This window comes from Schistocerca cancellata, chromosome 10 (genome assembly GCF_023864275.1).
Source record: "Schistocerca cancellata isolate TAMUIC-IGC-003103 chromosome 10, iqSchCanc2.1, whole genome shotgun sequence".
In the NCBI taxonomy this organism is placed as follows: domain Eukaryota; kingdom Metazoa; phylum Arthropoda; class Insecta; order Orthoptera; family Acrididae; genus Schistocerca; species Schistocerca cancellata.
The window spans coordinates 127,495,449-127,639,627 of NC_064635.1; the positions used below are offsets into that span (position 1 = coordinate 127,495,449).

The 144,179-nt window shown below is 43.0% G+C and overlaps 1 protein-coding gene and 1 pseudogene across 1 annotated transcript; both read right to left on the reverse strand.

The window, feature by feature from the left end:
- Positions 1-22,704: 22,704 nt before the first annotated feature.
- On the reverse strand, positions 22,705-22,822 carry LOC126107050 (5S ribosomal RNA; annotated as a pseudogene).
- A 155-nt stretch (positions 22,823-22,977) lies between these two features.
- On the reverse strand, positions 22,978-84,936 carry LOC126106418 (uncharacterized). The gene is made up of 5 exons (XM_049912694.1): positions 84,823-84,936; positions 62,533-62,710; positions 52,350-52,498; positions 34,184-34,304; positions 22,978-24,633 (listed from the first exon to the last, which is right to left on the reverse strand). Exons 1-5 carry the CDS (start codon positions 84,917-84,919, stop codon positions 24,405-24,407), a joined length of 774 nt encoding a protein of 257 aa, XP_049768651.1. The 5' UTR covers positions 84,920-84,936; the 3' UTR covers positions 22,978-24,404.
- Between the last annotated feature and the right edge of the window lie 59,243 nt (positions 84,937-144,179).

The following is a 144,179-nucleotide window of genomic DNA, read 5'->3' on the forward strand; positions in this document are numbered from 1 at the left end:
GCTTCGACCCTTCCGACGGTTGTTGTGCGGTGTTTGCTTTCAGACATTTCACGCCTTACGCGCCAACGGCCAACTGTTGTCTGAAAAGACCACCTGTCGCCACTCAGTGGTCGTGCAATTGAGAAACTGGTGCGCCAATTCCAGCCTTCGTAACTGAACAACAGCAGTCGGCGTGGGTGCCCGAATCAGGCGCAGGCTATGGATGCCCAGAAGCAGCAAAGTTTGCTGAACGGTCTTTGAGAAAACTCTGTTGGTAGCTCCGTGGTTCATCTGGGCTGTCAGTTGTTCACTCGTTCACATCTCCACAGCTGTCGTTCACCCCTGTCGTCTACGGTCCATGGCGCAGCATAGTTGCCCCCGTCGCCTGTTTAGGATAACGCACGGTGCACTATAACCACGGTCTCACGTGAACAGTTTACAAACTTGAAAGACAGGTGTGGACACCTGCTACTGATCAACTCATAAATTTTGATAGCATCTCTCCTATCTGCGAATTCACTGATCAGCTGTAATGTCGCACGATTTTGAAGACGTCCTATGAAATTCTTATCCTGTCGGAGAAAGTAGACACCCTGTGGGCAAAGAGAGGTAGGCTACATTCGTGTGCTATTGCTGCCACATTGCAGGTTGGTTGAGCATCTTCATCTGTTAAACTCCTGTCTAGCGCGTCACAGAGAAAATAACTATCAATACATTGCATAAATTATTTAATTGTTAATCACACCTCTCAATGTCTTACGTCAAAAAAGGAAAAGATTTCCATTAGAATACTTTAAGATACAACGAAAAAAAATATCAAATGAAAATAAAACAACCACGATCAAGGACCAGCGGTTTGGTAGGCTAAGACCGTGACCGATTTCTTTTATTCTTATAAAATAAATTGCCAGAACTGTAGTAAATTTCATATTGTGAAAACGGATAGAAATTACGCAGGTATATTTAGAAAACCAAGGTAATTACCTGCACACCATTATACTGTGGCGTTGGGCAGAATTTTGGTGAAAGTAGGTGTGTGTGCGACATCATTAACCCACCTTACACTTCACGTGAACTTCTGAGCACAGTTTTTTTTGTTTCTTTTTTTTTTTTTTTTTTGCATGATTTTGAAGTGTCACAGCGTCATAAGGTGATGTCACAGGGCGATATGCTTTTGAACACTTCAGAGGAACCTTGTAGGCACTTTTGAGCTAAATTTCAAACTTCCACGGCGCAACTGGAGAAAACGATGATATTTGGGGAAAGCGATCTTTTAACTCTTTTGCACAGTGTACTTACAAGGTGTAGGCCATTAATTGCAATTAATTCATATTCTGGCAATCGACTACGGATATACCAATATTGCTTTTACGTTAATTAATTTTTACATAGTAAATTATCACTACGAATAACCAATTTTTTTTTGTCTCTTATTCTTCGCTTTCTCTCTGTAGCTAGATTACGACTGTCCGCTAGTACTCATCGTGTAATATTGAGAAGAAGGAACTACTGGCATTGGCATGACTGTAGATACTCGCTTCAAGCAATTCGAGTTCCAAAATCCTTAGCCGCAGCTTCCCGCGTCAGCACGTCAAACGCTATTGTTCAGAAGAAGCAGACACAGGAAGCAGCCAAAGTCGAAGGATCACAAATACAATAACGAGGAACCACAGAAAAAGATTTGTGGTACATTCATGAGACGTTAGTTTCAATACAGCAGGAGCTGATCTGTACCACAGTGACAGCAAATAGCCAGGGCTTAGTGTGTCAATTTCGATTGTATTTAGATTAACCTGTAACCAGCAGAAAGTCATCTCCTCTGCAATTCTGGAAAGACAGTGAAGCAGTGTATCCTGTCCTGCTTAGTGTGACTCGCAAATATCTGGGAATAGTGGCTCCTCTGTTCCTTCAACACTGTTTTCTAATCCCGGCCTCAAAGAAACAGCTCTCAGTTCGAGATTCGATGGGAAAAGATTACGTTAATTAGAGTTCCTCAGTTGACTTTGACATATTTTGGTGCTTACAAAAATATTCAGTACAGTATCAGTGTGAAAAAACGACGACATTAATTATCTTTGTTAATGAATGTTAAATAATCAACTCGTATTTGTCCTAAAAATATAAAATCGGTAGCTAATCAGGTATTTCATAAAATGGAGCAACTAATGTCGGTTGGCTATAAAATGAGAAACAGAAGTGGGATAAAATAGCTTCATTTTTCGGAATCCGAAAATACTTTGTTGACAGCGACCTACATAGCGAGAAACGATCATCAAAATAAAATAATGGAAATCAGAGCTCGCGCGGAAAGACATAGGTGTTTGTTTTCTCCGCGAGCTGTTCGAGATTGGAATAATCGGGAATTATTGTGAGGGTGGCTCGATGCACCCTCTGCGAGGTACGTTTGTGTGCTCTGCAGCGTATCCATGTAGATGTAGATGTAGATGCAGAACTAACCTTTTTGTCAGTAATAAAGTAGGTTCAGGGAATGGTTTACAAGCCTAAAATATAGAACTAACACAATTAATCGAAGAATCCATTATTAGGATAAAACTAATCGATTCGTTTAAATAACCGACTAGGACATTATAACTGATTCATAATCGCTTACACAAGCAGGCAACCACGTTGGCGGCCCAAGGCCTGCTGTAACATCGAAAAGGCAACCAGCGATACAACGACGTACTTCAGGTTGCCAATCCCACAGGGGTTCAGATCAGTACTGTCCGTGACAGGGACGAACGTTCACGGGAGGAACGTGGTCTAGACACTGTAGTAGGTGCCGTCCTCAAAACACTTTCATGAATGCAGCTACATGGAAATTGTACTGTGACTGACAAGACGTCAGACGGATTTAAATGTAATAAAGTGTCTCGCGCTCTAAGTGTACTGACACTTCCGTAATAATGTCGGCGAAATTTTCAGGTTGTGTGGACGGTATCGGTAACTACTGTATCAATAGTTATTTACAGTGGTACGGATAAGCAAGTAAAAAAACTGTGATGCGTTTTATTAAATTAAAATTCAGCAAGTGAAAGAATTTGCTTGTCGGTTTGTAGCTTTTAATGTGGTTGTGCTGTCTATATCCACTTTTCGTTGGAATTTTCCTCTTCGATACTGGAGCTGTAAATGAAAATAAAAGAAACTTTGGGACCAAACTCGGTGAAGACGGCCAACAGCACATACTGTGGGCAGTCGCTCTGCGGAGGAGAAAGAGGTAAAGGACTGCATCTGCCCCCCTTTCATCCATCACAGTCATGTCTCTGAGCTGCCTTCTGCAGATGTTTTTGGTGTAGAAGATTAAATGACGGAACAGAGTTTAGGCTGAAACTTCCTGTCAGATTAAAACTGTGTGCCGAACCGAGACTCGAATTCGGGAGTTCGAGTCTCGGTCCGGCACACAGTTCTAATGTGCCAGGAAGTTTCATACCAGCGCACACTCCGCTGCAGAGTGAAAATCTCGTTCCAGAGTTTAGGCTGTATGACATCTGGGTGGATGATTAATGCCCATAACATTTTCCCGATTATTATATGAAAATGGGTAGAAAAAGTGAGGAACTGAATTTTCAGTGAAAGACTCGTAGCGCCATACACTTTACTGGATAAATTAACAGGTGCTGTTCATCGGATAATTGCGATCCACAAATTACCAGTGCTAGTGCAGAATTTTGCTCTCGCTAAAAGACAACGAATGTGGCTTACACACAATGGTCACCATCACTCTTTCTACGCCCCAAACCAAAGTGTAATAAGCTATGGATTGACCAACATCCAGTAGCATGATCCCCCTATTCATCTCACGTTAATCCCTCAAATTTATGGCTATGGGAAAATTTACAGTCGTTGGTGTTCTCTACACCCACTGACAACATTCACACGTCACAGGAGCGTGCATATAAGGGGCAGACGAATGAAAATCGAACAGTGGCACAACGGGACCATGGGATGGTTGCATTCAAATGTAATCACCACACGTGTTAAGACATTTATCCCACTGTGATACGTAACGATCACGTCCTGTTTCGCAGAACGCGCTGGGCCGCTAACTGATCCACAATTGCACCCAGTCATGTACTTCCGTGTTCGACTGAGACCGACATCCACGCATATCTTTCTTCAGGTCACAAAAAATGTAGGAATAACACGGTGAAAGATCGCGCCTGTATAGAGGAAGCTGCAGTGTTTTCCAACCACATTGTTGAAGCGCAGCCTTCGTCTGATTGGCTGTGTGTGAGTGTGTGTGTGTGTGGGGGGGGGGGGGGGGGGGAGGTACTACAGTGCAACAGGATGATGCTGTCCGACAGCTTTATAGCACATGCAGTGTTTGCAAAGTGTCTTCGTAGTGCTGTGCATTCATTGTGATTCCAAGCCCGATGAACTCGATGAGCAGAGAACCTTGCAGTCGAACAAAGCCATCATGGTATCAGCAGCACTTGTGTGGACAGATTCTTTTGTGGGGGTTTATGTGGAATGTTTCGACTGTTGGCTTTGCCGCTGGGCGTCGGGCTGCTACACGACAACGGCGACCCCACACTGCCAAATGGACGAAGGCTACGCTACAGCCAGGATCTTCCATGGTGTGATTTTGACATCATTGTGTACCTGATGAAATACGCAGTCGTTGTCGTAATGCTGGAACGGAGCGATTCACCTGATGTCGAAAAGTGCATGACCATTGGCTTTCGGACCTATGGAGGAAGCACGTTACACATACCCTTCACTGGTACTGCTGTCACTTTCCATCCGAATGTATTTCCCGTTGACGCTGAACATAGGCAGTGGTCATAGTAATGTGACTCCTCGACCGTATATCACTTTCTGTGTAAGCCATCGGAGCGTCACAACCAAATACGAGGGCTGTTCAGAAAGTAAGTACCGATCGGTCGCGAAAATCCGGTACAGCTTTGCACAGATGTGTTGGGCAGTGTCTCTAGTATGCCCGTCGATCGTGTCACGTCGCTTTTTTCAGTTTTGAGTGAACAGTGAGCACGTAAAGATGCGTAGGGAATAGCGTCTTCCGCCAAGTATGAGGGCCTGGTTAGAGATTTCGCCTGTGTCATGCAGCCCACATAACACAACTGTCGAGCAGTTCCTTCTTCATGCCAATCCTCGGCCGCACACTGCAGGGGCAATAAAGACGCTCCTGCAGCGTTTCCGATTAGAAGTGTTTGATCACCCACAATACAGTCAGTCTCATCTGTGCTCACAGGAACTTCTGGCTATGAAGTCAAAATTTTTCCACAGACAATGAGCTGCAGACCAGTGCTTTCTGTGACGAGGATATTGGAGACTGGATACAACACTACGACAACACTCGAAGTTGGAGCGGCGACTGTGTAGAAAAGTAGGTGGAAGGTGCACCTAACTGTTGCAAATAAAACGTTTCTGGCTTTCGCTGTGGTTTCCATTTCTCGACCGATCGGAACTTACTTCCTGGGCAACCCTCGTAGTATGGTGCACGTAACCACAACACAAGGAACAAGCACAATTATAATAAGTAAAGGAGAAAATTAAAAATAGAAGACCTTAAACGTTATTTTAGTGGCTCACTATAGTACATCAAATTGCCAGAATCCATAAGAGCAGTTACAAGGGATGAATCTAAAACGCTTTTAAAATATTTTTCTAGTAAATAAACCGAAGGAATTCTAAACTACAGTGCCAGTAAAGCAACCATAAGACGTAGTCAGATGTCAACGTTACTTAGCAGACATATACATTTTTAGATGATACGTAAATGATGAAAGATGCAATTATCTCTGATAGGTAGAATAGCCAACAGAGTGCATTAGAGTTGTTCATACTTAGCCCTGTTATCACGGCTAGGAGTGTATGTAAGGGGGAGTGAACAGCGGCAGATTTTAAGATGTCGCTGTGATGTATACAGAGATGCCAAATACACTCCTGGAAATGGAAAAAAGAACACATTGATACAGGTGTGTCAGACCCACCATACTTGCTCAGGACACTGCGAGAGGGCTGTACAAGCAATGATCACACGCACGGCACAGCGGACACACCAGGAACCGCGGTGTTGGCCGTCGAATGGCGCTAGCTGCGCAGCATTTGTGCACCGCCGCCGTCAGTGTCAGCCAGTTTGCCGTGGCATACGGAGCTCCATCGCAGTCTTTAACACTGGTAGCATGCCGCGACAGCGTGGACGTGAACCGTATGTGCAGTTGACGGACTTTGAGCGAGGGCGTATAGTGGGCATGCGGGAGGCCGGGTGGACGTACCGCCGAATTGCTCAACACGTGGGGCGTGAGGTCTCCACAGTACATCGATGTTGTCGCCAGTGGTCGGCGGAAGGTGCACGTGCCCGTCGACCTGGGACCGGACCGCAGCGACGCACGGATGCACGCCAAGACCGTAGGATCCTACGCAGTGCCGTAGGGGACCGCACCGCCACTTCCCAGCAAATTAGGGACACTGTTGCTCCTGGGGTATCGGCGAGGACCATTCGCAACCGTCTCCATGAAGCTGGGCTACGGTCCCGCACACCGTTAGGCCGTCTTCCGCTCACGTCCCAACATCGTGCAGCCCGCCTCCAGTGGAGTCGCGACAGGCGTGAATGGAGGGACGAATGGAGACGTGTCGTCTTCAGCGATGAGAGTCGCTTCTGCCTTGGTGCCAATGATGGTCGTATGCGTGTTTGGCGCCGTGCAGGTGAGCGCCACAATCAGGACTGTATACGACCGAAACACACAGGGCCAACACCCGGCAACATGGTGTGGGTAGCGATCTCCTACACTGGCCGTACACCACTGGTGATCGTCGAGGGGACACTGAATAGTGCACGGTACATCCAAACCGTCATCGAACCCATCGTTCTACCATTCCTAGACCGGCAAGGGAACTTGCTGTTCCAGCAGGACAATGCAAGTCCGCATGTATCCCGTGCCACCCAACGTGCTCTAGAAGGTGTAAGTCAACTACCCTGGCCAGCAAGATCTCCGGATCTGTCCCCCATTGAGCATGTTTGGGACTGGATGAACCGTCGTCTCACGCGGTCTGCACGTCCAGCACGAACGCTGGTCCAACTGAGGCGCCAGGTGGAAATGGCATGGCAAGCCGTTCCACAGGACTACATCCAGCATCTCTACGATCGTCTCCATGGGAGAATAGCAGCCTGCATTGCTGCGAAAGGTGGATATACACTGTACTAGTGCCGACATTGTGCATGCTCTGTTGCCTGTGTCTATGTGCCTGTGGTTCTGTCAGTGTGATCATGTGACGTATCTGACCCCAGGAATGTGTCAATAAAGTTTCCCCTTCCTGGGACAATGAATTCACGGTGTTCTTATTTCAATTTCCAGGAGTGTACAATAGTGCGAGAGTATTATCAGCACCTGACATTGTTCGAAAGGGGACAACGTCAGAATCTACTAGGTTGGCGAATAAATTCATAGCGTTTTTGTTTTGCATGTTTTTATTCCGGCTGCTATTGCTTTATTTACCTATTGTCATTTATTTGTTTGTAGTTCTCTGACGATGTAATTTTGTCATTTTGTTATTTAGAGCTACTGAGCGGAACAATGGACACTAGAAAATGGAGTGCCAAGTTCAGAAATCGGAAAATTTCTGACACGTTCTTCCATTTGAGTTCAATAGAGGGGTGAAACCAATGGACACAGCCAGAAACAATTGTGACGTGTATGGGGACGGTGCTACTGGACAGAGCGCGGCATAAAATGGTTTTCTCGTTTTAAGGAAGATCGTTTTGACATCAGTGGCTCTCCACATTCAGGAAGACTTTCGGGGTTTGATGAACCCACGTCACTGTACTCGAAAACTGGCAAACTTGATGAACTCTGATCATTCCACCATCGTGCAAAATCTACATGCAATGGGGTGTAAGGATGCAGTATGCTTTACGCCAAAGTCACAAACATCAGCGGGTGGCTATATGTACATCTCTGCTTGCTCGTTATCAATTGGCTCGTGAACAACACAGATCATTCCTATACACTATCGTTACTGGTGACGAGAAGTGGTGTCTGTATGCTAAAATAAAGAAAAGAAGGCTGAATAAAAACAAAGCAGCAACTACTCGTACAAAGACCTGTGCGCATCCAGAAAAGGTAATGTCATGCATCTAGTGGAACAGTGACGGTGTGATGTACTACGAATCGCTTCCACCAGGTGTAGCCATCGCTCAACATGTTTATTGGCAACAACTGAGACGTCTTTCAACGCAGTCTAAGAACAACGACCAAGAAGTCTGCTTGAAGCGATGCTTCTCCACGATAACGCCCTTCCACATTCCAGTTTTTCGCCTCAAAACAACATGGTTTCTTGGATCACGGAATCGTAAAGTTACCCCAGAGTTGGCGGACAGTAATAAATAGTTAAGCAGAATATATTATTGATGACTAAAATCTCTGTTGGTTTATTAACCTTGTTGAAAAACGCTATATAGTTATGCTCCACCCAATTCATTTGGCCGGCTGTGTTGTTACTAGATGTTTGATCCGGTATGTGAGGTGAGTTTGAAAGTGACATCATTGTGGATCTAAGTTGCCGGCTGGTCAAATCTTGCGTTATCCAGATTTGTGGGGCGTTTGGATGTGACAGTGACCTGATGTAGGACTGTGTGGAAACGCGAGGGCCGGCATACTCACCTTCAAGTTTCCAGTCATCCAAGAGTGAATAAAAAAGTAAAATTTGCAACTTTGGACTGGTTTTTCTTTGTACTGATCCACGTCTGACCACACAATGAATGATCGCCGTATGTGCATGAGCAGATCTGACCACATTTGCACTTTCCATTTGAAATGAAGCAATGAACTCCCTGCTATATTATTCAGGGACTATCGCAGCCAGACTGGGGAATCACTATCCCTCGCGCAGGCTGTCATTAACACCACATACAGGGAAGCGTTGACCGTTGGTGAACAGCGTGGCGTGTTCAACAATGAATCCCAGTCCCGCTCTACTCCAGACGACTATCCCCGAGGCGCCTTGGTCAGAGGTCACATTCTTTCAGTTTTTTCGGCAGGCGCAAAGGTGTTATCCATGATGTCATGGGGTGATGATGATGATGTTTGGTTTGTGGGGCGCTCAACGGCGTGGTTATCAGCGCCCGTACCATTTCCCAACCTTTGCTCAGTCCAATTTCGCTACTTTCCTGGATGATGATGAAATGATGAGGACAACGCAAACACCCAGTCATCTCGAGGCAGGTGAAAATCCCTGACCCCGCCGGGAATCGAACCCGGGACCCCGTGCTCGGGAAGCGAGAACGCTACCGCGAGACCACGAGCGGCGGACGGATGATGTCATGGGGTGAAGTTGTCAGGCATGACAGTAGGTGGTGCCGACTGGGGGCAATCTGACAGCACATTGGCACGCCACGCGCACGCTCCGTCCTCATATGTTACACCTCATATTACAGAAACTTAGTCCCATTTTCCGCCAGAATAATGATTATCCAAACATGACACAAGCCTCTAAGAACAGTCTGCTTCAGGTACTCCCGTAGAGAGTGTGATTGCCAGATCTGGGTTTTACAAATCATGACACGATTTCCACACGAATCAATGCATCCATATAGAAGAGTGGGTGTGTAATGTTGCACTGTTATGTGGACTCATGCTGCCAAGTTGTTTGCAAAATTTAGCCTCGCAACCCGTGATTGAGCCGTACTGCGGCTCGCGTGGGCTGTTTGTAGGTTTCCGTCCTCTGTTGGAGGCCAGACCGTATAGTTTAGTTGACACGGTTGCGGTTGTTTGCCTTCGTTTCGACTGGCGCCACTTGGTTTTGCAAGCGTTGCCTGTCCACTAGTGGCAGTAGCGGCGGTTATCGATATGTAATAACTGTAGCCTATATTTGGGGTGACGTCGTTGTTCTTCTACATCTACATCTACATTTATACCCCGCAAGCCACCCAAAGGTGTGTGACGGAGGGCACTTTACGTGCCACAGTTATTACCTCCTTTTCCTGTTCCAGTTGCATATGGTTCGCGGGAAAAACGACTGCCGGAAAGCCTCCGTGCGCGCTCGAATCTCTCTAACTTTACATTCGTGATCTCCTCGGGAGGTATAAGTAGGGGGAAGCAATATATTCGATACCTCATCCAGAAACGCACCCTCTCGAAACTTGGACAGTAAGTTACACCGCGATGCAAAACGCCTCTCTTGCAGAGTCTGGCACTTGAATTTGATAAACATCTCCGTAACGCTATCACGCTTACCAAATAACCCTGTGACGAAATGCGCCGCTCTTCTTTGGATCTTCTCTATCTCCTCTGTCGACCCGACCTGGCACTGATCCCACACTGATGAGCAATACTCAAGTATAGGTCGAACGAGTGATTTGTAAGCCACCTCCTTTGTTGATGGACTACATTTTCTAAGAACTGTCCCATTGAATCTCAACCTGGTACCCGCCTTACCAACAATTAATTTTATATGATCATTCCAAATCAAATCGTTCCGAACGCATACTCCCAGATATTTTACAGAAGTAACTGCTACCAGTGTTTGTTCCGCTATCATATAATCATACAATAAAGGATCCTTCTTTCTATGTATTCGCAATACATTACATTTGTTTATGTTAAGGGTCAGTTGCCACTCCCTGCACCAAGTGCCTATCCGCTGCAGATCTTCCTGCATTTCGCTGCAATTTTCTAATGCTGCAACTTCTCTGTATACTACAGCATCATCCACGAAAAGCCGCATGCAACTTCCGACACTATCTACTAGGTCATTTCTATATATTATAAAAAGCAATGGTCCCATAACACCCCTGTGGCACGGCAGAGGTTACTTTAACGTCTGTAGACGTCTCTCCATTGAGAAAAATATGCTGTGTTCTGTTTGCTAAAAACTCTTCAATCTAGCCACACAGCTGGTCTGATATTCCGTAGGCTCTTACTTTGTTTATCAGGCGACAGTGCGGAACTGTATCGAACCCCTTCCGGAAGTCAAGGAAAATGGCATCTACCTGGGAGCCTGTATCTAATATTTTCTGGGTCTCATGAACAAATAAAGCGAGTTGGGTCTCACGCGATCGCTGTTTCCGGAATCCATGTTGATTCCTACAGAGTAAATTCTGGCTTTCGAGGACTGACATGATACGCGAGCAACAAACATGTTCTAAAATTCTACGACAGATCGACGTCAGAGATATAGGTCTATAGTTTTGCGCATATGCTCGACGACCCTTCTTGAAGACTGGGACTATCTGTGCTCTTTTCCAATCATTTGGAACCTTCCGTTCCTCTAGAGACTTGCGGTACACGGCTGTTTGAAGTGGCGCAAGTTCTTTCGCGTACTCTGTGTAGAATCGAACTGGTATCCCGACAGGTCCAGTGGACTTTCCTCTGTTGAGTGATTTAAGTTGCTTTTCTATTCGTTGGACACTTATTTCGATGTCAGCTATATTTTCGTTTGTGCGAGGATTTAGAGAAGGAACTGCAGTGCAGACTTCCTCTGTGAAACAGCTTTGGAAAAAGGTGTTTAGTATATCAGCTTTACGCTTGTCATCCTCTGTTTCAATGTCATCATCATCCCGGAGTGTCTGGATATGCGGTTTCGAGCCACTTACTGATTTAACGTAGGACCAGAACTTCCTAGGATTTTCTGTCAAGTCGGTATATAAAATTTTACTACGCTTACTTTGACATCGTTTAGCTTCTGTTTGTCTGAGAGATTTTGGCTGCGTTTAAACTTGCAGTGAAGCTGTCTTTGCTTTCGCAGCAGTTTCCTAACTTTGTTGTTGAACCACGGCGGGTTTTTCCCGTCCCTCACAGTATTACTCGGCACGTACCTGTCTAAAACGCATTTTACGATTGCTTTGAACTTTTTCCATAAACACTCAACATTGTCAGTGTCGGAACAGAAATTTTTATTTTTATCTGTTAGGTAGTCTGAAATCTGCCTTCTATTACTCTTGCTAAACAGATAAACCTTCCCCCATTTTTTTATATTCCTATTTACTTCGATATTCAGGGATGCTGCAACGGCCTTATGATCACTGATTCCCTGTACTGCGCTTACAGAGTCGAAAAGTTCAGGTCTGTTTGTTATCGGTAGGTCCAAGATGTTATCTCCACGAGTCGGTTCTCTGTTTAATTGCTCGAGGTAATTTTCGGATAGTGCACTCAGTATAATGTCACTCGATGCTCTGTCCCTACCACCCGTCCTAAACATCTGAGTGGGTGGGAGTTCGGTTGGGGACTCAGCAGGAGGCAGGTCCACGCAGTGCGAGAACACGTCGGGACCGCTGGCGGCGCAAAAAAATGGTTCAAATGGCTCTGAGCACTATGGGACTCAACTGCTGTGGTCATAAGTCCCCTAGAACTTAGAACTACTTAAACCTAACTAACCTAAGGACAGCACACAACACCCAGCCATCACGAGGCAGAGAAAATCCCTGACCCCGCCGGGAATCGAACCCGGGAACCCGGGCGTGGGAAGCGAGAACGCTACCGCACGACCACGAGATGCGGGCTGCTGGCAGCGCACATGGACTGCCGGATCGAAGGCCTGTGGTTACGAGGGCGCATGACCTCGTCGTAAGGATCCTTCAAGCTATGAGTGCATTTCAGTCCAAGTAGAGAAACCTGCACCATTGTGAGATCTCGCGATTCTCCAGTGACTTCGGTTCGTGTCGCTGCTCGTAGTGTTGCCGACGCGAAGAGCAGCGAGTGGAGTCCTTGGGGAAGGCGGATCTGATTAGCTTTCCTCGACTTCTAATTACTGTTTATTGCATTCAGTTTGTTACTATTTGTTAAGTTCAACCAGCGGTATTTTTTCCTTCCTCGTGGCCGCTAATGCCCATGTTACCTGCCCTGCAGTTAGTGTAGGTAACGGCAGTGTACGTTTCCTCGCCTTGTCGCTGCTGTCCTGTGAGGCGTATAGTTTTGACAGCTTTCTTGATTGTAGGCCGGCCAGTTGCCGATTCTACTGCTCTAGTGGCAGTGATTCCTTTCTCGTTCCGGGCGCTCTAAGCACAGTATCGTGCGGCCAGAGTCTAGACCGCCGGTTCCGGCTTTGGCGTCTTGTTCCATCGTTGCATTTTGTTTATCAGACGTCAGGTACCTTCAGCGAGATTATCATTATTAGTCTGAGTTACCATCTTGTGAAGTGAATGCAACTCTTGGCTGCCTATCTCATCACTCGCGAAAGTATTTTTTGCCAGACCTACTCAGAGGTCGATTCCTGGTGCACTGTCTGTGATTGGCACTCGTGTTTTATCATTGTATTTGCTGTTTTGTTCTATGTTTGTAAAATTTTATATAATTGCCATTCTTGGCGTTACAGCAGGTTTGATTGTGCTACCAAGTTAACCATCATTTTGTCTCACCCGTTTGGTGATCAGTTGCCTGTCTTTTTAAATTGCTGTTGCATTTCTGTTTTGCAGTATCTTTGTTAAGTTTTTTTTATAATTGCCGTTATTGGCGCTAAAGGGCTTCAGCCGTAACCGTGGTTACTTGCCTTGAAATTCTAGTTTGGGATCACATTGACTTGTTTTTAAAACATTATTTGCCGTGGCTGTGTTTTCTGCTCATTTGGTAAACTGTAAAGCACTGAAAGCACTATTAACTACACAGTTGTTTATTCCTTTATTAATAACGTGTGATATGTTTATTTATTGCTGAGTCTGGAATTACCGTTTTAAAATAAATATGTACAATTGCAAAAGGGCACCAATAGTAAATGATTACGGCCACGTCAACAATCGTAACCGAATGCTGCATTCCATGACTACCAGGCTACAGTGTTTCATTTCGTGTCCTCCTTCCCTATTGGGTGCTTAAGATATTTTGTCAGGTGGACTGACGCTCGACGACCAGTCAAGGTGTCTCTGGGACATTCCGCACAGCAGTCGAATACCGACCTGACCGTCGCAGGCCATACTGGCCGATAGCCAGAAGTGATGGTGCGCGGTGCCAATTTTTGGTCGTAGGAAGACCGTTGGATTGTCACCCGAGACACCCTTACAGCACAGCAGTACGTCCATGATAGTCTACGCCCAGTTTTGTTCCCCTTCATGGCAAGCCGTCCTTAGTTTACATTTCAGGAAGATAATGCCCGCCAAACACGCCAGTATATCAGACCCTCTGGTGACAAACAGACCCGAACTATTTCAAACAGTTAACGCACAACAGGGAATCAGCGATCATAAAGCGGTTACTGCATCGATGATTTCAGCCGTAAATAGAAATATTAAAAAAGGTAGGACTATTTTTCTGTTTAGCAAAAGTGACAAAAAGCAGATTTCAGAGTACCTGACGGCTCAACACAAAAGTTTTGTCTCAAGTACAGGTATTGTTGAGGATCAGCGGACAAAGTTCAAAACCATCGTACAATATGCGTTATATGAGTATGTGCCAAGCAAGATCGTAAGAGATGGAAAAGAGCCACCGTGGTACAACAACCGAGTTAGGAAACTGCTGAGGAAGCAAAGGGAACTTCACAGCAAACATAAACATAGCCAAAGCCTTGCAGACAAACAAAAATTACGCGAAGCGAAATGTAGTGTGAGGAGGGCTATGCGAGAGGCGTTCAATGAATTCGAAAGTAAATCTATGTGACTTGGCAGAAAATCCTAAGAAATTTTGGTCTTATGTCAAAGCGGTAGGTGAATCAAAACAGAATGTCCAGACACTCTGTGACCAAAATGGTACTGAAACAGAGGATGACAGACTAAAGGCTGAAATACTAAATGTCTTTTTCCAAAGCTGTTTCACAGAGGAAGACTGCACAGTAGTTCCTTCTCTAGATTGTCGCACATATGACAAAATGGTAGATATCGAAATACACGACAGAGGGATAGAGAAACAATCAAAATTTCTCAAAACAGGAAAGGCCGCTGGACCTGATGGGATACCAGTTCGATTTTACACAGAGTACGTGAAGGAACTTGCCCCCCTTCTTGCAGCGATGTACCGTAGGTCTCTAGAAGAGCGTAGCGTTCCAAAGGATTGGAAAAGGGCACAGGTCATCCCCGTTTTCAAGAAGGAACGTCGAACAGATGTGCAGAACTATAGACCTATATCTATAACGTCGATCAGTTGTAGAATTTTGGAACACGTATTATGTTCGAGTATAATGACTTTTCTGGAGACTAGAAATCTATTCTGTAGGAGTCAGCATGGGTTCCGGAAATGACGATAGTGTGAAACCCAGCTAGCGCTATTCGTCCAAGAGACTGAGAGGGCCATAGACACGGGTTCCCAGGTAGATGCCGTGTTTCTTGACTTCCGCAAGGCGTTCGATACTGTTCCCCACAGTCGTTTAATGAACAAAGTGAGAGCATATGGCCTATCAGACCAATTGTTTGATTGGATTGAAGAGTTCCTAGATAACAGAACGCAGCATGTCATTCTCAATGAAGAGAAGTCTTCCGAAGTAAGAGTGATTTCAGGTGTGCCTCAGGGGAGTGTCGTAGGACCGTTGCTATTCACAATATACATAAATGACCTTGTGGATGACATCGGAAGTTCACTGAGGCTTTTTGCGGATGATGCTGTGGTATATAGAGAGTTTGTAACAATGGAAAATTGTACTGAAATGCAGGAGGATCTGCAGCGAATTGACGCATGGTGCAGGGAATGGCAATTGAATCACAATGTAGACAAGTGTAATGTGCTGCGAATACATAGAAGGAAAGATGCCTTATCATTTAGCTACAATATAGCAGGTCAGCAACTGGAAGCAGTTAATTCCATAAATTATCTGGGAGTACGCGTTAGGAGTGATTTAAAATGGAATGATCATATAAAGTTGATCGTCGGTAAAGCAGATGCCAGACTGAGAGTCATTGGAAGAATCCTAAGGAAATGCAATCCGAAAACAAAGGAAGTAGGTTACAGTACGCTTGTTCGGCCACTGCTTGAAACTGCTCAGCAGTGTGGGATCCGTACCAGATAGGGTTGATAGAAGAGATAGAGAAGATCCAACGGAGAGCAGCGCGCTTCGTTACAGGAACATTTAGTAATCGCGGAAGCGTTACGGAGATGATAGATAAACTCCAGTGGAAGACTCTGCAGGAGAGACGCTCAGTAGCTCGGTACGAGCTTTTGTTGAAGTTTCGAGAACATACCTTTACCGAGGAGTCAAGCAGTATATTGCTCCCTCCTACGTATATCTCGCGAAGAGACCATGAGGATAAAATCAGATCAAGGTACCCTCCGCCACACACCGTCAGGTGGCTTGCTGAGTATGTATGTAGATGTAGAGTTTTTCCTGCTTGACTTCGTGTTTGCCAGCCCGCCGGATTCTCCACAATAGAATGTTTGCAGCATTATGGGCAGAGTCCTCCTGCCAGCTCCTCATTTTGACGATCTAATCCGCCAGTTCGACAGGATTTGGCGCGGAATCCCCCAGGAAGACATCCAACAACTCCGTCAATCGACCTCATGCCGGATAACAGCTTGCAAAAAGGGCGGAGGTGGATCAGCGCCTGACTTGCTCAATTGATGAAACTCCTCTTGAATAAATCTTCCAACACATCTGAAATTCCAATCATTTGTTTGTCTGTACATGCACATCACATCCAAAATCATATGAAACTTTTATAGACCTCGTCAAGAAAATCTCTCGACGGCGCATACCTAGCGGGTGCCGCACTCAATACATTGCTGGACTCGATGGTAGCAGCAAGCAAGCTCTGGAAAGTATGAAGAACTTTACAATAAGGACCCCTTCTCAGAGGAAACGATCCAGACAGGTGAGGTACTGATGTCTGGTATCTCCGAAGCGAGAAAGGAAAAGTGGTGCAACCTCTTACAAGAGACGGACGTGAAGCACAGCAGTAGGAAGGCATGGAAACTGCTCAAAAGTCTCAGCGACGACCCAACAGAACCAAAACCAAATTACAGTGAAGTTACACCTGATCAGATAGCTCACCAACTGCTCATGAACGGAAAAACTAAAAGGAAGATCAGGAATGGCAAAATCAAAAGGAGATTGAACGAGGAGATTAGCTTCCTAGCTCACCCGTTCTTCATTCAAGAGCTACAAGACGTCATCAACGATTTGAAAAACAATAAGGCAGCTGGCCTGGACGATTTGAGATACGAGCAAATGAAATATTTTGGACCGACAGTACAAGCATGGATCGTAGAGCTAAGGAATAACTATATTATAACTATGCAAATTCCTAAACTGTGGAGGAAAGCTCGGGTTGTTGCGTTACTAAAACCAGGGAAAGACCCAGCTGAAGCTAAAAATTTCCGGTCTGTCTCACTGCTTTGTCATCTATTTAAAGTGCTAGACCTAATGATCCTCAAACGCATAGCTGATTATATGGACAAAGCCCTCATTAACGAACAATCTGGATTTCGACCAGGAAAATCATGCTGTGGCCAAATCCTTAATCTCACACAGTACATCGAAGACGGCTATCAGGAGAAGTAATTAGGATCGAGTTCCTGGATCTCAGTGCCGCATATGACACAGTTAAGTTGCTTACCCAGAAAGTGGATAATGTCACTAAGGACTACACCCTTTCTATGTTCGTGCAATGCATGCTACAGAACAGACGCTACTGTGTAACCTTACAATCTGAAAACAGCCGATGGAGGACACAGAAAAATGGACTTGCACAGGGTAGTGTCTTGGCTCCAATATTATTTAACATCTATACAAATGACCTTCCCATCAGCCACCAGACACGAATGTTCATATATGCCGAAGATGCAGCAGTGGCCACACAGGAAAAAACTTTTGAACAAGTGGAGGAGAATCTCACAGCAGCCTTAACAGAACTTGCTACCAATTTTTTTTTTTTTTTTTTTTTTTTTGTCATCAGTCTACTGATTGGTTTGATGCGGCCCGCCACGAATTCCTTTCCTGTGCTAACCTCTTCATCTCAGAGTAGCACTTGCAACCTACGTCCTCAATTATTTGCTTGACGTATTCCAATCTCTGTCTTCCTCTACAGTTTTTGCCCTCTACAGCTCCCTCTAGTACCATGGAAGTCATTCCCTCATGTCTTAGCAGATGTCCTATTATCCTGTCCCTTCTCCTTATCAGTGTTTTCCACATATTCCTTTCCTCTCCGATTCTGCGTAGAACCTCCTCATTCCTTACCTTATCAGTCCACCTAATTTTCGACATTCGTCTATAGCACCACATCTCAAATGCTTCGATTCTCTTCTGTTCCGGTTTTCCCACAGTCCATGTTTCACTACCATACAATGCTGTACTCCAGACGTACATCCTCACAAATTTCTTCCTCAAATTAAGGCCGGTATTTGATATTAGTAGACTTCTCTTGGCCAGAAATGCCTTTTTTGCCGTAGCGAGTCTGCTTTTGATGTCCTCCTTGCTCCGTCCGTCATTGGTTATTTTACTGCCTAGGTAGCAGAATTCCTTAACTTCGTTGACTTCGTGATCATCAATCCTGATGTTAAGTTTCTCGCTGTTCTCATTTCTACTACTTCTCTTTACCTTTGTCTTTCTCCGATTTACTCTCAAACCATACTGTGTACTCATTAGACTGTTCATTCCGTTCAGCAGATCATTTAGTTCTCCTTCACGTTCACTCAGGATAGCAATGTCATCAGCGAATCGTATAATTGATATCCTTTCACCTTGTATTTAATTCCACTCGTGAACCTTTCCTTTGCTTCCTCGATGTACAGATTGAAGAGTAGGGGCGAAAGGCTACAGCCTTGTCTTACACCCTTCTTAATACGAGCACTTCGTTCTTGATCGTCCACTCTTATTATTCCCTCTGGTTGTTGTACATATTGTACATGACCCGTCTCTCCCTATAGCTCACCCCTACTTTTTTCAGAATCTCGAACACCTTGCACCATTTGCTACCTATTACGAAGGCAATAATCTCAAACCAAACCCTAGTAAATCTCAAGTATCCGCCTTCCATCTTAGGAACAAACAAGCCAAACGGAAACTCAGAGTCATGTGGCAAGGGGAAGAGCTGAAGCATAGAAACAGCCCAAAATACCTGGGAGTAACATTGGACAGAGCGCTTACTTTTAAGCAGCTATGTCAGAACACTAAAAAAAGGTCTGTGCCAGGAACGACATACTGCGGAAGCTAACCGGTTCATCGTGGGGAGCTCAACCACAGGTTTCGCGCACCACGGGTCTGGTGCTGAGTATCTCAGCAGCGGAATACGCGGCGCCAGTTTGGAGGAACTCTGCCCACACTAAGCAAATTGACGTCGCCGTAAACGAAACTGTACGTATTGCCACAGGATGCCTCAAACCAACTCGCAAAGACAAAATTTATCCCATCGTAGGCATAGCACTAACCACTATCCGCAGAAAAGTGGCCACCGAGATCGAAAGATCAAAACAAGAGAATGATCCTAGACACCCGATGCATATGCACCGAAAACAACGTGTCCTGCTGAAATCCCGCAGGAGTTTCATTGAAACTACGGAAGAGCTCGCCACCAAGCCCGTCGCAAGGCGGCTGTCTCTTTGGGAAGAAATGCTGGCACACTCCACAACGGAACTACTTGAGGAGGGATCTGCAGGATTTCAACTGCCTTTTACAACTTGGAGGTCATTAAACCGGCTGCGCACTGGAGTAACTGGGTGCAAATCAAACCTGTTTAAATGGGGCTACAGTGATAGCGATAGGTGTGAATGCGGAGCAACACAGGACTTGGACCACCTATTGATTTGCCCAGATATGTCTATAACATGCACTAAAGATGGTATTTTGAAAGTCAATGACAAAGCAACCTACGTTGCTAATTACTGGGAAGGAAAGATATAATTGTTGCATCCGGATACGGAAGAAGAAAAAACATCCACCGATTTCTGTCCCGTTCGTGGTGCGTCTTTCTGCCTTTTCTTTTGACTTAAATTATATGTACTATATCTTCATACACAACAAATGAATATCAAACTTCTGTCTATAATACTACACTTATCATCTATGTGACGTTTTCAATGGTCATTATTTCATAACTACACACAAACTATTCATAAATTAATAAAGCCATATTGGATATTAATAATCGCTTCAGCTATATTTGGTCCTTTATTATTGAACCATTACTGGTTTCGCGGCACCAAAGGCCACATCTTCAGGCGAACTTTTGTATAAGAACAAAACGAGAAGGAATAACAACCCTGAGATATACTGTAAATTATTTTATTATATTATTTTAAGATACCAAATTTCTTTTTAAATAGTAAAAATTCTTACATGAGGCTATCAAAATGTTGGTACTTACATGACTAAAACATTGGAGCGAAAAAACTCGCTAACTTTTTACGCAACATTCGTTGTTCGTCAGAACAAAACACGGCTAAAAGACGGCGTGTCGTAGAAGAAAACAGCCGTAATCCAAAGAGTGGATGGGTCCTACACAGATCGTATCATGGTGATCCACTAGTAAGGAGAAAAGGAATGAAAAGTAGTAAGGGTAGAAGAACGGATCCTCAAAATTACAGACCAATATCCTTAACATCGGTTTGTTGCAGGATTCTCGAACATATTCTCAGTTCGAATATAATGAATTTCCTTGAGACAGAGAAGTTGCTGTCCATGCAACAGCACGGCTTTAGAAAGCATCGCTCCTGCGAAACGCCATTCGCCCTTTTTTTCACATGGTATCTTGTTCATCCGAGGTGAGGGTATCATCGGGAGTGCCCCAGGGAAGTGTGGTAGGTCCGCTGTTGTTTTCTATCTACATAAATGATCTTTTGGGTAGGGAGGATAGCAATGTGCGGCTGTTTGCTGATGATGCTGTGGTGTACGGGAAGGTGTCGTCGTTGAGTGACTGTGGGAGGATACGAGATGACTTGGACAAGATTTGTGATGGGTCTAAAGAATGGAGCTAACTCTAAATATAGATAAATGTAAATTAATGCAGATGAATAGGAACAAGAACCCTGTAATGTGTGAATACTCCATTAGTAGTGTAGCGCTTGACACAGTCACGTCAATTAAATATTTGGGCGTAACATTGCAGAGCGATATAAAGTGGGACAAGCATGTAATGGCAGTTGTGGGGAAGGCGGATAGTCGTCTCCGGTTCATTGGTAGAATTTTGGGAAGATGTGGTTCATCTGTAAAGGAGACCGCTTATAAAACACTAACACGACCTATTCTTGAGTACTGCTCGAGCGTTTGGGATCCCTATCAGGTCGGATTGGGGGAGGACATAGAAGCAATTCAGAGGCGGGCTGCTAGATTTGTTACTGGTAGGTTTGATCATCACGCGAGTGTTACGGAAATGCTTCAGGAACTCGGTTGGGAGACAAGGAGGCATTCTTTTCGTGATTCGCTACTGAGGAAATTTAGAGAACCAGCATTTGACGCTGACTGCAGTACAATTTTACTGCCGCCAACTTACATTTCGCGGAAAGACCACAACGATAAGATAAGCGAGATTAGAGCTCGTACAGAGGCATATAGGCAGTCATTTTTCCCTCGTTCTGTTTGGGAGTGGAACAGGGAGAGAAGATGCTAGTTGTGGTACGAGGTACCCTCCGCCACGCACCGTATTGTGGATTCCTGAGTATGTATGTAGATGTAATTTTGGGCGAGATTGAAAAATCAAGAAGTGGTTGGCACAAAATGGAGGGATGTTCTACCTGGTCAAAATCGTCAGGTAAATAGCTACTGGCGGAAAAGTAGAGCTTGAAAAGCGCACTTACCGCTTTTCTGATTTGTATGGAGCCGCCTACAAGGGGATGCAGCCGCTCGCTCTGTCATACTGACGGCAAGAAAGTAAACAGCTGGCCTGCGGACGCCTCGCGCATGCGCCGATCACACGCGGTCTCGAGCGAATGATTAGTGGTCTTTTCGGGGATACACGAATGGTGAATGAGAACAAGGAATATTGGGATAAAAAGTACAAAAGCTTTTTTTGAAAAAAAAAACGATGTTCAGAATAACAATATGATAGTGACAGTTCACATATTTTCGTTAATATAGCCCATATGTTATGCTGAAGCTAGAGTGTAAGACATTAACATCATATGGACATATTACGGAAACTAAACTAAATAAACCTTAAAACTTTAAAAATTTAAGAACATTAAAATTCTAAAAATTATTGTTCCGTACAAATGTTTCAAAAAGTTCTTCACTTTGACAGTTAAAAGGATCCAAGACTGTAGTGAATTTTGACACATATTAAGTGTAGATAAAACTCGAGAAAATTTTAATAATTTTAAAACATACTTGGAAGGAAGACGTGGGAAACCTAAGATAATTGTCGGCTACATAGGAGGCAACAAAGTGAGGTGAGGAGAGAGAGGGGGGAGGGAGGGGGGGGGAGGGGTACGAAATGGATTGACCGAGGAGGAACAAAAGGGGACTAGGTAAAGAAAGTACAGAGCATTACTCAACTTACTTAGGGAGTCTAAGTTTGCCAAAATGCTACAGTGCTTCAGTGTTTCATCTCCGTTTGCGCACTCGGGGTTTGGTGTGCAAAACGACTACTGGGTCTCATAATTTCGATCTCCTCCAGGATGCTTCAACTGTGGCCCTAGTTTTTTCGATGTAAAATTCTTAAGTTACTAGTGAGATTAATAGAGAAATAGAGAGATAGGTAATTAATATATATATATATATATAGCTCTCCGTCTTCAGGCCACAAGTGGCCCATCGGGGCCATCCGACCGCCGTATCATCCTCAGCTGAGTATGCGGATAGGAGCGGCGTGTGGTCAGCACACCGCTCTCCCGGTCGTTATGATGGTTGTCTTTGACCGGAGCCGCTATATTCGGTCGAGTAGCTCCTCAATTGGCATCACGAGGCTGAGTGCACCCCGAGAAATGGCAACAGCACACGGCGGCCCGGATGGTCACCCATCCAAATGCCGGCCATGCCCGACAGCGCTTAACTTCGGTGATCTGACGGGATCCGGTGCATCCACTGCGGCAAGGCCGTTGCGCAGATAGATAATTAATAGAGAAATAAATGTTTTGGTCAATGTTCAGATGTGCATGATAGAGAGGCAGTATCAGACAGGATTATATACAGCAGTGAATAAAATAAGTCTGAAGGTTTTGACTTAGTAAAGTACCGCAGTTCGTAGTGATAAGTAAGTTTATTTACTGTATAAAATATTACAAAAGTAGTTACATTTCTTTTAGACACACATTAATTAACAGAACTAAAATATTTTGTAGTAGCTATTTGTGTAAATACAGCTGAGTTGTAAAGTTATATCATCTGCCAAAGGCATTGCAACATTTACTCACTGGAACTGTTACACTGACACAATTAACACTTTTTTCAGATGAGCAGAATATTGAACACATGTCCAGTGAAAACTTATGCCTACCAGAGAAGACTTGTTTTTAGATACCGTCTTTTTTTTACATAATATTCCAGGTAAATATAGAAGATGGTTACATTAACGTTAAAAAGACAATGTACAGAGGACACAATTGTAGAATTAGAACACCATTGGGGTTATACTTCGAAATAAGACAAGGACTTAAGCACGGAAGTATTCTATCTCCTGCACTTTTTAATGTTGTGATGGAGGGAATGAATAGGGCAGTTAAAGATACAGTAAAAGAAAAAGACAAAAAGATGATTTTTGCAGATGATGTGGTAATATGGGGTGATAAAGAGGTAGATGAACAGTTACAGGTTGATGCGTGGAAGGAAATAATGGAAAGGTATGGATTAAAAATAAATGAAGATAAGAGTGAAGTAATGGTATTTGGAAGAGAGAAAGGGATCAACGGAAATATTACCTTGAATGGAGAACCCCTCAAAGTGGTAGAAAGTTTCACTTATTTAGGGAGTGAAATATCTAGGGATGGAAGAATAACTAACGAAATTAATAGGAGGTTACAGAAGGGAGGCAATTTCTACCAAACAATAAAACACCTGATTTGGCATAATGAAGTTTCATAAAGAGCAAAACTCCTTATGTATAAGAATTATTACATCCCTATTGTCACCTATGGTGGAGAAACATGGACAATGACAGAAAGGGACTGGAGCAGACTGCAAGCAGGGGAAATGAAATTTCTCAGAGCAGTTAAGGGAAATACAAGGATGGACAGAGTAAGGAATGTAGAGATTAGAAAGGACCTTAAACAAGAAAGTATGAGAGAAGAAATTGAAGGAAAGAGATTAAGATGGTATGGGCATGTTAAGAGGATGCATGGGCAGAGACTCCCCAAAATTATGGAAGAACTAAAGATGGATGGGAAAAGACCTAGAGGACGCCCAAGAACACGGTGGAAAATGGGAGGGAGAATATCTGCAGAAAGGAGAAGTGTGACCTGGCACCAAGTGGAGGAAGAAAAGTGGTGGGAGGACCGAGCCAGACGGAGAGGACTCGTCAACACCCAGACCCGGCAGTAGCTGGAGCGGGATTCGGATATAGATAGATAGATAGATTGGATATTGCAGGAGGAATATACGAGAGCGGTAGCTTTCCATCCTCGCCTCTGCTCCCTGTAAGACCGCGGTTACCTGCAGCAGAGTTCAAGTAAATGCGTTGCTCATCTGAGCTACAGGTGAAACAGCATTGCCGAGATCACACACAGGCAGCAGGTGAAACAAGCCACAGAAACAGCGTGCGGCAGCACCATCGTGGCTGAAGAGACGCACGGGACGCCGCACTTGGTTCCCGTGAAGAACGAGTGGATGGCCTCGCTTATGGCTCCCTGCGGCGCTTCGCACAGTTCTGATGGCCGAGTCGCCTTCACGTTGCAGGCAGAAGCTGCAACCGCTATCTGGCTGTAAAACAGGTCAAAAATATTAATCCAATTTCAAATACCAAGCTACGTATCGTTGCAAAATGATGACATTCATTTATTTTATGGAAAGGGCTTTCACATTGAAAGCACTATAATGATCACTGACGTCTCTTGTTTTTCTGGAGCTTCAGTAATCCGATATACAGGGGGTTACAAAAAGGTACGGCCAAACTTTCAGCAAACATTCCTCACACACATAGAAAGAAAATATGTTACGTGGACATGTGTCCGGAAACGCTTAATTTCCATGTTAGAGCTCATTTTATTACTTCTCTTCAAATCACATTAATCATGGAATGGAAACACACAGCAACAGAACGTACCAGCGTGACTTCAAACACTTTGTTACAGGAAATGTTCAAAATGTCCTCCGTTAGCGAGGATACATGCATCCACCCTCCGTCGCATGGAACCTCTGATGCGCTGATGCAGCCCTGGAGAATGGCGTATCGTATCACAGCCGTTCACAATACGAGCACGAAGAGTCTCTACATTTGGTACCGGGGTTGCGTAGACAAGGGCTTTCAAATGCCCCCATAAATGAAAGTCAAGAGGGTCACCGAATCTGTTGTTGAGAAGCATACGAACACTTCGACTGAAATGTGCAAGAGCACCATCGTGCATGAACCACATGTTGTGTCGTACTTGTAAAGGCACATGTTCTAACAGCACAGGTAGAGTATCCCGTATGAAATCATGATAACGTGCTCCATTGAGCGTAGGCGGAAGAACATGGGGCCCAATCAAGACATCACCAACAATGCCTGCCCAAACGTTCACAGAAAATCTGTGTTGACGTGATTGCACAATTGCGTGCGGATTCTCGTCATCCCACACATGTTGACTGAAAATTTACAATTTGATCACGTTGGAATGAAGCCTCATCCGTAAAGAGAACATTTGCACTGAAATGAGGATTGACACATTGTTGGATGAACCATTCGCAGAAGTGTACCAGTGGAGGCCGATCAGCTGCTGATAGTGCCTGCACACGCTGCACATGGTACGGAAACAACTGGTTCTCCCGTAGCACTCTCCATACAGTTACAGTGACGTGGTCAACGTTACCTTGTACAGCAGCAACTTCTCTAACGCTGACATTAGGGTTATCGTCAACTGCACGAAGAATTGCCTCGTCCATTGCAGGTATCCTCGTCGTTCTAGGTGTTCCCCATTCGCGAGTCATTGGCTGAAGTATTCCGTGCTCCCTACGACGCCGATCAATTGCTTCGAACGTCTTCCTGTCGGGACACCTTCGTTCTGGAAATCTGTCTCGATACAAACGTACCGCACCACGGCTATTGCCCCGTGCTGATCCATATATCAAATGTGCATGGGCATCTGCCAGCTCCGCATTTGTAAACATTGCACTAATTGCAAAACCACGTTCGTGATTAACAATGACCTGTTGATGCTACGTACTGATGTACTTGATGCTAGTACTGTAGAGCAATGAGTCGCATGTCAACACAAGCACCGAAGTTAACATTACCTTCCTTCAATTGAGTCAACTAGCGGTGAATCGAGGAAGTACAGTACATACTGACGAAACTAAAATGAGCTCTAACATGGAAATTAAGCCTGTATACACCCTGTACAATGATCACTGACGTCTATTGTTCTTCTGGAGATTCAATAATCTGATATATTACTAGCTTTCTCCTAACCTGCCTGTTAGCCGACAGCGCTAACCAGCTGCTTCCTGGACTCGGGTAGGCCCACCGTCCCCGCATCGAATCCGTCTGGCGGTTTAACGACGAGGGCCGGTATGCCGGCCAGCCTGAATGTAGTTTTTAGGCGGTTTTCCACTTCCTGCTGGGTGAATACCGGGCTGGCATTCATGTTCCACCTCAGTTACACGCGTCGCAGACATTCGAAACACATTCGCACTATTCCATGGATTACACTAGTAGCATACGGTTGTGGTAAACTGATTACGTTCTGGTGGGCACAGGGCGGCGGCCACCCCTAACACTGCCAAATCCGTTGTAACCACACCGATCTTGCGATCGCTGCGGGACTATGGCGTCAGGGAAGGAAAGAAAGAAAGAAATTACTAGCTTTCTCCTAAAGGCAGTGCCATACCTTATGACTGGTCTGAAATTACAGTAATGTAGAATTTTATCTGTGTTCGTATGTGTGGTACTGGATAATATTTGCACTTCAAATGCAAAGTTACCTAATTTTGTTGACAGGATTCACAACACACATTGCAGTTTAAATCAGTCAAATAATTATCCGTCTTGATCGCTACACTTTGCATAGAACAAAACGAAGACATAGGACATTTAGGACCTCAAGACCCTGCACCTCGTCAATTCATCTGTACACTTTTACCATGAATAGAGCAGCTTAGTGAGGCCCCCTACCTTGTATAATAATCTGCTGTCTTTGGATGGCGTTCAGAGCAATTATACTTGTCAACTAAAATTCAAGTTAACGTCTACAAAATAAGCATGTAGCAACAAAAAAAGATTACATTGTGGACACGTTTTGGAAAGACTAACAAAGCTAGACAAACTGTTTCACATCAGTTTGTTGAAGGGTAGTAAACCTTACCGACATTGCCACGACAAAAGCAGAAAATTGATTGAAAAACAAAGGGTTTCAGGTTAAAATAACTGCTCAAATAGATTTCAAACTAATGAAGACTGCTATCCCAGAAGTCAACAGCGCATGTAACGTGGCTCAGTTTTATAGGTGTCAACAAGAAGACATAAAAGGGTCAGATTCAGTAAAAAGAATCAAATATTAATTGGGAACAACACAGATGTTCAATGAAACAGGCAGATAAGAGCAATTTCACCATACTTATGTACAATGATGTCTATGTACGATTAACCAACGAAATGTTTCAATGATAATGTCATAGACGTGTAAGAAAATGTAGTCATCAAATTTTACGACATCAAACAGAAAGTTTCCAGGAGTAATTTCTTGTTCTGTGGCTATAGATATAAAAAGATATTGATCAAAATGAATACAGTTATTCCAGAACTAAGAGCACAAGATAAACTATATATAAATAATATTCTTATTCAGCAATAAGTAACAATATGTCATGTCTTAATTATAAAATTCAGGGGAGATGTAATAAGAGAATTCGTTTCATACTTTTGAAAGACCATTTAATATGAAAAGTAATTACGAATTCGCCGACTTGGTCAAAGATACTGAGATTCCTTAAGGTGCAACTCTTGATTCCTTTGATACAGAAAACTTATATATAAACATACCAATCAGTGAAATCTTGTACGTGTAATGAAAAAGGTTAGTTGCAGTGAGTGCCTTGAGCTTATGGAAACTTTAAAACTGCATCTGTCTTTCAACTATTTCACATTTAATGACAAAATATTTTATCATAAAAAACGGTTAGCCATAGGAAATAGTTTAGAAGGAACTTTGGCTGATATTTTTATTAATGAAGTGGAGAACGGCTTTTTTGATTCAGATCCTCACATATTTGACTAAATTATCTGTTATACAACATATGTTGACGACGTCATACTGGTCTACAGGAGTCACCGGGATAACGTCTGCATTATAGCCGAATAAAATGAGTGCAATGCATACAAAATTGAGTATATTGTGGAGTTCGAGAAAGAGAATAGCATCAGTTTCATTAAATGTGTCTGTGACCAAAAAAAATATGGTAGATCTTTGCTTAGGGTGTTCAGGAAACCGACGAACGCCAATACAATTACAAACATTAACTCAAGCCACCCAAATAGTACAAATGGGCCTACTTTGGATCAGCGACCCACACGTTTCTTAAGCTTCCACATGAAAACAACGACATTGAGAACCAGCTGAGTATAATGAGGCATGTCATGTGGGCCAACAGATAAAATGTGAATTATGTGAAAAAATATTCATCAAGCTGAAAGAGCAAAATGGAAACAATGACTGTAAAAAGGGTGGTCGCGGTAATAAATACGTAGCAGTGGCGTAGTACAGTGGGGAATAATACAAACGAATCGCGCATAGGTTTAAAAAAAGCTAAAGTGAACATGGGCTTTAACATCAAAAGAACCTTTGGAGTAAGACTACGGCATAGAATCGGCGAGAAACGTAATAAATTCGTGGATTCTGGTGTTTATAAAATAAACTGCTGGGAGGATAATAAATTGTGTTGTCCAAACGGGAAGATACTTCACCGTTAGATTTGGGGAGCTCTCATGTTATAGGTAGAGTAGTGCTATCGGTAATCATATGAAGACCGACATACGTAAAAATAGATCATATACAAGGTAATTTTGAAATATTACGAAGGCTCCTAGAGGATACATCCTACAAGTATTAGAGGAAATTGAAGTCTTCGTTCAGAGCATAAGAGAACCACAGCGCTTAACGACCAAAATTAGTTTTCTTTAAACTGGTTCCTTGACATCGTCTAAGACTTGTTTACGTAGCAGTGCTGCGAAGCAGACGTGTGAGCATTGGTGGCAGGCCGTGGCAGGTATGACCACGTTTTGCAGTTTCAGCACAAGTAGACACAAGAGCCGCGAGATGGTGACGATACCTAAGTCGACAGCTCGTTCTGTGTTAACGTGTTGATGCCCACGTCACTACTTTTTATATCCTCAGTCTAATCAAAGGTTCCAGTACAGCTTCACATAACTTACAGCAGGGATACAGTCGTATTAAACTCTGACAGTAAAGCCATACATCACACTGTTTAAAAATATTATTGTGCATTTTATTTTTACAGATTCCTTTCACGAAATGACTGTATGCTATTTTTATATAAGGTCTACATGTTCAATTCATTATATTTATAGATAATTTTTTAAATGAGTGTATGCTGAATTTGTAGATGTTAATTTGAATTTTCATAGACATGTCCAATTGCTTTTGACGCCCCCTAACGGCCACAGATTGTCACGTAAGTTAGGCTGCCTCACTGAACAGCACTAGTCATGGCAGAAGTGCACAGATTAACTGAGAAGATACAGTGTATTTTTAAGTGTGGTATGTGTTCGCTTTGTTCTAAATAATGTATTACTGTATTTCTGATAGAAATATTACTTCTCATTTGTGTGGCTGTGGCAGAAAGGCGTTAAGGTACATATTTTTAAACAATATAAAATGTGATCAGGATGGGTTGACTAGCGGTAATGCCAACAGACTCATAGATTTATTTTATGTCATTTGTAGACGAAGACTAATTAAAGTCCTGATTTAGTCCTAGATATTTGATAGATTTCCCATCTGGTATGTCATTCTTGTGACATTTTAATTAACTGGACTTTTAATTGATGGGTCCTGAACAGCTTGCATTTCTGTGAATTTTGGGGTCAACCTAATTACCTGTAACCATATTTCTAATCAACCAAATTTATAGAAGAGGCAAGCAGGGTTATTTTTCTGCCTGGCAATTTTCAGTTAATAAAGAGGGACTATGTACAAACAGAATTGATGTTAATGTTCAAATCTGTAAGATGGCAAGAACTATGTCCCTCACATGAAGTCATTAAAGATCACCTAACTGACGTTGAGCGAAAAGTAGGGCTGAACAAAATGACTGACAAGGCACAATGCATCTTGTAGAGGGGATAGTATGGACATATTGGAATAATTAATGTCGGGTGATGGTTTTAAAGTAATCCACAAGACATGAAAACTTTGTGGAAACGTGTCGATTTACTGGAGGTTAGTTTATCCCAGGGAAGTATTCAGAGTTGACCATGGCCGGCTGGGGAACGGCGAAGGGAAGCGACAATAGGCAGCTTAGGGCGGCTCAAGCTCTGAGAAAGCGGTAACGGGGCGCGGCCTCCAGCTGCCTTAAGATGAGTGACAGTGAGTGGGTGGTTGACCCCATGCTATTGTACCGGGAAGCAGACGGAGAACTTGTACGCCTGTTGATAAATGTCTGTCGTCCCGTTTCCAGGGAAACATGCGAGAAAGCCGCGCAAAGCTACGGTGGAGCGGTCAACAGAGGTCAAAATATGCATGTTCGTGACTACAGCAACTTCACGCTGAATTCACGGTCCAGAGAGTCTGAAGTAAATCAAGTGAAGAGTGACAGAATGAAATACGCCGGCCTCTGATGGGAACGTAGGACCAAGGAATTTGAAGTGCTCTCCTGGGAGTCAGAATTCTGGAAAAATTGGTGTTTGTGCAGACGATAACCTCGATGGGTGGCCTGGTAGGAGCTAAATAGCAGAAGTTGAGAGGAAGGGAAATTTTGTGGGAATTTGTTCACTTCCCAGAGCAGGCATTGGTCGGCACTGGGAAGCGACGCATAATTAACGCGACTTGCGCTGCAATTGGCGTAAGTGATTTTGCTGGAGGGGAAACCGAGGCGAAGAGCGGACTGGGAGAAGTCCCCGTAGAGGTCTTCCATTCCCAGTTTGCCTAGAGTGCGGACGTGGCGTTCTTTACTCAGCTTGCCTGAGAAAGAGTGAGCATCTCTGCAGTGTAGGACTTAGCAAACGGAGCGATTGAGCTCGGAGATAGGAAGTTTTGGTTCAGTTATGTACTGAGCAAGATAGCTAGGAGTGAATAGACGAGCGCAGCCTTGCAGCACCACGAGGTCGGCCGACGTCCACACAACGACGACGCCACGCCACGCTGCATTCGGTGATATTGCGCCCCCTCCGGCCATTGATTAATTTGCTGGAACACGTCGGCAAAGTTTCCACGAGGGTTTCATGGGCCGTGTATTGTAGAATTCTTATCGCACTTCGCATTATGCCTGGGTCAGTCGATGGAAATTACTTTTGATTTATCGCGCTTTACTCCACGCAAACGCAATTTATTACCACTGCCTGTTAGGAGAGTCATGTAATGTGATTATCGAAGGTCGTGAGTTAAAATAAATCTGTGCTAATCGACTGCATCCGTTTTCAATCAAGTAGTTGAAATCCCAAGTCACTTTCTTAATTAATTTTATGTTCAACATTTGCATGTATGTTCAATAGCTGAATATAACATGAATGTGCACCCATTTTTAATTAAAAGGGATCAATTCTGAACCAATTAATGTCAACACTGCCACCGCAGTTCAGTCAGGAGTCACAGGACATTATTACTTTCTTTGCGTTATCCGACATTGCGGCAGTTTTGCACTCTCTGTTGATCTTTTATTCAATTACCTGGGGTGAACACACACCAAAACCAGATAAGTGACGTGTGGGGTGTTACAAATCATTGACATAAAGCAGAAAGAGAATAGAAGCAAGAATAGAGCCTTTGGGAACATCTTAAGGCAACTACTGTTCTCTATTTTAAAGGATAACTTACTGTGTCTGAGGAGACAATTATCCTTTTTCCTTCTGTTATATAGCTGTGAAGTACACCATCACATTACAGTTTATGTTGCTGCACATTTTACATAAAGAGCTGAAACTGATTCATAACTTACACAACCAGGACAGTAATGGAAATGCTTGCAACTAATTCACAGCAAACAGCTTAAGTCTCCGTCTTACAGTCTCAGAAAAACTATGCAATACTAGACAAATAAAAACTATTTGCAAGGAGCAGAAATTAAGGTCATAGAACACATATTAAATGAAACTCCACGAGCGAAATTTCCAGCCATCCAGATATTAAACAAACGGATAAGTTAACCAAAAATCTTAAATCTGCTGCTTTTCACTTCGAAATATTCTCGGCCTGTTGTCCTGCAAATGGCATTTCTCATGCATTTTACTTACTTTTACTCAATACTGTCTTGTATTATTATTTCCTTGGCAAAACTACTTATGTCAAAAAAATAGTACTCTATAAAACTGCGTTGTATCAATATTGTGTAAAGTTGTTAATCGAAAATTTTGCATATGATTCTTTATAGACCCTGGAATTCTTGCTCTTATGTACCAATACGTTTTCTCCAAAATAGTATTTGTACACATTAACAACAGTTAATTTAGGAAAAACTGTAAATAAAGATGTATCTCTGTCTAGAAAATTTTATATACTCATGTAGAATTTTTAGCATTTTGCCAGACAACATCGTGATGCAAATTGGGAATCCCTGGGCGTTAAAAATTAAGTAAAGGAGTTATTATGGTATAATGATAATTTTTACTTATGAATCGTCTGACAGCAACTGAATAAAACACAATTTTAGTGCCATCTGCGTTTGGCCTTTATTTTCTGCAATGCATCATCAGTGGCCTGGAATATGTACATATGTTAGCTATTTAATTTACATTTTTGTCACTGCGCCTATAGGTTATAAACAGTTCTGGTGGTTGGTATTTCCTATTAAGTAGTAATGTTTTGAACTGTACTTACAGGCTGCGTGGACAATTTCTTACATATTACGCTCCTGTTGCATTTTTGGTGCTCTTCTTCTTATGAATGCCAATTTGCGTTTTTTTTTCCACACTCCACAGCACTATGAACTGAACGCTTGTTTCAATGTAATGTTTTGGTTTCTTTTGCCGACTGTCAAATGTTTTTGCCAAAGATCGAATGTTATTGCCAAACTTTCGACTGTAATTATTGAAGTATCTGTGATCTGTTCGTGAATGCATTTGTGTGTGTGTGTGTGTGTGTGTGTGTGTGTGTGTGTGTGTGTGTGTATTTTGGTGTGGTATTTTTTTCTGGGGTCCCTCTGTTGTTTTATGTTATCACTTCCTTTATTAAGTGTAGTAGGGAGCCTGTGCTGATGTGTGTTTGTTCATTTATCATATGTTTGTTTTCTGCTATGGAAGTTTTCTTGCGTTTGTATAAGATGTTTGTTATGGTTGGTTATTCTCATTATTTTAATTTCTTGTTCCATGTTTGTAGGATGATGGTTATGGTGTTTTAAATGCTCTGCAAATTCGGAATGGTGTGTTTCATACTTCCAACATCTGATATGTTCTTTGTATCATTTTTCAAAATTCCTGCATGTCATGCATATGTATACTGCATCACAACTTTGATGTTTATATATTCCTGATTGTTGTAATTTGTCCCTCTTGGTAGCTGGCTGGCTTAGGTGTGATTGGAGGGTTTTCCCAGGCTTATATGCTATTTTGAAGCCCTGTCTCTTTAGGATGTTTGCAACTCTGTGTGTTAGTTTATGTATGTAGGTCATGGTGCACCATCTGGTTCTTTTCTGTGTGGTGTTGTCATTGTGTGTGTATGTTGAGCGTGTTTGTAAGTTTTCAGCTTGTGAGTTCTCTTGTATTCTGGAAATTTGGTGTTTGTTTTGTATTTGTGATTTATTTATTGATTGAGCCTTTGTACCATATGTGTGTCATACCCATTGTTCCTAGCTATTGTGTTTTATTCAGTTGCTGTCAGACGGTCCATAAGTAAAAATTATCAATATACTGTAATATTACACACAACTGAGGAAGACAGGACTACAAAAGTTGAAGATGTTAAGTAAAGGAGTGCCACATAAGCCATAGCTTTAATAATTAACCTGAATTTTTGGAACCAGATATTTAATTTACAATCAACGCTAATGATCATATTAAACAGGGAGCAATTTGTCCTGTACATAGACATTTGAGCTCTGTTAGACACATAGTACGTGTTTCACAAGAGAAACCCACTCAGAGTGATACGAGAAGTAGTCCACTTACTTGCACATAGCCAGATCCAGGGGCACCCTCATCAAGTCCACAGTACTGTTCACCCTTATTGTCCTCTCAACGCATTTTAAGAAAAAGATGCTGTTCCAACAGTTAGGAGCTGCAACCAGAACTGGAAAAGAAATTCTAAGTTAGACACAGTTTCAAATTATGTTTGGTAAATTTTCTCATTGTTCCTTATTACTACAACATCACATTTAAACAAGTGTAATCGGCTGCTGTGGCACTGGCCCTTTGCAGATAACATTGGCCCAGAGGTGGAAAAAAAAGTTTCCATGCCAAGAAGATCAACAAAAATGGATGTTTCTTGCCTTAAACGACAAGTAACAGCTGCGTTGCATTTGCACTATTTCTGTAGTTCACGGATTTGCCGCTACTGCCGTACCTGTGATGTTACAGGTCTGTTAGTGAAGGTAGAACAGTGGTGTTCCAACATTCATTCGTTCATTTCATAGAAAACTATATTTAATGTTTTTAAGGTGTGTTTGTTAGTCCTACATTTGTTTAGATTGAATTATAAAACAATAAATTTCTTAATCTTCATTGTGGTTCGATATACAAACTACATTTCGCAATTGGATAACGTGGTCCTCTGTTCGGATGTTAACTTTGGCTCAGATAATTTTAGGCTAAGGTTTTGTCTATTTTGTTACTTACCAGGATTTATTTTAAAAACATTATACCCTTTAAAACAAAAATATTTCCCATCATGCTTACATGTTTTTCCTGTGCTACTAAATGAATTGATGCAGGGCCTAAAACGGAGCATTGCCCAGAACTTTGTCTCCGAGTTTTAAAAGTGTGGGATTGTGTTACTAGAGCCAAAAGATTCTTGAATGCTTGCCAATGAGCAAACATGAAGCTGAGATGATACGAGTGGAAGTCTAAGAATAGCTAAAAAATATGTGTTACTTGGAGAATGTTGTGCAGAACGAACCAACCCAAAAAAATTCTGTAACAAACGCATTTTCTGTTCCTATACTGGATAGCTATTTCTTATCGGTTTTGTTAACATTTAAACTGCGTCATTATTTCAAATGACTAACTTACTAAAAGTAAACTAATTATGTTTTTCCTTGTTCATTTTACCTCTTTAAATTTTAGCTGCTTACTTCAGATTTTGGAAAGAGATGATTCAATGAACATTAGTGTGGCAGTATTAAATGTACGATCATTTTTGGTGGGTTTAACATGGAACTGGTGAATTTTTTAGTGTAGTGTGAACAGATTAGGATATGTGGGACAAAGTCATCTCAGTTTCCAAAATATGATAACATCCCACTGATTTAGTAGCACATGAGGGGCAGATATTAAAAAAATATATTATACTACGATTTATCAATACCCTGTCAACTAATCAGTGCTTAACATGTCAAAGAAGATGGAAAAGTTGTCCAATGTTACTCCAGCTGACGGTAATGTAATGCATTGACTCAGATGAATAGCGTTATACCAATAATGTCTTTTGTGCATGATAACGGATAGATACTCCAGTATTTTCATGCTTAGGGGACGTGTAACGCCGGAAATGCATATCCTCCTATTTCCATCTGCTGCATTATAAATTTTTTTTCCTTATTTTGTTACCTGAAGATATGACATTTCTGTGTCTTTATATATTGTAATTGTTTCACTGTTTGTATATATATATATATATATATATATATATATATATATATATATATATATATATATATGCATTTATGTTGGTTTGTTTTGTGAATATTATTTGTACTTATACGCTGGGTCTGGCCTTGGGAAAACTATGCTGTCGAACGAATACATCGATAGGTCGTGTGAAGAACAAAAGTGTTTAGGATCTTTGGTAGTGTGAACTCGGTCGCGTGGAGTGCGGGCAGAGTGGGAGTCTGGCTGGGGTGGTGCAGTGGAGCAGGTGTGTTGTGTGACGCTCCCGTGAGTTGCCGCGCTTTCGGGGTTGGGCAGCACGTAATTGCGCTCGATTTGCTATGATAGTTTCTGACACGGTGTCGCGGACGGGAAGCATTAGCTGACGCACATCAAGAGCCCGTTTCGCCTGGTGACCGTGTCGAGAAGAAGGCGTGCCAACATCCAGCTTCTGCAACAGCGACGGCCGACAATGAGTGACTGTCGCCACCTCCTCGATCGATGGCTTCAAACCTTCAATCAACCAACAAGGAAGACTGGAAGCACGTAAAGTTTTAGAACTTTATGACAGACCTCAACTTTTCAAACTGATCCATTTTCATAACTAAATGACAGCAACGTAGGATGAACCTTTGTTGCTCATTGTCCCAATTGCATTACCAAGCAGGGTCCCTTCCTTTTCCGGATTGAACCAGAGTGTCGTTGAAATTCAAACGCCAGCATCATTCGACTTCACTGCTTTAATTTCAAAGTTCAGTTAAGGTATTCATAGCTGGGTACAATATTTAGATTACACAGTCACAAATTAAGAGTGCGAGTTTTGTTACCATATTTTAGCTTACCTGTGACTGCAGCTCAGCTTGGTACGTACTAAATTTTACTATTGTTAATTGTTCAGAATCATTTAATTCAAGATCAAAGTTAAATCTCTTTTTTCTAAATTGCGTAGATTCAAGTAGCTTTTGAAATGATTGTTGAGGTAGTCCAAGACTAACCGTATTTTACTAAATTTCGATGTTCTTCGGAAAGAAAGCTCACTATTAACTCCAGTCACTAAATTAACTTTCAATTTTCCGGTTTTATTAATTATTTTGCTAAATTAAGTCAGAGTGTAGCGAAATTTATTACTTCTGACAAACTTTCAGTTTTCACACTACACGTGTCAATCTTCAGTTGCCACGCTTGTAGTACTAATTATATGTGTAATAAACTTTCCTTTTCAGTTACTATAGTAATTGTCCATAGGACTGGTGACCGTAATTTCCCCCAAATCTCAAATATCTAATTACTGCTAGTCAATTATTAACGTAACGGCCGCACATTTACTTTCTTTATTAACTTTACCCCTTTTCAAAATTAATTTCCACCAGTTTAATTTGCATTTTTCCTTTCATTTAGATGTAACCATTTCCTCCCTCTTTACCGACAGATTAACTTCGGTGACGATTGCTTTTTTCCCAAATTTCCATTAGGTACACGCGGTTTAATTTTTCACTGTCATTAAGGTCGATAAGTGAGGGGGAGGTTACAGACATGCTGATAAAATTTCATCCTAATGAGAGCCTATTTGTAGTGCAGAAAAAAGCCGTTCCTGAAAATGAGGAATGATGTGAGTACATGACACCTACTGTGTGTGTCTAACGTTGCTGGAACTTCTTAGATGGAGATCACAACGCAACGGAGAAAGAGGACAAGCACGCGCACCTTATCGCCATCTTTCAGACTTCGAGCAAACTCGAATCAGTGGCATGAGGGACATGGGAGCATCACACCAACCGACTGCACCGACTGCTGGCTACAGTGACGTGACTGCAAAACGATCGGTGACGAGATAGACGCAGGACAACTGTGTCTCTAGAAGAACAGGAACGGTCCCTTCCAGAAGGTCTACACCATAAGAAGATCCTAGCATTGTTCAGCTGGCTCTTGTGAACAGATGGACGACAACCCCTGAAATTCCGGCAGAGTTTACAGGCACAGCGTCACCAAGAAGCCGTTGGGAACAGGTTGTTGGAAACTGGGTTGAAATCTCGAGATTACATGCAATCATTTGAAGGTGATGCCTTCCACAGACAATGGTGCAGTAAGAGTGAGCCGGGAGACTGGGTGGCATTCTGAAATGCTTAGTGACGAGCCGTGTTTTTGTTTTTTGTGGTAAAATCGATGAACTAAGCTTTTTGGTATTCGATGAAAGTGGTGGGAGCTCTCTTTTTATTCGATGTGTGTGCACTGTACATTTTCAAACAGAAGTAGCAGTCGATATGTTACGCCACAGAGGTTCTCAGTGAAAGCAATGTGATCTTTGTTTGTGGTCGTTCCCAGCACAGCATTCAGTGAGAAGCGAGTAGCAGAGTCATCTGTTGGTCACGCTGCAGAGCAGTCTGGAAGCAACTAGTAGAACACAGGGGATGCTGCTTTTTGGGAATATCATTTTGTTAAGATTGATTTGAAAAGTGTGAAGATTGTGAAGACCTCAACCCCACAGGAAAAATAATTATCAAAATCTGAACTGTGAAGTCATCCAAAATTCTAGTTGGATAACCACACTCTTTGTTATAATTCTCAATTGGTCACGATCCCACTTTGTTTATGAACTGAAAACTCTAATATTCACGAGAAACTGCTCTGAATTTAACCTGAACCGACAAAATTGTGTATATATTGTCTGGAACTTCAAAGATATCTAAGACAATATCTGAAAGGAATTAGAAAAAGTGACAAAATTTCGCGAATCACAATATTGTTAATAACTGCATCAACACTGGGCGTGGGGATTCACCATACATCTACCCACTTTTGAGTGTAACCAGTGTCTCTTAATACTACGACTCGTAGCAATACTATATTAAAAAGTTTTATTACTGAGTAAACAGTCCCTACGTGATTTGACAGCTGACATTTATAATTCACGCTCACGTCAGGAAAAGCACCACTACGGGAATAGCAGCTTTTACGTTATTGGTCAGAACGCAAGCAATTATGGCGGTCGCCGTAATTTTTTCGCGAAGCCATATTTCGCGACAAAGCACTCTTATTAGTCTCTGTCATGTATCTAGTCTCATAACAATACATAAAACTACATAAAATAACTACAATAATTTTGACGTGCAAGGAGAAGTAGTTCTAATGAGAGGAAGAAGTTTATATTTACTGGTGTTTCAACACTGACTACCAGGCAGCTTTTAATTCACTGATCGTAATTTTATTTTCGTTAACAGAAAGCAAACATAAACTAAACAAAGAATTTGTTTGAACAGAGTCTGTAATTCTTATACTTTTAATAGAGAAAGAAAGTTTCTAGGTCAGGGGATAGCGTTCGGCGAAATCTCTTAACTTGTTGTTGCATACGAAGCGTTGCGTTGGGCAGCACGATGTCGGCGGGTTACGATGATGAGAGCAGGATACAGACAGTTCCGTTGGTTAATCTTCTCCGGCGAAACGCAAATAAAGTTCCGGCACAGCTGTATCATTAACCCCCTGGTGATTAACAAACCACAACACGCCAGTATACGACCGTTTTTGACATGTCCTCTCTTTCAAAGTACATTACGTAGACATCGCTCGTTTTTACACTTTATGCACTGTCCGTGACGCTATCGTCCATAATTACACAGTTCGTCACATTCATATAGTCTTAGCAATAAATACACAGTTCATAGAATTGTTCTTGTGTGTGAAGCACACCGTAAACAATGTCCACTCTGTTCTCGCATTTCAAACTTCGGCAACGTCACTGAAAGTCATTTACATTGCACAGTTAATTAAAGTCTTCACTTTCGCGGCTTGATAGAATGTGATAGACAACAGTTCCACCACCCAAAACGAATACCAGCAAAGTTCATTCGCATAAAAGCACTGTTCGTGTCAGTCACCACAAAGTAGTTAGCGGCACTTTCACAGTCCGGTTTATTTGCTCTTACAGTTCGCTGGCGATGGCATTACTTACCGCAGTGGTAAAGAGAATTAACAATCTGATAGTTCGGTATCACTGTCCATACACTTACGTATGCTTTTCATTGAACACAGTACTATTTTTCCGCGCACGCTTCACAGACACACCATCCACCATCCCCTCTACTACGCAACAACATTTCGACTATCGATATCACTATCGCTGTCCCCTGTCTATAGATGTTATATCGTTATCGTAAATTACATAAATCTTTATAAATGTTGTTGCCTGCATTTTTCACAATTAATAATATTCCAAAAGAGAACTTTACGAACTTTACCCAGGTACAAAGCAAGAAACATATTTATCCATTGGCAAACTAAATAATCACAATTACATCTTTACATTTAAAATCCACAGTAGAATGTTACACAATCACAATTAGAAATGCCCATATGAACAAAAGAAAAAGAATAGAAATCTAAAAAAAAATCACGAAAAAAACTTTATATGCGTAATTAGCAATGCCTTCACAAGATATTCACGTAATTATGTCGTTGCAGTCTTGCGCGAAATTTGTGATGACTTTGAAAGAGACCAATTTTCATGTGTGATGGTTCTTTGTTGGTTCGAGTCAGTTTGATTGTCGAGACGAGATTAAGCAAATTATCTTCTCACATGATTTTCACTCAGAGTTATAGAGTCATTACTTCTTTACAATTTCGGTAACTAATGAAATGGCAGAATTATAATTTTTTTATAAGAAATGGATTTTGTGAAGATTGTTGTAATCATTAATAAATCAAAGTTTCACAATATGGCATTCGAATCCAAGTCTCCTTTACATCGTTCAGAAAGTTCAGTTGCTTCCACCGTCTTTTCACGAAAGTCTGTTCTGTAGACGTGTATTGCCACATTGCCCTTTATGGAATACAAGCATTCGAAGTAAAACATGATTTTTCTAAGTATAGAGGTTCACATCCAATACAGACACGCACGAAAGCTACGAACAGAACATGTTTACATACACAACAAACGAACAACAGCAATAATAAAACAAAAAATTTACAGTAAGATCGATGTAAAGACGTCCACAGAAGACCTTGTCAACTGTCACAGCAATTCTCTAGATCTATTGTATATCAGAACAGGACTGGTTTTTGGTACCTGCTGCAAGAAGGCTGAATGCCTGCAGCTATGACAAGAACGGTGGAACCTGTTGTCATATCCTTTCATGAAGACAGTTCCAAATGGTATTTTCCAACAGGATAATGCAAGATCCATCAATGCAGTTCTCCACACCGATGCCTCGAGAAATGTACGGATTCTTGACTCGCCTGTCTGGTCTGAGTTGTCATCCAAACGACATCCTCGGGACGTGGTGAGATGCATCATCTTTCGTACCAGCACCCAGCCAATGCTGAACTGATGCCATGTGAGTGTCAAGCATGGCACGAAATCGTTCAAAATGAGATTCAGGGACTGTTTATTGGGATGTCAGAGTGAGTGAAAGAGTGTATTTGCGCATGAGGATGCCACATGTAGCACTGATGCTGAAGATGGCCTTCAGTTCTGAATGACATCAAAGTTTAATCATGTGGTAGTGTCCAAAGACCATAGAGCCACACCAAAGTCGGCAACGCACACCAATCCCACAGACGTTGGCCAGGTCTCGCTGCAGTCCACAACTGCAAAGGAACATGCTCCTGAAGCCACACCTCTCTCTCAGCACAACACCACCCCCACACAGTGGTCAATACAGAGCCGACCAGGGAAAGGCTCTGCTCCAGTTCGTGACTTCGGCCAAAGTAGCCAGCATCATCAAAGAGGATTAAAGAGTTATTCAGGTGTCAGATGGAAATGCATTTCTTGTAAATGTTTAACACTGCACTTCAAGGGAAGAGTTTGTGACTGTATCCATGAAGGGATTCTTTAATAGTCAGTGACAGCTGTAAAAATTCGAGCCGTCCTTTGGCAAAGAATTGTATCAAGTAAATCTTTTTATCGTTGATTTAATAAAGTGTACTAATATTTGATATTTTAAATAAAAAGAGTCTTGATTGCACTTTTCCTTTCAGTAACAACGTGTTTCTCCTTCATTTGGCATCTTCAGGTTATCTTAAAAACTTTCCTTTTACAATTATCAAAAACAATAATATTTCATGTGTTGTAGTCTCGATGAGCTATCTCCCAGAGCAACAAAAGAACCCACAGTTGTAACCAGACCATTGTAATTTCGTCTGATCATAACAAATCAGTTGATAAACATTATATAATAAACATCTCCACAAAATCTGATGAACGTTTGACAGTTGTAATACATTCTATTTCTAGCGGCATAAGAAGTATTTCTCATCTCAATGTAAGAAATATATTCGAATATGAACTATAGTTTTCTTATTAGTGTCATATCCTCTAACAGAGAAATTTTGTTTCAGCTATAAAATAGGAAGATGAGTGTGTGAAAAGCTTTTTTTACATGACCAAAAGCAAGAAGGCCATGTTATCATGGATAACAAACTGAGGAGGCAGCAACATAAACATCATGTGGATACATTATCCAAAATCTAATGTGCCTATTTCGGCGAGACTCCGTTTGACCATTTAATATACACCGGTGATACTGACAAAATGTGAACCCAGTGACATATACAGCAATCAGATCGCTCTACATAAGCTCGTGGGAGACGTTAAGACAAGGTCACAGTGCAAACTTTGAACATTTAAACAGCTTTGTCCCAATTAAACACGAGATATGGATACGATAGCTTACATAGATACAATGAGAAAGAGTCTCATCAAAGTATCAAATAAAACTAAAGATCATAATAAAATCCTGTTTATTAGTAAGTTTCATGGACTTGGCTCTAATACTTAAGTGCACAATGGTTCAAATAAGTTATAAAAGATACACCCTACTACCTTGCCATGGGCTGATGGTATTAGAGAAGAAATAATACAATTAGTTATGTCCCTATAACCTGCCACTAACTGCTGAATTAGTTAACAGAGTAAAGAAAAGATCGTGATCAGCTAGCTGATTATGTGAATTAATTGAGAAAAGCAAAACTAACTCGAAATGAATGACTTGGTGGTTTCCTCTTCATGATGCACACAAGTGCTACTCGTGCTTACCATCGTTCTAAAACTCTCATGCTGAAGTTCTCACTGCAGTTCTAAGACACAGGTGTCTCTCGCCTTGACTATTTAAGACGAAGTGTATATGTGCTCTCATTCCAAAAATCTTACTGGTTTTGCTGGCACAGAATTCTCTTTAACCAATCAACTAGACCTTTCGGGTTGTGATCAACGAAAAACTTATCAAGATAGAAACAGTCTCCCTTCTCCTAAAAAATCTGCTGTGACTAACCGGTGATATACATTTATCTCTAAGAATGAGGCAGAAAGCAGAAACTCTCTTCTACAATGAGGTGTGTTTGATGTTTCAGCCAATGATAGCAGCTGCATGTACGTTTTTGCGTGTCTTCATCCTCGCTACAAAAAATAATTATCGTGAACCAATCCTGGACTCCCCAACAAAATTTAAACATCAATTACTGCTGGGCTCCTTTGGATCTAACAGCTTCTTCTCGCTCAGACTGCCTTGTGTTTCCACATCCCCTTGCATATCTCTATCTTTTCAGAAAACATTATTTTCCATACTTCTCACAATGGAAGTTTACAGCTTGCCAAATGTCGCTTCCAGCCCCCTGTGAAGCTGTTATCAGAACGAGTGACACCAGCTCGTGCAGTGCTCTTCCATCCAGCGTGTACCTGGCCGGGAAACCTGGCTTTCAGCGAGACACATTTTTACGACTTACTTGTAGTTGTACCCCAACGATCCTTAGTTCCTCACAATCAGCTAGAAGACCCAGATTACAGAAAACAGTTACACATATGAGACATCCTGGCAGATTAAACCTGTGTACCGGACCAAGACTCAAACCCAGAACCTTCGCCTTTTGCAGCCAAGTGCTCTGCAGACTGAGTTATCCAAGCACTGTTCATCTTCAAAGCTTTAATTCCCCAAGTACTTCGTCTCCCACCTTCCAAACTTCACAAAAGCTCTTCTGCGAACCTTGCAAAACTAGCACTCCTAGAAGAAACGATATTGCAGAGACATGGCTTAACCACAGCCTGGGGGATGTTTGCAGAGTGATTTTATTCTGATTACACATATCGCCGGCCGCGGTGGCCGAGCGGTTCTAGGCGCTACAGTCTGGAACCGCACGACCGCTACAGTCACAGGTTCGAATCCTGCCTCGGGCATGGATGTGTCTGATGTCCTTAGGTTAATTAGGTTTAAATAGTTCTAAGTTCTAGGGGACTGATGACCTTAGAAGTTAAGTCCCATAGTGCTCAGAGCCATTTGAACATTTGATTACACATATCCTTCACCATGTAGAAATGAAATGAAGAGGTACTTATTAAATTCATAATCATTAGTGATTGTTTCAGTTATATCCTTACTTTCATTCATCGCTAGCAATTTGAACTCATTAGGTTATGCAACTGTTTTCTAAAAAATGTCCTGTAACACCATGTACTCATAAATGTCGCACACTGTCTACATGGCAGACTGCTAGCACACTTCATACACATTCTATGGGGCAATCTTTAATAGCAAGTAATCTTCAGGAGCAATATAGCTATGATAAAAACGACATACATGCTACAGAAGTACGCAAAGTTAACAAGTAAACATACTAAAGAAGAGTGGGTCTTAGGAATTCCTGAACATACAAACTAACACATTCCATCTGTAATAGTGTTTCTGGTCATCATGATGAACTGTTTAATCAGTATCCTAGTGCTACAAGCAAATATAATCCTCATTAGGCTACGTATCCTTCTCTACATTTCATTGTGAATTTTATACATTGGTACAAAAGTATTCAACATTTTGCCAGTATACACCAGTAGGTAATTGAAAATCCTCAGATATTAATTCAAAACAAAAATTAACTTATTATATCGGAACGAAAATGCAATTGAGATAACTGTAACATTACAAGGATATGAAATAGTGAGCCAGTACTTACTTGCAGGAAAAGTAGTTTCTAGCAGTCCACAGCTAACAAAGCAGAAAAACCATTTTAAGTAATATTTATCTGCAGTACTTGGAAGTTTTTCTCCTGCAATGTAAGTACTGCCCATCCTGAATAGATTATTATCCACTACTTCAGAAATTTATCAGAACATGTTTCTGCTCAGCTGCAGGCTGTACACACTGTTAACGCTGCTGTTAATACTACTGTTCATATGAAACAGGTTTTTAACTTCCCTACTGGTCTTTTACACTGCAACACTGGGAAGAATACAAAATAAAAAAAATCCTTACTGTCTGTATACAGAATAGTAGGAAATATTCAGGGCTATATTTGTAAGTTATTTGCGGGTATACAGGGTAAGAAACTTAGCACACATAGATTCCGCCTCCAGCAAGCAACTGGGCTTGGATGACAGATATGGGTACATCATTACATGCTGTTTCAGCTTTATGCTACAGTAGATCAACAGTGGCGACAAATGGCAGATTCCAACCGATGCAAACAGCAGTATCGCTGAATGATAAACGGCGGTCTTGGTATGCCACACTTGTGTCACTGCTGAATTCTAACAAATGCTGGTAGGCATTTCTTTTTCTTGCACAAGGCATAAAACGAACTTCTCACAAATAATCAACATTGAAAAGTGGTTTATGAATGAAACTACCCTCTCTCTGCTTCTACACAGAAGCAGCTTAGCGCTCGTCAGTTGACTCGTGTAGACTGTACGGTCTGCACAGATTCTTTTCTTCTTTCTTTAATCGATTTTTTACGCTGTTGAATCACCTAAATTTTTCATGCTAATTAAGGCCATAGAAGCATTGTCTTTTACGAATGTATTTCTGACCATAAAGTGATTCTGGTAGCTGGAGTTCAAGTTTTTTTGTTAATGACACCTTTTGCTTTCTTGTGGTGATATTTCCATAGAAACTTTCATCCCCTGATACATGTTTCTTTATATCTAACAGGCAAGTGAAATACCCATTTACATAAATTTAGCTTTACAATTTCTTTAACGAAACAGAATACTTTCTTAAACATTTTCGTCTCTATCTCACCCCTTTAAGGGTTTTGTTTCTAAAAATGGGGAATACATATCTTTTTTATTCCTGATTGGGAAGCTGCACAAAAATTTTGATAGATTTAGCATCAAATATGCTTTTATAACGACGAAATTATACTAAACCTTTCATTCCCTATATCCAGAGGAATTTGATTTTTTTATTTCACACTGAAAAACCAAATTTAAATTTTAATAAAATCTTTTCATACTGAAATATGTTCATAAAGCATTTCGTTCCCTATTTCACACTCTTATATGCTGAATTTCCTAAAATATTCAAACACATATTATTATTTGTAGCCAATAAATCAAGTAACAATTATCATAGATGAAGCATTGAAAGTACTGCAGCAGTTTTTTAATAATGATCTATTTTTAAAATATGTCACCCTCTATTTCACCCCAATTGGAATTAAATTTGCAAAAGTACTTTAGTAAATATTTCTTTAGATCTGAGAAACCAAACACCAATTTTCGTAAATCTAGCTTCAAAACTGTCTTAACAGCAACATTTTTCGAAAGCCATCTCCTACCTCATAGCCTTAGTCGTTGAATTTCAAAAAATCTTTTCTCAAAGATCCATACATTACACGCTCAACACCCTCTCCTAATTACAAGTTCCTATCTTAGCGGTTTGGGCTAGAGGATGGTGAGTGTCAGTCAGGACGTTGCCTTTTCTACTTCTATTTACATAGCGTGGTAGTGCTAGAATCCTTACCACTTGATGGACAAGTATATAGTGCAGCACAAATCAGTTTGAAACAAACTGCATGCCACTGCCATGGTATTGTAATTTTAATGGCCAGCAAATTATAGAAATAGCACATAGCATTCTCTGTACATTTATATTAGTGGCATTTTATGTAGGGGTATGGCAATTAATCAGTTGTGAACTCACATGAACAGCCAGCACTAACCAGCAACTGAATGCTGAACATGCTACACACAATAACACAAATGGCTAAAACAGTTGCTGCAGTACCTGCTGCATTGTGGATGTTTCTTAGCAACTATCGTCCCCCCTCCCGATCTACACAAGAGGAAAATGCGCCTGCCTCATATGCTCTGACATCAAAAGCCTCTGGAATCAGTTTCCATTAGTCAGCATACTAGGTTTCCCCTTCACACTAATGTTTCCTCACAAATTCCTTTTCTGCCATCTTCTGCTCCTTTTCCTTCTGTACCAACATAACAGCCCATATTTCTCACCATCTCTCTCTGTCTCTCTCTCTCTCTCTCTCTCTCTCTCTCTCTCTCTCTCTTACAAAAAAACAGTAGGTGCTAAATGGTAACTGTGGTAACTGAAGGAGCCGTGAGTTTTCTGATGGCAGTTGCTTTCATCCTCATGGAAGTGACTTTTCAATGCGCACAGAAATGTTGCATGTAGAAAGTACTGATAATAATCTGCAGAGAAAAATAGCTCTCCCGTCTTTTTTTTAATTTGGTCAAAAATTTTATCAGTAGCAATTAATATCAAGGTTTTCTTTCTGTGTCTGCAACAGGCAGTCATGCAGTCACGATGTCAGAAAGAGCAACTCTCTTGGACAAGTGCAAAGGAACTATGTCTTATCTAAGGTCACAGCCCTGTTTCACTTCGCTATTGTAATGCAACAATAGACTAAAGTTCATTTATTTTACTACATGACACATCTGATTAATAAAAAGCGGGATACATTGGTCCTTAAAGACAAGGAACAGAAGATAGTTGTGATGCCTTTTACAAAGGTTTCATATTTTTCAAAGAGGGTCTTAATATGAGAATATCAAATTAATACAAACATAACCAAGAGAATTACGAAGTGTCAAAACTGAGAGGACTTCCCTTGCAACTCTAAAACAGTTTCTGATGGAAGAAGAATTCTGTGGTGCAGCAAAGTACGTGAGTAGACAGTGAGCTACCATCTGTTGTTCACCCTATGAATGATAAATTTTATATTTCATATTAAGGGGAGGGGAACTAGCACTAGCCACAATAGTTATGTTGTGCCAATCACGTAGAGTAAAAATTATAATGTCACACAAAATTGTATTTTTTCAATACGTGGTATTGTAAATCATGTTTTTTGTGGCGTTATGTATTGTAAAATATTATTTATTGTGAATCATTGGGTGTTACGTAGTATTAAGTATAATTTATACGTGAATACGGGAAGCATTTATTGAACACATTTCAACTCGATAAACACATAAAAAGAAAAAAAAACTTACAAAAGATTCCCCTGCAGGCACTACAATTTCCTCAACTGGTCATCTTGCATAACATATTTCTTATGAACTTGTTAACCACACTCTTAACTGAAGACAATTTTTAATGCAGTTGGGCATACTTCTTACCAAATTGTCCAGATAGACCTGCAGGTATTGCTTCGTTTCTCCATAGTGGCCTCTATGGACAGGACGTTGGGCCTGTTTTGCATGGCACGTGTATTTACAATGCAGTTCAGATCTGGAGAATATGGATGCCATTTCGTACGACTAATTTTATGCTCCTCTAGGAATGTAATCACCAGGTTGTGATGATAGGAGCGTGCACTGTCGTCCATCAGTGTGAATCCCGCTGCAATTCGTTCACCAAATACAGCCACAGCGCGTGCAAAGGTGTCGTTCCAATACTTCACAACAGTCATTCTCCCAAGTTTTGGCACAAGGTGTGTACTGAAGTGTCTGCTTGCGGTTATATGCGGAAATCGACCATATACACCTGTTCTTTTTTTCTTCTATGGCCATTACTGTGCTGATTCTGTTGTTAGACTCTTGTTCCAGATTCTAGAGATATTACTTTTATTCACAACGACATTCGCTGTGATGTCCATCTGTGTCATTCCGTACTCCATTACAGAGACTACATGAAGCCTCCGAATGTAAATTATTGTTGTCCGAACCATCCTGAAGCAACACAACTCTCATGAAGATACACAGCACAAATATTGCAATGTTTACATGAGACACATTTGCCACAGGCTGCACAAACTCCTCCCTCACTGCAGCAACGTGGACTAGTCTCGCTAGAGTTATGTTTCAAACAAGCCAATGTACTCATATCATAACGTGTTTCTGGATGACAAACTTCAGTTAAAAACTTTCGAAACTATGTGACATCTTCTTTGACCACCGAATGTCAAATAAGCAGACCAAAGAAGAAAAAGTTTTTACTGAAAATGAAAATTTCATGATACCAGGTAATAACGACATACATGTTATTTATGGCATCACCACATTGTGTCAGAAAGGTATATATCACGCAGGAACGAAACTGTATATTACCCAGAAATATGAAATAACTTCATAAAATACACACTTTTCAAAATCTGTGGCGTCCTATCTGCTGTAAAACTGCTTTTACACAGTCTGACTGTACCTTGTGCCTAAAAAATGTAATCCAATGTATTAATTTCACAAATAAGTTGTAAGTGTACAGTGTACGTAAACCAACTATTATTGAAATTTTTAACCAGCCTATTCATTATATGGTTTCAAATTGTAAAAAAAAATCTTGTTAAACTAACATTTGAAAAGATTTTACATTCAACATTTCGTGCATGATGTATATACTGAAAAAGAGTTTTATTTAGAGTAAATAAATATATAAATGGAAGTACACAGTTGTAAAAATGTTAAGTTACAGGACCAATAAAAACTTAGTCACAATCGTATCAAGTTTAATGAACTTAATGCATAGATAAACTAATGGTGAAGTCGTTTTGAGAGTATTTTATCCAAGTTCCTTTCTTTTCCTGTTGGTGCAGAGATCATGCGCCGGTTTCCTCTGCATAATTAAAATTCTTGTTGTCATATAGAATAACCTTATGAGGCAATACACTTAAAGTAAACAAAGTTTTCATTCTGAAAGAACATTTTTAAAGTAGATAACTGCACATCTTGAGATGTACCTATTCAAGGATATTATAATTCTTAAATTCACTTCCCAGTATCTTTACTCCTTAATGTGTGTTTTTTTCTTTTTTCAGATTCAGCTGAACTGTGATTTATTCAACAATAATACGAGACACAGATTTCAGTAGAAACTTTGCCTCTTTGTCTTGGGTCTAGAAAGAAATTATATGCTCTGGTGCAAGGATAATAAATGAAAACCTAACAAGCATATCCAAGAAATTGAGAATCACTACCAATTCAAAATTAAATTCAGTCCATGTCTCGGGGGAAATTAATTCAACAAACTGTCTAATTATCGGGAGTCAAGTATTGAAATCTTCTTTTAACCACATGGCAGGTGTAAGTGTTCAGTTTATCTTAGTGTGATGATCAGTAGCACACAGTAAATTAGACACTGTATTTGCAGATGAATGTTAACATTTTCTTTGAAAAATGCTGGTGTAAACACATAAATATCAAGCAAAAAATAGAAGATGAACAGTAGTTATATAGTTTAACTGAGGAGACAGCATCTTTATTTCATGATAATGCCTTTGCCATTAATCTACTTCATTACATTTAGCTGGCCTAAGTACAAATACTGTTAAGCGTTCATTGTAAATGCAATGTACTCCATTGAGTATTTCAGTGTAGGGGAGATGTGGCTATCACGGAATAATCTGGCGATATGGAATATCACTATTTCTGCACTGTTAGGTACCAATGACTTTTTCACTACTTTTGAAGGATCCCTTGTTCTGCAGTGTCTATCACCGGCCACCACTGTGCTGTTCCCTGTTAAACGGTTTGTGTTTCACTTTCGTAAATCTCCCCGCAGCTAAGTTTTCAAAAAAATTTCGTCAACTAATATATGCTTGTTTTAGACATTGTGATTAAGTGTGATGCATATTCGAGGAATACTAGTTATTGTGCATGGGCCGGTTTCTAATAATTAACTTTTTCTTTAGCAGCAGAAAGGATGCTTTTCCAAGCTGCCATGTAGTGATACATGGAACATCTATGTGTTCTGATGCAATTGTTTCTTGTTCATCTTCAGGTAAGTATTATTGTACACCTTCTTCACTGAAAACTTTGGATCTTCCCTTGGGGACATTGACACTGCCACCGAAGAACAAGGTATCGAACAACGGTAGAAAAACTGAAACATCATCTATATTTTAAACTATTCTCCATACTAACGCCAATCACAGGTCAAATAGAGCTAAGCCCATCCCAGAACCAACAAGCCTCTAATGCTGAAAACAAAATGCAAAAAACCAGATTCCTCACATCAAAAGAAGAAACAGGATCTCTTCGAAAAATCACTGTTTACTTCAAAGGGTGACTCAAGTGGCAATGATTAATCCTTCCTTTCTAATGTATCATCTGAAATGGACTTCGCACTATCTTGTGCTGGAAGACCTGCTGAGTGTCCCTTGTGTGACGAAAAAGTTTTCAAAGTAAAATAAATAGAAATTTGAATGCCGTGTTTTGCTTGCTTTTTGGGCGTTATTTTTCGATTGTACTGGTATCCCATAACATCAAAATTTCCTGTAACCTTGACTTATATTTTGGAAGGTTCCATCTTCATGAGGTCTGCGTGACATGATGGATAAATGAATGAACTATGTTACTTTACATATTGACGTTTGTTAAGATAATACATGACTGTGAAACACACGTAATTTCAAAGGTGTATCAACATAGAAGTTCTTTAAGATTCATGACAATCCACCCTGCAACCTTGGAATTAGCTTTCTTTTGTTCCTTACGACATCCCTGACAATTTTGAAACTAAACCAATGAGCATGAAAGAGCATAGGTGGTAGGTTCATTGCTAGTAGTTATATACTGCAACCACAGTACTTTCTTATTATCACCTGATGGTAAGTGTTAGCGAGCTAGTGCCAGACTAGTTAGGGTGGGGATGGTTACTGATTTCTATATATAGACGACCATTTCTCACGGAGATTCTACTTCATTTTTATTTATTATATTAGCTTGCATCATCATGTGTTGTGGAGAAAATTAATTGTGCTATACTCGAAATAATGTATGAAGTACATAAAAACATTACATCTTTGGAGAACACTTACAATAATATCATAAAAATCGTATTTAGACTGTGGGTCATTTTGTTCAGATTTATATTCTTCTACAGTATGAACAAAAGAATTGTCTTTCATAAAAATAAATCCTGAAAACAATAACGTAATAAGGAAGGACAAATTGAACGTCTTATTATGTGCTGTAATTAACTTACATCAACACTCCATTCATTTGTCACCTTATTCCTCAAATCCAGTTTTTGGAAGTCTTTTACACATTACCTTCTGTGCGTTATCCCTATGAACATCAAGTTGCTTTATAAACTATGCATCCTGCATGAAAGGCGAGATATCTTTTCCTTGGCTCTGTTTAGAGACTGAAGCTTTGTGCTGACATTAAATTGGTGATCAAAAGAACTGTGTAGAATCAATGGTGGCTCGCAGTTACTTTTGAAATTTACTGAACTTACCTGCGCTTCCTTATGAAGTGAACCACTTACTTCTGTGAAAAGTAACTCATTACCTTTTCTCGTCAACACATTTGCTTTCACATGATCGCATCTTGTGGTGTCAAGCACAACTGTACCTCTTCTCGTTGCTTACTCACCTCTTAGCAGCTGTTTCTCAGCTGTGCAGAAGGTCTTGTATACATTGCGAAGGCCACTGATCCAGGCGTCGAAGACATCAGATCCTTCCGCAATTGTGCAGTCACCATCGACAATAGCTACTGCACAGTCCAACGCATCTGAAGCAGCACTGAAAAAAAAAATATTCATAAATGTTAAATCCTTATTTACTTTTTACATTCGTGATTTTAGTCTGTACAAATATGTTATCTACAAATAACACATCAACCAGTCTTCCAGTTCTTACGTAAATAATGATTACAGCTAGCAGCAAAGGGCCATGCCATCTTGACGTGTAATGCAGTGGAGCGGCAGCGCTACATTTAAAGCTACTGCTAGCGTAAACGAACGTAAACAAATGCCTCTCTTTTCTTCTTTTCAGACCATAACACCTAGTAGATGCTAAAATACTTCACGGAATAGTTTTTACGAATTCTAATTATTGAAGCAGTTTCGTTCATTCCTGTTTTATAGATTTGCCGAAAAATTTTGATTTAAAATTGCATTTACTCCAAAAAATTTTGACTCTCCGCTGGTTAACTGACCTACACTGACCATAAACATTGATCTTACTAATTATTGCAATGTGTCTGAGTTTACCCAGTATACAATAGTTCTGAAATTATTTAAACTTAAAAGTTTCATTGCTCACATAAAAGTTTAATAATGAATACTGCTTGAGTTTAAGTTTAATAGTGAATACTACTTAAATTTCACTTCAGAAAGAGAAGACACGGTTAATACTTATGAATGCATAAGAATGGCTATGGGATACAAATAGAATGGCAACTATATTGCGTTTGTAACTAAATTTACAATAGCACAGACTGTATGAAGAAATCCTCTGAAGAGGATTTCCAACTTGCTTTATATGCAGAATCATGAATCAAGTTCATGGAGGTCGACTGTTGTTGCTGAAAGGTGCAGAACAGAGTTGTTAATATTATTCTTAATAGTGGTGACTGTAGGTTGGTATTGTGGTCTATCAATATCATTTGACATCTAGTGAATTACAATTTGTTAGGGTTTGGTGGTAGTCTTTGTGATGTTTCTGTCCACAATTCTAAACAAAAATTGCATGACTGGAAATTAAGATTTGTGTGTAGACTACACGTCAGTGTATTATGTCCCAGGCAGTCATTCACCAGAGTGCTTACTGTTGAATAAATGCCTTTGAAAGGTGAAAGCTTGTTAAATATTGAATTTATTATTCATTAAAACCGTTATCATTAACAGTGCACTTACAATATTCACAGGATGGAACACTACAAGATGAAATGTTATATACATAGAGCTGTGAAATAACACACAAAATGAAATCGTTGTTTCGTAAAGACAATATATCAAAGCATATAGTTTTGTTGTATACACTAGCAAATATATTCAACAAGATTCAAGGGAGATATATTCTTGCTTCAGAAACAACTGGAGAATTTACCTCTGTAGGTACCTCAGTTATCTCACACGACTATGTTGTGTCGATGTTGCATTATCTATAATTCTAGAGCCAGAGTCGGTTCCTGAAAGCTGTATCAAAATATTTGTCTTCTTCTCAACATTGTTTAATGTAATAGCTAGTATATTAGCGAAACAAGCAATCTCTGCAATTGGCATTGTCACAAAACAGCACCACATGACCATGGTATAGCATATCATTTTGTGTCACGAGATACGAGTTTTCTGTTCCCCAGACTTACGATTGTCCGTGTAGTAGCGCTCGTCGCTACTGATATTTTGTTCGTTACCGATCCTTTTACGAAGAAAAATAATATTGAGACTGTGTCGCTCATGGTAGGAGTTATATATGTGTGTAACGTGGGCAAAGAGATTGGCATCATCATTATTATAAACAGATAAAAATAAATGTCTACACTGGTTTATACTGAGATATAACTTACAGTGCCTGCGTGGTTTTTTCAGACTGTAAGATTAACTGTTTTTCATTCCAGGATAAAACCTGTGTGACATGTTGCGGTAATATCGAGAGACTGCAGTCGCGGACGAGTTTAATTTCATTATTTCGTACTAACCACTTCAAAATTTCACCCACGTTTTGAAATTTCACCCACATTTTGAAATTTCACCCACATTTTGAAATTTCACCCACATTTTGAAATTTCACCCACATTTTGAAATTTCACCCACGTTTTGAATTTTCACTCACATTTTGAAATTTCACCCACATTTTGAAATTTCACCCACATTTTGAAATTTCACCCACATTTTGAAATTTCACCCACATTTTGAAATTTCACCCACGTTTTGAAATTTCACCCAAGTGTTGAAATTTCACCCACGTTTTGAAATTTCACCCACGTTTTGAAATTTCACCCACGTTTTGAAATTTCACCCACGTTTTGAAATTTCACCCACGTTTTGAAATTTCACCCACGTTTTGAAATTTCACCCACGTTTTGAAATTTCACCCACGTTTTGAAATTTCACCCACGTTTTGAAATTTCATCCACGTTTTGAAATTTCATCCACGTTTTGAAATTTCATCCATGCCAACCATCACCTGTGTAATCGAGTGAGCATTGCACGAGGCTCCGCTATATACCAGCCACTTAAAGGAAATTCATTTAACTAAAAGAATACAGAGATGTTCTTTAACAGTTTCGGTAAGTCTGATCTGTATACATTTTGTAGACAAAACCAATGAAGCTATTATAAGGATGAAGACCGAAAAATATATCATTTTCACATGCTGTTTCGATGAAATGGGCAATAGTCACTTAGTTAAAGCCAAATTTAAGAAACATTATCAGTGTTAATTATCACTGTCAAGCATATTACTGCACAAATCGGGATAGCAGCTGGTATTGGCACTCCGCTTCCGCGATTCGCATGGCGGATTAACGACTACGGTCGATGTGCCAATTAACTTGGATGTGTTTCATGGGCATTTCCCACATCAGGACTGAAGAGTCAAAGAAACTGGTACACTCTTCTAATATCATGTAGCGTCCCCGCGAGCATGTAGAAGCGTCGCAACACGACGTGTCATAGACTCTACTTATGTCTGAAGTAGTGATGGAAAGAACTGACACCATGAATCCTGCAGGGCTGTCCATAAATCCGTAAGAGTTCGAGGGGCTGGAAATCTCTTCTAAATAGCACGTTGCAAGGCATTCCAGACACTCTCAGTAATGTTCGTGTGTGGAGGTTTGGTGGCTAACGAAAGTGTTTAAACCCAGAAGAGTATTCCTGGAGCCACTCTGTAACAATGCTGGACGTGGTGGTGTCGCATTCTCCTGCTAGAATTGCCCAAGTACGTCGGAATGCACAATGGACATGAATGGATGCACGTGATCAGATAGGATGCTTACGTACTTGTCACCTGTCAGAGACGTATCTACACGTATCAGGCGTCCCATATCACTCCAACTGCACGCGCCCCACACCATCACAGAGCCACCATCACCTTGAATAGTCCCGTGCTGACTTTCAGAGTCCAAGGACTCACGAGGTTGTCTTCACACCCATACAGGTCCATCCTCTCGATACAACTTGAAACGCGACTCGTCCGACCATGCAATGTGTTTCCAGTCATCAACAGTCCAATGTCGGTGTTGATGGGCGCAATCGAGGCGTAAAGCTTTGTGTCGTGCAGTCATCAAAGGGTACACGACTGAGCCTTGGGCTCCACAAAATCATACTCAGTTAATGTTTCGTTGAATGATTCGCACGCTGACACTTGTTGATGGCCCAGCATTGTAATATGCAGCAATTTGCTGTAGAGTTGCACTTCTGTCACCTTGAACGGTTCTTTCAGTCGTCGTTGGTTCCGTTCTTGCAGGATCTTTTGTCGGCCGCAGCGGCGTCGGGGATTTGATGTTTTCACGGATTCCTTATACTCACGGTACACTCATGAAATGGTCGTACTGGAAAATACCCGCTTCATCGCTACATCGGAGATGCTGTGTCCTGTTGCTCGTGCGCTGACTGTAACACCATGTTCAGACTCACCTAAATCTTCATAACCTGTCATTGTAGCAGCAACAGCATATCTAACACCTGCGCCAGACACTTGTTTTATATATATGAAGAGGGTATCTGTTCTTTCGGACATGTTCGAAAGAATAGATATCATCGGCGACCATGCAGCTCGTTAGAATGAAATTACAATGAAATGAATACCTTAAGCTGCATACAGGCGTTGATATAAGTCAACGTGGACAGTCGAAAATGTGTGCCCCGACCCTAACTTGGGATATCCTGCTTACATGGCAGACGCTCTATACATCTGAGCAAAAATATGCAGAATTTTAGACTCCATAAGATTCTGTAAATGAATACAATTTTTAATACTTTTAACATTACAGTACTTAAATATGGTGCTGCACAAAGTACAACATCATGTCTCACAACCTAAACAATAGTGTAAAATTCCAGAAACTGACTTGCAAATGGGAATACATTTATTAGATTAGGTTTGTGAAGAGTATAATTTGATGATTTCAGAAAAGTACACGAAATCAGTGGTTTTCAAAGATAATTTTGATTAACAATAGAACAATAGATCAGGTCAAACATTTTAATTATTTAGATAGTGATGTCACATATGACAACGACAGAAAGAGGAAATTAGCTAAGCTTAGGAATATATCTGGAACAATAAACATATGGTATAAAATATACAACGAGGTAAGAAACAAGAATAAAATTTTATAAGACAATGGCAGCTGCATTGCTTGTTTATGGAAGAGAATTGTTGATTGTAAGTAAAAGTCAAGAAAGTCGCGTACAAGCAACGGAGATGAGGTTTCTAACACTAGTGAAAGGAAGCACAAGAGCCGACAGGTTTAGAAACTCGGAAAAATTAGGGAAGAGCTTAATATCTTCAACATCCTCAATAAAATTCAAGAAAATACACTGAAGCGCCAAAGAAACTGGTACAGGCATGCGTATTCAGATACACAGATATGTAAACAGGCAGAATACGGCGCTTCTGTCGGCAACGCCTATATAAGACAGGAAGTGTCTGGCACAGTGTTTAGATCGGTTACTGCTGCTACAATGGCAGGTTATAAAGGTTTAAGTGAAAGTGGTGTTACAGTCGCCGCAGGAGCGATGGGACACAGCATCTCCGAGGTAGGGATGAAGTGTGGATTTTCTCGTACGACCATTTCACGAGTCTACCTTGAATATCAGAAGTCAGGTAAAACATCAAATCTCTGACATCGCTGCGTCCAGAAAAATATCCTGCAACAATGGGACCAACGACGACTGAAGAGAATCCTTCAACGCGACGGGAGTGCAACCCTTCCACAAAGTGCTGCATGTGTCAATGATGGGCGTGCGAACCATTAAACGAAACATCATCGATATGGGTACCCTTTATGACTGCACAACACAAAGCCTTACGCCTCACCTGGGCCCGTCAACACTGACATTGGACGGTTGATGACTGGAAAAATGTTGCGTGGTCGAACGAGCCTCGTTTCAGATTGTATGGAGTGGATGGAGAGAACCTCATGAATCCATGGACCCTGCATGTCAGCAGCTGATGGAGGCTCTGTAACAGCGTGGAGAGTAGTGATATGAGACCCTCAATACATCCAGATACGACTCTGACAGGTGACACGTACGTAAGCATGCTGTCTGATCACCTGCATACATTCATGTCCAGTGTGCATTCCGACTGACTTGGGAAATTCCAGCAGAACAATGCGACTCCCCACAAGTCCAGAATAGCTACAGAATGGCTCCAGGAACAATCTTCTGAGTTTAAACACTCCCACAGCGACAAAATTCCGCAGACACGAACATTATTAAGCATATCTGGAATGCCTTCAGCGTGCTGTTCAGAAGAGATCTCCAGCCCCCTCTTCTTACGGATTTACGGACAGACCTGCAGGATTCATGGTATCAATTCCCTCCAGTACTACTTCAGACATTACTCGAGTCCATGCCACGTCATGTTGCGGCACTTCTGCGTGCTCGCGGGGTCCTTCACGATATTAGGCAGATGTACTTGTTTCTTTGGCTCTTCAGTGTAGAAGAAACTGGAATGAACACTTAGACAGAATAAGTGGAGAAAGGTTACTTCACCAGATAAGAAGATTTAAGTCAATTAGATGAAGAACTCAAGGAAGATCGAGGAAGCGATGGGTATCGTAACACGCAAAAGCAACCCTTATGCTTGAGGTGAAGATAATGATTATTATTATGTCCAGTTGATGAGCTGGATCTCCAAATCACGAGCTGCTTGGAGGCCCTGCCCATAAAGCCACAAGATGTACACTACTGGCCATTAAAATTGCTTCACCAAGAAGAAATGCGGATGGTAAACGGGAATTCATTGGACAAATATATTATACTAGAACTACATTTTCACACAAATTGGGTGCACAGATCCTGAGAAATCAGTACCCAGAACAACCACCTCTGGCAGTAATAAAGGCCTTGATAGGCCTGGGCATTGAGTCAGAGCTTGGATAGCGTGTACAGGTACAGCTGTCCACGTGGCTTCAACACGATACCACAGTTCATCAAGAGTAGTGATTGGCGTATTGTGAAAGGCCAATTGATCGGCCACCATTGACCAGACGTTTTCCGTTGGTGAGAGATCTGGAGCATGTGCTGGCCAGGGCAGTAGTCTAACACTTTCTGTATCCAGAAAGGCCCGTACAGGACCTGCAACATGCGGTCGTGCATTATCCTGCTGAAATGTAGGGTTTCACAGGGATCGAATGAAGAGTAGAGCCACGGGTCGTAACACATTTGAAATGTAACGTCCACTGTTCAAAGCGCCGTCAATGCAAACAAGAGGTGACCGAGACCTGTAACCAATGGCACCCCATACCATCACGCCGGGTGATACGGCAGTATGGTGGCGACGAATACACGCTTCCAATGTTCGTTCACCGCGATGTCGCCAAACACTGATACGACCATCATGATGCTGTAAACAGAATATGGATTTATCCGAAAAAATGACGTTGTGCCATTCGTGCACCAGATTTGTCGCTGAGTACACCATCGCAGGCGCTTATGTCTGTGATGCAGCGTCAAGGGTAACAGCAGCCATGGTCTTCGAGCTGATAGTCCATGCTGCTGTAAACGTCGTCGAACTGTTCGTGCAGATGGTTGTTGTCTTGAAAACGTCCCCATCTGTTGACTCAGGGATCGAGACGTGGCTGCACGATCCGTTACAGCCATGCTGATAAGATGGCTGTCATCTCGACTGCTAGTGATATGAGGCCGTTGGGATCCAGCACGGCGTTCCGTATTACCCTCCTGAACCCACCGATTCCATATTCTGCTAACAGCCATTGGATCTCGACCAACGCGATCAGCAATGTCGCGATACGATAAACCACAATCGCGATAGGCTACAATCCGACCTTTATCAAAGTCGGAAACGTGATGGTATGCATTTCTCCTCTTACACGACGCATCACAACAACGTTTCACCAGGCAACGCCGGTCAACTGCTGTTTGTGTATGAGAAATCGGCTGGAAACTTTCCTCATGTCAGCACGTTGTAGGTGTCGCCACTGGCGCCAAACTTGTGTGAATGCTCTCAAAAGCTAATCATTTGCATATCACAGTATCTTCTTCCTGTCGGTTAAATTTCGCGTCTGTAGCACGTCATCTTCGTGGGGTAGCAATTGTAAATGCCAGTAGTGTACTTTAGCAAGGACTGTTAGCCTAGGACGGCTTACCATGAATGGCAACGAAACAGGCCGTAGAATATCAGCGATTTACCACTGGAGGGCAGCGTGGAGGGTAAAAATCATAGAGGGAGACCAACAAATGAATACACAAAGCAGATTCAGAAGGATGCAGGCTGCAGTAGGTACTGGGAGATGAAGAAGCTTGCACATGATAGAGTAGCATGGAGAGCTGCATCAAAACAGTCTCAGGAGTGAAGACCACAACAACAACAACAACAACTGTACTGTAAGTGTGCTGCGGACGACATCCAAAGGGGTTCTGATAAGAAAACAAATGGCACCCACACCACCACTTCTGGCTGTCCGACCGTGTGGCGGACGACAATGAGCTTGGCACCCGCCTGGAATCTGACTGACTAGAGTAGAGCTGTTTTCAGCGATAAGTTCCACTTCTGTTCCTCGAGGACCAGCGAAAACGTGGTTGGACATGCCACAGACAGTGGTGGTATACCACTAACTGTCGCATATGGCCCGACAACCAGGAGTGATGGTCTAGGGTGCGATTCCTTTTCATAGCGCTACCCCTCTGGTTGTCACCTGCGCCACCCTCACAGTGCCGCGGTACGTCGACGGTATTCTACGCCCCGTTTTGTTGCCCTTTATGGCAAGCTTACCTTTGATCAAGATAATTCCCGTCCAGACATGGCGAAAGTTCCTACCGCTTATCTTCGTCTCTGCCAAATCCTACCTTGGCTTACAAGGTCACCCTCTCTCCAATAGAGAATTTTTGGAGCATTATGGGCAGGGCCCTCCGCACAGCTGGAGATTTTAATGATCTAACGCGTCAGCAGCACAGAGTTTGGCACGATATCCCTCAAGAGGACAGCCAACAACTTTGTCAATAATGTCAAACCAGAAAAAAGACAGAAGTTGCTGTCCATGCATCAGCATCGTTCCTGGGAAACGCAATTTGCCCTTTTTTCACATGATATCTTGCGAACCATGGATGAAGGGTATCAGATTGATGCCATATTCCTTGACTTCCGGAAAGTGTTTGACTCGGTGCCCCACTGCAGGCTCCTAACTAAGGTACGAGCATATGGGATTGGTTCCCAAGTATGTCAGTGGCTCGAAGACTTCTTAAGTAATAGAACCCAGTACGTTGTCCTCGATGGTGAGTGTTCATCAGAGCTGAGGGTATCATCTGGAGTGACCCAGGGAAGTGTGGTAGGTCCGCTGTTGTTTTCTATCTATATAAATGGCTCTGAGCACTATGGGACTTAACATCTTAGGTCATCAGTCCCCTAGAACTTAGAACTACTTAAAACTAACTAACCTAAGGACATCACACACATCCATGCCCGAGGCAGGATTCGAACATGCGACCGTCGCAGTCCCGCGGTTCCGGACTGCAGCGCCTAGAACCGCATAACCACTGCGGCCGGCTATCTACATAAATGATCTTTTGGATAGGGTGGACATCAATGTGCGGCTCTTTGCTGATGATGCTGTGGTGTACGGGAAGGTGTCGTCGTTGTGTGACTGTAGGAGGATACAAGATGACTCGGACAGGATTTGTGATTGTGTACAGAATGGCAGCTAACTCTAAATATAGTTAAATGTAAATTAAAGCAGATGTATAGGAAAAAGAATCCTGTAATGTTTGAATACTCCATTAGTAGTGTAGCGGTTGACACAGTCACGTCGATTAAATATTTGGGCGTAACACTGCAGAGGGATATGAAGTGGGACAAGCATGTAATGGCAGTTGTGGGGAAGGCGGATAGTCGTCTTCGGTTCATTGGTAGAATTTTGGGAAGATGTGGTTCATCTGTAAAGGAGACCGCTTATGAAACACTAATACGACCTATTCTTGAGTACTGCTCGAGCGTTTTGGATCCCTATCAGGTCGAATTGAGGAAGGACATAGAAGCAATTCAGAGGCGGGCTGCTAGATTTGTTACTGGTAGGTTTGATCATCACGCGAGTGTTACGGAAATGCTTCAGGAACTCGGGTGGGAGTCTCTAGAGGAAAGGAGGCGTTCTTTTCGTGAATCGTTACTGAGGAAATTTGGAGAACCAGCATTTGAGGCTGACTGCAATACAATTTTACTGCCGCCAACTTACATTTCGCGGAAAGACCACAAAGATAAGATAAGAGAGATTAGGGTTCGTACAGAGACATTTAGGCAGTCATTTTTCCCTCGTTCTGTTTGGGAGTGGAACAGGGAGAGAAGATGCTAGTTGTGGTACGAGGTACCCTCCGCCACGCACCGTATGGTGGATTACGGAGTATGTATGTAGATGTAGAAAGTTCTATTTGTGAGGCTCGTTCTCTCGAATAAATCGTGCAATTTTTCTGAAATAGTAACAATTTGTTTGTCTGTACATGTACAGCCTGTCTACCGATTTCCGTCCCATTCAGATAATTCTACCACTACACATTGCCCCACCACCTGCCTTCTTACGTACACAACTTCATACGCGTTGGAGCGGATTCGTAATTTCAGCCTTCACTACCACTAAGAGATACAATACTCACTCGCAGAAGTCGTCGACATTCTTCTTGACGCAGTCTGGCAAAGAGCTCGGGTCGACGTGACACAGCAAGTTCTCGTAGACGTCTTTGAAGCAGCGGTCTGCTATCTGCGGGAGGCACGGGTTTTCGTCATACTCCTCGTCGCTGCTCTGAGCGTAATCGTAAGCAGACGAAAGTATTGCTGTTGTGAAGAATAAAGAAGATACATCAGAACACAGTCGTTAATAATCATCAAAGTGATTTAATGCAAAGAGCAATATGAATCAATTAACTTAACGACGTCTGTAAGTCTTAGTAGCACCGGAGAGCAAAGCTAATCCAGATATGTCGTTCTATAAATGATTCTACGCGAACGAGACTTGTGTTAACCTCTTCGTTCCCTTGGTCCGCTCATTTGGACCTCCGTTCATTACTTTTTTTCGTCATAAAATTGTGTATTTTTCCGATTATACGAGGGCTAATCGGAAGTCAACTCTGGTCGGTCACTAAAAGAAAACCACAGTGGAAATCTGATTTGCTCAGATGCGTTGGGCAGAGCAACAAAGGACCATCTGAGCGGAGTTTCTTGCGTTTCACGAGGCTCATCATTATTGGATATCGTCACAGATTATGAAACATGGGTTCATCACTTCGAACCGTAAAGAAAAATCTTCTGGGACTTTGATGGGGTTATTCTGTTTGATGTCCTCCCTAAAACTGCAACGATCAACTATTACATGAACTGTACTACCCTCAGCAAACTGAACAAAATGACTCCATTGAGTTCGTCGCCACAAAAATGAAAAAGAAACTTCTCCATGACAATGCAAGGCCTCACACAATACACGCGAGTGGTGCCCACAAAACTTCACTAGACTCTTTTTCCTCATCCACTCTAAGCCTTGTTCTTCCACCTTCTGATTGGCTCCCTGAAGACAGCACACCTGAAAAACAGTACGCGGATGACGGGGAGACCATTAACGCAGTAAGTCGTTGACTCCGGCGTTGGACAATAGAGGGCATGCAGGCAATTCCACTAAGGAGACTTAAGGCCATCGCATTCAGTAGAGATAATATAGAAAAAAGGGTTTTGTAGCCAAAACAGTGGAGGATAATACTGTATATTGTCTTGTTGTTGTGGTCTTCAGTCCAGAGACTGGTTTGATGCAGCTCCCCATGCTACTCTACCCTGTGCAACTTCTTCATCTCCCAGTACCTACTGCAACCTACATCCTTCTGAATCTGTTTAGTGTATTCATCTCTTTGTCTCCCTATACGATTTTTACCCTCAACGCTGACCTCCAATGCTAAATTTGTTATCCCTTGATGCCTCAGAACATATCCTACTAACCGGTCCCTTCTTTTTGTCAAGTTGTGCCACAAACTCCTCTTCTCCCCAATTCGATTCAACATCATTAGTTATGTGATCTACCCATCTAATCTTCAGCATTCGTCTGTAGCACCACATTTTGAAAGTTTCTATTCTCTTCTTGTCTAAACTATTTATCGTCCCTGTTTCACGTCCATACATGGCTACACTGCATTCAAATACTTTCAGAAACGACTTCCTGACACTTCAATCTATACTCGATGTTAACAAATTTCTCTTCTTCACAAACGCTTGCCTTGCCATTGCCAGTCTACATTTTATATCCTCTCTACTTCGACCATTATCAGTTATTTTGCTCCCCAAATAGCAAAACTCCTTTACTACTTTAAGTGTCTCATTTCCTAATTTAATTCCCTCAGCATCACCCGACTTAATTCGACTACATTCCATTATCCCCGTTTTGCTTTTGTTGATGTTCATCTTATATCCTCCTTTCAAGACACTGTCCATTCCGTTCAACTGCTCTTCCAAGTCCCTCGCTGTCTCTGACAGAATTACAATGTCATTGGTGAACCTCGAAGTTTTTATTTCTGCTCCATGGATTTTAATACCTACTCCGAATTTTTCTTTTGTTTCCTATACTGCTTGCTCAATATACAGATTGAATAACATCAGGGAGAGGGTACAACCCTGTCTCACTCCCTTCTGAACCACTGCATCCTTTCATGCCCCTCGACTCATAACTGCCATCTGGTTTCTGTACAAGTTGTTAATAGCCTTTCGCTCCCTGTCTTTTACCCCTGCCACCTTTCGAATTTGAAAGAGAGTATTCCACTCAATATTGTCAAAAGCTTTCACTAAGTCTTCAAATGTTAGAAACGTAGGTTTCCCTTTCCTTAATTTTCCTGCAAAGATAAGGCGCAAGGTCAGTATTGCCTCACGTGTTCCAATATTTCTACGAAATCCAATCTTCCCCGAGGATGGTATATTGTAAGCCTGAACAAAACCAACCTGATCTATGGAAAAAATGTAATGAGTGCTAGTCCTGCAAGGTTCGCAGGAGAGCTTCTGTAAAGTTTGGAAGGCAGGAGACGAGGTACTGGCGGAAGTAAAGCTGTGAGGACGGGGCGTGAGTCGTGCTTGGGTAGCTCAGATGGTTCAGCACTTGCCCCCGAAAGGCAAAGGTCCCGTGTTCGAGTCTCGGTCCGGAACACAGTTTTAATCTGCCAGGAAGTTTTTGTATTTAATTTCTTGTTGGAACACTCTTCGTGCAAAACTACATAGATAGATACACGATACACAACATTGATATTCAGAGCGGATTGTCGTGCGTAGCGAGCACTCTGTTTTTCACAAAGTAAGGTAAATGTAGTAGGAACAGAGAATTTAGGTGCCTGAATTGGTGCGTAAGCGTGAAATGCGTTGCGTTAGGGCACTTAGGACTGAATTCAGCACCAGCTTTTCTTAGTATTGTTGCAGAACTTCCCACATACGTTGCTTGACGTTTTTTCCGCTGTCTGCTAATTACGACTGAGGAGTGAAATTAAAAGAAGAATACTGATCACCTACGGATAACATAAACCAAACTAGTGATTGTTCGCAATTCAGTGCTGTTTTACGTGAGTTAATGTCATGTCTACAGAGCCACATGCAAAGCATTTCAAGCCTTTTATTAAAGTCGTTACAAAGAAGACAATGTCAATAAAATATCACTAATGAAATGTGAAACACGCATACGACCTTTCACATAGGTCACTTGATAAAGTATGCTATACGGGATATATCAGGTGTAAGAGACATTTCTACTGGTAATTTAGGACGTCGTACCGTACAACATTAGAAAGTATTTACGTAACTCGGAGACTAACAGTTACCGCTGTTACATACATGGTTTCAGCTCGGTCAGTACCTCCAAGTGCGTGTGCGAAGACCAACCTATTAGTGGGCAGCAGTTCAAGTGCTGAAGTGTGGATGCATAGGCGGAAAGACGGTTGGTCTACACTAGCGGGGATAGTCCGCTTATTGGTGCAGCTGCGACCACTCAGAAAACATTAGGTCATAAAATTTGTCATGTGCTTGTCGGAAAACTGTTCGACACACAGAAATAAACAACCATCACACTCAAGTGAGTACATGTTTAGGTATCATACATATAAAAATATCTGCACTGACGCCCTTTACAGCATGTGTAATTTGTTAGAGCATAGATGGAATGATTCAGGATAAACCGTTTTTAGGTATCATCAAACATCTCTAACATAACAGTAATACACCTTTTGCACCGATAACAACGGCAACACGTCGTGTCATGAAAGCAATGAGGCCTTGACAGGTCGCTGGAGGGGGTTGGCACCACATCTGCCCGCACAAATCATCTAACAGGGGAGGGGGCTCATGAGCTCTGACGCCACTTTCTACATCTACATCTACATACATACGCCGCAATCCACCATACGGTGCGTGGCGGAGGGTACCTCGTACCACAACTAGCATCTTCTCTCCCTGTTCCACTCCCAAACAGAACGAGGGAAAAATTACTGCCTATATGCCTCTGTGCGAGCCCTAATCTCTCTTATCTTATCTTTGTGGTCTTTCCGCGAAATGTAAGTTGGCGGCAGTAAGATTGTACTGTAGTCAGCCTCAAATGCTGGTTCTTGAAATTTCCTCAGTAGCGATTCACGAAAATAATGTCTCCTTTCCTCTAGAGACTCCCACCCGAGTTGCTGAAGCATTTCCGTAACACTCATGTGATGATCAAACCTACCAGTAACAAATCTAGCAGTCCGCCTCTGAATTGCTTCTATGTCCTCCCTCAATCCGACCTGATAGCGATCCCAAACGCTCGAGCAGTACTCAAGAATGGGTCGTATTAGTGTTTTATAAGCGGTCTCCTTTACAGATCATCTTCCCAAAATTCTACCAATAAACCGAACACGACTATCCGCCTTCCCCACAACTGCCATTACATGCTTGTCCCACTTCATATAGCTATGCAATGTTACGCCCATGTATTTAATCGACGTGACTGTGTCAAGCGCTACACTACTAATGGAGTATTCAAACATTACAGGATTCTTTTTCGTATTCATCTGCATTAATTTACATTTATCAATATTTAGAGTTAGCTGCCATTCTGTACACCAATCACAAATCCTCTCCAAGTCATCTCGTATCCTCCTAGAGGCACCCAACGACGACACCTTCCCGTACACCACAGCTTCATCAGCAAACAGCCGCACATTGCTATCCACCCTATCCAAAAGATCATTTGTGTTGATAGAAAACAACAGCGGACCTACCACACTTCCCTGGGGCATTCCAGATGATACCCTCACCTCCGATGAACACTCACCATCGAGGACAACGTACTGGTACTACATGCACCTTTCATGTGTCTGACTAGCGGCCACTCCTCACCACGTGATCCTGCTATCGCCTGGAAGTGTTTATGACGATAATAGGTCAGTGTTCACAATGTTATGGCTGATCAGTGTACATTCCTTGAGTGTTGACTGGTTCCAATGGCTATGAGCGCTATGGGAGTTAACATCTGTGGTCCTCAGTTCCCTAGAACGTAGAACTACTGAAACCTAACTAACCTAAGTACATGACACCTGCGACTGTAGCAGTCGCGCAGTCCTGGACTGAGCGCCTAGAACCGCTCGGCCACCGTGGTCGGCCCTTAAGTGTTCCATCGGTTTCAGAGATGGCGAGTCGGGGGGTCAGCAAATCAATTGGAACTCGCCAGTGTGTTCCACCACTGTCCTGACCTTGTGACATAGAACGTTATCTTGTTGAAAAATGCCACTGCCGTTGGGAAATATCATCGTCATGAAGATGTGTACGTGACCTGCAACCAGTGTACGATACTCCTTGGGCGTTATCGTGATGGTGCCTTGCGGGAACTCCACTGGACCCATGGATGCCCACGTGAATGTTCTCCAGAGCCGCCGCCAGCTTGTCTGTGTCTCGCAGTACAGGTGTAAAGGAGTTGTTCCCGTAAAGGAGTTGTTCCCCTGGAAGACGACAGATTTGCGCCCTCCCATCGGCTTGAAGAAGAAGGCATCGGGATTCATCAGACCATGCAACGCTCTGCCACCGCGCCAATGTCCAGTGCCGATGGTCACGAGCCCATGTAGGTGGTAGTTGCCGATGTGGTGGTGCTGACATTGGCATACGCATGGGTCGGTGGCTACGGAGAACCATCGTTAGGAGTGTTCAGTGCACTGTGTGTTCAGACACACTTGCACACTACCCAGCATTATATTCTGATGTTAGTTTCTCCACTGTTCGCCTCTTGTCCTGTTTTAACAAACTGTCCCACGTACGACATCCGACGTCTGTAATGTGGAGAGGGGGGGGGGGGGCGCCCAATCCTATGACGCCTGAATGTCGTTTCTCCTTGATTTCGTGACTTGTTAGAGACACCCACCACAGCACTGCTTGAACACCCGACTACAGTTCAATTCTTTTATCCTGGCGGCTCGCACATGCCCGCCCAGACACGGGAGATTGCTGCGTTGCCAGTTGTAGGCGCCAAGGGAAGCAGCGCCATAGTGTAGAATAGTATAGTTCGCAAACTTACGTTTGGGGGTAGCGCGCAGTTTATGAAGTAATGCCACCACGGCCGCATTAACCCTTTCGCTGCTACAGAGACGTGATCCCCGCATTCCGCGCAGTGTGCGATTTTGTCGTCACTGCACTGCTCGCCTGTGCATACACATGGTGTTCGGACTGCTTTCACACACTTATCATTCGATTTCACAAAAACTATTTGGCCCAAAAATTTGATTTTTTACACGTCTTCTTGACTGATATCTTTCCCCCATAAATGATTAATTTTGTTTCGACGTTCAACGCAGTTATTGTGCAGCATTAAATGTAGTAAACCATTGCACGAAATTTTGAAGAGTTTGCAGAGGTAAAAGTCACAGCATATACATTCCGTACGGTCGATTTTAGTTGGCACTAGAAATTTCAAAAAATTGCATTCAAACGAATAAAATTCATGAACTAAGACACTTCAATGTGGTTTTTAAATAAAGAAAATATTAAGCACCAAACAAGGTTTGAACTCGGAACCTTTCCGTTAGCAGCCAAACACCTTAATCATTACACTAACACAGTTCCTCATTCACCAGAATTCCTGGAGGATTTTACAGAATCAGGCAAAATACCGACAAACACTGTTGGTATGACTATGAATTACTCACGTTTCGTCGAAGTACAATAGGAAATAAACAATTACCACTGTTCTTCATTGCGAAGAAGCGGTTAGTGAGAATGATTTTCTTTGCTATCGCCTGAATTAGGAGGCTTATTGCTTGTTTGGTTTAATTAATTAATAGAATATGAAGCAACTGGTATAAAGAATGCTTTTTTGCAAACTTTCGTTTATAGAAACTCCGCTATCGAGAAATTGCTTTTGTTCAATTACTTTATTTGTGACTGAACGTTTCTAAAACTGAAGACACTCGTCCGTGCTCTGCACTGCAGTCGAGCTCTGGCAACGTCGTTCTCTGTTCATTGGCTGACTGTGTTTTGTGACGTCAGATGCGCAGAACGAACCTAAACACGGCCGCCGTCGTAAATGACGCGCACTTTGCTCGTGCAGTTTCCAAAATGCTTGCGTCCAGCCTCGTGGCCATTAAAATGTGCCCTATGTCAAACTTGGGCAGATCGTTCGCTTTCCCCATTCTACACACGGGCACCACGACCACTGGTACTACCCGCACCGTGCGTGTTATCGGTAGTAGGGCGGTGTTCACAATTTTGAGGCTCGTCAGTGTACATCAACCGACTAATTACTGTGAACGTAAGCAGCGAAAATTATAAGGTAACCATCAACGTAAGAACGATCAGGTCTTACTTTTATTTTTATTTCTTATCAGCAAAACAGACACATTTTAGGGTTCATTTTACGTTTTAATAAAAAGAATTACAAAGCTTGTGCTAATTCTTTCCATTCCCACCTGATGCATATATTGGCCACGACATCTTGGTAGATGATTGTTGCACTGTGTGTGTTTATGGGTTGCATTTTTTCATATGACTTGTCAAGCCAATGGCAGCACAGCATCTCTTGCCGCAATTGTCACAAGTGTATCTGGCTGCTGAGGCAGGAGCAGTGGTAGCATTGCGAAGCTTTTTCTACCTTAATCTGTCTAACAAGCCTTCATCGTGCTTCGACGTTCCGGATGATATATCATCACGCCACTCTGGTCTCATGCTAGCCCGTGCCTCCCATCTGTTTGTGTCGATTCTAAAGTTCCATATCTCGTTTACAGGAGTCCTTGAACCTCAATACAGGACGTCCTACAGGTCGTTTGGCTATAGAGATCTCTCCAAGCATCACCTCACAAGGTAATCCGTCAGGATCCATACGGTGGACGTGTCCCAGCCAGCGGAGTCGTCTCTGCTTCAAGATAGCTGAAATACTGTTGCAGTTAGTTTTAGATAGCACAGCTGTGTTGGTCACTCGGTCCTTCCACGTTACTCAGAGGATGGATCTCAGGCACCGCATGCGGAAGGCATTAAGGCGACGTTCTTGTTTGGCATAAGTAGTCCGTGTTTCCGATGCATACAAAAGGATGCTGAGGACGCAAGTTTGATATACAAGAATTTTGGTGGTCAAAGAGAGTTTGCCAAAAGTTCTTGCAGCTCCTCCAATGCGAGCATCAATTTCCTTGTTAACAGACATGTTTGATTCCATAGTAGATCCAAGATAGCGGAAGTTATCTACGACTTGCAGAGTAGTGCCATCTAGTGTGATATTCGGCTTTGTGTTAGCACCTAATAAATTTGTCGTCCTTCTCACCATCTCATTAGGACCTTTGACGGCTTCGACAATTGTCTTCGGTCTTTGTTTTAAGAGTATCTTGGATTCTAGGAGCACCTATCACATCTGTAGTACAGTTGCACTCTGACAAACCTACGCCTCGGTGGTTTTGGTATAACACATAAAAGACGTTGTGAAAGGTAGGGTTACCGGTAGTAAAGGTAGCATTGGTAGGTACAGAAACGTAAATGAATGTGGGAGAGAGAAAATGGAAGCCGACGACCTCTCTTTGGTTTTTGTTTACGTGTTTGCTTTAATTGTCGTTAAAACCGCACGTCATTCAGCAATAATCCAGTGTGTAGTTTGTATCTTTAAAAAAAATATTTTATAAATAATAAAAATTAGGTGTTGGCATAGCTTCTGCGCTCTCACGTATCCAAAGCAATTACTTTGATGCAAGTGCAGTTTACAAGGGCTGCTCTGAAAGTAAGGTCCGTTCGGTCGCGATATGAAAACCACAGTGAATATCAAAACTTTTTTTTATTCGCAACAGTTAACCACGCTTTCCAGCTTCCTTTCTAAATAGTCGCCGCTCCGACTTCGACATTTGACGTGGCGTTGTACAAACTTTCCAGCACCCTCGCCACAGAAAGCAGCCGCCTGTGTTTTTCGCCAGTTCTCTGCGCTGGTCTGCCTTCCGTTGTTTGTGCCAAAATGTTGACTTCTTAGCCAGCGGTTTATACGAGCAGAGATGATGATGATGATGATGATGATGATTAGTGTTTTAGGGCGCACAACAACGAGGTTATCAGCGCCCGTTCCCAACAGAAATGTTGACGAGTGCAGGCAAGGTCTGTTAAACAACGATCAATTCAGAGCCGATCTTTGCGAGAATTGTAAATACTAAAATTTCAATATTGGATACAGCACATCAAAACAGGTAGATAATACCAATAAAAAACAGGTAAAAATAATTAACTGTGGCTGGGTGACCACTTACAAATAATGGGTGACCAAACCACTTTACAGCACATTAAGATCTCGATCCCAATATTTTGGGAAGAAGTCCAGACATCACACAAAAACGTAAAACTCTAGCCACACTCGCCTCATTATTAGTTAAAATAGAGGGCAGGTCTGGTGGGAAACTTAAATCTTCCCTCAAACCTGCATATAAAACACACTCAGTTAAAATGAATCACACCTCGAAGGGAACGATCTATTGATACGTAATCAGCATGGTTTCAGAAAGCATCGTTCTTGTGCAACGCAGCTAGCTCTTTATTCGCACTAAGTAATGGCCGCTATCGACAGCGGATCTCAAGTTGATTCCGTATTTCTAGATTTCCGGAAAGCTTTTGACACCGTTCCTCACAAGCGACTTCTAATCAAGCTGCGGGCCTATGGGGTATCGTCTCAGTTGTGCGACTGGATTCGTGATTTCTTGTCAGGAAGGTCGCAGTTCGTAGTAACAGACGGCAAATCATCGAGTAAAACCGAAGTGATATCAGGTGTTCCCCAGGGAAGCGTCCTCGAACCTCTGCTGTTCCTGATCTATATAAATGACCTGGGTGACAAACTGAGCAGTTCTCTTAGTTTGTTCGCAGATGATGCTGTAATTTGCCGTCTAGTAAGGTCATCCGAAGACCAGTATCAGTTGCAAAGCGATTTAGAAAAGATTGCTGTACGGTGTGGTAGGTGGCAGTTGACGCTAAATAACGAAAAGTGCAAGGTGATCCACATGAGTTCCAAAAGAAATCCGTTGGGATTCGATTACTCGATAAATAGAACAATTCTCAAGGCTGTCAATTCAACTAAGTACCTGGGTGTTAAAATTACGAACAACTTCAGTTGGAAAGACCACATAGATAATACTGTGGGGAAGGCGAGCCAAAGGTTGCGTTTCATTGGCAGGACACTTCGAAGATGCAACAAGTGCACTAAAGAGACGGCTTACACTACACTTGTTCGTCCTCTGTTAGAATATTGCTGCGCAGTGTGGGATCCTTACCAGGTGGGATTGACGGAGGACATCGAAAGGGTGCAAAAAAGGGCAGCTCGTTTTGTATTATCACGTAGTAGGGGAGAGAGTGTGGCAGATATGATACGCGGAAAATATTTTGTTGAGCCCAACCTACATAGGTAGGAATGATCATCAAAATAAAATAAGAGAAATCAGAGCTCGAACAGAAAGGTTTATGTGTTCGTTTTTCCCGCGCGCTGTTCGGGAGTGGAATGGTAGAGAGATAGTATGATTGTGGTTCGACGAGCCCTCTGCCAAGCACTTAAATGTGAATTGCAGAGTAGTCATGTAGATGTCGTATCGACAGCTGTGTCCCACGTGTCTGACTTGTTGGTGGCTCCTCACGACGTAATAGAAAACCATGTGTCAATGGACAATGTCCTATTCTATGCCGTGTAAGGGCTACTTCCTCAGCTCGTCGTGGTCGGAAGGAGGTGAGCCACGGTCGGACAGAATCCTTCCCCGCTCGCAACTTATTTTCCCTCACTTCCAGCCACTGAGCCTCCCATCAACGCATGACCTTCCGAGTCACGAATGATGTTGTTGCCTGCAGGGGGACGGAACAGCGAGCAGGAGGTGCGACGGAGCAAGCCTCCTTGGCAGCCGCGTCTGCAAGTTCATTTCCAGGAATCCCTATGTGCCGTGGAACCCAGCAGAAAATTACATCCTTACCCTGCTTTTGCAAGATCAGGAGTGCGTCCTGCACTTCTTGCACCATCCGATCTGCTGGGTACGTCTGTTCAAGAGCGTGTAGAGCACTTTGGGAATCTGAGCAGATGATGAATTTCTTGCCACGATGTCGTCGCATATGCTCTAATGCTTTCAGAATGGCAAACAGTTCTGCATATTAAACTGAGAACTGCTCTGGGAGCCCTATCGTACGGAACAATATCGGGAAACACAACAGAGCAGCCCATAAAATCCCCCTGTTTAGACTCATCCGTGTAAACAGTAATAAAATCTGAACGGCGGTCTAACATCTCAGTAAATTTAATTTTGAGAAGGTGGTCCGGTGTACAATAATTCTTGTAAGCAGCCGGATCAAGAAGTAATCTCGGCCGTTGTAGTAGCCAGGGAGATCCCCTACTCCATCCCTGGCTGAGGACCTTAATGCCCTCCAGGTGTACTGACTCGAGACTCTCCTTCGCACGGATTCCAAACGGCTTTGTTGCCTTCGGACGGTGGCGGAAGAGACGTTCCAGTGCCGGCTGTGAAAAGGTGTTGGACGCCAACGAAATAGGAATGGACTTGGTCCTGTATGCTTGCCATACAACGAGGAGAAGACGCCGAATGGACAGCGCAGGCTCTCAAGCCTCGACACGTAGACTAGCAACTGGACTCGTGCGATAAGCCCCCATTGAAAGCCTAATACCCTCGTGGTGAATCACATCCAACATTTTGAGGCGGAGGTAGCCCATTAAGGCTGTATTGTGGGTGATCAAACACTTGCCATCGGAAACCCTGCAGGAGCGTCTTTATTGCCTCTGCAGAATGCGGCTTAAAATTGTCTTGAAGAAAGAAACGTGTCATTCGTGTTATGTGGGCTGAATAGCTTCAGGCGAAATCTCTCACCAGAGCCACATAGTTGGCGGGAGACACTGTTGTTTTAGGCCTTTCTACGTGATCACTTTGTGCTCAGAACTGAAAAGAGCGAGATGAAGGGATAAACAGGCACACTAAAGACGCTGCCCTACACATCTGTGCAAAGTTTCATCGGATTTTCACAGTGGTTTCCACGTCACGCCTTATCGGACCTTAATTTCCTAATACGCCTCGTACCTACATTATTTTGTACTCAACTGAATGTTCTTCAACTAGGTCAAAGGCAAGGGTTTCCTGTTGTTATTGGCAAGTGAAAAATTGTTTGTGAATAACAGAAACAAGTTTTATACAAACGTGACGAAGTATTCAAGCGATGTCTGATACGTTTCCGGTTTGCAGTCTTTTTTTTTTAGTTAACCTTTTTGTTTGAGGATGCGTTTTGTCACATCATATGACTACAGCGATATTATCCTACAAGGCCTCTCTCAGGAAAATTCGCGACGTCTGGAACTGGTCATGAATGCCTGCGTCCGATATATCTGCGACGTTCGACGTTTTGATCACATTTCACCAGCATATGCAAAATTGTCCTGGCTGCGTGCAGACAAACGCAGAGATTTCCATACACTCTGTCTCATCTACTGCCTTATAAATGTACACTGTCCCTCATATCTCTCCTCGTCCTTAACGCTTATGTCTGAACAACGTGACAGAAACACACGTTCCCATCATAATAAAATCCTCTCTGTTCCACTGCATCGCTCAGTCACCTTCTCCAAGTCCTTTACAGTAGCGGGAACCCGACTCTGGAATAACTTCCCTTGTTATGTTAGAGAACTTAAAAACAAGTCCGGCTTCAAAAAACAGTTAATGTATCTACTTACGCAACATTAATGCCTTCCTCTGTACATGAATGCACTTCACCTCCTTACTTCCCTCTTTCCTCCTCCTTAAATCTCCCTTCCCCTAAACTCGCTATACTAGTAAACATCTACTTTACACACCAAGATATTAATGTACATCTGCACAAATCTTCATTACTATTGCCAATTTTTCTCACGTTTATCATTACTATTAGATTTTTTTACTGTTATTACGAGGGCAGTTCAATAAGTAATGCAACACTTTTTTTCTGAAACAGGGGTTGTTTTATTCAGCATTGAAATACACCAGGTTATTCCCCAATCTTTTAGCTACACAACACTATTTTTCAACGTAATCTCCATTCAATGCTACGGCCTTACGCCACCTTGAAATGAGGGCCTGTATGCCTGCACGGTACCATTCCACTGGTCGACGTCGGAGCCAACGTCGTACTGTATCAATAACTTCTTCATCATCCGCGTAGTGCCTCCCACGGATTGCGTCCTTCATTGGGCCAAACATATGGAAATCAGACGGTGCGAAATCGGGGCTGTAGGGTGCATGAGGAAGAAAAGTCCACTGAAGTTTTGTGAGCTCCTCTCGGGTGCGAAGACTTGTGTGAGGTCTTGCGTTGTCATGAAGAAGAAGAAGTTCGTTCAGATTTTTGTGCCTACGAACACGCTGAAGTCGTTTCTTCAATTTCTGAAGAGTAGCACAATACACTTCAGAGTTGATCGTTTGACCATGGGGAAGGACATCGAACAGAATAACCCCTTCAGCGTCCCAGAAGACTGTAACCATGACTTTACCGGCTGAGGGTATGGCTTTAAACTTTTTCTTGGTAGGGGAGTGGGTGTGGCGCCACTCCATTGATTGCCGTTTTGTTTCAGGTTCGAAGTGATGAACCCATGTTTCATCGCCTGTAACAATCTTTGACAAGAAATTGTCACCCTCAGCTACATGACGAGCAAGCAATTCCGCACAGATGGTTCTCCTTTGCTCTTTATGGTGTTCGGTTAGACAACGAGGGACCCAGCGGGAACAAACCTTTGAATATCCCAACTGGTGAACAATTGTGACAGCACTACCAACAGAGATGTCAAGTTGAGCACTGAGTTGTTTGATGGTGATCCGTCGATCATCTCGAACGAGTGTGTTCTCACGCTCCGCCATTGCAGGAGTCACAGCTGTGCACGGCCGGCCCGCACGCAGGAGATCAGACAGTCTTTCTTGACCTTGCGGCGATGATGACACACGCTTTGCCCAACGACTCACCGTGCTTTTGTCCACTGCCAGATCACCGTAGACATTCTGCAAGCGCCTATGAATATCTGAGATGCCCTGGTTTTCCGCCAAAAGAAACTCGATCACTGCCCGTTGTTTGCAACGCACATCCGTTACAGACGCCATTTTAACAGCTCCGTACAGCGCTGCCACCTGTCGGAAGTCAATGAAACTATACCAGAGAAGAAACGGGAATGTTTGAAAATATTCCACAAGAAATTTCCGGTTTTTTCAATCAAAATTGGCCGAGAAAAAAAATGTGTTTCATTACTTATTGAACTGCCCTCGTATTATTACTTTTATCATAATTCGTATGTATAGCACGTGATGTAAAAATACTGCGAGCATTTACTTTATTCGGTCTTAGTCATTACTCTTTATTAATATTGTCGCTAGAGTGATCTAATGTTCTTATTTAAGCAATTGTCATGATGTAACTCTGATGTGTGAAATGCTGCATGTGTGGAAAACACTGGTCCGATGTAAGAGAGGGCCTGATGGCCCTAATCTGATCAGGTTAAATAAATAAATTTAAAAAATTCCGTATTCGTTTTTGTTTTTATACGCATCCCACAGTTACACGTTGCAAACCAACAATAAAACTAGAATGAAACATTGACAGTTCAGTTTTGCTATACATAATGTTTATTTTTAAGTAAAAGACAGGAGAATAATTATGTAGAAGAAAAATTTTCCGTAGGTTACGCTGCCCTTTATATATCCTAAGTAATTCAAGGCAGTCTGTTTCTCGGAGAGTCTAGTAAATACGCATACAAAGCGATCGCAGTGAGGTAACGCGCGACAGATGTACAACACTCCTAACGTCAGGTAAAGCGTATACGATGTTAAGTGACCAGGGCTGCTAGTAAAACTACCGTAGTCTATTCTTACTTATGATAGTCTACTTCGTCCTGCGGTAGTTTTAGAAATCTAATCTACATTCTCTTCAGACCACTCCACCCCACCTGCAACATTACAAGTTCTGACCGACACACTATCACTCACGTCAATAATGTCAACAACAGAAGCGGGCAATATAGCGGACGTTTCTGTACTGCTAGCGCCGAAGCGGAGTGGACAGGAAATTCCTTTGCGTAATCGTTAAAAGACCGACAACCAGCGAAACACGAACGAACACAAGTGCGAACCGAGCACGACCGAATGCAATTCTCTCGCGCACGCCTGTCGTTTACACCAGAGATAATTCTCATTCGCTTGTATTCACTTCGTGCTAGTCTCTAGATACACCACCAGACTTTCGGGAGAGTATCATCCACACAGTCCCTAAGATAGCAAGGACCGATAAAAGCGAGGACTATCGTACAATTAGCTTCATAGCTCACGCACCCGATTTGCTGAAATGGCTCTGAGCACTATGGGACTTAACATCTATGGTCATCAGTCCCCTAGAACTTAGAACTACTTAAACCTAACTAACCTAAGGACAGCACACACAACACCCAGCCATCACGAGGCAGAGAAAGTCCCTGACCCCGCCGGGAATCGAACCCGGGAACCCGGGCGTGGGAAGCGAGAACGCTACCGCAAGACCACGAGATGCGGGCATTTGCTGACAGGAGTAGTACACTCAAGAATTGAAAACAGAACTGTGTATGTGGTAGACAGCGATTAGTTTGGCTATAGGAAATCTGAACGGAGCACAGAGAAAATTCTGACGTGAGGTTTCATTATCGAAGCAACATCTGAGAGACATAAACACAATTTCATAAAGTTTGACGAACCAAATAAAGCTACGCTAGATATTTGGAATTTTTGAATAACAGCTATACGCTGCAGGGGAAAACTAATAATATACAAGAACTATAAGAAACAGTAATTATCAATAATAACAGAAGATGAACAGAGAAGCGGTCGTTTGCAAAAGGATGTAAGCGAAGGATGCATTGCTTCCGTTCCACTGTAGAAGTTGTATGCTCAGTAAGCAATAAAGTAAATAAAAGGAAGTTTCAGAAGTTGGAGTAGTATTGTGGGTGAAAAGTTATCAATGGTAAGATCTGCGGATGACATTCCTATCCTCTGTGAAAATGACAATAATACGGGAACAACCCACTTAGATTACATCATGGTCAGGCAGAGATTGCGAAATCTGATACCGGATCGTAAGGCGTATGCAGAAACAGATATAGACTGAGATCACAACTTAATAATGCTGAAGAGCAGGTTGAAGACTAAGACTAGTCAGGGAGAATCACTGCAGAAAGAAGCGGGATACGGAAATACTAAACAATGACGAGATATGCTTGACGTTCTCTGTGGCTATAGAAACTGCGAAGATGATTAGCTCGGTAGGCAGTTCAGTTGAAGAGAATGGACACATCTAAAACGGGCAAACACAGAAGTTGCAAAGAAAATTATAGGTACGAGAACGGTAACTGCTAGGAAACAACAGCTAATAGAAGAAATCCTTCAGTTAATCTACGAAAGAAGGAAGTACAAAAATATTCAAGGATATTCAGAAACAAAGAAATACAAGTCACTTAGGAATGAAATAAATTTGAAGTGCAGGAAAGCCATGGTGAAATGACTACTTGAAAATGTGAAGAAATTGAAAAAGGATAGACCCATCATGTAGAAAACTCGAAACAACCTTCGATGAAATTAAACCAAAGATGGTAACATTAAGATTACATAGGGAATTCCACTGTTAAGCGCAGTGAAGAGAGTGCATAGGTGGAATAAGCGCATTAAAGGCAACTATGAGGTGGAAAATTGTCTGATGACGTGATAGAAGAAAAAACAGTCAATATAGAAGAGATAGGGGATCAAATATTAGAATCAGAATTTAAAACAGCTTTGGAAGGCTTAAGAACAAATAAGACAGAAGTGATAGATAAGATACTTAAATTTCTAAAATCATTGGGTGAAGTGGCAACAAAACGACTATTCATATTGGTATGTATGAGACTGACGATATACCATCATACTTTCGGGAAAAAAACGCAGTTCCGTAGATAGCAAGAACCGACAAGTGCGAGAATTACTGTACAATCAGCTTAACAGCTCATGCATCCTAGTTGCTGACAAGAATGGTGCACAGAAGAATGGAAGAGAAAACTGAGGATGTGTTAGATGATAATCAGTTTGACTTTAGGAAAGGCAGTTTCGATGTTGCGGTTGATAATGGAAGTAAGACTGAAGAAAAATCATGCGTGTGGTGGATTTGGAAAAAAACGTTCGACAATGTAATATTTTGCAAGAAGTTCGATATTCTGAGTGAAATGTGGGCGAGACACAGGGAAAGACGGGTAATATACGATATGTACAAGAACCAAGAGGGAACAATGAGAGTGGGAGACCAAGAACGAGCTGCTCGGATTAAAGTGGGTCTAAGAAATGGACGCAGTCTTTCGCCCCTAATAATCAGTCTATACATCGAAGAATCAATTGCGGAAAGAAAAAGAAAGTCTACAGAACGCAATCAAAATTCAGGATGAATGGATATCGTCGACAAGATTCGCTGATGATATAGCTGTCATCAGTGAGAGAGAGGAAGAACTGCACAACCTGCTGAACGCTGAATGATAGGTCTAATGAGTGCGAAATATGGACTGAGAGTAAATCGAACAAACACGAAAGTAACGAGAAGTAGCAGGAACGAGGAAAATTTAAAGGCAGCAAAATAATCCATGACCGTCGGTACAACGAGGACATGTAAAAATGAGTAGCACTGGCGAAAAGAACATTTATGGCAGAGAGAAGTCTGGTAGTATCAGACATAAGCCTTAATTTTAGGTTGAGATTTCTGTGAATATACGTTTGGAGCGGAGTACTGTGGGGAAATCGGAGTAGAAGACAAACGAATAATTTGAGATGTGATGCTACAAACAAATGTCTGAAGACTGACTAAAAAAAAAAAAAAGGAGAACGGTGGTTTTCCGACAATGATACCACACGCGCGCATTTACGGGTGCAACAGGATATGGTGGACAGACAGCGGTATGTTAAGTATCCTCCAGCACACACAATAAGGTGCCTTGCCGAGTGTAGATTCAGTACTTTTTTTTTTTTTCACTCGAGTGTTCTGTAATAAACGTTTCTGTATTAATCGAATTGGCAATAATGTAATTTATGGGACACTTTACAAAAAGAATCCATCGGGTGAGAGAACACGTTCTGAGGCCCCCCAAAATCGTCGGTTTGGTAATGGAGTGAAGTGTGGGACTTCACAGCTGTATACGGATACAAAGGCTTGAGTAACGTAAGGAGAGTCAAATGGTTGAAGAGACAGACTTTCACAGCATAGACGAGCGTGGAATTTGCATCAAACCTGTCTACGGACTGAAGAACAGAACAACAATGTCAAGACAGCAACCGGTCACCATGTTTAGGTAACTTAATCCATCAGCATTAGTTTACTACTGATGTTTTTCCATCACCACGAACTCGTCTTCGGGAACCAATGTAATACAATCACATCAATATTATAAACGTTACTAACATCATCAAACATATTATCGGTAATCTTGATTGCATTTTGCTGCATAGGCTCATAATGCAAACGTTAAAACCCAGGCATTTCTGTTTTTTATTACGCCACAACTGTTTTTTTTTCTCTAAACGAGTACCCTCATATGGTTGCGAAAGAAATTCTCACAAACTAACAGAAATGTGCCGGCGTGATAACTAAAAAGAAAGTATTTTTTTATGGGGTCATCAGTCACCTGACTGGTTTGATGCGGCTCGGCACCACTTCCACTTCTGTGCTAATCTCTTTTTGTGCGAGCAGTACTTATATCAAACGTCCTGAATTATTTGATGGGTATATTCCAATCTCTCTACCTCGCAAGTGGTTTGTAATCAACTTCGTGCCAATAGAATATCGTCTCAGTTATGAATCTGGATTCCTCATTTGCTGTCAGGGAGGTCACAGTTCCCAGTAATTGACGGAACGTTATCAAGAAAAAACAAGTAATTTCTGGTGTTCTCCAAGGTAGTGTTCAGGCGCTCCGCTGTTCCTTATCTGCATAAACGACTTAGCAGACAATCTGAGCAGCCGTTTTAGGTTGTTTGCGGATGATGCTGTCCTTTACCGTCTAGTAAAGTCATCAGAAGTGTGGTGTCACCGCCAGACACCACACTTGCTAGGTGGTAGCTTTATATCGGCCGCAGTCCATTAGTACATGTCGGACCCGCGTGTCGCCACTGTCAGTGATCGCAGACCGAGCGCCACCACACGGCAGGTCTTGAGAGACGTACTAGTACTCGCCCAGTTGTACAGCCGACGTTGCTAGCCATGGTTCACTGAGAATTACGCTCTCATTTGCCGAGACGATAGTTAACATAGCCTTCAGCTACAGTTGCTACGACCTAGCAAGGCTCCGTATTCAATTGCTATAATACTTTTGTATCATCAAGAGCAATGTTCTACAAATGTGGATTAAAGTTAAGTATTCCATAAGCTACGTACTTTTCTTTATAGCATTCATTACGTATCCTGTTTCAGACCTCACGCCAGACTGCTTGAGTTTAACGCGTGCATTTCGGCCTTCTCTAGCTATACAACAAGAAGAAAAGTCATCCAGTGGAAAACAATTTATAAATGTGTATCGTGGGAAAATTGGCAATTCACCTTAAGTAATGAAAAGTGTGAGATCGTCCACATGAGTGATAAAACTATTCCGTTAAATTTCGGTTACACGAGAAAGCAATCAAATCTAACGGTCGTAAATTCAACTAAACGCCTAGAAATTGCAATTACGGACAACTTGATTTGGAAAGAATGGTTCAAATGGCTCTGAGCACTATGGATTTAACTTCTGATGTCATCAGTCTCCTAGAACTTAGAACTACATAAACCTAACTAACCTAAGGACGTCACACACAGCCATGCGCGAGGCAGGATTCGAACCTGCGACCGTAGCGGTAGCGCGGTTCCAGACTGTAGCGCCTAGTACCGCCCGGTCACTCCAGCCGGCTGATTTGGAAAGAACACTTTCAAAATATCGTGGGGAAGCCAAAGCAAAGACTGCGATTTGTTGGAGAACACTTAGAAGGTGCAACAGATCTACTAAGGAGAAGTATAAGACTACGTTTGTCCGTCCTCTTTCGGAGTACTACTGCACGGTGTGCGAGCCTTACCAGATAGGTTTAACGGAGTTCAAAAAATGGTTCAAATGGCTCTGAGCACGATGGGACTTAACTTCTAAGGTCATCAGTCCCCTAGAACTTAGAACTACTTAAACCTAACTAACCTAAGGACATCACACACATCCATGCCCGAGGCAGGATTCGAACCTGCGACCGTAGCGGCCGCGCGGTTCCAGACTGTAGCGCCTTTAACCGCTTGGCCACCACGGCCGGCTTTAACGGAGTGCATCGAGAAAGTTCAAAGAAGACCAGCGCGCTTTGTACTATCGAGAAATAGGGCAGATAGTTTCACGGACATGATACAGGATTTGGGGTGGACATAATTAAAACAAAGGCGTTTCCCGTTGCCACGAGATCCTCTCACGAAATTTAAATCACCAACTTTCTCCTCCGAATGAGAAAATATTTTATTGACACCGACCTCTATAAGGAGAAACGGACATCATAATAAAATAGTAAATCTGAAAGATATACGTGTTCCCTTTTCCCGCGCGCTGTTCGAGATTGTAATAATAGAAATTTATTGTGAAGATGGTTGGATGAACCCTCTGCCAGGCACTTAAGTATGGTTTGCAGAGTATCCATATAGATGTAGATGAATGTTTTGTCCCACGATTTTTATCCCCTACTGCATACACTAGTAAACAACACTTGGATTTTCATACGCGTCGCCTTAAAATTAACCTCACTCAAAATTACATTTGTAGAAAGGTAATAACGTTAAACAATTTACTTCTCTCTCTTGTCTCAGGGACACAGAGAAAATCGGGAGGCAGTCTTTTTTTTATATTAGAACAAATAAGCCCTCGGTCACAAATATTAAGTCAAAATTGACCAGGTTTCGACGCTACTATGAGCGTCGTCTTCAGAATGTTCTAAAACATATTAGGTATATAATACATTAATAAAATTAAAGTTTGTACTGACTGGAGTAAGATGCAGTACTTACAAGTCACATATTAAAAAAAGATCTAAGCCGGAAAGGCGACGTCATGAATAGTTGTAAGTAAGATGGCGAGCCGCTAAGGGCTGCTCGTACATGAGTGAACAAGGGTTGCAACAAGACTGCCCACGTTAGAAAGTGTGGACAAGTAAACATGGTGTTGCTACGAGCGCCATCTAGTAGCCGGAGAAACAACTAGGCTACTGTACATTCAAAATTAGACACATGAAATGGTGATGCACCTGATTCAGGCATAACGTAAGCACTAATAATAATAGGATGAAGTTACATATTTATCTACTTTAAACAGAGATACATTCTGTAACGCAAGAAAAAGTCAGTTATGACATTCAAGAAAACAGCAAAGATGTAACAGGAAAAAAACATTTCGGTAAACTGCATGAGGAAATCTGAATCAAAGATCAAGCAATGGCTTTATACAGTCGAAAAAGTTTTTATTTCGCAGCTGCAGCTGTTCGTTGTGAATGAGGCCGTCATGACGACAGAGATGTTTGAAAATCTCCAATTCCTCTAAAACATTTAACCTACGCCCCTTCTTTTCGGTATGGAGAATATTGTTATCGCCTATGGCTTTAGGCACGTGTCCAGTAATTAAGAGATGATCGGCGAGGGATGAATTTAGGGGACTGGTGCCGTTCTTTCTGAAAAGATGTTCTTTATATCTGATGGTGAAAGCACGTCCAGTTTGCCCTATATAATAGGAGGAGCAGGTATCGCAGATGATATTATAAACGCCAGAACTTTCTGTAGGGGAACGAATGGATTTCAAATTATGAATGAAGTTTCTCTTTAGATTATTATTAGTGGAGAAGGCAACATTGCAGTTCTATTTGTTGCGAATCATGCGCTGAATCTGATAGGAAATGGGCCCTATGGAAGGAATAGAAAAACTTTTTTTTTTGGGTTAATTTCAGCGCATGAGGTGTTGAGCGTGGTAGTTCTTGCAGTTTTCTTTTTTAGGATATCGTCCACTATGTTAGGCGTATATTCATTATTGATTGCTATGGTTTTAAGTAAATTAATCTCCTCATTAAACTTTTCTGTTGAAAGTGGTATAGAAATGGCTCGGTGGACGGCATAGTGAAAAAATGCCATTTTTTTATTTTCATTTATAGCTGCATTAGCTAATAAAATAAATGTACTGTCGGGTGTTGTTATTACATGTCAATAATAACTCTTGTCTACTTAATGTAATGTTAAGGCAGTTACATGTAACGCACAAGGATGCAACACGGTATTACGAATTTTTTGACCAGTGTCAAGACAAGCCCAGAACCAGCAGCAATATAATAATGTTTATGACAGTAGCTGACAGTGTGTGTCTTTCGCGAAAAAAGCTGTAGTTGTGCATCACCTTACAAAAGTGTTTAGTTATTGGTACTCCTGAAGATGAGCACGGCAGTTGGAAACGCAGCACTCACCTGCGACGTGGGCCAGAGTGGCGACGAACAGACCGCGCCTCATGTCTGCAGACTGGACGGCTCGCCCGCTCGTCTGGCACTGCCAGATACCCGACATCACCCCGGCCGCTTCCGGCCCCGATATCGCCCCTTCCTGTCGCTGCGACTCGCTCAGCGTGACGTCACAGCCACTCGCCCCGAATAAACTAAACGAGCTTCCCGTGCGTACGACCATACTCTGGGACTTCCGCAGAAATAATTTATCCCGTAGTTTGCGGGGGGGGGGGGGGGGGGGCGAGGCTCTAAATTGCTATATTTTGTATAAATGAGTTGGTCATCTCCGAGAAGCTTCACTGCGTTCAGCCACGTCGCGCTCCAACTGGCTAAACGAGAGGTTTAGCAGAGTCATGGGAAATCATTTCGAAAAGAGTATGAGAATTCTGTAATTCTGTAATTGTTCTATTCGATGTAACTGCCCCCCTGTTGGTCCCTATCTGTGGAGGCCTATGCAGAAAATCTTTGCTAAGATCAACAGACAACATACGCAGCTAATAAAAGTAAACTGAAGGACCATGGGTATACAAGTACAGAGATATGTAAACAGGTAGAATACAACGCTGCGGTCGGCAATGCCTATACAGGATGTTACAAAAAGGTACGGCGAAACTTTCAGGAAACATTCCTCACACACAAAGAAAGAAAATATGTTATGTGGACATGTCTCCGGAAACGCTTACTTTCCATGTTAGAGCTCATTTTATTACTTCTCTTCCAATAACATTAATCATCGAATGGAAACACACAGCAACAGAACGTACCAGCGTGACTTCAAACACTTTGTTACAGGAAATGTTCAAAATGTCCTCCGTTAGCGAGGATACATGCATCCACCCTCCGTCGCATGGAATCCCTGATGCTCTGATGCAGCCCTGGAGAATGGCCTATTGTATCACAGCCGTCCACAATACGAGCACAAAGAGTCTCTACATTTGGTACCGGGGGTAGACAAGACCTTTCAAATGCCCCCATAAATGAAAGTCAAGAGGGTTGAGGTCAGGAGAGCGTGGAGGCCATGGAATTGTTCCGCCTCTACCAATCTATCGGTCACCGACTCTGTTGTTGAGAAGCGTACGAACACTTCGACTGAAATGTGCAGGAGCTCCATTGTGCATGTGCCACATGTTGTGTCGTACTTGTAGAGGCACATGTTCTAGCAGCACAGGTAGAGTATCCCGTATGAAATTATGATAACGTGCTCCATTGAGCGTAGGTGGAAGAACATGGGGCCCAATCAAGACATCACCAACAATGCCTGCCCAAACGTTCACAGAAAATCTGTGTTGATGACGTGATTGCACAATTGCGTGCGGATTCTCATCAGCCCACACATGTTGATTGTGAAAATTTACAATGTGATCACGTTGGAATGAAGCCTCATCCGTAAAGAGAACATTTGCACTGGAATGAGGATTGACACATTGTTGGATGAACCATTCGCAGAAGTGTACCCGTGGAGGCCAATCAGCTGCTGATAGCGCCTGCACACGCTGTACATGGTACGGAAACAACTGGTTCTCCCGTAGCACTCTCCATACAGTGACGTGGTCAACGTTACCTTGTACAGCAGCAACTTCTCTGACGCTGACATTAGGGTTATCATCAACTGAACGAAGAATTGCCTCGTCCATTGCAGGTGTCCTCGTCGTTCTAGGTCTTCCCCAGTCGCGAGTCATAGGCTGGAATGTTCCGTGCTCCCTAAGGCGCCGATCAATTGCTTCGCACGTCTTCCTGTCGGGACACCTTCGTTCTCGAAATCTGTCTCGATACAAACGAACCGCGCCACGGCTATTGTCCCGTGCTAATCCATACATCAAATGGGCATCTGCCAACTCCGTATTTGTAAACATTGCACTGCTTGCAAAACCATGTTCGTGATGAACACTAACCTGTTGATGCTACTGATGTGCCTGATGCTAGTACTGTAGAGCAATGAGTCGCATGTCAACACAAGCACCGAAGTCAACATTACCTTCCTTCAATTGGGCCAACTGGCGGTGAATCGAGGAAGTACAGTACGTACTGACGAAACTAAAATGAGCTCTAACATGGAAATTAAGCGTTTCCGAACACATGTCGACATAACATCTTTTCTTTATTTGTGTGTGAGGAATGTTTCCTGAACGTTTGGCCGTTCCTTTTTGTAACACCCTGTATAAGACAACAAGTGTCTGGCGCAGTTGTTAGATCAGTTGTTGCTGCTACAATGGCAGGTTATCAAGATTTTAATGTGTTTCGACTTGGTGTTATTGTCGGCGCATGAGCGATGGGACACAGCATCTCCGAGGTAGCGATAAAGTTGGGGTTTTCCGGTACGACTTTTTCACGAGTGTGCCGTAATATCAGGATTACGGTAAAATATCAAATCCCCGACATCGTTGCGGTAGGAAAAAGGTCCTGTGAGAACGGGACCAATGACGACAGAGAAAATCGTTCAACGTGGCAGAAGTACAACCTGTACGCAAATTGCTGCAGATTTCGATGCTGGTCCATCAACAAGTGCCAGCGTGCAAACCATTCAACGATACCTCATTCATATGGGCTTTCGTAACCCACTCGTGTACCCTGGATGGCTGCACAGCACAAAGCTTAACTCCTCGCCTAGGCCCGTCAACGCCGACATCGGACTGTTGATGACTGGAAACGTACTGCATGGTCCGACGAGTGTCGTTTCAAATTGTATCGAGCGGATGGACATATACGGGTATGGAGATAACCTCATGAATCTATGACCCTACGTTTCAGGAGAGGACTTCAAATGGTTCAAATGGCTCTGAGCACTATGGGACTTAACTTCTGAGGTCATCAGTCCCCTATAACTTAGAACTACTTAAACCTAACTAACCGCAGGACATCACACACATCCATGCCCGAGGCAGGATTCGAACCTGCGACCGTAACGGTCGCGCGGTTCGAGACTGTAGCACCTAGAACCGCTTGGCCACCACGGCCGGCTACACGTAACATCGTCGCCACGTTTGTAAATGACTATGGTTACAATTATCTGTGATAAGTAGAAAGAGCACAAGAGTATATTAATGCTGTTATTATCCCTAATAGACTTTTTACATGCAACGTATGCGTAAATAAAGTTCCAGTTTCGAAACACTGTAGAAAGAAAATTTCTGCTCAGATGTCAAATTTGAGCGGCATATTATTGACGCAAGGTAAAACGTCATGGGAAAATCTAATGATAATTGGATCAATAGGTGGCACTGTAAGCGTCAGAAAAAATGTCATGTGACTAGGGCCTCCCGTCGGGTAGACCGCTCGCCTGGTGCAAGTCTTTGGATTTGACGCCACTTCGGCGACTTGCGCGTCGATGGGGATGAAAATGATGATGATTAGGACAACACAACACCCAGACCCTGAGCGGAGAAAATCTCCGACCCAGACGGGAATCGAACCCGCGCCCTTAGGATTGACAGCCTGTCGCGCTGACCACTCAGCTATCGGGGGCGTACAAGCGTCAGAATATGCACACCAACAGATGCGTCGTACACGGGTGTTGCCCAGTTCGAGACCCCCAATGTCACTGGCACCCTGAAGGATGGAGTGTTACTGTTAAAGTTCTTTTACAAGAACCCCAATAGACCTGCACAAATTACGGACACTCAAGAGTGAAAAAAAAAAACGCATTGGTTCCATGAAAGCTTTGCTCGAAAAGGCAAGTTCCTTTGAGAAGCAATGTGGCAGAGGGAGGAAAGCAGTTCATCCTACGTCTGTCGAAAATGTGGCCACAGCATTGCAGAAGGTGACGAGCAGTTGTGTGCAAACACGCAGTGCGTGGGGAATAGCCAGAAAACTGGACGAGTCTGCTTGCACAGTGCATAAAGTCCTACACATCATCGTTCATTGCCATCCATACAAAACGACCCACGTCGAGGAATTGCTCTCTCCTGATCAGCCAGCAAGACATACGTCCGCCCTGGAATATCTTGCTCGCGTGGAAATGGACAATGAAACCCAATATTTTGTGGAACATGCAGTTTCTCGATTTCAACGTGTGACAGAAAACACTGGCCAGCATGTTGAATATATCTTGCGCCAGTCTCACGACAGGTGCGGTTTTGGGCCTCATGGCAAATGCTTCTTTTCTGGTTTTGGCCCATGTCAATAAAAACCACTGTCATCCTACTTTTTATACAGGATTCGGCCTCAGTACAATTCAACACTGATTTTTACCGTCTGATGGTGTACGACCCTGTCGTGGGGGATGGGATTACCTCATTAACAGTGGTACAACTGTTGACTGCCTGGCTTTTGCAGCCATGCAAATTCGACAATACGGATGGTGGTATTGTGCAGCTCAATCCATAGCCGTCGTGTTGTGATACATCTGTCATTTGTTGCCGACCCAGTTTACATTAAGAGGCTTACAGCGCTATCTACACACATAGAAAAAAGTTTTCCATCACCCTGGTTCCCAGAACTCCTGAAGACAGACGTTGACTGTGGATATTGTATCACAGACACAGTCCCTTTGACTGTCCGGAGATGTCACTAAACCTGCCCAAAGATGTAAACAACCATGCATGAGCAATAATTCAAGAACTGTCTTAATCGCATTTATTATTGTTATAATACTGCCAACCGGTTTCAACCCGACGTAGGGGTCATCTTCTGGGCGTTTACACCACTGGTCGGCTGCTGGTGGTGCCACTCCTATCTACATAACGGCAGGAAACTAGGAGTGACACCACCAGCAGCCGACCAATGGTGTAAACGCCCAGAAGATGACTCCTACGTCGGGTTGAAACCGGTTGGCAGTATTATAACAATAATAAATGCGATTATGACAGTTCTTGAATTATTGATTAAATATACTAATCGCTGCTTCTCTCCACAACCATGTTGTCTAAAAATCCATGCATGAGCAGCTCCTATTAGACGGACGGGTTCTGACAGCCGATCAGTTCCAGTCATTACACAGGGAAGAAGGTACACGGCTCGTATTATCTGTAGTTCAACCATGGCTAGACTATCAATACCGCGATCCGATCGCGTCCGCATTGTTACTTTGCACCAGGAAAGGACACTCAACAAGAAAAGTGTCCAGGTGTCTCGGGGTAAACCAAAGCGATGTTGTTCGGACGTGGAGGAGATACAGAGAGACAGGAACTGTCGATGACATGCCTCGATCAAGCCGACCGAGGGCTACTTCTGCAGTGAATGACCGCTACCTACGGATTATGGCTCGGAGGAACCCTCACGGCAACGTCACCATGTTGAATAATGCTTTCCGTGCAGCCACAGAACGCCGTGTTACGAATCAAACTCTGCGCAATAGGATGCATGGTGCGCAACTTCACTCCCGACGTCCATGGTGAGGTACATCTTTGCAACCACAACATCATGCAGAGCGGCACAGATGGGCCCAACAACATGCCGAATGGACCGCTCAGGCTTGGCATTACCTTCTCTTCACCGATGAGTGTCGCATATGACAATCGTTGGAAACGTGTTTGGAGGCAATCCGCTCAGGCTGAACGCCTTAGATACACTGTTCAGCGACTGCACCAAGGTGGAGGTTCCCTGATGTTGTGCGACACTACTTGGGACTCCACAGCAAGCACACTCCTCACTTCAGCAACTGGGATTGTCTACTCAGTGGCAGAATACTGCGCTCCAGTATGAAATGAAATGAAATATCGTGTGACTAGGGCCTCCCGTCAGGTAGACCGTTCACCTGGTGCAGGTCTTTCGATTTGACGCCACTTCGGCGACTTGCGCGTCGATGGGGATGAAATGATGATGATTAGGACAACACAACACCCAATCCCTGAGCGGAGAAAATCTCCGACCCAGCCGGGAATCGAACCCGGGCCCTTAGGATTGACAGTCCGTCGCGCTGACCACTCAGCTACCGGGGGCGGACGCTCCGGTATGGATTAATAGCCCGTACACAGACACGACTGATGTGGTATTAAACGACACCACGCGCATCATCAGCGGTACAATAAAATCTACCCTACTGTATGGCTGTCAATGCTGAGCCATATATCTCCACCAGAGATACGGCGGATAAAGGCTCTCCTCAGAGAATGCAACAAGGTAATCAATAACACTGATCTGTCCACACATAATGATACAGCTGACCTGGAGTGCAAAAGACCACCATTGCTCACTGCTAAAGAGACGACGACCTCCAACTTTGACATCCACACTGTCTGGGAAAAAAAAAAGAATATGGCAAGAACACTGCCCACCAAAATGCCAAAGCTTGGTGGTAAACGAGAAACCGCCAAGTTTGAACCAGTCATGCAAAGTGTGGACAACTTTGAACCACATACGCGCTGGTCACGGAAGAAGTGCTAACACCCTTTGGAAATGGAGAAAGATACCAACTCCAAATTTTGACTGCGGTGCTGAGAAGCGAACAATCCAGCACATAGTGAAATAGTGCCCAGTTCGATCTAACAAAGGAACCTTTATCGACTTCCTAGCTGTAGCAGAGGAGGCTGTCGATTACATTCAATGTATAGATGTCGATTTATAACTAAATTGTATACAAAGTGTATAAGGATAGCGATGTACGCTACATGATAAATATAAACTCTCTCTACGTCTACATCTACGTGATTACTCTGCTACTCACAATAAAGTGCCTGGTAGAGGGTTCAATGAACCACCTTCATGCTGTCTCTCTACCGTTCCACTCTCGAACGGCACGCGGGAAAAACGAGCACTTAAATTTTTCTGTGTGACCTCTGATTTCTCTTATTTTATCGTGATGATCATTTCTCCCTATGTAGGTGGGTGCCAACAGAATGTTTTTGCAATCGGAGGAGAAAATTGGTGACTGAAATTTCATGAGAAGATCCCGTCGCAACGAAAAACGCCTTTGTTTTAATGATTGCCCCTCCAATTCACGTATCATGTCTGTGACACTATCTCCCCTATTTCGTTACAATACAAAACGAGCTGACCTTCTTTGTACTTTTTCCATGTCAACCGTCAGTCCCAACAGATGCGGATCCCACACCGCACAGCAGTATTCCAGAATAGGGCGGACAAGCGTAGTGTAAGCAGTCTCTTTGGTACACCTGTTGCACCTTCTAACAAGGGAACCTCCCCATCGCACCCCCCTCAGATTTAGTTATAAGTTGGCACAGTGGATAGGCCTTGAAAAACTGTACACAAATCGAGAAAACAGGAAGAAGTTGTGTGGAACTATGAAAAATATAAGCAAAATATACAAACTGAGTAGTACATGCGCAAGATAGGCAACATCAAGGATACTGCGAGCTCAGGAGCGCCGTGGTCCCGTGGTTAGCATGAGCAGCTGCGAAACGAGAGGTCTTTGATTTAAGTCTTCCCTCGATTGAAAAGTTTACTTTCTTTATTTTCGCAAAGTTGTGATCTGTTTGTTTGTTCATTGACGTCTCTGTTCACTGTAATAAGTTTAGTGTCTGCGTTCTGCGACCACACCGCAAAACCGTGCGATTAGTAGACGAAAGGACGTGTCTCTCCAATGGGAACCGAAAACATTTGATCGCAAGGTCATAGATCAACCGATTCCTCCACAGGAAAACACGTCTGATATATTCTATACGACATTGGTGACGGCATGTGCGTCACACGACAGGAATATGTTGTCGACCCACCTAGCTTGTACACTTGGCGAATGGGTAAAAAAATTCTTCTACCTTGTCCGATTTAGGTTTTCTTGAGGATGTGATAACAACTCCCAAAAAAGTGATGAAAACATAAGAGTTTGTGACATAGAGTGCAACAAATGAATGCAACAGTTTCACAGTCGCACAGTTTTCCCTGTGCTCTGTCAAAACATATGTTTTTAACTTTTTCAAATTTTTCCGTGTGTAGACCGTCAAATCCTACGTATGTCCAAGCAAATCTGAACATGTCCTGGAATTTTGGAGAGCGAAGTTGATTACGTGTGAGTGCCTGAATTTTGATAATTGTCTGAAAATAAAAAATTAAACTTTTCGCTCGAGGGAAAACTTGAACTAAGAACCTCTCGTTCCGCAGCTGTTCACGCTAACCACGGGACCACGGCGCTTCTGAGCTCACACTATCCTTGTGTTGCTTATCTTGCGCATGGACTACTCAGTTTGTATATTTTGCTTATTTTTTTCGTAGTTCCACACAACTTCTTCCTGTTTTCTCGATTGATCTGTGTTCAGTTTTTCAAGGCCTATCCACTGTGCCAACTTATAACTAAATCTGAGGGGGGAGCGATGAGGAGGTTCCCTTGTAAGTGTTCTGCCAATGAATCGCAGTCTTTCGTGTGCTCTACCCACAATATTATCTATGTGATTGTTCCAATTTAAGTTATTTGTAATTCTAGTCCCTAAGTATTTAGTTGAATTTATAGCCGTCAGATATATGTGACTTATCGCGTAATCGAAATTTAGCTGATTTCTTTTAGTACTCATGTGAATAACTTCGCACTTTTCTTTATTCAGGGTCAATTGCCACTTTTCGCATCATACAGATATCTAACTCATTTTGCAAGTTGTTTGATCATCTGATGACTTTGCAAGACGGTAAATGACAGCATCATCTGCAAACAATCTAAGATGGCTACTCAGATTGTCTCCTATGTCTTTAATATAGATCAGGAACAACAGAGGACCTATAACAGTTCCTTGTGGAACGCCCGATATTACTTATGTTTTACTCGATGACTTTCCGTCTATTACTACGAATTGTGACCTTTCCGACAGGAAATCAAGAATCCAGTCGCACAACTGAGGCGATACTCTGTAGGCACGCAGTTTGGTTAGAAGACGCTTGTGGCGAACGGTGTCAAAAACCTTCTAGAAATCTATAAATATTGAGTCAATTTGACATGTGACAGCCGGCCGTTGTGGCCGAGCGGTTCTAGGCACTTCAGTCTGTTACCGCCCTACCGCTACGGTCGCAGGTTCAAATCCTGCCTCGGGCATGGACGTGTGTGATGTCCTTAGGTTAGTTAGGTTTAACTAGTTCTAAGTTCTAGGGGACTGATGACCTCAGATGTTAAGGCCCATAGTGCTCAGAGCCATTTGAACCATTTCTTATATGACAGTATATCCAAAAGGATAATGCTCGTCCACACACGACATGTATCTCTATGAACAATCTGGGTGATGCTGAGGTATTCCCGATAGAACACTTTTCGGACCAGCTCGGACGTCAGCTTAATTCCATTGCCATAATCTAGGGTACCAAGGACCTGTTGCAACAGCTGTGTGCTAGATTGTCTCAGGAGAGAATACAATGGACTGATAACACCCTTCCTGACCGAATCACTGCTTGCTTCCAGGACAGAGACGGAACAGTCATAGTGACAAGTGGGCTCATACTGTCAAGCTCTTTCTAAATTTGTCACCATTTTACAATCACTGAAATATTGTCATATGCTGTCTCAAACCACGAAGGTTCATTTCGTTTCTGCGTATTTCACTTTTTTTGTCAGGCAGTGTATTTGAGCCGCGGCTGGCTGATGCTACGTCATGGATTAAACCTTGGTTGCTATTCTGTGTTTAGTCTCCCGCTGTTATCACTATTATGCTGTCATCCTCTCTTTGCGCGGGTGGCAGCAGCGGTGTGTATCGATACCCGCACCTTGGACTATCTTTGGCCTGGCGCTTATAGTTTCCAGCTGGGTTGTGTGTGGGCAGCTGGTCGGTTGGCGTGGAGCAGCGAGGAAATCTACGCGGCACATAGTTTGGTCGGGCCCGCTGGCGGTCTCTATGCAGTTTCGGAGTGTAGGATGCTGTTCCCATTGCTACGAGGTTCGTGGCTCAGCGATCCTGGACATGAAAGTTGAGTTTTGACTTAATCTACCAGCAAGTCACGACTGTTCACATTGTGTCGTTTGGACTTCGTTGTCAGCTATTGGGATATTCTCGTGAGCAACAACAGGTGTTTTCATGCTGGCAAATTTTAGCCACCCTGCGGTGGAGTTTAACTGTACTTGGTTATTTGAATTGATGTGCAAGAGCGGAATCTTCTGTCCTGTGGCCGTTAACGTTCCGGTTACCTCTCCCGGCTGTTGACGAAAATTCAGGCAGTGTATTTTCCTCATCATGTTGTCGCTGTCCAGCACGGTGTGTAGTTTGACAGCTCAAGGTATAATTGGTTGTTGGCGCCAATAGCTTCTACGTTGTTCCATTGAACTCCCTGTCGTGTGCTGGGCGGGTGAAGTGGAGGTTATCTTGTCGGTGGGTCTCTAGACTGACTGTTGGTTAGGTTGTCGTAAGATCGACAATGGTTGGGCCGACTGCCTGTCTCACCTAAGCGAGCGTTAGTTTTTGAATTCCAGGCCGACCTTCAGAACTTCTGAGAGTCCTTGGGTGTACTGTCTTTCCTTGTTTGTTCTTATTGTTTGTAGTTGTATGGTTTCTAGCCGATTTGTAGATTAAGGTTGTTTTGCCCTTAAAGCGTCACACGGTTGGGGCCTTCAGCCTAATTTAAGAACTGTTTTATGTAAAGCTTTTGGCATTTTTAAAATTGATGCTCTTGAATGTTAAGTGTTGGGCCCTTAAGCGATTTTGCATTTAAGGTGTTTGCTCTTCAGGTGTCAGATTCTTTGGGCCTTCAGCGTAATTAAGGAACTGTTTTAAATTTCTGATTTTGGTTGAGTTTTAAGTTATTCGCTTTCAGCCGTTTTTAAATTAAAGTGGTCTTGCCCTTAGGGCATGACAATGTACGCCGCATTCAGCCGCTAATTAGGTTCCAAAACTGAAGTTGTGTCTTTTTTTAATTTTTTTCTTGGCTCTTGTAATGTTTGATCAAATAAAGGGTTGTATGTTAGAGTGTAACTGACGGCCGCTTATTTTGGTCCCTTTCCACGACTTAAACTACCTGTCCTGTTCTGTGGGCTTAGCAAGGCGTCTCACTATTATTACACAAGTGAGACAATACAAAAAAAGTACAGATACGAGGGCTGTAGGGAAAGTAAGTTGCGATCTATCACGAAAAGGAAACCACTGTGAAAATCCCATAAAGTTTTGTACAGATGTCTTGGGTAGTATCTCTAATATACCCGTATGTAGACGTAGATGTAGATGTAGACTGCAGGGCGAAGGTGATTTCGTAGCAGGTCTGAGTATGAATTACTGGTCATTGTAAATCCCCTGTCTGCGTACCAGGCCTGTTCTAAAAAGTTCGGAACACTGGTAGTTCCGCGTCAATAGTGTGTTAGAGCGTAATGCAGCTGACGTCCCAGCACACGCCTGTTTACTGTGTAAAGTTTGATTGTTGTATGTCTCTTAGTTATTGTTCAGTGTTCTATTGAGTAGAACGTTGTGTCGGACTGCTTGTGAATTTCGAGATGGCACAGTTAGAGGAGCAACGCGTGTGCATAAAATTTTGCATAAAACTCAAGAACACCTCTACAGAGATACACCAAATGATACACGAAACCTACGCTGATGAGTGCTCAAACAGCACTCGCTGTTACGAACGATTCATAGTTTAAAAATGGCCGGAGGCCAGATAAAGACGACCCTCGTTTTGGACGTCCGTCGACTTCTGCCGACGACACTCATGTCAGGAATGTCAACGAAATTGTGCGTGCCAATCGAAGACTGACTGGCCGAGAGATTGCAGAAGAACGTAAAATTTCGGTTGAATCATTTCATGAAATCTTGGCAGGGCATCTTGTAAGGCATCGTGTTTCCACCAATTTCATCCCTCGTCTAATGAGTCAAGACAAGAAAAACCTTCGCCTCGCGATCTGGGAAGAGCTTTAGGATCGCGGAAATGAGGACGAAGTCTTCCTTAAGGGAATCATAACTAGTAATGAGACATGACTCTACGATCATGGTGTTGAGACTAAAACAAGCTCGTATGGCAGGTCTAATGTCCAAGCCATGATGATAGTCTCTTTGACGTTGAAGGATTAGTTAACAATGAATTCGTGCTAAAAGGACAAGCTGTTAATCGAGGTTTTGCGACGCCTGCGAGGAAATGCGAGAAGAAAACGGCCTGAAATGTGGCGAGACGATTCGTGGCTCTTGCATCACGACACTGCACCCACGTATTCATCCCTGTTGGTGTGTGGCGGCTTTTTTTTTTTTTTTTTTTTTTATACGAAATCGCTGTGCAGCCCCATCCTGCGTACCCTCCAGACCTGGCCACTAAGTACGTTTTTTATTTCCAAAGTTGAAAACTCCGTTGAAAGAATGAAGATTTGCAACGATAGACGAGATGAAAGAAAATTCGCAGACTGGAAACGGCGTTGGTTGCGATGTATCTTTTGTGGTGGACAGATTTCAAAAGAGACCAAGGTCAGAGTAAAAAACTTTTGTGGACAAGGCTCCAGAATTTTTTGAACGGACCCCGTTATAATCCAAAATTACTCGTTTTGCATCCAAAAAAACTACACTACTGGCCATTCAAATCGCTACACCAGGAAGATGACGTGCTACAGACGCGAAATTTAACCGACAGGAAGAAGATGCTGTGATATGAAAATCACTAGCTTTTCAGAGCATTCTCACAAGGTTGGCGCCGGTGCAAACACCTACAACGTGCTGATATGAGGGAAGTTTCCAACCGCTTTCTCATACACAAACAGCAGCTGACCGGCGTTGCCTGGTGAAACGTTGTTGTGATGCCTCGTGTAAGGGGGAGAAATGCGTACCATCACGTTTCCGACTTTCATAAAAGGTCAGATTGTAGCCTATCGCGATTGCGGTTTATCGTATCGCGACATTGTTGCTCGCGTTGGTCGAGATACAATGACTGTTAGCAGAATATGGAATCGGTGGGTTCAGGAGGGTAATTCGGAATGCCGTGCTGGATCCCAACGGCCTCGTATGACTAGCAGTCGAGATGACAGGCATCTTATCAGCATGGCTATACCAGGTGGTGCAGCCACGTCTCAATCCCTGAGTCAACAGATGGGGACGTTTGCAAGACAACAACCATCTGCACGAACAGTTCGACGACGTTTGCAGCAGCATGGACTATCTGCTCGGAGACCATGGCTGCGGATACACTTGACGCTGCATCACAGACAGGAGCGCCTGCGATGGTGTACTCGACGACGGACCTGGGTGCGCGAATGGCAAAACGTAATTTTTTTCGGATGAATCCAGGTTCTGTTTACAGCATCATCATGGTCGCATGCGTGTTTGGCAACATCGCGGTGAACGCTTTTTGGATGCGTGTATTCGTCATCGCCATGCTGGCGTATCACCCGGCGTCATGGTATCGGGTGCCATGGGTTACACGTCTCGGTCACCTCTTGTTCGCATTGACGGCACTTTGAACAGTGAACGTTACATTTCAGATGTGTTACGACCCGTGGCTCTACCCTTCATTCGATCCCTGCGAATCCCTGCATTTCAGAAGGATAATGCACGACCGCATGTTGCAGATCCTGTACGGGCCTTTCTGGATACAGAAAGTGTTCGACTACTGCCCTGGCCAGCGCATTCTACAGATCTCTCACCAGTTGAAAACGTCTGGTCAATGGTGGCCGAGCAACTGGCTCGTCACAATACGCCAGCCACTACTCTTGATGAACTGTGCTATCGTGTTGAAGCTGCATGGGCAGCTCTACCTGCATACCCCATCCAAGCTCTGTTTGACTCAATGCCCAGGCGTATCGAGGCCGCTATTACGGCCAGAGGTGGTTGGTCTGGGTACTGGTTTCTCAGGGTCTATGCACCCAAATTGTGTGAAAACGGAATCACATGTCAGTTCTAGTATAATATATTTGTCCAATGAATACCCGTTTATCATCTGTATCATCTCGGTGTAGCAATGTTAATGGCCAGTAGTGTATGTAGCTTCATATAGAAGAGGTAGTGGCGAACGAGGGCTCCGTATAGACTTATTTGTGTGTGTAGACAGTTCATCCATTCTAGGAATCGAGGATTTTGAAGATTTTTACCTGTTACCGACACTGATGATCGAAAGATATCGATCCCAGGAAATCGATGACTGTGGTGAATGTCTTAATTTTGCGTCTGAAGTTGGATAACAAATGACAAAAGAAATAGTTTTCTTCGTGTGGTATAGTTACAAACTAACGATTTCCTAAATTTCTCCGTTACTTGTGTTGTGAAACCTTTCATCTGACCAAATTCATGATTCCACTTTAAGGAGAAGTACGCTATAGGTTTTAATGTTAGAGTTTGCGAGTACCAAAATATTTGACATATAAGACCGTATCTTTTGATTGCATTGACTTACAAGCTAACGTTCTACCGAGGAACCATATACTTTAGTACGCGACATGAATTTCAAACTTGATACATTTCTGTGTTCCTGAGAAAAAGGGATCTTATGAGACGGACGGACAGATAAAAAATCTGATAACAATTAATAGAAGCTTCTTTTTCGTGTCATATAATTACAAATTAACAATTTTCAGAATTTTCCCATTAGTTGTACTGTGAAATCTTGCTCCTGATGAGTGAGTTTGCGACTATCAAAACATCTGACAAAATGGCCGTATCTTTGGATTGTGTTGAATTAGAAGGTAAATTCTACCTTAGTATGTGACATGAATTAGAAGATGATACATCTAACTGTTGTTGAGAAAAGATGTCTTGATAAATGGACGCACAGACAGACACTCTGATGAAAAATGTTTCTTTCGTGAGCTTAAATGCAAACGAATCTCAGATTTTTTCCTTTTGTCCTATTGTGGAACGCTGCTCCTTGACAAATTCCTAGGTCAACGGAATGTACACTGCAGGATTTTATGAATGAATTTCCGAGTATCAAAATACGCGACAAATGACCGTATATTTTGACTACACCGACTTAGAAGCTTCGATTGTTTTACATCACCCAGTGACCTTAGACCTTAAAGTGTGAAATAAGTTTCACCTTTATGCGTCTACATCTACATGGATACTCTGCAAATCACATTTAAGTGCCTGGCAGACGGTTCATCGAACCACCTTCATAATTCCCTTTTATTCGAATCTCGTATAGCGCGCAGAAAGAATGAACACCTATATCTTTCCGTACGAGCTCTGATTTCCCTTATTTTATCGTGGTGATCGTTCCTCCCTATGTAGGTCGGTGTCAACAAAATATTTTGATTCGGAGGAGAAAGTAGCTGATTGGAATTTCGTGAGAAGATTCAGTCGCAACGAAAAACGCCTTTCTTTTAATGATGTCCAGCCCAAATGCTGTATTATTTCTGTGACACTTTCTTCCATATTTCGCGACAATACAAAATCGCGCTGCCTTTGTTTGAACTTTTTCGATGTACTCCGTCAGTCCTATCTGGTAAGGATTCCACACCGGTCAGCAGTATTCTAAAAAGGACGGACAAGCGTAGTGTAGGCAGTCTCCTTAGTAGGTCTGTTACATTTTCCAAGTGTCCTCCAAAAAAAAACGCAGTGTTTGGTTAGACTTCCCCACAACATTTTCTGTGTGTTCCTTCCAATTTAAGGTGTTCATAATTGTAGTACCTAGGTATTTAGTTGAATTTACGGCTTGTAGATTAGACCGATTTATCGTGTAAACGAAGTTTAACTAGTTCCTTTTAGCACTCACGTGCGTGACCCCACACTTTTCGTTATTTAGGGTCAACTGCCACTTTTCGCACCATTCACATATCTTTCCTAAATCGTTTTGCAGTTTATTTTGATCTTCTGTAGTCGATAAACGACAACGTCATCTGCAAACAACCGATGACGGCTGCTCAGATTGTCTCCCAAATCGTTTATGTAGATAAGGAACAGGAAAGGGGCTATAACACTACCTTGGGGAACGCCAGAAGTAACTACTGTTTTACTCGACGACTTTCCGTCAATTACTACGAACTGTGACCTCTCTGACAGGAAATCACAAATCCAGTCACATAACTGCGACTATATTCCATAAGCACGCAATTTCAGTACGAGCCGCTTGTGTGGTACAGTGTCAAAAGCCTTCCGGAAATCCAGAAATACGGAATCGATGTGAAATCCCTTGTCAATAGCAGTCAACACTCCATGTGAATAAAGTGCTAGTCGTGTTTCACAGGAGCGATGTCTCTACCCGTTTCTAAGAAATAGGGTTTTGAATATCGGGTAGACAGGTAGAGAGACAGGGTTTAACCGGTTGTGGCCTGCAACGATTATGTATAGCTATCCATTACCTTTGACCTGGAAACGACTCGTGAGTTCCTCACTGGCATTGCAGCATATGACGAGCGGTACTGAATGCTGAACGTATACCAATATCCAAAATAGCGAATACTTCGGTTTGCAGTAACAGGGCTGTTACCTCCACAAACATTTCCACTGCGGCAGCACTGTCTTCGGTCACTAAGCGCTGGGCCCGACCCTGGCGAGGAGCGTCTTCCACACAAGTTTCGCCCCCCTGTAAACTTTCTGCACCATCCGCACACTTTCTATACGAGGGACACACACTGATCGCCGTCCTGTTCTTTCGTCCTGCGATGCGGTTCCACAAGCTTAACAGCTTCACTGCCTTATTTTACGAATTTATTTTTTAAGCAATTTTTGTAAAAATAACGTTTGTACCATTTTTATTGTTAGATTGCAGAGCCAGACTAAAAAAATCTTAGTTTACAACTCCTAGCTGACCTTTAACCTCCCTGAAAATCGTCATCTCAACTTTCTTCTTCTTCTTCTTCTTCTTCTTCCCCTTCTTCGCCTTTCTCTTCGTCATCCTCCTCCTCACGTATAAGACGGTCTTCACTGCCATCGAGAGCGTTACTCATGCCTCACTTCTTGAAACATTATTTTTACCGCCCGACATTGAAAATAGGTACAACATTCTTTGGTATTCTTGTCAGAACAACATATTTTTTGTAATAATAACTCAATTCCACTTAATACACCGAAGCCGGATACCACTGTAAGAAAGAATGACAGTTTATTTATTTAATTGATCACATGTGCACTCCCACAAAACAAATCCCTACATCCAATTTGGTGAGAACTGCAAAATGAATGAATGAATGTATGGTCGTCTGCTAACCGCAGATAGTGAATGTGCAATATATGATCATCTTTGAGACGGTCCTTTGGTCACCTTTGGTGGAACCAAAAAGATGAAATTTACCTGAGCTTTGAGCGCCTGAAATGTGGCTGACCAATACGGTAGCAAGGTGCTCCCCCACAGCGACGGAGGTGCGACATGACCTGAAGAACAGCCATGTTTCAGCACTCTGGCGCTGGATCTAAGACAAAAGAGTGGAAAAAATGGTATGCATGTGAAATACTTAAGAGTAGTTTGGAATAATTATTTCTCTATTTCAGGAACTTTTGGGGGGAGAATTAAACGACAGGCAGGTAATATTAAGGGGATCGTAGTAATCTTCGGAAGTGACCAACGGTCACAGTGAAACCACCTGTAGCAATAAGTTGAAATACTTGCGAGTGCTAGTACTAAGTTGGAATACTTGCGAGTGCTACTACTAAGTTGAAATACTTCCGAGTGCTAAAGTTAAGCTGAATTACTGGCGTGTGTACTATAAGTTGGTAATATTTAAGAAATGGCCTGTGCAGGACTTGAAATTAGGGATGAGTACTTCCACGGGGTGAGTACTGTGTGAGTCTCAATCTGTGTATGAGGCAAAGGATAAAGAGAAGTACTCGTCCATGGTATCAGTTGAGGACTCGCGTGTGTGACGAATATGTTCTTAATATCACTTTGCGTGTTATGTTTCTGTGTGATGCTTGATTCAAACTACACTCCTGGAAATTGAAATAAGAACACCGTGAATTCATTGTCCCAGGAAAGGGAAACTTTATTGACACATTCCTGGGGTCAGATACATCACATGATCACACTGACAGAACCACAGGCACATAGACACAGGCAACAGAGCATGCACAATGTCGGCACTAGTACAGTGTATATCCACCTTTCGCAGCAATGCAGGCTGCTATTCTCCCATGGAGACGATCGTAGAGATGCTCGATGTAGTCCTGTGGAACGGCTTGCCATGCCATTTCCACCTGGCGCCTCAGATGGACCAGCGTTCGTGCTGGACGTGCAGACCGCGTGAGACGACGCTTCATCCAGTCCCAAACATGCTCAATGGGGGACAGATCCGGAGATCTTGCTGGCCAGGGTAGTTGACTTACACCTTCTAGAGCACGTTGGGTGGCACAAGATACATGCGGACGTGCATTGTCCTGTTGGAACAGCAAGTTCCCTTGCCGGTCTAGGAATGGTAGAACGATGGGTTCGATGACGGTTTGGATGTACCGTGCACTATTCAGTGTCCCCTTGACGATCACCAGCGGTGTACGGCCAGTGTAGGAGATTGCTCCCCACACCATGATGCCGGGTGTTGGCCCTGTGTGCCTCGGTCGTATGCAGTCCTGATTGTGGCGCTCACCTGCACGGCGCTAAACACGCATACGACCATCATTGGCACCAAGGCAGAAGCGACTCTCATCGCTGAAGACGACACGTCTCCATTCGTCCCTCCATTCACGCCTGTCGCGACACCACTGGAGGCGGGCTGCACGATGTTGGGGCGTGAGCGGAAGACGGCCTAACGGTGTGCGAGACCGTAGCCCAGCTTCATGGAGACGGTTGCGAATGGTCCTCGCCGATACCCCAGGAGCAACAGTGTCCCTAATTTGCTGGGAAGTGGCAGTGCGGTCCCCTACGGCACTGCGTAGGATCCTACGGTCTTGGCGTGCATCCGTGCGTCGCTGCGGTCCGGTCCCAGGTCGACGGGCACGTGCACCTTCCGCCGACCACTGGCGACAACATCGATGTACTGTGGAGACCTCACGCCCCACGTGTTGAGCAATTCGGCGGTACGTCCACCCGGCCTCCCACATGCCCACTATACGCCCTCGCTCAAAGTCCGTCAACTGCACATACGGTTCACGTCCACGCTGTCGCGGCATGCTACCAGTGTTAAAGACTGCGATGGAGCTCCGTATGCCACGGCAAACTGGCTGACACTGACGGCGGCGGTGCACAAATGCTGCGCAGCTAGCGCCATTCGACGGCCAACACCGCGGTTCCTGGTGTGTCCGCTGTGCCGTGCGTGTGATCATTGCTTGTACAGCCCTCTCGCAGTGTCCGGAGCAAGTATGGTGGGTCTGACACACCGGTGTCAATGTGTTCTTTTTTCCATTTCCAGGAGTGTATAATACGCTGAGAGTAAAGCAAGGTGAGTCGGCCGTCTATCCAGCAACGCCACATGGTTTGTATCGCACAGGAAGACGTGCATATATCCTCCAGAGTTCGTAGTAGGAATGAAAAGTTACGAAGTGGGGCAATGTCGTGCGAAACTGGTATGAATACTAATTGAAGTGGGAAAGCTGAAAGTGAAGTGATTCTAACGTTGTGGCTATTCTTTGTGATGTATGTTGCCAGTGTGATGTATTTCATGTAATTTAAGTATGTGTGGTTTGCATGGGAGAGTAGCAAGATAGGTTCAGAGGCAGTGGGTTATGCATGTTCCTTTTTGTACCTCTCGGTCTGGAGTAAATTTTCGTGACGATGGGTGTGAGAGTGGAAGTGTGAGATATACCAAAAGATCCACCATCCTATCCAGAAAGTGCACTGTAGCGTTAGATAATTAAGAGACCATAAGATAGAGAATCACCAATGTAAAGCCATGCCCACTGGGCGGAGTTTCTCATGTGTAATTATTGTATAAAATGTAACAATAGAATAATAGAATTTATCGGAATAAAAAAAGATAGTGAAAAGAAAAAGATTGGTGGCCTTGTTCTTCGAATAGTGTGTAGTCATGATACCCAGAATGTATAATCTGTGCGCCATTCACATTCAGTGCGATGGCCACGTGTTGATCAAAGCCGTTGAGTAACAAAGAAAATGTGGTATTGCCAGTGCATAGTGAACAATCAGAGCTGTGTAAATTACTAATAGTCAGATGTGCGTTATCCGTTTCCGTTGCGTAATATCCAAACATGAGAATAATTTCTAGCTTAATTGTGAGTACTAGAGCTCATAATCAGTCATTGATGTTTTGCGCTAAATAATAATAAATCACTCTCTTGGCAGACCACTCATCTTGCAGGCCTGACTGCTTGACGCCACAGTATGAGCAAGGCATGTGGGTGCCTCTCAACACAATAGTATGCTTGCTGATCGCTTTAAAGCTCCCTTCGTCGTTACTTCGTGTTGGGTTTCACCATCATCCATTTGTTCCATTCCTTTCCCACAGATATTTAAATGGTTTACTTATGAAGACATCAAGTGGTAGTAATTGTGAACAAGTCCTTTCGAAATAACAGTAAGCTCTGTATTTCCCTGTTTCTCTTTCACAGAATGTTTCAGTTGACTACTAAACTGTTCTGGCTGGTCCCAGCGGATGTTCGAATCCTCCCTCGGGCATGGGTGTGTGTGTTTGTCGTTAGGATAATTTAGGTTAAGTAGTGTGTAAGCTTAGGGACTGATGACCTTAGGAGTCAAGTCCCATAAGATTTCACACACATTTGAACATTTTGAACTAAACTCTTCTGGCACAAGAAGGGAACTCAACTAAGTACGTCTCCTTCTCTCCCACACTCTGTTAATCCAAAATTTCACACCAGCCTTGTCCATCGAACCAAGAAGACGTGGCGGTGTTCCAAAAGGTTTGGCCACTGTCTTGAAGATGATCATTTGATTAAGATTAGTACTGTCAGCACAACATGAAAGGACAACAGTGTATAGCATTTTTTCATGTCCACTTGCTTTTATAGTTACAGTTTTAGCAGCTTCCATGGCAATAGTTCTGTTACTTGGAACATCAAATGTCGGAGGAGTATCGTCCATATTCTCTGTTTGGTTTGGTTCCATACTAGTTTTCTTTCGATCTACATCTACATCTACATCATACTCAAGACACTCAATGTTTTGTGGTGGAGGGTACTTTCGGTACCAGTATCTGATCCCTCCAACCCTATTCCACTCACGAATACTGCGTGGAAAGAATGATTGTCGGAAAGCCTCTGTATTGACTCTAATTTCTTGAATTATCTCCTCGTGGTCAATACACGAGATGTATGTGGGGGGAAGTAATAAGTTGTCTGACTATTTCTGAAAAGTGCTGTGACGAAATTTCAATAGTAAATCTCTCCGTCATGCACAACTTCCCTCTTGTAATGTCTTCCAGTGGAGTTTGTTTAGCATCTCCGTAACGCTCTCTCGCCAGCTAAAACGATCCTGTGACGAAACGCGCCGCTCTTCGTTTGATATCTCCTCTATCAGTCCTACCTAATAGGAATGCCACAAGGATGAACAGTACTCAAGAATCGGGCGAACAAGTGCTGTATAAGCCACTTCTTTCGTGGATGAGTTATATTTCCTTAAGATTCTTCCGATGAATGAGTCTTGTGTCTGATTTTCAAAGTTGAATAAAAAAAGCGATGGAAAGATTATATTTTCCCTTCATATTATTGTGGCATTTTCTGAGATATTTGGTTTTGGCCCGCATGCTAAGGTGCAGTATACCGCCGGTTTACGAGCGTGTATTTGAATCATTTTTGTGTAGATTCCAATGTCTTTTGACGGTGTCCTTGAATCCATTTCAATACATCGTCTAGTTTTCACCATTTTGCACTCAATTCTCTACTTGCACATTTAGTCTTTCTCATTTTTTTCAGATCTTCTTTACTATCCCGATAATGGCGAATTTAAGTCTGCAGGCTTTCGTGGCCGTTGTCACTGAAGTTAAAATTTTCTGGATTATTAGGCCGCGTCATGTTTCTTCTAAAATGTTCGACGTTTCGACCCCTCTGTTGGGATCTTCCTCTGGATTTTTTGGTGTGCACTACTGCTAGAACACTGTCAGAGATGAGTATCGCGTCCACTTATAAAGGGGGAATTTTCTGGCGTTCGTGCTGGAGAAGTGATAGTATTGGTTAAAATTCATATGGCTACCATTGGTGGGCCATAGTCATAGGTTAATACAGAAGAAGGGGCGTTGGTAGCTCATCTCCCGTGGATACCATTAGCGGTCATCGTCATTGGATAGAAAGGCACTATTCCACACTATGCTGGAGAAGGGTTATTGGTTGAAATGCCTCCTACCGCTATTGGTTGGTCGTCATCAGTGGCTAGATTCGAAACGGACAGAGCAAGAGAGGGGGAATATTGACCCAAAATATTATTGTCCGCCGAGGTGATTCACGTACCTTCTTCCATGATTTAATTAAAAACACTGATCCACTTACGCAGCCTGCTGGTGTAGATCGATTGCGTAACAACACGAACAGAGAAATATTTCACTGCTTTTTCGAATATATCTCGGGTTGCGATGGTGTACTTGCTTTTCAGACACTAGTACAGTTTAAACAGATGCAACTCAAACAAGTAGCAATTAAATTTATAGTCCTCATTTACATCAATGTTTCACCCTTTTCTCCTGAATGTATTACTTCGAAACACATCGTTCACCTACTGCTGTCTCGTTGGTTGCATAACACAAGCAGCTGACACACCTCATGCCAAGGACCCGCCAGGTTAGCTGCGAGCGCTAGTGCGTTGCTTCCTGGACTCGGTAGGAGCACCAGCCCTGGGTCAAATCCGCCTGGCAGATTAACGACGTGGGCCTGTGTGCCGGCCAGACTGGATGTGGTTTTTAGACGGTTTTCCACATTCCACTAGGCGAATACTGGGCTGGTCCCCACGCCTCACTTAGACTTGCAGACATTTGAAACATGTTCGCACTCTTTCACAGTTTACACTAGATGCAGGCAGCTGGGGTTCACTAATTTCGTACCAGGGGGTACGGGGAGACAGGATATAGGGCATCCAGCCACTCCTTTAAACTAAACATTCCAAATACGATTGTAACAATGCCGACCCTGCAAAAAACAGTGTGACAAGGCAAAAAAGGAGAAGATACCTCATGTCAAGAGCTGACAACATTCCTGCATGAAACTCGTAAGTACACTCCTGGAAATTGAAATAAGAACACCGTGAATTCATTGTCCCAGGAAAGGGAAACTTTATTGACACATTCCTGGGGTCAGATACATCACATGATCACACTGACAGAACCACAGGCACATAGACACAGGCAACAGAGCATGCACAATGTCGGCACTAGTACAGTGTATATCCACCTTTCGCAGCAATGCAGGCTGCTATTCTCCCATGGAGACGATCGTAGAGATGCTCGATGTAGTCCTGTGGAACGGCTTGCCATGCCATTTCCACCTGGCGCCTCAGTTGGACCAGCGTTCGTGCTGGACGTGCAGACCGCGTGAGACGACGCTTCATCCAGTCCCAAACATGCTCAATGGGGGACAGATCCGGAGATCTTGCTGGCCAGGGTAGTTGACTTACACCTTCTAGAGCACGTTGGGTGGCACGGGATACATGCGGACGTGCATTGTCCTGTTGGAACAGCAAGTTCCCTTGCCGGTCTAGGAATGGTAGAACGATGGGTTCGATGACGGTTTGGATGTACCGTGCACTATTCAGTGTCCCCTCGACGATCACCAGTGGTTTACGGCCAGTGTAGGAGATCGCTCCCCACACCATGATGCCGGGTGTTGGCCCTGTGTGCCTCGGTCGTATGCAGTCCTGATTGTGGCGCTCACCTGCACGGCGCCAAACACGCATACGACCATCATTGGCACCAAGGCAGAAGCGACTCTCATCGCTGAAGACGACACGTCTCCATTCGTCCCTCCATTCACGCCTGTCGCGACACCACTGGAGGCGGGCTGCACGATGTTGGGGCGTGAGCGGAAGACGGCCTAACGGTGTGCGGGACCGTAGCCCAGCTTCATGGAGACGGTTGCGAATGGTCCTCGCCGATACCCCAGGAGCAACAGTGTCCCTAATTTGCTGGGAAGTGGCGGTGCGGTCCCCTACGGCACTGCGTAGGATCCTACGGTCTTGGCGTGCATCCGTGCGTCGCTGCGGTCCGGTCCCAGGTCGACGGGCACGTGCACCTTCCGCCGACCACTGGCGACAACATCGATGTACTGTGGAGACCTCACACCCCACGTGTTGAGCAATCCGGCGGTACGTCCACCCGGCCTCCCGCATGCCCACTATACGCCCTCGCTCAAAGTCCGTCAACTGCACATACGGTTCACGTCCACGCTGTCGCGGCATGCTACCAGTGTTAAAGACTGCGATGGAGCTCCGTATGCCACGGCAAACTGGCTGACACTGACGGCGGCGGTGCACAAATGCTGCGCAGCTAGCGCCATTCGACGGCCAACACCGCGGTTCCTGGTGTGTCCGCTGTGCCGTGCGTGTGATCATTGCTTGTACAGCCCTCTCGCAGTGTCCGGAGCAAGTATGGTGGGTCTGACACACCGGTGTCAATGTGTTCTTTTTTCCATTTCCAGGAGTGTACATCTCTGGCCCTATTCTAGACTCTTAAGAAAAGTTAGTAAAGGAAACTTCACCTAGGTCTCACAAATACACGTACATTGAAATCATTAAATTTAATATAAAATAAACAGTTATTATATTGTACAACAGTAAAAACTACAAACGTTTAGAAGAAATTACAAATAAAAGCAGAAAAGATGAGTAAATGTAAAACATAATGATGGCAATTTAGATATATGGAAAGAGTGCTGCTGTAGAATTAGTAGAGGACAGTGTATGCACTAACATGTAATGCTGGATGAGGTAAGATGTAATTGCCTGCTAGAAAAATAATAGTAAATAGGATTAAAAGTAAATAAACTAAAATGCCAAATAGAGAATCAAATATAAAGTCCCCAACATTTGGAGAGGAGTATATAGGAAAGCAACACTCATCCAAGTAGCAACAAAAGACAAAATTATGTATATAAAGAAACTTTACACAAACCTCAAACCGGAAGAGACGGTACTCTATATCCAGATACGCTATGTGATCAAAAGTATCCGGACACTCTCTAAACATACATTTTTCATATTAAGCGCATTGTGCTGCCACCTGCAGCCCGGTACTCCGTATCAGCGTCCTCAGTAGTTATTAGACATCTGCAGAACTCACGGACTTCGAATGTGGTCAGTGGATCATGTGTCACTTGTGTCATACGTCTGTACGTGAGAGTTCCACACTCGTAAACATCCCTAGGTCCACTGTTTCCGATGTGATAATGAAGTGGAAACGTGAAGGGACACGTACAGCACAAAAGCATACAGGCCGACCTCGTCTATTGACTGACAAAGACTACAGACAGTTGAGGGTCTTAATGTGTAATAGGCAGACATCTATCCAGAACATCACACAGGAATTCCAAACTGCATCAGGATCCACTGCAAGTACTATGACAGAAGTAAATTCATGAAACTTAATAATGGCCTGCCCCAAGGTTCAGTACTGGCTCCACTGCTTTTCAGCATGTATATAGCCGATATGCCTAGGACGAGATCCAAAATGTTCGGATATGCGGACGACTGGGCCTTGGCCACACAACATCGAGTGATGGAGGAAACTGAGATCACACTATCCAGCGATTTGACCAGTCTAGGAAAATACTTGCGTGACTGGAGGCTCCAACCCAGCCCATCCAAAACAGAGGCCACTTGTTTCCACCTGAATAACAAATTAGCAAACAAAGAGCTCAAGATCCGCTTTGATGGCGGCATTCTTCCATATAATAGAACACCAAAGTATCTGGGCGTGACACTCGATAGAACATTGAGCTATAAACAACACCTTGTACACAGCTGAAAAAGTCAGAACTAGAAACAACATTGTCCAAAAGCTTTGTGGCACTAGTTGGGGGTCCACTGCCTCCGTTCTGCGTAGCTCTGCGCTAGGACTCGTCTATTCTGCAGCAGAGTACTGTTCCCCAATATGGTTAAATAGTGCTCACATCAAGAAGGTGGATGCAGTCTCGAACCAAACGATGAGGATTATCTCTGGAACGATCAGGTCAACTCCTGTCCAATGGCTGCCTGTATTGAGCCATATCCCGCCGCCACATTTGCGCAGAGAACACGCACTTGTCAGGGAGTGTCGAAAAATCCAAAATAGCCCAGATCTTCCTATCCACACCCTGAGTAATGGAATTGAGCAAAATAGATTGAAATCCAGACACCCCCCTCTCGCAAGTGCCAAAGATCTGGTAAAGAACGCTTTTATTCTTGAGGACCGCTGGAGAGATGAATGGGAGGAAAAGACACCGCCTCAGGTTAACACCTTATTGGGAACATCTAACAGACCTCGGGGCTTTGACTTGCCCCGCAAAATCTGGTCTACCCTTAACAGGATCAGGACGAGCCACGGCCGCTGTGCGGACTCCTTGTACAAATGGAGCATAGTGCCATCACCACAGTGCGACTGCGGCGCTGACAGGCAGACAATTCACCATATCGTGGTAGAATGCCCTCTGAGGGCCTACCCTGGGCCAACAAGGGACTTCATGGATGCGACTAACAGTGCAATCGATTATATTTCTAACCTAGATGTTTGTTTGTGATATTGTAACTGTTTTGTGTGTTATGTACTTTTAGATTTTTCATACGTGATTTGTACTTGCCATACGCTAAATAAATAAATACTATGACAGTTAGGCGGCAGGTGAGAAAACTTTGATTTCATGGTCGATCGGCTGCTCATAAGCCACACATCACTCCAGTGAATGTCAAATGACTCCTTGCTTGGTGTAATGAGCGTAAACATTGGACTATTGAACAATGGGAAAACGTGAATCACGGTACACACTGTGGTGATGCGATGGCCGGGTGTAGGTATGGCGAATGCCTGGTGAACGTCATCTGCCAGCGTGTTAGTGCCAACAGTGAGATTCGGAGGCGTTGGTGTTATGGTGTGGTCGTGTTTGCCATGGAGGGGCTTGAACCCCTTGTTGTTTCGCGTGACACTATCACAGCACAGGCCTACATTGAGGTTTTAAGCACCTTCTTGCTTATCATTGTTGAAGAGCAGTTTGGGGATGGCTATTGCATCTTTCAACATGGTCGAGCACCTGTTCATAATGCCTGTGGCGGAGTGGTTACACGACAATAACATCCCTGTAATGGACTGGCCAGCATAGAGTCCTGACCTGAATCCTATAGAACATCTTTGGGATGTTTTGGAACGCCGACTTCGTGCCAGGCCTCACTGACCGACATCGACACCTCTCCTCAGTGCAGCACCCAGTGAAGAATGGGCTTCCATTCCCCAAGAAACCTCCCAGCACCTGATTGAACGTATGCCTGCGGGAATGGAAGTTGTCATCAAGGCTAAGGGTGGGGCACGACCATATTGAATTCCAGCATTACCGATGGAGTGCTCCACGAATTTGTAAGTCACTTTCAGCCAGGTGTCTGTATACCCACAGATTACTTAACCCACAGGATATTATAGTTACGAAACTTAGTGAACAGATGAAAGCATACTTTATTTAATCATATGGCTAGGGCCCCCGTCGGGCAGACCGTTCGCCGGGCCCCGGTCTTTCAATTTGACGCCACTTCGACGGCCTGCAGTCGATGAGGAAGAAAGGATGATGATGAGGACAGCGCAACACCCAATCGTAGGCGCAGAAAATTCTCCAACCCAGCCGGGAATCGAACCTGGGCCCAGTGTATTGACAATCCATCACGCTGACCATTCAGCTGCCGGAGGGGGACGAAGGCATACTGGAAGAAAGGAATAAAAGGAAAGAACAAAGAACGAAGAATCTAAATTGGAACAACAAAGGAAAAAAATGCCTATCACTTCACGTAAGATTTTCAAATTGTGATGTTTCCTTGCTTTTTATTTTCCATTCCTTTATTCTGAAATACTTTAATGCCAAAGCTATCCAATATATAACAGTAACACCTTACCCAATTTCTGAGCTCATTATCTCATCCATTATAGAGAAATGATAACTGATATTTTCAGGCTAGCGATAGCACGTGTAGTGTTACATCATGAAGTAGTCTGTGTATATATATAATGTGTGTAGCGTACACAGTGACTGGTAATGAGAAATGAATGAGCAGTGTAACACTAGAATTTAACGTTATTAAATAACTTCTGTGTATACAGTATTGTGCACTAAGAGATAAACCGAATGAGGTAGCAATGTTTTTGATCAGGCTGGTCTTGTATTTGGGATTGTGGAGGCTCCGAATTTCATCCAACCATCTGGATTTAAGTTTTCCATGTCTTCCTTGAATAACTTCAGGCAAATGTGGGGCACTGTTCCTGCTTTAAGGCAACTGCTGGCTCTCTGTTCTATCCATGTGCCACTAGACCTGCAAGTATGTAACTTCCTGCATATCTGAATTATGTTACTTTGTTATTCATAAACTGTTGTACCATGACATATCTGGTACCCTTGTAAAAGTGATCTACAGATGAATAAAACTATTAGTACTATTATTGCACATCATGGACAGCGGTTAGTGGGGAGCAGTATTTTGGAATGGCAGACATTCCCCTGGGCTTCCATAAGACCTCTGATAGTAAACAAAGTCACCATTCCAACTACGTTGTACACGAACATTACTGCCAACACTTCAAGCTTGACGTCTTCACCTGCGGTAGTGACATCTTCCACGAGGATAACTGTCTGTGACGAAAGACCGCAATCATGCTGCTGTGGTTTGAGGGCCATGATACCGAACTCATCTTGATGTTGGGACCAGCAAATTAGCGTGGTTTGAACGTGATGGAACACATCTCAGATGCTACCAGGCACCAGCTCCATGTCCACAAACTACTGCCCCATAATGCCCCACAATGCCCTGTAATGCATGACCTGTGTGTAGACATTCTGTGCCACACACGTTCGTAGACCTACCAGGGACCCAACACGTGCCACTCTTAATTGGTACTGTGTTGTGTTCCAAAAGTGCACCAATATCGTTGCTAAGCAGTTGGTCATCATGTTTTGGGTGATTATTGTACACCAATGATACAAATACAGATGCCTGCAACTACTATTTGATTTTGTTCATGATGTTGTTGTTGTTGTGGTCTTCAGTCCTGAGACTGGTTTGATGCAACTCTCCATGCTACTCTATCCTGTGCAAGCTTCTTCATCTCCCAGTATCTACTGCAACCTACATCCTTCTGAATCTGCTTAGTGTATTCATCTCTTGGTCTCCCTCTACGATTATTACCCTCCACACTGCCCTCCAATGCTAAATTTGTGATCCCTTGATGCCTCAAAACATGTCCTACCAACCGATCCCTTCTTCTAGTCAAGTTGTGCCACAAACTTCTCCCCAATCCTATTCAATACCTCCTCATTAGTTACGTGATCTACCCACCTTATCTTCAGCATTCTTCTGTAGCACCACATTTCGAAAGCTTCTATTCTCTTCTTGTCCAAACTAGTTATCGTCCATGTTTCACTTCCATACATGGCTACACTCCATACAAATACTTTCAGAAACGACTTCCTGACACTTAAATCTATACTCGATGTTAACAAATTCCTCTTCTTGAGAAACGCTTTCCTTGCCATTGCCAGTCTACATTTTATATCCTCTCTTCTTCGACCATCATCGGTTATTTTACTCCCTAAATAGCAAAACTCCTTTACTACTTTAAGTGTCTCATTTCCTAATCTAATTCCCTCAGCATCACCAGACTTAATCTGACTACATTCCATTATCCTCGTTTTGCTTTTGTTGATGTTCATCTTATATCCCCCTTTCAAGACACTGTCCATTCCGTTCAACTGCTCTTCCAAGTCCTTTGCTGTCTCTGACAGAATTACAATGTCATCAGCGAACCTCAAAGTTTTTACTTCTTCTCCATGAACTTTAATACCTACTCCGAATTTTTCTTTTGTTTCCTTTACTGCTTGTTCAATATACAGATTGAATAACATCGGGGAGAGGCTACAACCCTGTCTTACTCCTTTCCCAACCACTGCTTCCCTTTCATGCCCCTCGACTCTTATAACTGCCATCTGGTTTCTGTACAAACTGTAAATAGCCTTTCGCTCCCTGTATTTTACCCCTGCCACCTTCAGAATTTGAAAGAGAGTATTCCAGTTAACACTGTCAAAAGCTTTCTCTAAGTTTACAAATGCTAGAAATGTAGGTTTGCCTTTTCTTAATCTTTCTTCTAAGATAAGTCGTAGGGTCAGTATTGCCTCACGTGTTCCAACATTTCTACGGAATCCAAACTGATCTTCCCCGAGGTCGGCTTCTACTAGTTTTTCCATTCGTCTGTAAAGAATTCGCGTTAGTATTTTGCAGCTGTGACTTATTAAACTGATAATTCGGTAATTTTCACATCTGTCAACACCTGCTTTCTTTGGGATTGGAATTATTATATTCTTCTTGAAGTCTGAGGGTATTTCGCCTGTCTCATACATCGTGCTCACCAGATGGTAGAGTTTTTTCATGACTGGCTCTCCCGAGGCCATCAGTAGTTCAAATGGAATGTTGTCTACTCCCGGAGCCTTGTTTCGACTCAGGTCTTTCAGTGCTCTGTCAAACTCTTCACGCAGTATCTTATCTCCCATTTCGTCTTCATCTACATCCTCTTCCATTTCCATAATATTGTCCTCAAGTACATCGCCCTTGTATAAACCCTCTATATACTCCTTCCACCTTTCTGCCTTCCCTTCTTTGCTTAGAACTGGGTTTCCATCTGAGCTCTTGATGTTCATACAAGTGGTTCTCTTCTCTCCAAAGGTCTCTTTAATTTTCCTGTAGGCAGTATCTATCTTACCCCTAGTGAGACAAGCCTCTACATCCTTGCATTTGTCCTCTAGCCATCCCTGCTTAGCCATTTTGCACTTCCTGTCGATATCATTTTTGAGACGTTTGTATTCCTTTTTGCCTGCTTCATTTACTGCATTTTTATATTTTCTCCTTTCATCAATTAAATTCAATATTTCTTCTGTTACCCAAGGATTTCTATTAGCCCTCGTCTTTTTACCTACTTGATCCTCTGCTGCCTTCACTACTTCATCCCTCAGAGCTACCCATTCTTCTTCTACTGTATTTCTTTCCCCCATTCCTGTCAATTGTTCCCTTATGCTCTCCCTGAAACTCTCTACAACCTCTGGTTCTTTCAGTTTATCCAGGTCCCATCTCCTTAAATTCCCACCTTTTTGCAGTTTCTTCAGTTTCAATCTGCAGTTCATAACCAATAGATTGTGGTCAGAATCCACATCTGCCCCAGGAAATGTCTTACAATTTAAAACCTGGTTCCTAAATCTCTGTCTTACCATTATATAATCTATCTGATACCTTTTAGTATCTCTAGGATTCTTCCAGGTATACAACCTTCTTTTATGATTCTTTGTTCATGTATTGTTTATATTATGTAGGAAATAAACTAAATTACCGAAAGACTGATACTCCGTACCAATCGAGATACAGTCTTTTATTCAGCTAGACTACTTGATGAAGAATAAAGAAACTCGTTCACTGCTCAAATACGTCTAAAGCAAATACGAGTCAGCAGTGAATTACTCGCTACGTGGATCATCTAGTGGGCTGTTCCAGCTGGTGTGCCGGCCCGTGGGATATCGGGCGTCCAGGGGCAGAGGTGGGCAGCTGATTCGCACATGCACAGAACGCATGCAGTATGGCTGCCTGACAGATAGCCTGTAGTAGCTGCATCCACCGACGTGAAAACTGATAGAAGCTCGCCCCGTGTCTGTGCACCTAAATGTTATTTTCTACAGATATATTTCTTTGTAAAAAAAAAAAAAAATGAATCGCTGATTGCAAAAACAACACTTGTCCACTTTTTGGTTAAATTGAGTTAAGAGCTGATGTCCATGTTTTGGCGCTCCCTATATCGAATGAATGCAGAAACAACATTTCTCCATCATTCTTAATGGGACAAACAGGATCCCGACGTTATGAGTGAGAGGAGAAAGAACACTTGTCCAGGACTAGTGCTATTTCGGCAGCCAGCGTTGGCTAGCCTGTTATGTAACATCATCTCTGTGTTCGCACGGTTTTTCTTTGTGAAGCACAGCAGTGTTGAACGGGGAAGATATGGATGTACCGAGTGATCAAAAAGTCAGTATAAATTTGAAACCTGAATAAATCACAGAATAATGTAGATAGAGAGGTACAAATTAACACAAATGCCTGGAATGACATGGGGTTTTATTAGTACCAAAAAATACAAAAGTTCAAAAAATGTCCGACAGATGGCGCTTCATCTGATCAGAATAGCAATAATTAGCATAACAAAGTAAGACAAAGCAAAGATGTGCTCAGTACGTCCACCATCATTCCTCAACAATAGCTGTAGTCGAGGAATAATGTTGTGAACAGCACTGTAAAGCACGTCCGGAGTTATGGTGAGGCATTGGCGTCCGATGTTGTCTTTCAGCATCCCTAGAGATGTCGGTCGATCACGATATACTTGCGACTTCAGGCAACCCCAAAGCCAATAATCGCACGGACTGAGGTCTGGGGACTTGGGAGGCCAAGCATGACGAAAGTGGCGGCTGAGCACACGATCATCACCAAACGACGCGCGCAAGAGATCTTTCACGCGTCTAGCAATATGGGGTGGAGCGCCATCCTGCATAAACGTCGTACGTTCCAGCAGGTGTTTATCAACCAGGCTGGGGATGATGCGATTCTGTAACATATCGGCTTACCTTTCACCCGTCACGGTAGCAGTTACAAAACCAGAATCACGCATTTCCTCTAAGAAAAAAGGCCCGATAACGATAGATGTGGTAAATGCAACCCATACCGTGACTTTCTCGTCGTGCATTGGAGTTTTCACGACAGTTCTAGGATTTTCGGTAGCCCAAATTCTGCAGTTGTGGGCGTTGACAGACCCACGGAGCGTGAAATGTGCTTCGTCGGTCCACAACAGTTAATCAACCAATCGTCATCTTCCCCCATCTTTTGAAACGTCCACACCGCAAATGCTCTCCATTTCACTAAATCGCCAGGTAACAGTTAATGATGCCGATGGATTTTGTACGGATAGCATCGGAGGGAACGCCTCAGTGCCAACCAAACAGTAGTGTATGGAATGCCGGTGCGACGTGCGACTGCACGAGCACTGACTTCCCCGTGCGTAGACGGACCCGCTACAGTCTCCATGTCTTCCTGAACTGTCTCAGCAGCATTACGCCTTGTCCTAGGTCGACCACTACGGGGTCTATCGTCGAAACAACCCGTGGCTGCGAACTTTGAAATCATTCTCGCCGCAGCTGCATTTGTCAATGGACTTTTACCCGTTCGAATCCCCTTCCTATGGCGATAGGATCGTAATGCTGAACTAGCACATTCGCCATTCTGATAATATAGCTTCACTAAAAGTGCCTTTTCAAGTAACGTCAACATGCTACGACTGCTGGCGCATCTGATTCTCTCTCTCATTACAGCTCCTTTTATACACGATTGTCATGCGCAGTTACTGACTTTTGCTCTCCAGCGCCATCTGTCGGACATTTTGTGAACTTTGTTTTTTTTTTTGTTCTAATAAAACCCTATGTCATTCCAAGCATCTGTGTCAATTTTTACCTCTCTATCTGCATTATTACGTGGCTTATTAAGTTTTCAAATTTGTACTGACTTTTTGATCACCAGGTACATGACGGTGGTGAAAGTAGAAAGAGGAAAAAAGGTGTAAAGAATGTTGAGTATCAGCGTGAAATCATAAAAAGGTCGCGAATTAAAGGTTTAGAGTACAAAAACTACAGTGGAAAGTTAGTTTCAAAGAATAGCATTGATGTGGACTGCAAGTAAATAATGTTATAATACGTCAGTAAAATAATAAACTAATAATTTATTGCGTGGCTGAAATATCTGTGTAATTTTGTAGATGTCGTAGAAACTGCTTTGGAAGAATTCCTGAAGAGGAAAGAAATGAAGTATTTTCATTTTTCTACAACATGACATCAAAGGACGCATGAGATTCTTATCTCCAAAGGCTGATTACTGTAGGTAATATTCCCAGAAGACGGAGAAGAGTACCAGAAGGAGGCAACTGCAAATCAAGATGCAACAATTTTCAGTATTTTATTAATTCCAGCACTGGACGATCAGAGGTATGCAAGAAAGCTTTCTTAAGTATCCATGGTGTCACAAACCAAAGGGTAAGGAGGATAAGCAATCTGTTTGCTTGAGGGAAGTCGCCTAGTGACCAGAGGGGTAAAAATGCATCGGGAAATCAAATCGGAGGTGCAGAAATAAGTTTGAAAATTGAAACTTCCTGGCAGATAAAAACTGTGTGCCCGACCGAGACTCGAACTCGGGACCTTTGCCTTTCGCGGGCAAGTGCTCTACCAACTGAGCTACCGAAGCACGACTCACGCCCGGTACTCACAGCTTTACTTGTGCCAGTACCTCGTCTCCTACCTTCCAAACTTGCCCGCGCAAGGCAAAGGTCCCGAGTTCGAGTCTCGGTCGGGCACACAGTTTTAATCTGCCAGGAAGTTTCATATCAGCGCACACTCCGCTGCAGAGTGAAAATCTCATTCTGGAAGTTTGAAAATTGATCATATAAATTCCTATCCTCAAAGAATTACTCACTATGGCACAAGATAACAGCATTATTTAAATAGCCAACTTAACGTCAAAATCACGCATGAGCAGTTCAGATTACTATATCCCCAAGCAAGTAATATTAAGTACGAATTTTATTTAAAAATATTCAAAGAACATTTTTCATTTACCTTTGGTCGACCACAAGTTGACACATGTGGTACTTGTGAAGAGCTTCAAAATAAATTACGAAAGAAAACACTGAATGAAAAGGCTAAGAGAATTGCCGCTGCAGAAATGATGGTTCATAAACGCAGGGCTGCAAAGTTTTCTGCTCGTATTCGTGAAGTACAAGTATTGTGTCAAAAAGACGAGGATGTTGCAGGTATTGCCATATATTTTATGCAAAATCTGTCCTTTCCTACCATTCCAGTTCCGGGAGTTTTCTACCTTCGGCAACTCAATGTTAGCGTATCCAATACCTGCAACCTGAAGACAGGATATGCATCATTCTACATTTATCACTAAAGTGTAGCAAAGAAGGGTCGCGATGAAGTCTGCACGTTTCTGCTGGATTACATACGAAACGAGTTGCCATCAAACATAAAATACCTGCATATATTTTCAGATGGCTGCCCAGGGCAGAATAAGGATAATACTGTGATCAGGTTCCTCATGGCAGTTGCAGCATCTCAGCGTTTACTCAGAATTTATCATCATTTCCCGGTCAGGGCCATTCATTCTTACCCTGTGACAGCGACTTTACAGTGACTAAGAGGAAAATTTGAGGTGTCGATAGGATTTATAGCATCATGCAGTTTATAGAACTTATTGTAAGTACCTTTAACAAATACCAGGTTAAAGTTGTTTCAACAGAGTTTGTATTGGCTTTCAAACAATGGTGGCCTAAATTTTATAAACGCAGTGCCTTGTTTTTGGAAGAACAGCAAAGTGCTCACAAGGAATGAGAAACAATCCTTCACCGTTTCAGAATTCATGGAATTTGAATGCAACAGTGAGTGTAGTGTAGGGTGTCCATTCGTCCCGTTTTTCCCGGGACGGTCTCGTTTTTTACCAAAATGTCCCGCTGTCCCGAAAATTTTTTTGGGGACGCTCAAATGTCCCGTTTTTTTATGATTCCGCTTAGCTAGAGTATTTTACGATACTGGTTGTTTGACTTGCTATGAACTGCGCAATTATTTACGCTAGGAAGCGTGTGATAACTTTCAGCATATCCCAAACATGTACCGAACTGTCAAAAATCGCAAGTAATTTTAAACACACTATCGGCTACGAATAACAACGAAGATTCTTCTCTTCTAACTCCTTTCAGTCCAGAGACACTCTACACCACTGATACTTGCTCTCTAGCTTTCGTCACCACACTGTTAGTGTTTTGCACTGTGCAATGACTGTTTCATTATGCCAAAACGAAAGTGTAATTTTATCAGCGATATAAAAAGCGAGTTTCCTTGTATCAGTGGTAGTGGAGCAACTGTAGAATGTACGTTGTGCAGATCAAAATTTGCTACTGGTCATAGTGGAAGGTCTGACATTGTGAATCACATTAAGATGAAGAAACATCGCATGAGTGATCAAACGAAAAGATCAAATAAATGCGTGAGTGACTACTATGTAAACTTAAAATCAGTAACAGAAATGGATAGGCAGTTGGCAGCACAAGAAGCTACGTTTGCATACCACAGTGCAATGCATAACCATAGCTTTAAGTCAATGGACTGTACTACAGCAGTTGTTAAAAAACTTTTCAATCCTAAATTCACATGAGGGCACACAAAATGTAAAGCAATCATTTCAAATGTTATTGCACCGTATGCAGCTCAGCAGGTTTTTAATGAACTGAAAAGTGTTCGATTCATTTCTGTAATGATTGATACATCGAATCATCTGGATTTGAAGTTGGTTCCTCTCCTTATCAGGTATTTTCACCCTGAAAATGGCATCACGGTGAAAGTGCTCGAATTGGTTAATTTAGCTGGAGAAACTTCAGATTTACTTCAGAATTATGTGTTGGAGGTCTTAAAGGAATATGATCTTGAAGGAAAGATGATTGCAGTTTATGCAGACAACAATAACACTAATTTTGGTGGTAAGCAAAGGAAAGGAAAAAACAATTTGTTCTATAAACTGCAATAGAACACGGTGAATAATATAGTAGATGTTGGCTGTCCAGCACATGTGGTGCACAATTCTTTACAAACTGGCTCAGATTGCCTACCCACCGACTGCCAATTAATTGTAAACAAAATTTACCAGCATTTCTACATATATACAGTAAGGGTTGAATTTCTGAAGTCATTCTGTAAGTTTACTGAAACTGAATACAAAACTGTACTTGGGCACAGCAAGACAAGGTGGCTGTCTCTGCTACCAGCATCGGAAAGAATTGTAGAGATATTTCCTGCTTTGAAATCATATTTCATTTCCCTTGATTAGTGTCCTGTTATCCTTAAACAATTCTTTGATAACTCTGTGTCTATTGTTCTTCTACATTTTCTTGTTAGCCAGATAAAAACTTTCTCCACAACAGTTAAATGTATTGAGAAACAAGAAATCACAATAGTGGAAGTTTATCAAGAAATAAACAAATTATTGGGCAAATTACAATGTAGAAAGTCTGAAAGATTTCTCTCATTCGTTGTACATGAGACTCTAAGAAAGCTGGAAGAAGAGGGTGGAATTACTGTAGAACAATTTCATATTTATGCTGACATCTTCCATGACTCCTGCATTGAGTATATTAAAGAATGGTGTTTACCATTTCTCGCACCTTTTAAAGCATTTGACTGGGTTAATACTGAAGAGGAGCAGCTACAGTGGAATGATATTCAGGACTGTTGTGTTTTTGTTAAACGTATTGTACCAAATTTTCCTGTTTATGAAGACGAACTGTTCGATGAATTTTCATGTGCACAGAACGTCATAAAAAGTGAAGAAGGAGACAAAGCAAGTGTTAGTGCAACGTGGTGTAAAATATTTGCTTATTTCAAAAGGAAAAACATTAACATGAAAAACATGATTCATTTGGTGGAGTTTTGTCGGGCACTTCCTGGGTCTAATGCTGCTGTGGAATGTGTGTTTTCGTTAGTGAACTCTTTGTGGTCAGGTGAAAAAAAACAGAATCAAAGTTGAAACGGCGAGGGCCTTGCTCATTGTCAAAACACACTTTAATGGTGTATCGTGTACTGACTTTCATGATACAATTTCAAACGAAAATGCACTTCTTGATAAAGTACATAAAAGTGAAAAGTACGGCGACAGTGTGGCAGAATAATTGTAAAAAGTGATTTGGGATCAACTGAGTGCAGGTTGTAAAGGTAAACTTGTATGTGTATTAAATTTAGTCAATACAATATTTATGTCCCGTTTTTTTCTTCATTGTCCCAGGTTTTTCTCTAATTTATTTTAAATGTCCCCTTTTTCGATGAAAATGAAATGGACACCATAGTGTAGTGGGAACTTCATTGCAAAACCATACGTTGGCAGCCTGGTGACGCACACTTTTCGTTTACTTCTTGATTTAAAAAACACAGTAACTCTACCGCCTGCTGCAGGATACGAAAAATGTGTACCACTAAGTGTGAAGAAAATAGCTGACCTCAAGGAATTGGAGCCGTATATCCCTGAAGAGCACCTATCCTTTTACAGAACTCTCTGCAAGTGGCCTTCAGTAGACAGCAGAGGGCCTCACAGTGAATAATAAGCATGGGTACAAGCAATATTTCACTAAGCTTGCTATTTACCTGATTGTAATTTGTAGTTAAAAGTAGTTGTTCAGGATCTGTTATGTACACATAAAACAAGAACTTTGGTAATGAGAAATACACTCCTGGAAATGGAAAAAAGAACACATTGACACCGGTGTGTCAGACCCACCACACTTGCTCCGGACACTGCGAGAGGGCTGTATAAGCAATGATCACACGCACGGCACAGCGGACACACCAGGAACCGCGGTGTTGGCCATCGAATGGCGCTAGCTGCGCAGCATTTGTGCACCGCCGCCGTCAGTATCAGCCAGTTTGCCGTGGCATACGGAGCTCCATCGCAGTCTACACTGGTAGCATGCCGCGACAGCGTGGACGTGAACCGTATGTGCAGTTGACGGACTTTGAGCGAGGGCGTATAGTGGGCATGCGGGAGGCCGGGTGGACGTACCGCCGAATTGCTCAACACGTGGGGCGTGAGGTCTCCACAGTACATCGATGTTGTCGCCAGTGGTCGGCGGAAGGTGCACGTGCCCGTCGACCTGGGACCGGACCGCAGCGACGCACGGATGCACGCCAAGACCGTAGGATCCTACGCAGTGCCGTAGGGGACCGCACCGCCACTTCCCAGCAAATTAGGGACACTGTTGCTCCTGGGGTATCGGCGAGGACCATTCGCAACCGTCTCCATGAAGCTGGGCTACGGTCCCGCACACCGTTAGGCCGTCTTCCGCTCACGCCCCAACATCGTGCAGCCCGCCTCCAGTGGTGTCGCGACAGGCGTGAATGGAGGGACGAATGGAGACGTGTCGTCTTCAGCGATGAGAGTCGCTTCTGCCTTGGTGCCAATGATGGTCGTATGCGTGTTTGGCGCCGTGCAGGTGAGCGCCACAATCAGGACTGCATACGACCGAGGCACACAGGGCCAACACCCGGCATCATGGTGTGGGGAGCGATCTCCTACACTGGCCGTACACCACTGGTGATCGTCGAGGGGACACTGAATAGTGCACGGTACATCCAAACCGTCATCGAACCCATCGTTCTACCATTCCTAGACCGGCAAGGGAACTTGCTGTTCCAACAGGACAATGCACGTCCGCATGTATCCCGTGCCACCCAACGTGCTCTAGAAGGTGTAAGTCAACTACCCTGGCCAGCAAGATCTCCGGATCTGTCCCCCATTGAGCATGTTTGGGACTGGATGAAGCGTCGTCTCACGCGGTCTGCACGTCCAGCACGAACGCTGGTCCAACTGAGGCGCCAGGTGGAAATGGCATGGCAAGCCGTTCCACAGGACTACATCCAGCATCTCTACGATCGTCTCCATGGGAGAATAGCAGCCTGCATTGCTGCGAAAGGTGGATATACACTGTACTAGTGGCGACATTGTGCATGCTCTGTTGCCTGTGTCTATGTGCCTGTGGTTCTGTCAGTGTGATCATGTGATGTATCTGACCCCAGGAATGTGTCAATAAAGTTTCCCCTTCCTGGGACAATGAATTCACGGTGTTCTTATTTCAATTTCCAGGAGTGTATATGGCAGGGTGTGCCAAAAATGCGTTAGAAAAGAATTCCACGTTTACGTGATAAGCTAGCATTCTGACTCAATACATATATCCATAACAGCACTGTGAAAATAACGCTGGAGGAAATGACAGCATGGAGCAACAGTTCTTTCGATAGACTGACGCACGACTCCATCAGGCATGCATGCTTTCCTCACCTTTCTACAGATACTCGTATTTATGGCTCTGAGCACTATGCGACTTAACTTCTGAGGTCATCAGTCACCTAGAACTTAGAACTAATTAAACCTAACTAACCTAAAGACATCACACACATCCATGCCCGAGGCAGCAGTCGAACCTGCGACCGTAGCGGTCACTCGGTTCCAGACTGTAGCACCTAGAACCGCACGGCCACTCTGGCCGGCTACTCGTATTATTATAGGTTGTTTGTCTGTACTTACTGAAATGATCGTAGCAAACAGAATCACTCTGTGCTACTAATGAAGTCGTTCAGGTCCCTCGGATAAAACGCAGAAAAGGAAGATAAGAATATACGAACAGGTTGGAGAAGCTCATAAAACAGTTGAAGAGTTGAATGTACTAATTTCCATTATAGTATCAGATATCGGTGTTATCAATATATTATCTTAGCTGAAAATCAAAAAAGGCAATTACTTTTCTGCAAACGGCCCAAACAGATAAACGTACTCATTAAAGGAGCAAGAAGCATGTTGTTAGGGTAAGGCTGAAGAGCTCATCATTACTAACAGAAATAACTGACTTTCATGTGAACCGTGTTTCGCAGTATGATGAAAGGTAATGCGTCTTTCAGGCGATATTTTCTGTACAGGGAATCATTTTCGCTGTTAGATTTTGCATTTCACGTTTATCAGATACTTCAGAATCTGATGTTCTCATGTCTTACTTATTTTAAGTTGCTGACTCAGTAATTTTACTAAGGTGAAACTCATTCGCAAATTGCGAAATCGTTTTGACATCAGGTGTACCATTTATACGACGCACATGACTCGAACTCGTATTTCCCTGTCATCACGAAAGTTCTCGTTAACCATTTCGCCTGTCCATGTACGCTTTCTGCACTTCCCTGTGCTACACTGCCCACGTCCCCCAACGTTCGCACAGTATTTGAATCCCGCGACAGGGGCATTATATACAACATACAGACATTGAGAAAAAAGGCCACGAATATCGTAAACTAAAATGAGTAATTTTACAATCAAAAGTCATCTGCTTACTAGAATCGGTTTAGCAAACGTCATATAAAAACAGCTGCGAAAATAGGGCACGCATAGGCCTCTCTTGAAAGTAACACGGCCTAGGGAAAAGGGGCCATTGCCATACAGAACTTGTGTGCATATCGGTTTACAAATGATCACGCAGCACTCCGACAGGCTTTACAAGCTCTAAATTGAAATTCTAGCTTACATAGGCTTCCTGTCTGCAGGAATGATTTGCATCTCGTAATAACGTCGAAGTCGTTTGTGACAGTATTTGTTTGGAGTGTAGCCATGTATGGAAGTGAAACATGGGCGATAAATAGTTTGGGCAAGAAGAGAATAGACGCTTTCGAAATGTGGTGCTACAGTAGAATGCTGAAAATTAGGTGGGTAGATCACATGACTAATGAGGAGGTATTGAATAGGATTGGGGAGAAGAGAAGTTTGTGGCACAACGTGACTAGAAGAACGGATCGGTTAGTAGGACACATTCTGAGGCATCAAGGGATCGCCAATTTAGTATTGGAGGGCAGCGTGGAGGGTAAAAATCGTAGAGGGAGGTCAAGAGATGAATACACTAAGCAGATTCAGAAGGATATAGGTTGCAGTAGGTACCGGGAGGTGAAGAAGCTTGCACAGGATAGAGTAGTATGGAGAGCTGCATCAAACCAGTCTCAGGACTGAAGACCACAACAACAACAATGTCTCTATCCTATTATTGCCTCATTACTATGATTTATGAAGAAACCACAGTTAGAAAATAACTTGCACATCAATCGGTAGGAAACGCCATTTACGATAAATTTTCTGATTTCGACCTCCTGGTGACTGCTCCAGAATGGTGCACGGCAAATGCCAAGCCGCCTATTATCAGAATATAGTGTTCTTACTTTTAAAAGTTCAGCCTTAGAATTACATTTACAAGCATTCAGCTCAAAGTGTTAAACATGGATAAAAATACACAGTTATAAGAGCTGGGAATGCGTCTTTAAATTTTTATTGTATTAACATCACTCATTTATTATTGTGAAGTGAGTTTTTATAAATATTACGTCCTACATTACACTTCTTAGACAACTCTAGGTATAATCCTCGACGCGTGACAATTGTGGTGTCACCGCCAGACACCACACTTGCTAGGAGGTAGCCTTTAAATCGGCCGCGGTCCATTAGTATACGTCGGACCCGCGTGTCGCCACTATCAGTGATTGCAGACCGAGCGCCGCCAAACGGCAGGTCTAGAGAGACTTCCTAGCACTCGCCCCAGTGGTACAACCGACTTTGCTAGCGATGGTTCACTGACAAATTACGCTCTCATTTTCCGAGGCGATAGTTAGCATAGCGTTCAGCTACGTCATTTGCTACGACCTAGCAAGGCGCCATTACCAGTTACTATTGATGCTGTAAAACATGTACCGTCAAGAGCGATGTTCACCATTTATGGATTAAAGTTAAGTATTCCACCAGTTACGTCCTTTTTTGCTAGTCTAATTTCCTTGACCTGTTCCAGACCTCACGCCAGCCTGCGTGAGCTAAACGCGTGCCTTTCGGCTTCCTCTAATAACACGGGGTTGGCTCTCCTGCCAATCCACAACAACAATATATGATAAAAGTCCGTATAAGGGAGAAAATTAAAGCCATGCATCTGTCTAATTATTCGCTGACAAGCCAGACAAACTGGTACACATGCTTAATATCGTATATGGCCCCAAGAACACACAGAAGTGCCGCAACACAATGTGGCATGGACTCGACTAATGTCTGAAGAAGTAGAGGCTGGCCGGCTTAAGAGTTTAATCTCAGAAGAGTATTCCTGGAGCCACTCTGTAGAAATTGTGGACATCTGGGGTGTCACATTGTCCTGCTGTAATCGCCCAAATCCGTCGGAATGCACAATAGATATGAATGGATGCAGGTGATCGAACAGGATGCTTACGTACGTATCTAGACGAATCAGGGGTCCCATATCACTCCAACTGCACACGCCCCACACCATTACAGAGGCTCCACCAGCTTGAAAGAGTCCCCTGCTGACATGAAAGGTCCATGGATTCATGAGGCTGTATCCATTCTCGTACACGTCCATCAGCTCGACACTATTTGAAACGAGCCTCGTCCGACCAGACAACATGTTTCCAGAAATCAACAGTCCAATGTCGGTGCTGATTGGCCCAGGCGAGGCGTAAAGCTTTGTGTCGTGCAGTTTTCAAGGGTGCACGAGTCGGCCTTCGACTCCGAAAGCCCATATCGATGATGTTTCGTTGAATGGTTCGAACGCTGACACTTGTTGATGGCCCAGGACTGAAATCTGCAGCAATTTGGGGAAGAGCTACACTTCTGTCACCTTGAACCAGTCTCTTCAGTCATCGTTGGTCCCGTGCTTGTAGGATCTTTTTCCGGTCGCAGCAACGTCGGAGACTTGATGTTTTACCGGTTTACTGATATTCACGGTACACTCGTGAAACGGTACTACTTCATCGCTACCAAGGAGGTGCTGTGTCCCATCGCTCGTGCGCCGTCTATAACGCCACGTTCAAACTTACTTAAAGCTTGATGATTTGTTATTGTAGCCAGTTCAAATGAAAGACTAGTAAACATTTTATTCTGTTCTGGATAAAATACGTGACTGGAGGAGCAGATGCTAATTACAAATAGTTTCCCGTCTCAGCGAAACTTAGGAGCAATCTACATTGGCAACAAAAATTCTGTTCTACCCATATGAATGTTCAGTCTACGGTCTATAAGACATCCCCACTGCGTTAGACGCACGGGATGTGAATGCTAAAACACGTTTGCAGGGAACTCGTTAGTTTTGTACTGGACTTTGATTTTGTCTTGCGATGTCAATGGTTGCTGGTTCGTCCCAGGACTACGTTCTGTCCATCGTAAGAACGATCCTGATGTAAACTAACACATGCCGGCGATTGATCAGTGGTCTTAACAAAGGCTAATTTGTGTTGTTACGCCATTCGAAGTAAACCCTAATTATACAGTAGATAATTTGTGTTATAATATCGCTAAAGTAATTTTTAAATTTTCTAAAGCGTTAACAGACAGCAAAATTTTTGCACATCCGTATGCTAAATGCTTACGCTATGTATTTCTTACTTCGAATCTCATCTTACAGTCGATTTCTGTTAACAATTCTATGCTCGACGCTACGTCTAGTTTTGATCGATTCATCTCGGCTTGCTTTGTAAATAACCTCTCAATTTCTCCTTCGAACATGAAATGCTGAAACGCTTAAGTTTTCAGCTTTGAGGAAAATGAGCTAGTATCATTATGCTTCTTGAGGGTATTTTTGTTCTGTCGTTGCAACTACAAATATGCGTGATTTTTTTTCCCCCGACGCGTTTCGCTTTATTGAGGTCAAGCATCAGTGGTCTGTAATTAAATTATTTACATTTTGATTTGCTTTTAGATCGAAAAACAGTTCGTTAAGAGTGAATTGATCTGTACTTACGGGGATTTTCGGTTTATTTCTCGTTTACATCCGGATATGCCGTCTGCTAGCACATCGTTGTTTTTTTGGTCAAATTTTTTAGATGTTCTGCAGCACTATGCATTTGTTTTTCACAACACACTTTCATGCACGCCACTGTATTCTGTTTGTTTTTGTACTTCAAGTATGTGTTGTGGTTTGTGTTTTATAGTGTTGCCAACATTTCCACTACTTTTTCTTTGACCTACAACATTTTTTTAATTAGATTATTGCATGTGTGTAATTCTATTTAATTATGTTTCTGTGTCTTTACCTACTGTGTAAGAGTAGAGAAGGAATAGCGATGGAAGGACTTTTTTGTATGTGTGTATGGGAGGGGGAAATCATGATGAGTGGGCATAAGTATATAGCATTGAGATGGGGTATGAGTTAGAGGAGAAACTGAGCAGCGAGAAGTGAAATGAAACTGTGAGTGCGGGGTGGGGGTTGTGGGAGAGTGGGAGGGGGTAAAGAATTGAAAAGTCTCTTTTCTTTTTAGTATAATTTCATGAATTATTCTATATAGTGTATGGTTTCCAACATTTATTTCGTCATTGAGCAACTGTGTATTTTGTGTTAATGCTTTACGTACGCGGTAATTTTCTTGGAAAGGGAGCAGCTGTCTGTCTTAACTGACATTTATGGTATTCAAGAATTATAAAGCAACTACAAACACTATGCCCACACAAATGAAGAATTTAGTATCATTATGAGAGATAATCAAATGTGAATAGTTGTAGTACCTTACTGGATGTAGTATCTGCACTGTATTCATCAGGTTTTGTGTTAGATTCCACTATATCACAACTTCCTTTTTTGATGTTTATCTAAATGACATCCTGGGTTGTACAGTTGAGAATAAATTGAGAATGCGCTGGAAAATCAACCTTTGTATGTGACAATGCGCTGCCCACCATTGATCAGTTTGTAAGCGTTCAGTTATACAGGGTGTTACAAAAAGGTACGGCCAAACTTTCAGGAAACATTCCTCACACACAAAGAAAGAAAATATGTTAAGTGGACATGTGTCCGGAAACGCTTACTTTCCATGTTAGAGTTCATTTTATTACTTCTCTTCGAATCACATTAATCATGGAATGGAAACACACAGCAACAGAACGTACCAGCGTGACTTCAAACACATTGTTATAGGAAAAGGGTCAAAATGTCCTCCGTTAGCGAGGATACATGCATCCACCCTCCGTCGCACGGAATCCCTGATGCGCTGATGCAGCCCTGGAGAATGGCGAACTGTATCACAGCCGTCCACAATACGAGCACGAAGAGTCTCTACATTTGGTGCCGGGGTTGCGTAGACAAGAGCTTTCAAATGCCCCCATAAATGAAAGAGGGTTGAGGTCAGGAGAGCGTGGAGGCCATGGAATTGGTCCGCCTCTACCAATCCCTCGGTCACCGAATCTGTTGTTGAGAAGCGTACGAACACTTCGACTGAAATGTGCAGGAGCTCCATCGTGCATGAACCACATGTTGTGCCGTACTTGTAAAGGCACATGTTCTAGCAGCACAGGTGGAGTATCCCGTATGAAATCATGATAACGTGCTCCACTGAACGTAGGTGGAAGAACATGTGGCCATCACCAACAATGGCTGCCCAAACGTTCACAGAAAATCTGTGTTGATGACGTGATTGCACAATTGCGTGCGGATTCTCGTCAGCCCACACATCTTGATTGTGAAAATTGACAATGTGATCACGTTGGAATGAAGCCTCATCTGTAAAGAGAACATTTGCACTGAAATGAGGATTGACACATTGTTGGATGAACCATTCGCATAAGTGTACCCGTGGGGGCCAATCAGCTGCTGATAGTGCCTGCACACGCTGTACATGGTACGGAAACAACTGGTTCTCCCGTAGCACTCTTCATACAGCGACGTGGTCAACGTTACCTTGTACAGCAGCAACTTCTCTGACGCTGACACTAGGGTTATCGTCAATTGCACGAAGAATTGGCTCGTCCATTGCAGGTGTGTTCGTCGTTCTAGGTCTTCTTCAGTCGCGAGACATAGGCTGGAATGTTCCGTGCTCTCTAAGACGCCGATCAATTTCTTCGAACGTCTTCCTGTCGGGACACCTTCGTTCTGGAAATCGGTTTCGATACAAACGTACCGCGCCACGGCTATTGCCCCGTGCTAATCCATACATCAAATGGGCATCTGCCAACTCCGCATTTGTAAACATTGCACTGACTGCAAAACCACGTTCGTGATGAACACTAACCTGTTGATGCTACGTATTGATGTGCTTGATGCTAGTACTGTAGAGCAATGAGTCGCATGTCAACACAAGCACTGAAGTCAGTGTTACCTTCCTCCAATTGGGCCTACTGGTGGTGAATCGAGGAAGTACAGTACACACTGACGAATCTAAAATGAGCTCTAACATGGAAATTAAGCGTTTTCGGACACATGTCGACATAACATCTTTTCTTTATTTGTTTGTGAGGAATGTTTCCTGAAAGTTTGGCCGTACCTTTCTGTAAACCCTGTATACATCATTCTGAAGAAACACCCAGAGGACAGAATCTCCTTTTTGAGTGCTGAAGAAAATGACTGGAAGTCTTCTTCCCCCCACCCCCACCCCCTTCCGCCATCGTTACTCAACAATCAAGCGACAGCCACTGTGTTGCTTCTCACCTATTCTTGTTTACTGTGTGCACAGTGAAAGAGTCTGAAACCACGTTATGGAACACTATTAAGAGCGCCTACTAGGTAAGCAGAAGGTCCCGGGTTCGAATCCCGATCGGGGCACAAATCTTTCAACTGTCCCCGACGATATTCATCAACGCCTGTAAGCATCTAAAGGTCTGGATTTCATTATAATTTCACTATTAAAAAGCGTTGAAAAACTAACGGTTCTCAATGTTTCTGAAAAGTTCCCGAAAAACATCCAGCGCTGACGGTAAAGTAATTTCCAGCAATGACATCCGATTTTACTGGTGTTTCTGTGACAAATTTAAGTTGTGCTAGTACAACAGACGCAATATGGATAAGCTGTCAGCTCGAAGAAAGATATGACAACGTCACTCGTGTAATTTAGGAAAAAGTGACGATGCTGTGTGGCCAAAAGTGCACACGTTTTGCTTCATAAATGATAAACAAGGTACTTCAAGCGGTAAATAATGAGGATGACTTGCCTACTTTTAAAACAACGACGTTTTATAAAATGATGAAAGATTTTGGTTTTCAGTTCGAAAGTAGCGTTATAACAGAGAGGATATTTCTTTTTGGAGCAGGCATTGTTTCCGGCAGATTCAACATCTGACACTCGAGAAATGGAAGATTTATTACCTTGACGTAACATGGCTTAACTCAGGACATGTGACACAAAGCGGGTCAACTTACAAAACAGTGACTGATAAGAGACAAGCGTTTGTTGCAGGTCCATCACAGCGGTCAAAAAATCCAAAGGGAATAGAAAAATGGGTAGTTATAGCGCATATAAAAAGCAACTGTGGCTGTTTGAAGGTGCTGAGCTATTTTTGAATAAAAAAAAAGAAGGAAACCGGACAGTAGACCATAATGAAGACGAACTGTGATGTGTTTTTAAAGTGGTTCAAAGATATACTGTACAGATCGGATCCCAATAGTGTTAAAATTATGGTCGGTGCTTCACATCATAGTGTTAATGTTGAGTGAAGGCCAAAAACATCTTAAAGGACAGGAAACACGTAAATTGGCTGATGGAGCGCATGTCGATGCTATTGCGTTTAGGCCTGAATTACTGAAACAGGCTGAGGCTTACGTTGTGGATCAGCACGATATTGCGAAACAATGCAGTCTCTGGGTCACACTGTCGTTAGGTTACCGGCGTACCACTGCAATTTAAACTCCATAGAACTTACGTGGAGCCAAGTTACAGGGCACGTCGCAAGAAATAATACAGCACTTGGACTACCTAATGTGCTTAACGTAATGCATGAAGTTCTGTCACACGTCACTGTCGAACACTGGTGGGATGCAGAACAACACGGAGTGAAAGAAGAAGACAAAATGTGGCGCTTGGTTTCATAGATTGTTTTGTTGATCGGCTAGTCATCAGTGTCGAAGATGGCAGTTATCTTCTTCAAATTGAGATTCAGAGATGGAAGGAATTCAGACGTACCACAGGACTGATTTAAGGAACACCTTAAACAGCTTCAGTATCTCATCATAAAGCAAAACCTCTGCAATACGCTCTCAAAATCACATTTTGCTCTCACAAATAATTTACACAGTTTACGCAAGTATTTCAAAAATGGCTCTGAGCACTATGGGACTTAACTGCTGAGGTCATTAGTCCCCTAGAACTTAGAACTACTTAAACCCAACTAACCTAAGGACATCACACACATCCATGCCCGAGGCAGGATTAGAACCTGCGACCGAACCGGTCGCGCGGTTCCAGACTGTAGCGCCAAGAACCGCTCGGCCACCCCGGCCGGTGCAAGTATTTCCTTCATTCTCTTTTTTAAGCTAACATATGGTTCCGCTGGTTCGTTAAGAACAGTGTTACTGGGGTATTACTGTGTATAAAGTTTATTTGTTTTAAAATTTAAATGGCAGAAAAGTTTTATTATTTGTTCCCTGTCACTCGATTTTACTTACTATCTTTAAGCATAATGTTCGGTCTAACATGCTTCCAAATATTTTATTTTAACACTTTTCACTCAAAAGATTTCAGTTTTAATATATTATTATTATTGGTCAATTAATTAAAAGTATCCTTTATTTATTTATTATTATAAGTACATTTTCTTTATGTCTGCATTTATTTTAATTATTGGTTACGACATTCGTTTTAGTTGATTTGGCTTAGTTACCTATTTTCTTTTATCTTTACTAATATGAACCCCCCCCCCCCATGAACCATGGACCTTGCCGTTGGTGGGGAGGCTTGCGTGCCTCAGCGATACAGATAGCCGTACCGTAGGTACAACCACAACGGAGGGGTATCTGTTGAGAGGACAGACAAACGTGTGGTTCCTGAAGAGGGGCAGCAGCCTTTTCAGTAGTTGCAAGGGCAACAGTCTGGATGATTGACTGATCTGGCCTTGTAACAATAACCAAAACGGCCTTGCTGTGCTGGTACTGCGAACGGCTGAAAGCAAGGGGAAACTACGGCCGTAATTTTTCCCGAGGGCATGCAGCTTTACTGTATGATTAAATGATGATGGCGTCCTCTTGGGTAAAATATTCCGGAGGTAAAATAGTCCCCCATTCGGATCTCCGGGCGGGGACTACTCAAGAGGATGTCGTTATCAGGAGAAAGAAAACTGGCGTTCTACGGATCGGAGCGTGGAATGTCAGATCCCTTAATCGGGCAGGTAGGTTAGAAAATTTAAAAAGGGAAATGGATAGGTTAAAGTTAGATATAGTGGGAATTAGTGAAGTTCGGTGGCAGGAGGAACAAGACTTCTGGTCAGGTTACTACAGGGTTATAAACACAAAGTCAAATAGGGGTAATGCAGGAGTAGGTTTAATAATGAATAGGAAAATAGGAATGCGGGTAAGCTACTACAAACAGCATAGTGAACGCATTATTGTGGCCAAGATAGATACGAAGCCCACACCTACTACAGTAGTACAAGTTTATATGCCAACTAGCTCTGCAGATGACGAAGAAATTGAAGAAATGTATGATGAAATAAAAGAAATTATTCAGATAGTGAAGGGAGACGAAAATTTAATAGTCATGGGTGACTGTAATTCGAGTGTAGGAAAAGGGAGAGAAGGAAACGTAGTAGGTGAATATGGATTGGGGGTAAGAAATGAAAGAGGAAGCCGTCTGGTGGAATTTTGCACAGAGCACAACTTAATCATAGCTAACACTTGGTTTAAGAATCATGATAGAAGGTTGTATACATGGAAGAACCCTGGAGATACCAAAAGGTATCAGATAGATTATATAATGGTAAGACAGAGATTTAGGAACCAGGTTTTAAATTGTAAGACATTTACAGGGGCTCTGACCACAATCTATTGGTTATGACCTGTAGATTAAAACTGAAGAAACTGCAAAAAGGTGGGAATTTAAGGAGATGGGACCTGGATAAACTGAAAGAACCAGAGGTTGTACCGAGTTTTAAGGAGAGCATAAGGGAACAATTGACAGGAATGGGGGAAAGAAATACAGTAGAAGAAGAGTGGGTAGCTCTGAGGGATGAAGTAGTGAAGGCAGCAGAGGATCAAGTAGGTAAAAAGATGAGGGCTAGTAGAAATCCTTGGGTAACAGAAGAAATATTGAATTTAATTGATGAAAGGAGAAAATATAAAAATGCAGTAAATGAAGCAGGCAAAAAGGAATACAAACGTCTCAAAAATGAGATCGACAGGAAGTGCAAAATGGCTAAGCAGGGATGGCTAGAGGACAAATGTAAGGATGTAGAGACTTATCTCACTAGGGGTAAGATAGATACTGCCTACAGGAAAATTAAAGAGACCTTTGGAGAAAAGAGAACCACTTGTATGAACATCAAGAGCTCAGATGGAAACCCAGTTCTAAGCAAAGAAGGGAAAGCAGAAAGGTGGAAGAAGTATATACAGGGTCTATACAAGGGCGATGTACTTGAGGACAATATTATGGAAATGGAAGAGGATGTAGATGAAGATGAAATGGGAGATACGATACTGCGTGAAGAGTTTGACAGAGCACTGAAAGACCTGAGTCGAAACAAGGCCCCCGGAGTAGTCAACATTCCATTGGAACTACTGACGGCCTTGGGAGAGCCAGTCCTGACAAAACTCTACCATCTGGTGAGCAAGATGTATGAAACAGGCGAAATACCCTCAGACTTCAAGAAGAATATAATAATTCCCATCCCAAAGAAAGCAGGTGTTGACAGATGTGAAAATTACCGAACAATCAGTTTAATAAGCCACAACTGCAAAATACTAACACAAATTCTTTACATACGAATGGAAAAACTAGTAGAAGCCGACCTCGGGGAAGATCAGTTTGGCTTCCGTAGAAATACTGGAACACGTGAGGCAATACTGACCTTACGACTTATCTTAGAAGAAAGATTAAGGAAAGGCAAACCTACGTTTCTAGCATTTGTAGACTTAGAGAAAGCTTTTGACAATGTTGACTGGAATACTCTCTTTCAAATTCTAAAGGTGGCAGGGGTAAAATACAGGGAGCGAAAGGCTATTTACAATTTGTACAGAAACCAGATGGCAGTTATAAGAGTCGAGGGACATGAAAGGGAAGCACTGGTTGGGAAGGGACTAAGACAGGGTTGTAGCCTCTCCCCAATGTTATTCAATCTGTATATTGAGCAAGCAGTAAAGAAAACAAAAGAAAAATTCGGAGTAGGTATTAAAATCCATGGAGAAGAAATAAAAACTTTGAGGTTCGCCGATGACATTGTAATTCTGTCAGAGACAGCAAAGGACTTGGAAGAGCAGTTGAACGGAATGGATGGTGTCTTGAAGGGAGGATATAAGATGAACATCAACAAAAGCAAAACGAGGATAATGGAATGTAGTCGAATTAAGTCGGGTGATGCTGAGGGTATTAGATTAGGAAATGAGACACTTAAAGTAGTAAAGTAGTTTTGCTATTTGGGGAGCAAAATAACTGATGTTGGTCGAAGTAGAGAGGATATAAAATGTAGACTGGCAATGGCAAGGAAAACGTTTCTGAAGAAGAGAAATTTGTTAACATCGAGAATAGATTTAAGTATCAGGAAGTCGTTTCTGAAAGTATTTGTATGGAGTGTAGCCATGTATGGAAGTCAAACGTGGACGATAAATAATTCAGACAAGAAGAGAATAGGAGCTTTCGAAATGTGGTGCTACAGAAGAATGCTGAAGATTAGATGGGTAGATCACATAACTAATGAGGAAGTATTGAACAGGATTGGGGAGAAGAGAAGTTTGTGGCACAACTTGACCAGAAGAAGGGATCGGTTGGTAGGACATGTTCTGAGGCATCAAGGGATCACCAATTTAGTATTGGAGGACAGCGTGGAGGGTAAAAATCGTAGGGGGAGACCAAGAGATGAATACAGCAGATTCAGAAGTATGTAGGTTGCAGTAGGTACTGGGAGATGAAGAAGCTTGCACAGGATAGAGTAGCATGGAGAGATGCATCAAACCAGTCTCAGGACTGAAGACCACAACAACAACAATATGAGAAACTGGAATATTTCTTTTTGAAAACCACAGGGGAGCAGGAAATGTATTCTGCAGCGGCGATCTCGCGGAAATTCCTCGTCGTTATCTGCTCCACCTGAAATCTCTAAGCTGGCCTGGGTGGCCGAGCGGTTTTAGGCGCTACAGTCTGGAACCGCGCGACTGCCACGGCCGCAGGTTCGAATCCTGCCTCGGGCATGGATGTTTCTGATGTCCTTAGGTTAGTTAGGTTTAAGTAGTTTAAGTTCTAAGGGACTGCTGACCTCAGAAGTTAAGTCCCCTAGTGCTCGGAGCCATTAGAATGTTTTGAAATCTCTAAAACCTTTACTCGCTTTGCAGATCGTACGGCACAACTGTGTGCTATGTTGAAACTTCCTGGCAGATTTAAATCGCGTGCCGTACCGAGACTGGAAATCGGGACCTTCGCCTTTCGCGGGCGAGTGCTCTATAAACTAAGCTACCCAAGCACGACTCACGACCCCTCCCCACAATTTTACTTCCGCCAGTACCTCGTCTCCTTCCTTCCAAACTTCACAGAAGTTCTCCTCCGAAACTTGCAGGACTAGCACTACTGTAAGAAAGGATATTGCGGAGACATGGCTTAGCCACAGCCTGGGGGATGTATCCAGAATGCAATTTTCACTCTGCAGCGGAGTGTGCGCTAGTTTTGAAACTTCCTGGAAGATTAAAATTGAGGTTGGTAGAGCACTTGCCCGCGAAAGGCAAATGTCCCGAGTTCGAGTCTCGATCCGACACACAATTTTAATCTGCCAGGAAGTTTCAAAACCCGCGCACACTGCGCTGCAGAACGAAAATTTCATTCTGTGTGCTATGTTATTGACGAGATTGGATGACAAGTCCAACAATTTAACAGGTCTAATTTTATTAATTATTACGACCGCGGAAAATGCAGGTTCGCACCATCGTTCCAAACTTCACCTCCGAGCGATCTGTCTCGTAATATCTGTACTATGATAGCTAACTAGTTTCGGTATATACACAGGTTGAATATTTGACGTTAGCTACGGGATTTTATTTGGTGCAAAAATATCGTAAATGCGTCTCAACACAATACAATCTCCCTCCTCCTCTCACACGTCCGACCTCTCCATTTTTTTCAAAAGAGTCTCTAAAACAAATCTTTCGTTCGGTAAGACGCAGAGATGCATTCGTAGCACGGAACGTCTGATTCTCGCAGTCGGTATATGTCGTTTATCACAATATGACAGCGTCGCACCAAATTCAAGAATTCGCGTACATTTAATATTTCACGTTCTGTCTTTTGTGTGGGACATGTTTGCAGCGGGACATGTTTACAGCAGTGGACAACTGTTGCCACCTAAGTGATCCGAGTAGCGTCCATAATGACACGCTACAGATCGTGAGGTTAAATAATATGACATTAATCGTTTAAGTACACTACTGGCCATTAAAATTACTACACGAAGAAGAAATGCAGATGATAAACGGGTATTCATGGGACAAATATATTTTATTAGAACTGAAATGTGATTCCATGTTCACGCAATTTGGGTGCATAGATCCTGAGAAATAAATACCAAGAACAACCACCTCTGGCCGTAGTAACGGCCTTGATACACCTGGGCTTTGAGCCTAACAGAGCTTGGATGGCGTGTACAGGTACAGCTGCCCATGCAGCTACAACGCGATACCACAATTCATCAAGAGTAGTGACTGGCGAATTGACGAGCCAGTTGCTCGGCCACCATTGACCAGACGTTTTCAATTGGTGAGAGATCTGGAAAATGTGCTAGCCAGGGCAGCAGTCGAACACTTTCTGTATCCAGAAAAGTCCGTACAGGACCTACACCACGCGGTCGTGCATTATCCTGTTGAAATGTAGGGTTTCGTAGGGATCGAATGATGGGTTGAGCCACGGGTCGTGACACATCTGAAATGTAACGTCCACTGTTCATAGTGCCGTCAATGCGAACAAGAGGTGACCGAGACGTGTAACCAATGGCACCCCATACCATCACGCCGGGTGATACGCCCGTATGGTGTTGACGAATACACGCTTCCAATGTGCGTTCACCGCGATGTCGCCAAACACCGATGCGACCATCATGATGCTATAAACAGAACCTGGATTCATCCGAAAAAATGACGTTTTGTCATTCGTGCACCCAGGTTGCTCGTTAAGTACACCATCGCAGGCGTTCCTGTCTGTAATGCAGCGTCAAGCGTAAACGCAGCCATGGTCTCCGATATGATAGTCCTTTTTGCTGCAAACGTCGTCGAACTGTTCGTGCAGATGGTTGTTGTCTTGCAAACGACCCCATCTGTTGACTCAGGGATCGAGACGTGGCTGCACGATCTGTTACAGCCATGCGGATAAGATGCTTGTCATCTCGACTGTTACTGATACGAGGCCGTTGGTATCCAGCACGGCGTTCCGTATTACCCTCCTGAACCCACCGATTCCATATTCTGCTAACAGTCATTGGATCTGGACCAACGCAAGCAGCAATGTCGCGATACGATACACCGCAATCGCGATAGGCAACAATCCGACCTTTATCAAAGTCGGAAACGTGATGGTGCGCATTTCTCCTCTTTACACGAGGTATCACAACAACGTTTCACCAGGCCATGCCGGTCAACTGCTGTCTGTGTATGAGAAATCGGTTGGAAACTTTCCTCATGTCAGCACGTTGTAGGCGTCGCCACCGGCGCCAACCTTGTGTGAATGCTCTGAAAAGTTAATCATTTGCATATCACAGCATCTTCTTCCTGTCGGCTAAATTATGCGTCTGTAGCACGTCATCCTCGTGGTGTAGCAATTTTAATGGTCAGTAGTGTAACTTTGTGAACGGCTAACGTGGCCGTGGACTTCTGATCAGAATAGCCTTCCCATCTGGGTGACGTTTCCTTGAACGGGCTAATTTAACCTTATTTTCCACCCAGTAATTTACAAAAATTATTTAAAGTTTTAACCGACAAATCGGAAAGTGTCTTTATGTAATGTGTTCGCTCACTGGCGGAGTCAGGTATAAACAAATTGGTAGCGACGTCAGCAAGTCTTGTGAAGGTGTGGGGGAAGAGACGGAGGATGACTCACTTACGATTGTGAGATGGTAGGGACGATCAGGAATAGGGTTGTTCCTCAGGTAGAAGAAAGGGTGGATGAGACACTCATATCGCCATTCACAGGGAGGAGATTTGTGAACATGTAGCTGAGTGTCGTCGTAACTGCCGTCTGCTTCACGTCTGCTGTGCAGCGAGCTACCTTAATTTAAGTATTAACTGTATTTTTCTTACTTGTCACTTCTTCTTCCGTGTGTATTTGCTTTTAGGAAGCTTTAATTTTCGAGTGCTCTTAATAGTGTTGCATAGATTTCGTGTTTGTTTTGAATACAGTCAGAGAGAGTCCCTTTAGTCAGCCATAGTCAGTGTCAGTGTCGTCGTAACTGCCGTCTGCTTCACGTCTGCTGTGCAGCGAGCTACCTTAATTTAAGTATTAACTGTATTTTTCTTACTTGTCACTTCTTCTTCCGTGTGTATTTGCTTTTAGGAAGCTTTAATTTTCGAGTGCTCTTAATAGTGTTCCATAGATTTCGTGTTTGTTTTGAATACAGTCAGAGAGAGTCCCTGTAGTCAACCATAGCGCCAGTAGTGCTAGTGTTTGTTTTCAATACAGTCCAGAGACAGGTAGTGCTATTTTCATTGTTTTCTACAAGAAGTGGCTAGCAATCACAATTTAGTCAACAATCAGCCAGCCGCCTTTAGTGAATTATCAGTCTAGATAAAAGTTGATTAACTCTCTACAGTAAATTGATTTCTTAGGATGGATAGGATGTGTGACTGCTGTGTACGGACGCAGGAGGAGCTGACCACTGTTCGCGAACAGCTGAGTGTGTTGATGGCCGCGGTCAGCCGTCTTCAGGCTGCTGCCTCGGAGTGTAGCGGCAGTGGGGAGTCTGGTGCGTCGTAAGGTACACCCCAGGTGTTACATGCTTCACCCACTGTCCCTGCTGTCGAGACATCTTCGCGGGTACCGGGCGCGGTTGGGCCACCCTCTCCCCAAGGGGAGTGGCGGGTTCAGCGGCGTTTGCGGCGCGCGAGGCGGAGGGTCAATGTGGAGGCTGGCCGTGTGGCATCGCCCGCTCTGCCTGTGAGGGGACATGTGGCTGCTCCTTCAGCAAGGTCCGAGCAAGCACACGGGGGGAGGGGTTTATTAGTTATTGGGAGCTCCAACGTTAGGCGGGTGATGGAGCCCCTTAGGGAAATAGCGAGAAGGTCGGGGAAGAAGGCCAGTGTTCACTCTGTCTGCTTGCCGGGGGGTCTCATCCGAGATGTGGAGGAGGCGCTACCGGCGGCGATAGAGAGCACTGGGTGCACCCGACTGCAAATTGTTGCTCATGTCGGCACCAATGACTCCTGCCGTCTGGGTTCAGAGGTCATCCTCAGTTCGTACAGGCGGTTGGCGAAATTGGTGAAGGCGGAAAGCCTCGCTCGCGGGGTGGAATCAGAGCTAACTATTTGTAGTATCGTTCCCAGAACCGATCGCGGTTCTCTGGTTTGGAGCCGAGTGGAAGGCTTAAACCAGAGGCTCAGACGATTCTGCGGAGATCTGGGGTGCAAATTTCTCGACCTCCGCTATCGGGTGGAGAAATGTAGGGTCCCCCTGAATAGGTCAGGCGTGCACTACACGCCGGAAGCGGCTACAAGGGTAGCGGAGTACGTGTGGAGTGCACATGGGGGTTTTTTATGTTAGAGAATCCCCTCCCTAGGCCCGACAAGACGCCTCCTGAGACGCGGCAAGATAGGAGTAGGCAAAATGCAACAGGGAATAACAATATTAATGTGCTAATAGTAAACTGCAGGAGCGTCTATAGAAAGGTCCCAGAACTGCTCTCAATAATAAACGATCACAACGCCCATATAGTACTAGGGACAGAAAGTTGGCTGAAACCAGACGTAAACAGTAACGAAATCCTAAACTCAGATTGGAATGTATACCGCAGAGACAGGCTGAACAGTGAAGGGGGAGGCGTGTTTATAGCGATAAGAAGTGCAATAGTATCGAAGGAAATTGACGGAGATCCGAAATGTGAAATGATTTGGGTGAAGGTCGCGGTTAAAGTAGGCTCAGACATGGTAACTGGATGTCTCTATAGGCCCCCTGGTTCAGCAGCTGTTGTGGCTGAGCACCTGAAGGATAATTTGGAAAATATTTCGAGTAGATTTCCCCACCATGTTATAGTTCTGGGTGGAGATTTTAATTTGCCGGATATAGACTGGGAGACTCAGACGTTCATAACGGGTGGCAGGGACAAAGAACCCAGTGAAATTTTTTTAAGTGCTTTATCTGAAAACTACCTTGAGCAGTTAAACAGAGAACCGACTCGTGGCGATAACATATTAGACCTTCTGGTGACAAACAGACCCGAACTATTTGAAAAAGTTAACGCAGAACAGGGAATCAGCGATCATAAAGCGGTTACGGCATCGATGATTTCAGCCGTAAATAGGAATATTAAAAAGGGTAGGAAGATTTTTCTGTTTAGAAAAAGTGACAAAAAGCAGATTTCGGAGTACCTGTTGGCTCAACACAAAAGTTTTGTCTCAAGTACAGATAGTGTTGAGGATCAGCGGACAAAGTTCAAAACCATCGTACAATATGCGTTAGATGAGTATGTGCCAAGCAAGATCGTAAGAGATGGAAAAGAGCCACCGTGGTACAACAATCGAGTTAGAAAACTGCTGCGGAAGCAAAGGGAACTTCACAGCAAACATAAACATAGCCAAAGCCTTGCAGACAAACAAAAATTACGCGAAGCGAAATGTAGTGTGAAGAGAGCTATGCGAGAGGCGTTCAATGAATTCGAAAGTAAAGTTCTATGTACTGACTTGGCAGAAAATCCTAAGAAATTTTGGTCTTATGTCAAAGCGGTAGGCGGATCAAAACAAAATGTCCAGACACTCTGTGACCAAAATGGTACTGAAACAGAGGATGACAGACTAAAGGCCGAAATACTAAATGTCTTTTTCCAAAGTTGTTTCACAGAGGAAGATTGCACTGTAGTCCCTTCTCTAGATTGTCGCACAGATGACAAAATGGTAGATATCGAAATAGACGACAGAGGGATAGAGAAACAATTAAAATCGCTCAAAAGAGGAAAGGCCTCTGGACCTGATGGGATACCAGTTCAATTTTACACAGAGTACGCGAAGGAACTTGCCCCCCTTCTTGCAGCGGTGTACCGTAGGTCTCTAGAAGAGCGTAGCGTTCCAAAGGATTGGAAAAGGGCACAGGTCATCCCCTTTTTCAAGAAGGGACGTCGAACAGATGTGCAGAACTATAGACCTATATCTCTAACGTCGATCAGTTGTAGAATTTTGGAACACGTATTGTGTTCGAGTATAATGACTTTTCTGGAGACTAAAAATCTACTCTGTAGGAATCAGCATGGGTTTCGAAAAAGACGGTCATGTGAAACCCAGCTTGCGCTATTCGTCCACGAGACTCAGAGGGCCATAGACACGGGTTCACAGGTAGATGCCGTGTTTCTTGACTTCCGCAAGGCGTTCGATACAGTTCCCCACAGTCGTTTAATGAACAAAGTAAGAGCATATGGACTATCAGACCAATTGTGTGATTGGATTGAGGAGTTCCTAGATAACAGGACGCAGCATGTCATTCTCAATGGAGAGAAGTCTTCCGAAGTAAGAGTGATTTCAGGTGTGCCGCAGGGGAGTGTCATAGGACTGTTGCTATTCACAATATACATAAATGACCTGGTGGATGACATCGGAAGTTCACTGAGGCTTTTTGCAGATGATGCTGTGGTGTATCGAGAGGTTGTAACAATGGAAAATTGTACTGAAATGCAGGAGGATCTGCAGCGAATTGACGCATGGTGCAGGGAATGGCAACTGAATCTCAATGTAGACAAGTGTAATGTGCTGCGAATACACAGAAAGATAGATCCTTTATCATTTAGCTACAATA

Bases quoted from the DNA above. Each gene is read 5' to 3' on its own strand.
- LOC126106418 (XM_049912694.1), bottom strand. From the start codon at position 84,919: ATGTCGGGTATCTGGCAGTGCCAGACGAGCGGGCGAGCCGTCCAGTCT. The intron at 52,499-62,532 runs GTGAGTATTGTA...TTTTTTTTTCAG, and splicing joins AATGTCGACGACTTCTGCGA to TGCTGCTTCAGATGCGTTGG. The intron at 24,634-34,183 runs GTAAGTGGACTA...CCTGTTTTACAG, and splicing joins CTGGATCTGGCTATGTGCAA to CCAGATAGCGGTTGCAGCTT.